Here is a 144,179-nt window from a genome sequence, read left to right on the forward strand (position 1 = left end):
GTGGGACAGCACTGATAACCTCAAGAAATGTTATCTCACTAAAGCTTTCCAGGAGATGGGAGAAGTCAATGCAATGTAGCCTTCGTTGCCTCAAAAGCAATCAGAAAATGTACCTACCATATATTGATGGACCCAGTTAACAATGGTGGCTATCTGAGTGGTGCAAGGTCAATCTCCAGCTTGATTACTATCTATCTTATGAGTGAAAGACCCTTAACATGGGCATCTACATGAAGGACTAAGATGTTTCTATAAGGGACAGCAATTTATTTCCACAGTTCAGTGCCCTAGAATCTGCCAATTTGTAGGAATGTATAAGCATCTAACATATAAATTCCTAATATACACTTTGTTGTAAAATTGGTTATAAGCTCAGTTGTAAAATAAGTAAAAATGGTACATTAAATTGGTCCAATGGACCAGCCCACAAGGTCCATTCAGCTTCTTTCCCTACTGTGAACAATGTCTATACCCCACCAGTTGTATTTGGGCACTTTCACCTACCAGGGAAGTAGGCAGTAAAATGATGTGGGCATCAGTATCCAACAAAACTATTAAAATTTGACTCTATTTCCTGAAATATAGTACCTGAGTATGATTAAATCTGTCTGGATGATGTTATTTCTCCTTCTCTTAAATAGGTCGTCACAATGTTATTTCTCTTAGGAGCCTTGGCCCTATCTCTAATTATCTTTCTCATTGAAATGACTGAGGTTGTGGTGGGACACAGAGGAGTATCAGAGGATGTACATAAACAAAGCAGCCTTTTATCATAAAGTAAGACATCACATCAGTTTCTACTGGTGTAATGGCTGCTTGGGATTCAAGTAAATGAATTTCCAATGTTTTCATTCTGCTCAAAGCTGTATATCAGGTAACATGTGATGATTGACACCATCTATTTCAGCCTTGGGAGACATTTACCTTTCATCAAGATTTACTAGCAATCAAGCATTACTTATTGAGAATTTTCCATATGTGCCATATACAGAAAGGTAACTCTGAAACATAAATCATATACCTCATTCTAAAGAAATTGATACTATATTTGGGTAAGAAAAACAAAACAAAAAACACAACAACAACAACAAAACAACTAGAAAGAGATAATTGTTGTCAAACAAAATTGAACCAAATAATCTAAAAGATATAATATTATACTTTGTAGTAAATTGAATATAGTAGTTTCATAATACAACAAAAGCAAGTTTCCTTTATTTAATCACTATGTATTAAGACAGTAAAGACCATTTTGAACAAAAATAAGAAAAATTTTATTAATAGTTGACTACATCAAAACAATGATTCATGACTTCAGAAACTAATTTTAACTAATTAGTATAACAGCTTTTTATTTTAAAATTCATTTCCATACTCAAAATAGCTACTTATTAATTCTTCACATTAAATACCAAAGTAAGCAATGACCTCCATTGCTATCAATATCAGTGAATAGAAATACCGACAGTTTTCCTGCCATTTAAGCAAAACAGCAATCTCATCCTCTCCTAATTCTGTGAGTGACCCGCATAACAAACTTGTACATTGGAGAGCAAGTGAACTAAAAGACATAAGGTATGCAGAATTACAAATTTTTTTCAAAATTAGGTGAAACACTGGCACTTAATGGAAATAATTTCAGAATATTTGAAGAATTTAGAAGACATACAAGTCAGCAATACACAGAACTACAACTGGCTAAGGAAGGTATAAGACAGCTAACATCATAAGGTACAATTTTAAGTCAAGTTCCATCAAAGCCAATGAACTAATGACAAAATTAGGTACATGTGTGTAATAAATATATTAAATAAATTACTTCAGAAAAACAAAAGTAATCAGTATTAGCTAGACTATTAAGAGAATAAAATTATTGGAGAAAACATGGCTTAAGAATGGTAGAATGTAGATAAAATCAAAGAAAAAATATTATTTTGAGAACATGCTTTTTTATTATTTTTATTCATATATAATAAATGTGCACATTTTTGGTGTCCATGTAAACGTTTTGACACGTTCATACAATGTGTAATGATCTAATCAGGGTAATTGAGACATCTAGCACATTAAATATTTATCTTTTCTTTATTCTGGGAACACTCAGATTACTATCTTTCAGCTATTTTGAAATATAAAAATGATTATTATTTTGGTTTAATATGAGAAGTCCTTTCTCAAAACCCTATGAAGCTGTTCAATTCATATGAAGTACTCTGGGCTTGATCCATTTATTTCTGCTAAAGAGACCAGCAGAACAATTTAACAATATCCTCCCTGAAAGTCAACCATTAGATATAAAATGGCTTAGAATGAGCCTCAGAGCAACAGTTATAGGTTTCCATAAATTCCATTCATTTTGCTTTAGTTGACTTCTCTGAAAATATATTTTAGAATAAATTCTAATAACTCACTGAAAAAAAATAGTAATTATTGTTTACTACAGTTATAATTATCTAAATTATACAAATTTATCAAACACTAGGTCTTCTTCTCTCAGGCTGTATATTTGAATCCATTAATAAACCTCTTTTCATTCTTCCCTCCCCTATTTTTCCCTCCCTCTAATAACCACCAGTCTATTCTCTATTTTCATGAGATTCACTTTTTTAGCTCTCAAAGAACATGTAACATTTATCTCTGTTTACCTGGCTTATTTCATTTAAAATAATGACTTCCTGTTCCATCCATGTTGCTGCAAATTTTCATTCTTTTTAATGGTTGAATAATATTCCATTGTGTGTGTGTGTATATATACATACACACATATGCATATATATGTATACACACACACACACACTTTATTCATTCATCCACTGGTGGACACTTAAGTTGATTCCATATATCTTGGCTATTGTGAATAGTACTGTGATAAACATGAGAATGCAGATAATCTCTTTAAATATATTGAATTCCTTTCTTTCTACTTTTTTTTTTTTGGGGGGGGGGGCGGGGGATGGAGTCTTGCTCTGTCACCCAGGCTACAAGATAGGCTGAAAGAAAAGATTACTCCATTTATTTATTTGAACAAACGATGCTGTAGAAGCAACACATATTGAAATAAATTTTACAAACAGCCAGGCACAGTGACTTACGCCTCTAATCCTAGCATTCTGAGAGGCCAAGTCAGGAGGGTCACTTGAGCCCAGGAACTGGAGATAGACCCAGTCAACAGGTAAGACCCTGTCTCTACAATAAATAAAAAAATAAATAAATAGCCTGGCATGGTGGCATGTGCCTGTTGTTCCAACTATTAAAGAGGCAGAGGTGGAGGAATTGCTTGAGCCCATGAAGTTTATGGTGCAAAGAACCCTGTTTGCACCACTGCATTCAGCTTGGCTAACAGAGTGAGATCCCGCCTAAAAAAATTACAAACAAAAACAAGAGAAAAACAAGTTTATATGTAAGTTAACATGAATATTTTATATATTTTATATATAGATGAGAGATACTCAGATAATGAGTAGTTTTCAAAGAGTTTTACTCATCTCTTTGGTGAATTTCAGATTATATGGTATCTTCAACGGAGAACAGTAAATTCTTGGAGAAGTAGTAAGATGGAAAAGACAAAAGGACTTTAAGTTGTTATAGATAGCAACTTGGCAGAAGGTGAATCAATGGTAGATAAAGGCTAGTTATCTTGTTACAATTTGTTAATGTAGATTCCTCTCCTACATTCTCCCGGCTGATAGGGTCCAAAGATGTCTTCAGTGGTTAACATTTGTGAGTCAGTTTGGGTGGGCAAGGTAACATTTTTCTTTACAACTCTTTGTCCTGCTTTTAGGCAAATAGATGGAGGACAGCATGCTTTCCTGCATCTGCTCCTTCTTAATTATATTCAGCTCTTATCTCCCGCGTAGGAAATTTTAGATAGATTAGAATCAATTTGGATTTTATAGTGAAAATCATGCTCCAGTTTTATTTAATGTATTTCTAAGAATGAATTTTGCTAGAGTATTATGTTCTGCAAGTTAAACATATATTCTTAGTTTTCCAGTTCTTACATTAGAAAGATCCGTCTAGATGGGGATTCATTTAGTGTTGATACTCAGTGTGGTTCAGAGACCAGCAGAATTTGCATTACTCAGGAACTTGTTAGAAAAGTTGAGTCTCAGGTCCATCTCAAGTTACTGAATCAGAATCTGCTTCTTAAACAAGATCACTAGTTGGTTCCTATGTCCTGTAAAGTTGCAGAAGTACTAAATTTGCCTTACATTAACTGATCCACCCAATTCAGATCTGCAGATAATGTTTGGTCCTGAAGAGGGGTTATTTTACCTCAATGGGTCCTTTACTGCCTCTTGCCATTGAGCCAATAGAAAGCGACAAGGTTCTGTTAAGCAGAGCAGAAACTTTATTTGTTGTTCAAGGAGTAGAGAAGGAGAGTGTCCCATTCACGTTCTCCCCAGAGGTATGGAGAAGGGAGATTTTTAAGGTCTCTCAGAGCATGTAGGTAGAGACTAACGGTGGGAATTCCTGGAAAGAGGTGGAGCTTTCCAGAGAAAACTGGAATGTGTGCAGTCTTGTTCTTTCTTTTGCACTGGGCACTCACTATATGTACCTAGCAAAGGGCATCTCTCCCCACTGGGCAGAGATTTTAATATGATAAGGAAGTGAGGATTCAGGTCTGTCTGCGTAGCACTGCCAAGCTGAGTTCTTATCTCCTGGCTTGTTTGTGGTTACTGGCTGTTGTTTCTGCAAACAAGTACCACTGAGACCACAGGTTAATTTCATAGGTTCTGGGGCTCTCTAACAGAATCAAGATCATGCTACCTTGACGGTAACTTATTGACACCCTAAGATGCATTGTGATTCAAATTTTAAGGATTTGTTAGAATGATATCAAGGAGTTTTATTTAATGCTAAAGAAAATGAAATCAATATTACTGGAAACCCACTTATATGTCTGATGTGTTATCCATTTCCAAATCTATTAGTTAATAGATTTCATTCTTTCATTTCACACTTAAAATACTTTCTAAGGTAAGTGCCACTGCCTCCATGTAGGTAGATGTGAAAACTAACGTGAAGTTAAGATTTGTTCAATAAGTATTGCGCATCCTGTGTCTGCAAGTCCCTGAGAATAAAGTGCACATGGCTTCTACTGTCATGTAATATGCAATATTTTGTAATTAGACAAAGGCCAGGCAAGTATAGGGCAGTGTAAGAGCTTGTAAGAGGGAAACCTAAATTGTCAGAAGGGGTTTAGAAAACATTTCTATTTGGAAAGAATATTTAAAGTCATTTCTGAAGAACACATTTTTATAAAGTTGACTCTGTAAAAGGCTAGTGTGTTTTGGAGTTTTGTAAGGGGAACTAAGCAGCAGTTGAGGCTGGAACATTTCAGAAATCCTGCAGAACTTTATAGAACAAGGTGCAGACGTTGGACCTTATCCAAAAGTCTAAGGAAGCCACTGGAGGGTTTGAAGCCAGGAAGTGACAGGCCCTGATCCACAGTTGGAAAGGCTCCTTCACTCAGACCCAAGCAAAGCCCTGCAGGCGGGTGGGTTTATTGGGGCCACTCCCCTAGGCTGCCTTTCTCCACCCCAATCACCGCCTCCTGGCTTCTCTCAGCTTAACCATCAGAGGTGGGTGGGAAACGAGTAAGAGGGGCGGGGGGAAGAAAAACGTTCTCAAAAAAAATATTAAAAAGAAAACATCCCACTTGGCAGCGAGTGCGCGGGAAGTTCAGCGCGCGAGTTCCGGGCTTCCCGCCCGCCCGCAGACGACTGCAGCCTGGGTGAGCCCCCAGTCCCCGCCTGGCCCGGCCGCGTCAGTCCGTCCGTCCGTCGGTCTGTCCGCCTCCCCTTCCCCCACGCCTCCTTCCTCCGGGCGCCGCGCGGGTCGGGAGGTCGGAGGGGCCCCCTAGGTCTTCAGGACGCCCGCGGCCCGCGGCCCTCCCGGCAGCGCCTCAGCGGCGGCGCCTGCAGAACCTGGTACCGGGCAGGTTCGGGTCTCGGCCGGGCAGTGTCTCGCCGCGCATACTCTGCGACTGGGGCCTCTGACGCCTCCACTTGTGGAGTTCTTCCCTGAGCCGCTGTAACTTTAAACCACTCTGAGCGAGGCCTATTTTTATTCGGAAATCAGCGACCAGGGCGGCTGTGGAGAATGCTCAGATGAAGGGCCAGCCCGCCACCTGAAGTTTTCTCACAAATCGGAGGGGAAATAACCTCTTGTCCTAATAATCTCTCTTTTTGATTTCACTTCTATTGCCACCTCCCAGGGAGAGCCAGATTGTTTGCTGTGGGGTCTTTTTGATGAGGGTGTTGCCTGAGCTGGAGCTGTATCTGAACTCAACTTCTTGGCCTTTGTGTGGTGATCCCGAGGCCCCCACACTTGAGCTGGGCCAAAGCTGTGGCCTAGTGTCCCCTCACAGGGATTGCTCCAAGAGCTCCAGGGAACAGGCTCACAGTGGCAAGGACGAGGAGATGAATGTAGAAGCCAAGTACCGCATGGCCTCCCTGTATGTGGGTGACTTACATGCAGATGTCACGGAGGACCTGCTGTTCAGGAAGTTCAGCACTGTGGGGCCGGTGCTGTCCATCCGCATCTGCAGGGACCAGGTTACCCGCCGCTCTCTGGGCTATGCCTACGTGAACTTCCTGCATCTGGCTGATGCCCAGAAGGCGCTGGACACAATGAACTTTGACATCATAAAAGGCCAATCTATCCGTCTCATGTGGTCTCAGCGTGATGCCTACTTGAGGAGATCTGGAATTGGGAACGTGTTTATCAAGAATCTGGACAAATCTATTGATAACAAAACCCTTTATGAACATTTTTCAGCTTTTGGAAAGATCCTTTCCTCCAAGGTGATGAGTGATGATCAAGGCTCCAAGGGCTATGCATTTGTGCACTTTCAGAACCAGAGTGCTGCAGACAGGGCCATTGAGGAGATGAATGGAAAACTGCTCCAGGGCTGCAAGGTGTTCGTCGGCAGATTCAAAAGCCGTAAAGATCGTGAAGCTGAACTCAGAAGCAAAGCCAGTGAATTCACCAATGTTTACATCAAAAACTTTGGAGGTGACATGGATGATGAGAGATTGAAGGACGTTTTCAGCAAATATGGCAAAACTCTGAGTGTTAAAGTGATGACAGATTCCAGTGGGAAATCCAAAGGCTTTGGCTTTGTGAGTTTTGATAGCCATGAGGCTGCCAAGAAGGCTGTTGAAGAAATGAATGGAAGGGACATAAATGGGCAGCTCATTTTTGTTGCCCGGGCACAGAAGAAAGTAGAGCGACAGGCTGAGTTAAAGCAAATGTTTGAGCAGCTGAAAAACGAACGAATTCGTGGGTGCCAGGTGGTAAAGCTCTATGTTAAGAATCTTGATGACACCGTTGATGATGAAAAACTACGAAACGAATTCTCTTCATTTGGATCAATTAGCAGAGTTAAGGTAATGCAGGAAGAGGGGCAGAGCAAAGGGTTCGGCTTGATTTGCTTCTCCTCTCCTGAGGATGCTCTTAAAGCAATGACTGAGATGAATGGCCGCATCTTGGGCTCAAAACCTCTTAGCATTGCCTTGGCCCAGAGACACTAGGAAAAAAAAGTACCTTCCCAGCTCGTATCTGCAGCAGGTGGGGGAATGATAGTGATCTCTGCCTGAACTGACCTCAGTAAATTTAATATTGACATGATAGGTGCTTAGTTTAGTAAACTTTGTGATAAAAGGTTTCTTTTTTTTTTTTTTTTTTTTTAAATATACAAAGCGATTTATCTTCGTTTGTGGAAAAATAAATAAGCTTAGTTCATTTTACAAAGGCACATTTTCTAATTTCAATATTGTATATTTTTCTTATTTTGATGTAGTGTTCATAGCAATAAGTATAAATAGATATGTTTTATTACATTTGAACCAAACGAAGAGGTAATTATTTGAATGTCTTTATTACTTTAGTAATATTGCTAGTTTTAATTTCTTCTATGAAAATATGCTCAAAATAGTTCTTACACCTTAAGATTCCAAAGTATTTTTACCAACAGAAGTTTTCTAATTTTTCATTCAAGTTTTGAGACATCAAACTTTTAGAAATTTATAGTACAAATTTAAAGATCTAATTTCATTTTGAATTAATGGTTAAAGTACTCAGATATAGTTGAATTTCTTTTAAATTTATATCCTAACGTTTGTTTTTCTGATGGTTTAAATTAAGATGATGGAGATTTTTAATGCTGCCTAAAAACCAGCTTTATGTGTTTTGTTATTCTTTCCATTAGTTGACTATAATTCAGGTACTTACTAGTTAATCTAAATTGTAACTTACACTGTAAAACCTTAACTTCTACATTCCTTAAGTTATAAATCTGTATCATCTCAGGTGATCCAAAGTTGCTGTTGTCTTAAATCTCTTCATACCTATATAGCATAATATTACACCTTAAATTTTTACCAGATACTAATATTATGAAAATCATATATGCAGATTATAGAAATTCTGTTTATAAACTTTTAAAATCTCTTTTATATTATTTTGTGTAGTGATATTCTCTTAGGTTTCAGAAAAGTAAGTTCCTCTATTTTTATGAACTCACATCTTTTATTAGACTGTGGCAACTATGTAACCCATAAGGTTCACTTTTAGCCTTGATTGTTCAGAAACTCACTAATTTTCTGATAAATTGAAGTTACATCACTTATTCTGTTTTCTAGCATAATTTTTAGTTTAGAACCATTCCCCTATTTTCCTTTCTCTCCTGCCTTTCATCTATATTACTAGGCTTTTTAAAATACTTTTTAAATAATTTTTTTTTTATATATTGGTTTTTAAAATCTGCTTCAAATCCATTTGGAAATCGAGGCAAGAGTTATGTATTTACATTTAATTAATTGCTTTACAAATTCTGATTCATACCAAAGGTATCTAGCAAATGATTTTGTTGTTACTATTTTTATATTTTTACTTGGCTTAGTCATTTCTTATTTCTATTATTCAAATATTCTATTTCATATATTACTAATATTAAATAAATCGTAAAATTTTTTGGCAATACTTCAGCTTATGAATGAGAAAAGCTTGTTGCATTTTATTTTTATAGAAATTATATGTATATTCTTTGCACATTTTCTAAAATAAAATTCTTTTAGTCAGTGAAAAAAATATGGACAATAAAAAAAATTAAAAGAAGTAGCATATAATTGTATTATGCCAACCAATTCTCTATTACAATTTGTTGCATATGTTTCCAATTTTTTCATCTCTCTACATATATACACCTACGTAATTTAAGAAAAATAGGATAATATTACAAATATTGTTTGAAATTGCTGTCTTAATTAGACAATATGCTGTGGTCAACCTTAATACTCAAAATAATTATTTCCTTATGATCTGAGTGACTTTTATGTTTTGTTCAATGACTTTACCAAAATATAACTAATTTCTTTTTGATGAACTTGTATGTTGCTAGATTATTTATTCCTTTATTCGTTCTTCCTCTATCATAAATAACTTGGAGATTAACATTCTTGCAAACTCATATATGCAAATATATCTATTTTCTTAAGAAAATGTTTAGAAATGGAATTAATGGTTAAAATAGAATCAATTTTAAAAAATAATTTTGATAAATATTGCTTAAAGGCTTTCCAGAAAACCTCTGGCACTTACGTTGTCATTGTAGGAGAATGCCTATTTCCCTATGCTCCAGGAAACAAGAGGTTTTGTTTAAGCTGTTGGTCAATTCAACATGATATATGTAAAGCAAACTATTTCATCATTGCTTTATTTCACTTTTTTAAATTACAAAAGTTAAACAGCATTTCTGTACTTACTGATTGTATTTTCATTCTTATAAGTTAATGTCTCATGATCATAATTATTTTCCTGTTGGAGTGTTTTTTATTTACATGGATTTTTAGATTTCTTTGAATATTATGACAACATTTTAGACTTTTCCCCTGATATTTTACTTTCTTTATAGTTTTGAAGGTTATGCCAAAATTAAATGTTAAGCTGGAGAGTTTCAATATTTTACTTAAATGGCTTTGATATCATGCTTCAAAATATTTTGAACACTTTAAATATATATATTCACACAAATATATACACACCCACACAATTCATCTGTATTGTACTTATGACTTTCAGAATTTCATATTTTCAATGCTTTTAACTAAAATTTTCGTTCATAAAAAATGTCATATAAAACTTATAGTAAATCTTTTAAAAATATTATGCTTTTCCATCTTTAATAGCATATATTTTGATAAATACTTGATTCAGATAGCCAATGAATTAGAGTTGGCATATGAGTTTCACATAAATTCTTATACTAGATAAGTATTTACCAAAACATATATCGGAAGCAGGGAGTTCTTAAAAAGTTTACCAGACAAGAATATTGGAAAATATATTAAGCGTGCCTGGCCTTGACATCTTATTCTGCATAATCTAGTCCTCATCTTATTTTGAAAAAGCTAATCTGTAAAACTGTTCAAATTATTTGAACAATATTTGATAATGCTTACATATATTTTCAAGATAATATCAGGAAACTGAGTTCTCTTATGTATATAAGGGAGTTAATAGTACATAACATTAGATGTGTAGATGAATATAGCTATGGCTTAATTACACAATAATTGCCTTCTTAGTAGACAGTGCTTATTTCTAGCATTAACTGTAAGAAATGACTTAAGTTTACAAAAATATACAATCTATGGATTTCTTTATTTAAATTTTGTTCATTCTCATTTTTTTGGTGCTTTATAATAGCAAGGTATCTTAGTTGAAAATAGAGATTCATTCTTTAAAGACTACTAAATCTTTTGTGCCCAAGTGCCTTAATAAATAAGTAGAACCTTAACTTTTCTGATAAGCATTCCAGTGAAAGCTAATGAAGGTAGATATGCCTGGAGCCACCGTTTCTACTTTTGCCTTTCTCTCAACACATACTGCCACTTCTGCTGTGTAGTTGCCTGCTTACATATACGGCCATTTCAAGAAAAGTATTCTTTTAACAATTTTTCTTTTAAATTTCAAATAGAAATTTATAGTTTTTAGAAATAAAAATTATAAAGTGATTTAATGTTGTTAGTTTCATGTTCTCAATATTCTTATATATCCACTGAGAAAATGTCAAATAAAATCTTGATATTTCAAAGGTGAAGGCATGTCTGAAAATGATTTTTGTTTATTATAATGTATTTCTGATTTTCCAAAGATCAGTTCTCTTAAGAATGAACTGAAAATATCTTGTGTTTTTTAGTGAAGATACTTGTATTACAGGTTTTCAAGGCTGATTTCTGTATGAACTATTATTTCCTTTTTAAGTTACTCATAATCATGGGCTCACAATTGAAATGAAAACACTAACATAGATCAAGTTTTAATGAGGAATAATCAGTTATTTCAAAGACACTTCTGAATTTGTTGTTAAATTCAACTAACCTGCCAAGTGCTTAGAATTGGCTTACTCATAGTACATTTGGAAATACAGCCCATAATTTAATTTAAAACATAGATATAATAAAACAATAGAAGAAAAATATAATTTTTAAAAATCTACACCTCAAAAAATAGAGCAATTTAAATGCCCTCAGGATACTTTTGACATATATAGAGAAGCATATGTGTGTGTGTGTATATATATTTGTGTGTGTGCATGTGTATGCATGTGTGTGTGTATATACACAACACACGTGTATGTATATATACACACACACATACGCACACACATATATCTCAAGTATATGTGTAATCAAGTCTGAGTTACACATACATTTGCCTTTGAATTAAAGTCTGCTTATTTTGCAGGTTTGCCCAGAGGAAATATGTATAATTCTGTGTTGGTTTTGTCCCATGGTCATGTCATATTTTAGAGTTCACAGAATGCTCTTAACTAAATTGCAGTTACCCTGATTGAAACAATTTAATCCAAATGAGAAGGAAATTTATCTTCTTAGTGGCATTCTTAGCTGTAGTAGAGAAAACACCTTAACTTCTGAGAGAGATTCATAATTTGTAAAATGATATTCCATCAGGTTTTGTTAACCCATTTATATCTACATCTCCTTAGATATTTTAAAAATCCTTATTTTGAAGTTCTGCCAAACACTAATAGCACATTTGAGTTGCAAAGGCAACGTCACCGAAGTGGCAGATATTATTATTTTTTACATTCAGTGAGTATTAGTCATAATTTATTTTTTGTTTGTTTTTAAAATCAGTATCTCCAGTGGAATTTTCTTATTATAGAGAGCCGTATCTGATGGTGTGTAGGGCATCACAATTTTGATTTACATTTTATTTTTTCTTTGTATATGTGCTAGTAGCATTCTTACGTGCCACAAGTTTTGATATGTTGCCAATACTAGTTCCTTGAGGTTAAAGTAAGCCTTTATAATAGTAATGCCAGCAAATCTTTGTTAATCAAAGAAATACCTCAATTTGAACGCAAGCCAAATCTTAGAATTATAACTAGATTATTTTGATACATTATTTTACTGAATTGCCATCGGAAGCATTAGAAACCTAGCATTATTCAGCACGCTAGTCACTAATATTTTACATATAGTTCATATACAAATGACATTTCTTTTGTATAGATTGCAATTGGTAAAAGACCATCAGTTCTGAAGTTATGTGGTAATCCAACTTTTAATATTTGTTTTGATTTTACCCAAAAAGATATTGGTAAATGCACATTTGATCATATCATTCTTCTGCTTAAAAGCCTTCCCTGTCCTTTCATTACTCTTAAAATCAGGTATAAATCTTTACTGTGGTCTAGGAGACCTTGCATTCTCTGGTTCTTGTGTATTCTTTAAACTTTCCTTGTGCTTATATTTCCCTTAGTCAATGTACTGGAAATTAATTGATCTTGTTTCAACTCTTTTAAAAGTGTCAGGATAATTCCTGCCTCACCAAAAGTTTTAACCTTTTAACAGATAGAATGCTGTGTATTGTAATGGTGGAACAAATCTTCCAACTGGTTTATGAAAAAACAAATATGGTGAAAGGATTTAATTGCCTTCTATATATCTATATATCTATATATATAGATATATAGATATAGTGTGTATATATATATATATACAATATAGATAGATAGATAGATAGATAGATAGTAGGTGTAGGTAGCCAGGAATAGAGTTTTGTTCCAGAATTCTCAGTGCAAGTTTCTTTGGTTCTGTTTATGTGACATTCTTTTTCTAAACCAATCACTGTGGCCAAGGTAATGAGATTTACTGATTAGCTAGCATGAGGTGAAATATTCAAACTTTGACCAAAAATATCCTTGACCAAGAAAGGTAGATTGTTTTTCAAGGAAAAATCAAGATACAAGTGCCAGAAAAAGTGTGAACTGCTGTAGAATGAACCCTCCCATCGCAATATCTACAATATATGAGCTGTTTAAACTGTTCCCAGTGCCTGGAATACTCCCTTAATCTTAATCTGATTCTTTCTTATCTTTTTCTCATTATCTTTCAGATTCCAACTTAAATACTATTTTCAAGCAGAGTCTTTTGAATTCTCAGTACTCCCATTTCCCTCTCTACTTTGCCAGTGTAGCACTTATTAAAGGAGCAAAATAAAACTCCTCCACCCCCAAGACAGGCAGCATAAGTCATTTTTTTGATTAGTAGCTGGCTCATTAATCAATCCTTATTTACAAGTTGACAAACTTATTCCAAATAATTACCTGCTCTTTTCTTTTTCTCAATACATGTGACTGGACTGTTAACCTAATATATGGCCTGAAAAGTTCTGTCTCTTTCAGGTTTCTTTCACTATACAGGTGACTATAAAAGCATGAAATTCCGAGTTATGTTCAGGAAGTGATAGAAGAGCATTCTAAGGTTTCGAGATCTAAGCCACAGTTTTTATCCATGGTTTTTAATAGTCTAAATTTTATTTTATTGAACATTATATGAATATAACTAAGTACTTTTTGTTCTATCAGTCTAATGTTCTAATGTTTCTTTTATACTTCTCTCTAGGGACCCTTGTGGAGATACAAGGTGTTTGGGCAAGATCTAGGTATTCTTACTTAGGCTTCTGGAGTTGCTAATATTAGAAGCTATCCAAAGCCAGACTAGATTAAATATTGATGCCAAACATAGACTTGGGCTCATATAGGCAGTCTAGAATTTGGGAGCCAAATTGAAATATGTAAATAATCTTCTTTTCAAAATGAAAGTATTTTTCTTTTTTTTTTTTTTTCCTCTCAAGGGACAGGAAAGTCTCCCTATAGAATGTTAACCTACAAAAACTATGAAACTTTTTTCAAAATTAGGTCACATATAAAAGTGTTACAGAGAGAAAAAGAGTGAGTTTCTTGGAAAAGCTGAGATGGATCACCTTCAAATATTTATGTTTTTTAAAAATATTATTTTAAGTAGCAGCTCATTCCGCTCCATATTTCTACGTTTTCATATTTTAGGATATAGGATGAGTATATTTATTTGTTGGATTCCTGATCTTATTCTAGAAGGACCATTTGAAAGAAGCTCTGTTGCATAATAAAAAAAAATAAATAAAGTAAGTTTTAAGTCTTAAAAGCTTGAGGTATGGGATAGGGAAGAATATTCAGTAGCAAATCACTGCTTCTCACTGAATCTTTTATTAGGTATTGGCTTATGAAGTGCACACACAACAGCAGTACAGAACTAAGAAAAGTATAGGCAATAAAAGGGAGCAAATCAACATATTGATGAGGGACATTCATTTAGCTAAACTCTAAAGATTAATCCTGATTGCCTTAAACTTTATTCAAATGGATTCATAAAGCATGAATCCTTGTGTCACATACTTTTACTCAGCATATTTTAATGAGATTAATGTCATACCACTGAGTTTAGTAGTACTGTGCTTATTGTTATTGTCATATTATTGTTGGGTGAGTGTATGACAAATTATTTATTCTTTTATATAAACATTTGGGTTGCTTTTGTGTTATAACAAGTAATGCCACTGAAAATTATCAAAGATGTCTTTCTTTTTGATTAAAATATAATTTTCATAGTATAAATTTAACTATTTTCAAGTATAAATTTATCGATTTTTAATGTATTCACAAGGTTGTGCAAAATCACCACTATCTATTTTTGGGTTATTTCCATCACCTCACAGCAAAAATTTATGCCAAGGAGCAGGCACTTCCCAGTCTCCACTCCCCACAGCCCCTGGCAACCATAATATAGTTTGTGTCTCTATGGATTTGTGTATTGTGACCTTTTATATGTGCATATATGTAGTATAAATAGTATTATATAATATATGATCTTTGTTTCTGCCTTCTTTCACTTAATGTTTTAAACTTTCATCAATATTGGAGCATGTATCAGTACTTCATTCCTCTTTATGACTGTATAATAGTCATTTGTGTGAATAAACCACATTTCCTTTATTCATGTATCATTTGATAGACATTTGGAATGTTTCCACTCTGACTACAATGAATAATACTGCTATGAACATTCAAGTAGAGGATTTTATATAAATACATGTTTTCAGTTCTCTTGGTTATATTAAGAAGCAAAGACAGTTTCTCATTGTCATTATCAGTTTTGTTCATCTTTTAGAAGAACCAACCTTTGACTTCATTCATTTTCTCTATTGTTTTTCTATTCTTAATTTTGTTTATTTCTGATGTAATCTTTACTGTTTCCTTTCTTTAGCTTGCCTTGGGCTAACGTGCTTTTTTATTTGTATTTTCTTAGGGTGAGAAATTAGGATATTGATTTGAAATTTTTCTTCTTTTTTAATATAGGCATTCACAGCTATACATTCCCTTCAGCACTGCTCTAGGGGCAACTAATATATTCCTGTGTTGTGTTTTTGTTTTCATTGATCTTAAACTGTTTTGGTATGTGTTTTGCTTTCATTGAAGTCAAAGTATTTTCTAATTTCACTTTTGACTTCTTCTTTGACTCATTGCTGATTTAGCAGTTTGTTTTTAACTTCTATGTATTTTTTATATTTCCCAAATTATTTCCGGATATTGATTTCTAATAATGTTCCATTGTGGTTAATCAGCATTGTATTATTTCAATCCTTTTTTTAAAAAAAAAAATATTGAGACTTACTTAATAGCTAATATGTGGCTTGTTCTGACAAATCATGTGCACTTGAGAAGAATGTGCATTCTGCCATTATGGTCTGGAGTACTGTATAGATATGTGTTAGGCGTAGTTGGCATATACTGTTGTTCCAGTCATGTATTTCCTTTTTAATTTTCTGTCTGGTTGAAATATATAGAATAAGCAAGCAAAATATCTGTAAAGATATAGAGTAGGATAAATGGACCAAATTGACATATATAGAATCAAGAGAAAACAACTGCCGAACACATGTTAGTTTTATGTATAAGTGTAATATTTTCAACCATGTACCCAATAATGAGCCATAAACATAGCCACAATACATTTCCAGAAATGAATATCATACTGAATATTTCTACTGACAATTATGCAATTCAACTAGGGATCAAGAAGAATATATAACTAGAAAATCCTTATAGACTCAGAAATCAAGATATATATTATGAAATCACAATGGACATTTAGAGTATTTTGAATTGAGGCCGGGTGCAGAGCCTCACACCTGTAATCTCAGCATGTTGGGAAACCGAGGTGGGCTTATCACCTGAGGTCGGGAGTTTGAGACTAGCCTGGACAATGTGGAGAAATTCTGTCTCTACTAAAAATACAAAAATTAGCCAGACATGATGAGGTACACCATAATCACAGCTACTTGGGAGGCTGAGGCAAGATAATGGCTTGATCCCAGAAGGTGGAGGTTGCAGTGAACTGAGATTGTGCCACTACGCTTTAGCCTGGGTGACAGAGTGAGACTGTCTCCATATATATATATAATGTGTGTGTGTGTGTGTGTGTGTGTGTGTGTGTATTTTGTGATTATATAAACTATCCAAACATGAGAAGTATTATAGTCATACTTTATGGTTTATTTGTAGTTTTAAAAATGTATATATTAGAAAAGAAAATGTTAAGAAATGAGCTTAATGTTTATCTCTAGAAATTGGGAAAAGGACAGGAATTAGAAGAAAGTAGAAGAAAATTAAGAATAGAAATTAAAGAAATAGAAAAAAGCCCCAAACTACACAAGAACTGAAGGATATGTATACAAGTCAGTTAAAAATATGAGAGATTCTACATCGATCTGTAAACTGCTTCAAAGTTATCATTTCATTCTAACAAAAACTGAAAAACTTAACAGACTGAAAAATCAGCAACTCTTAGGCATGTCAGAGAAACAAATGTCAGTGCAAACCACTGTCTCCAAAATTAGAAAGGCAGATAGACAGATAAAGGGAATCACAATTTAGCAGAACAGAGGCTCACATGCAGAAACCTGTATGGGAAACTGCAGTCAAGTAGGAAAATATAAACTGTAATTGTATTGCTGATGGCTTAATGTAGATGATCTTGAGAGATCAAAACTGCAGGCAGACACAGTCCGTGGGGGGTTCCCCACACTTTTGTGAGGTTACTTTCAGGAGCTCTCCCAGGAGCTGTCCCAGTTTCTCACAGTGAAGAATAGAGGTAAATTATTTTTATAGTTCTTACCAGGTAAGGAGAAGACAGTATTCTGTTATACTTAATAAGGCCTACCTTCAAGAGAATGTATATACATACGGTAAAAGAAACTATATATAAACACATACATGCATGGGAAAAGGAACTCTGTGTGTGTGTGTTTGTATGTGTGTGTGTGTGTACACACCTGCCTATCAAAGATATATAGATATAGGTATATATCTGCCTATCAACGAAATTGTAAGGTATAATAAATGGCAAAATACAGTTTGAAGAGATAGAGCAAGCATCAGAACCAGACTCAAATATGACAGCAATGTTGGTATAATCAAATCATGAATTTAAACAACTTTGGTTAATATGTTAAGGGCTCTAATGGAAAAAGTAGACAATATGCAAGAATAGATGGACAATGTATGCAGAGAGATGAGAATTCTAAGAAATAATAAAAAAGAAATTCAAGAGATCAAAAGCACTGTAACAGAAATAAAGAATACCTTTGATGGACTCAGTAGTAGTAGGCTGGATAAGGCTGAGGAGAAAATCCCTGAGCTTGAGAATATCTTGATAGAAACTTCTTAAATGAAAAACAGTGAAGAAAAGACCAAAGAAATTATTCAAGACCTATGGGACAAGTAAAGAAGATGTAACATATGAATAATGAAAACATTAAGTGAAGAAGAAAGAGACAATGAAACAGAAGAAATATCTGAAACAATAATGACTAAAAATTTTCCAAGATTAATATGAGACATCAGAAAATAGATTCTGAAAGCTCAGAGAGTGCCAAGCAGGATACACACACACACACACACACACACACACACACACACACACACACGCACACAAACAGGCCTGGAAGTATAATATTCAAACTGCAGAAAAATAAGGATAAAAAAAAAAGTTTTGAAAGAAGTCAGAGGAAAATTACATCTTATCTAGAGATGAGTAAAGATACAAATTACATCTGAGTTCTCAGTAACCATGCAAGCAAGAAGTAGAGTGAAAACTTTACTCAAGAAGAAGTATTGAGAGAAAACAAAACAATCAAACAAAAACTTCGCCATCCTAGAACTTGTATTCTTCAAGATTATTCTTCAAAAGTGAAGGAGGAAGGAAAGACTTCCTTAAAACAACAAAAATTGAGAGAATTTGTTGCCAGTACACCTGGCTTGCAAGAGACACTAGAAGTTCTGCGTAGAGAAGGGAAATGTTACAGGTCAATAATTAACATTTATGCAAAGAAAGGAAGAGCATTGATGAAGGAATAACTGAATATAAAATAAAAGTTTAATTTATCTTTAATTGATCTACCAAATAAAAATTTGTGCAAAATAATTATAGCAACAGTGCATCTGATTATGTATGCTCATGAACTGGGCATTGTGAGTATTACCCACTTGCCCTTATATTACACCTGAAGTGGTATAGTATGTGTATGTTTTATTTAATTAGTGGACATGGATTAATTGTAATCTCTAGGGCATCCACACACACACACATATATACATGCACACAGAAAAAAATGAAAGAAATATAACAGATAATGCTAAGAAGGAGAGAAAATGGAACTATCTAAAATGCTCAGTTAAAATTAGAAAAGAAAAAATGTGGAAGACATCAAGAGGGTGGAAAACATGAGCATCAAATAAAAAATGGAAACAAATATGATCTTAATTAATCCAACTAAATAAAAATTACTTTAAACATCAGTGGTCTACAGATACCAATTAAATGACAGAAATTATCAGAGTTTTAAAAAAACAGTCTATCTTGTGTACAAGAAGCTCACTTTGAATATAACATCATAAGTAAATTAAAAGTAAAGGAATGAAGAAAGTAAAGAGTTGAAATCTACTAAGACTAATAAAAAGAATGTAAGAGTATCTATATTAATATCAGACAAAGCAGACTTCAAAATAATTTATCAGGGTAAAAAGAAGGGCATTACATAATGATAAAGGGGTCAATTCTTCAGAAATGCATATTGATTCTTAATGTGTATATGCCTGAAAACAGAGTGTCAAAGTATTTTAGATGAAAACTAATAGAACTGCAAGAAAAAATAGATGAAAATCTGTGCATCTACGATTATAGATTTCAACTCCTCTCTATCCAAAATGAACAGATTAGTAAAGACATAATTCAATTCAACAACACCATCAATCACCTGGATATAACTGAAATCTATTCATTGTTCATCTAGTATCACCCATTCAGGGTAAAACATATCAGCAAACCAGGAAATGAGAGGAACTTGCTCAATTTGATTTAAAAAATCTATAAAAAACACCCTGTAGCTGTTATGTACTTAATGGTAAGAAACTTGAAACTTCTCTTCCAGGATCAGAAACAAGGTAAGGATGTCCCCTGTCACCACTATTGCTTTTTAACATTGTATTGGAAGTTCTAACTGATAAAATGTAACTCAAAAAAGAAATAAAAAGTATACAAGTTTGGAAGGAATAAATGAAAATGATGCTTATTCACAGATGGCACGATCATTATACAGAAAATCCAAAAGAATCAACAAAAAAAAATATTGAACTGATAAGCAATCATAGCAAGGTTGCAGGATACAAGTTTAATACACAAAAGTCAATTCCTTTTCTGTATACCAGCAATGAACAAATTGAAATTTAACTTTAAAATGCATTACCTTTTACATTAGTAGCTTAAAATTAAGTATTTAGTTATAAATATAACAATATGTGTAGAACATCTATATGAGGAAAGCTACAAAACTGATAAAGAAAAACTGATTAAATATTCTATGTTCATGGTTAGAAAAATTCAGTATTATCGCAATATCATGCTTCCTAAATTAATGTATAGATCCAGTGCAATCTCAATAAAAATTTCACTACTTTCTTTTGGTCGGTATTTACAAACTGATTCTACAGTTTATATGGGAAAGTGAGAGACCCAGAATAGCCCATACAATATTGAAGGAGATAAACAAATTTAGAGGACACTACCCCAATTCAAGCCTTAATATAAAATGATTATAATCAAGACAATGTGGTGTTGAGAAAAGAATTGACAGTTAAATCAATGAAACAGAATAGAGAGCTCACTAATAGAACCACATATAGTTGACTGATCTTTGACAAATGTACAAAGAGAATACAAGTGAGAAAAGATTGTCTTTTCAACAAATTTGATTAAAAAAATTGGACATGCATATGTAAGTAAATGAATACAGACACAGACCTCATACCACACAAATTAACTCAAAATGGATCATAGACATAAATACAAAACTCTAAAACTTCTAAGAGGCAACACAGGAGAAAATCTCGATGACTTTGAGAGTGACAATGACTTTCAGATACAATACCAAAGACACAATTCATACAAAATAATAGATAAGCTGGACTGCATTGAAAAATTTGCTTGGTAAAATACATTGTCAAGAGAATGAGAAGACAAGTTACACAATGAGAGAGACATCTAATAAAGGATTATTATCCAGAATATAGAAAGAACTATTAAAACTCAACAATAGGTAAATAAATAACCTGATTTAAAAAATAGGCAGAAGACATCTCACTAAAGGAGATATACAGATGGTGAATAAGCATATGAAAAGATGCCAATAGAGACTCTCAAATAAAAATAACAATGCAGGATTATTATAAATTTATTAGAACAGCCAAAATCCAAAACACTGAGAACATCAAATTCTGACAAGATGTACAACAGGAACTCTCATTCCTTACTTGTGAGAATGCAAAATGGTACAGCCATTTTGTAAGAGAGTTTTGTATTTTATTCCAAAACTAAACATGTATACCATATTATTCAGAAATCACACTCCTTGGTATCTATACAAAGAAGTGAAAAGTTTTGTCCACATCAAGATGTCCTTTAGTAGTTCAATGGAGAAATACACTGTGATATATGCACCCAGTGAAATATTCAGCACTAAAATGAAATGATCTATCAAGCCATGAAAAGATATGGAGGAATCTTAAATGAATATTACTTAGTAAAAGAAGCCAATCTGAAATGGCTATGTACTGTATAATTCCAACTATATGACATTCTGGAAAAGGCAAAATTGTAGAGATAACAAAATCAGTGCTTGCCAGTGGTGGTGAGGAGGGAGTCCATTCTGTGGCTTGTCTTTCTTGTGATCTCTAAAATCATATTTTATGTTTAGATACACAATACACTTGAAATTTATGTTTTGTTACAATGGGATGTCAGAGTGATGTGTCTTAGTTTTTCCATTTAGACATTCAGCAGATTCAGTACTGTTTATTGAAAAGTTTACCCTTTTCCTGCAGTATCCTGAATCATATATTGCCATAAATCAGATGTCCCTATTTGTTCAGTGTTTGGGTCAGTCTCTGGAATCCGTTCCATTAGTCTAGTTGTCTATCCCTTGCCAGTGTCATACAATCTTTATTACTTTATAAGATATCTTCATGGAAAGATAAGGTCATGGAAATCTTTCATCTTTTTCTTCTTACTTAAGTTTGTCTTGATTATGTCTGGCTTTATGAATAACCATAGATATGATGAAATCAACCTGTTAAGTTCTACAATCACATACAATAAACTTGTAAAGTTCAACACACACACACACATACACACACACACAGTCTTGTTGGGATTTTATTGATCTCATGGCTTTTTTCATAAATTTAAGGAGAATTGAAATTATTAAAATATACCCTTCTAATCAATGAAAATAGATATTAATATATTAGTCTTCTTCTTTTTCAATAATATTTTGTAGATTGTATGTAGAATCCTTGCATATCTTTATTAGTTTTATTTCTAGATGTATATTCCTAAGTTTTAATAAAACAATACTAATTCCTGTTTTTAACAAATATATGGAAATACATTTACATCCAACTTTTATTTTAGGTTCAGCTGTATATTTGGAGGTAAATTCCAGGTGTGACTGTGTAGTTACCTATATAGGTAAATTTCATGTCTCAGGGGTTTGGTGTTCAGATTATTTTGTCACCCTGGTAATAAGCACAGTACCTTATTGGTGGTTTTCTGAACTTCTCCTTTCACCCACTCTCCACTTTCAAGTAGGCCCCAATGTCTGTTGTTCCCTTCTTTGTGTTGATATGTACTCAAAGTTTATTTCCCACTTATAGGTGAGAACATGTGGTATTTGGTTTTCTGTTTGTGCTTTACTTCACTTAGGATAATGGCCTCCAGCTCTATCTATATTGCAACAGAGGACATGATCTCATTCTTTTTTTTAAAAAAATATATATTTTATTGCACTTTAGGTTCTGGGGTACATGTGTAGAACACACTGGATTGTTGCAGAAGTATATACATGGCAATGTGGTTTGCTGCCTCCATCCCCCTGTCACCTATATCTAGCATTTCTCCCTATGTTATCCCTCCCCTACCTCCCTATGCCCCACTGTCATTCCCCTGTTTACCCCCAACAGACCCCAATGTGTGATGTTCCCCTCCCTGTGTCCATGTGTTCTCACTGTTCAACACCCGCCTATGAGTGAGAACATGCAGTGTTTGATTTTCTGTTTTTTGTGTCGGTTTGCTGAGAATGATGGTTTCCAGATTCATCCATGTCCCTACAAAGTACACAAACATCATTTTTTATGGCTGCATAGTATTCCATGGTGTATATGTGCCACATTTTCCTTGTCCAGTCTATCAATGATGGGAATTTGGGTTGGTTCCAGGTCTTTGCTATTGTAAGGAGTGCCACAAAGATCATACATGTACATGTGTCTTTAAAATAGAATGATTTATAATCCTTAGAATATATACACAGTAATGAGATTGCTGGGTCAAATGGAATTTCTCTTTCCAGGTCCTTGGGGAATCACCACACTGTCTTCCACAATTGTTGAACTAATTTACATTCCCACCAACAGTGTAAACGTGTTCCTATTTCTCCACATCCTCTCCAGCATCTGTTGTCTCCACATTTTTTAATGATCGCCATTCTAACTGACATGAAATGGTATCTCAATGTGGTTTTGATTTGCATTTCTCTAATGACCAGTGATGATGAGAATTTTTCTCATATGTTTGTTGGCCTCATATATGTCTTCTTCTGTAAAGTGTCTGTTCATATCCATTGCCCACTTTTGAATGGGGTTGTTTTTTTCTTGTAAATCTGTTTTAGTTCTTTGTAGATTATGGATATTAGCCCTTTGTCGATTCTGGATATTAGCCCTCTGTCAGATGGGTAGATGGCAAAAATTTTTCCCCATTCTGTTGATTGCCAGTTTACTCTAATGATTGTTTCTTTTGCTGTACAGAAGCTCTGGAGTTTAATTAGATTCCATTTGTCTATTTTGGCTTTTGTTTCCGAAGCTTTTGGTGTTTTAGTCATGAAGTCTTTACCTATGCCTATGTCCTAGGTTTTCTTCTAGGATCGTTATGGTGTTAGGTCTTATGTTTAAGTCTTTAATCCATCTGGAGTTAATTTTAGTGTAAGGTGTCAGGAAGGGGTCCAGTTTCTGCTTTCTGCACATGGCTAGCCAGTTTTCCCAACACCATTTATGAAACAGGGAATCCTTTCCCCATTGCTTGTTTTTGTCAGGTTTGTCAAAGATCAGATGGTTGTAGATGTGTGGCATTGCCTCCAAGGCCTCTGTTCCATTCCATTGATCTATATATCTGTTTTGGTACAAGTACCATGCTGTTTTGATTACTGTAGCCTTGTAGTATAGTTTGAAATCAGGTAGCGTGATGCCTCCATCTTTGTTCTTTTTACTTAGGATTTTCCTGGCTAGGCAGGCTCTTTTGGTTCCATATGAAGTTTAAGTTGTTTTTTTCCAGTTCTGCAAAGAGGGTCATAGGTAGCTTGATGGGGATAGCATTGTATCTATAAATTATTTTTGGCAGTATGGCCATTTTCACAATATTGATTCTTCCTAACTATTAGCATGGAATATTTTTCCATCTGTTTGTGTCCTCTCTTATTTCCTTGAGCAGTGGTTTATAGTTCTCTTTGAAGAGGTCCTTTATATCCTTTGTTAGTTGTATTCCCAGGTATTTTATTCTCTTTGTAGCAATTTTGAATGGCAGTTTGTGCTTGATTTGGCTTTCCATTAGTCTATTATTGGTGTATAGGAACGCTTATGATTTCTGCACATGGATTTTGTATCCTGAGACTTTACTGAAGTTGCTTATCAGTTTCAGGAGATTTTGGTCTGAGATGATGTGGTCTTCTAAATATACAATCATATCATCTGCAAATAGAGACAATTTGGCTTCCTCTTTTCCTAATTGAATACCCTTTATTTCTTTTTCTTGCCTGATTGCTCTGGCTAAAATTTCCAATACTATATTGAATAGCAGTGGTGAGAGAGGGCATCCTTATCTTGTGCCAAATTAGAAAAGGGAATGCTTCCAGTTTTTGTCCATTCAGTATGATATTGGCTGTGGGTTTGTCATAAATAGCTTTTATTATTTTGAGATACATTTCATTGATATCTAGTTTATTGAGAGTTTTTAGCATAAAGGGCTGTTGAATTTTGTCGAAGGCCTTCTTTGCATCTATTGAGGTAATCATGTGGTTTTTGTTTTTGGTTCTATTTATGTCGTGGATTACGTTTATAGACTTGGGTATGTTGAACCAGCCTTGCATCCCCGGGATGAAGCCTACTTGATCGTGATGGATAAGCTTTTTAATGTGTTGTTGCAATCAGTTTGCCAGTGTTTTATTGAAGATTTTTCCTTCTGTGTTCATCATGGATATTGACCTGAAGTTTTCTTTTTTGTTGAGTCTCTGCCAGGTTTTGGTATCAGGATGACGTTGGTCTCATAAAATGATTTGGGAAAGAGTCCCTCTTTTTGTATTGTTTGTAATAGTTTCAGAAGGAGTTGTACCAGCTCCTCTTTGTATGTCTGGTAGAACTAGGCTGTGAACCCATCTGGACCTGGGCTTTTTTTGGTTGGTAGGCAATTTCTCATTCTTTTTTATGGCTGCATAATATTCCATTGTGTATATGTACCACATTTTCTTTTATCCACTCTACCATTGATGAACATTTAGGTGGATTCCATGTCTTTGCTGTCATGATTGGTTGTAGTGAACATTTGCATGCATGTCTTTGTGGTAGGATGATTTATATTGATTTGGGTATATATGCAATAATGGGATTGCTTGACTAAATGGTAATTCTAAGTTCTTTGATAAAATGCCACACTGATTTTCACATAACTGAACTAATTTACATTCCCACAATTGGTGATAAGTGTTCCCTTTTCTTCACAGCCTCATAAGCATCTGTTATTTTTTCTTTTTAATAATACTCATTCTCACTAGTATGTGATGCTTTCTTATTGCAGTTTTGATTTTTGTTTCCCTAATGATTAGTAATGTTGAACACTTTTCCAGATGCTTGTCAGCTGTATGTATGTTTTGTTGTTGTTGTTTTTGTTTGTTTGTTTGTTTTGAACAGTGTCTCTTTATGTCCTTTACCCACTTTTTAATGGAGTGGTTTGGTTTTGCTTGTAAATTTGTTTACATTTCTTATAGATTCTAGATATTAGACTTTTGCTGGATTTGTAGTTTGCAAATTTTCTCCTATTTTCTAGGTTGTATTGCACAAAAGCTATGCAAAAGCTGTTTAGTTTAGTTAAGTCCCATTTGTCAATTTTTGTTTTTGTTGCAATTGCTTTTGGTGTCTTCGTAATGAAATTTTTGCTAGGTCCTATGTCCAGAATAGTACTTCCTAGGTTGTCTTCTAGAGTTTTTATAGTTTTGGGCTTTACATATAAGTCCTTAATCCATCTCGAGTTGAATTTTTTATATGATGCATGGAAGGGGTCCAGTTTCAATCTTCTGCATATGGTTAGCCAGTTATCCCAGCACCATTTATATAATAGGGAGTCCTTTCCCCCTTGCTTATTTTTGTTGATTTTGTCGAAGATCAGATGGCTGTAGGTGTGAGGTATTATTTCTGGGCTCTCTATTATGTTCCACTGGTCTATGTGTTTGTTTTTGTACCAGTACCATGATGTTTTGGTTACTGTAGCCTTGTAGTATTGTTTGAAGTTGGTCAAAATAATACCTTCAGCTTTTTTCTTTTTACTTAGGATTGCCTTGTTTATTAAGCCTCTTTTATAGTTCAACATGAATTTTTAGATAGTTTTTCTTTTTTTGTTTTTCTTACTTCTATGAAGAATATTGTTGGTAGTTTGATATGGATAGCATTGAATATGTAAATTGCTTCTGTTTTATTTGAGTAGTGTTTTGTAATTCTTGTAGAAATATAACCTTGTTGGTTAGCTGTATTTCTAGATATTTTATATTTTTATGGCAATTGTGAATGCAATTGTCTTCTGATTTGACTCTCAGCTTGGATGTTTCTGTTGTATATGAATGTTACTGATTTTTATAAATTGATATTGTATCCCGAAACTTTGCTGAAGTAGTTTATCATATCTAGGAGCTTTTAGGCAGAGACTATGATGTTTTCTAGGCATAGAATCATACTGTATGTATTACAGGGATAGTTTATTTTTTTCTCTTCCTATTTAGATGCCTTTTATTTCTAAGTCTTGCCTGATTGCTGTGGCTAAGATGCTTCAACACTATGTAGAACAGGAGTGATGAGAAAAGGCAAACTTGTTTTATTCCAGTTTTCAAGAGGAATGCGTCCAGCTTTTACTATTCAATATGACATTGGCAATGGGTTTATCATAGATGGCTCTTATTATTTTGAGGTATGTCCCTTTAGTACCTAGTCTCTTGAGAGTTTTTAACATAAAAGGATATTACATTTTATTGAAAGACTTTTCTGCATCTATTGAGATGATTATATGGTTTTTGCTTTTAGTTCTGTTTATGTGATAAATCACCTTTATTGACTTGCATATGTGCAACCAACTTTGCCTCGCAGGGATAAAGCCTAACTGATCCTGGTGGATTAGCTTTTTGATGTGCTGCTAAATTTAATTTGCCTTTATTTTATTGAGGCTTTTTGCGCCTATGTTCATCAAGAATATTAAATATCTGTTATTTTGTTATGTCTCTGCCAAGTTTTGGTATGAGGATGATGCTGACCTCATAGAATGAGTTAAGGAGAAATCTTACCTCCTCAATATTTTGGAATAATTTCAGTAGGATGTTACTACCTTTCCTTTATTTATTTGGTAGTATTCAGCTATGAATTTTTCTGGTCTTGGACTTTTTCTGGTTGGTAGGCATTTTATTAGTGATTTTATTCTGGAGTTTATTATTGATCTGTTCAGGAATTCTATATCTTGCTGGTTCAAACTTGGAAGGTTGTATGTTTCCAGAAATTTATACATTTTTTCTAAGTTTTCTAGGTTGAGTGCATAGAGGATTTGATAATCTTGGACGGTTTTTGTATTTCTGTGGGATCAGCAGTAACATCCTGTTTGTCATCTCCGTTTGTGTTTATTTGGATCATCTCTCCTTTTTTTTTCCTTTATTAGTCTAGCTAGTGATCTATCTGTCATTAATTCTTTCAAAGAATCAGCTTCTAGATTCACTGATCTCTTGTATGATTTTTTGCATCTCAGTTTCCTCAAGTCAGCTCTGAGTTTGGTTATTTCTTTCTGCTAGCCTTAGGAAAGGTTTGCTATAGTTTCTCTAATTGTGATATTAGGTTGTCAATATGAGATCTTTCTAACTTTTTAATGTTGGTGTTTAGTGCTATAAGCTTCCCTCTTAAAACTGCTTTGGCTTGGGTACTAGAGATTCTGGTGAGTTGTGTCTTTTTTTCTCATTAGTTTCAAATAATTCTTTGAATTCTGCCTTAATTTCATTATTTACCCAAAAGTCATTCAAAAGCAGGTTTTTAAGTTTCCATATTAATGCATTGAGTGATTTTGTTTAGCGTTGATTTCTGTGCTATGAGATCCTGGTTGGTATGATTTTGGTCTTCATGATTTTACTAAGGATTGTTTTATGCCCAATTCTGTGGACAATTTTAGAGTATGTGCCATGTGGCAATGAGAAGAGTATATATTCAGTTGTTTTTGGATGAAGAGTTCTGTATTGGAACCATTTTGTCTAGTGTGGAGTTCAGGTCACAAATACCTTTGTTAGTTTTCTGCCTTGATGATCTGTCTAATACTGTCAATGATGTATTAAAGTATTCCACAATTATTGTACAGTTATCTAAGTCTCTTAATATGTCTTCCTAACTTGTGTTATGAATCTGGATACTCCTGTGTTAGGTGTGTATATATGCAGGATAGTTAGGTCCTCTTGTCGAATCAAGGCCATTATGCAATGCATTTTTTTGTCTTTTTTTTTTATTTTTATTGATTTAGAATATCTTTAAACCAATTAGAATAGCAGCCCCTGCCTCTTTATGTTTTGCATTCACTTGCTAGATTTTTTTCTGTCCCTTTACTTTGAACCTATAGGTGTTTTTGCATGTGAGATGGTCTACTGAAGGCAACATGCTGTTCGGTTTTCCATTTTTATCCGACTTGCAACTCTTTGCCTTTTAATTATGGCATTTAGCTCATTTACATTCAAGGTTACCGTTGATATGTGTGGATTTGATTTTGTCATCATGTTGTTAGCTGGTTATTATGCAGACTCCTTTGTGTGTCTGTTTTATAGTGTCACTGGTCTATGTACTTAAGTGTGTTTTTGTAGTGGGCAGTAATGGTCTTTCTTTTGCAAATTTAGCACTCCCTTCAGGACCTCTTGTAAGGCAGATCTGCTGGCAATGAATTCCCTTAGAATTTACTTATCTGAAAAGGATCTTATTTCTCCTTGACTTGGCTGGATATGAAATTCTTGGTTGAATTTGTCTAGGCATTTCCTAAGACAACAGGAAACTGTGCTTTATAGCTGAGTTTACACAGAAGCAGAGCTAGTAGGCTGGAAGCTTTAGCAAGCGTTGCCTGCTTGGCGGTTAATAGTGGGGGATGGTTGGGTCATGAGCCCTTCAGTCTGGGTATTTCCTGGGACAGGAGGCTGCATCCATCAGCTGAGTTCCTACAGAGCCAGGACCACCATGCTGGAGGCTGTAGCAGGCCTTGCCTGCTTGGTTTCCAGTTTTAGGGGCAGGTGGTGTCATGTGCTCTGACATCTGGGTGTTTCCTGGGACAATATGAAGCTGTGCTTACCAGATGAGTTCACATGGAAGTGGGACTGCTGAGCCAGAAGCTCTAGCAAGCATTGCCTGCCTGACTATCAGCATTGAGGGTGGATGAGATCACCAAATCTGCTGTCTAGGTGTTTCCTGCATCAACAGGAAGATGTGCCCTCCAGCTGATTTCACACAGAAATGGGCTAGAAGCTCTAGCATGGGTTGCCCATGTGGTTACCAGTGGTGAGGATGTGGCGGGAGTGGCCAGGCAAGTTTGGGCCTAAGTAGGACCACTTGGCTGGAAGCTGGCACAGAGCCCTATCTGGAAAGGAGGGTAGGGGTGCAACAATCTCTGCTTCAAGGCACAACTGGTGCCTCTGTTGGGGCTAAGGTGCCACTATAGGTCTGCTGCAGGGCTCAAGGCTTGTAAAGTTCTCCTTGGACTTGTGAGTTGCCCCTGCAAACCATCCAGGTGCCTCTCTGCCTCAGTTTAGATGTGCAGTGGGGGAATGGGGTGCCAGGGGGATTCTCTTATTCCCAGTTTCACACAGGTCCCTGCAAGGGGTATGAATCCCCCTGGGCACCCTCACTCACTTACCCTTTCCTATGTTGGATAGGTTCTCCTGGCTCCCACATGTAACATTTTTAAGAGTATAATTTCTAACTTTATTGTTAAAAAATAATTTTTGAAAGATGTTATTTTCTTTCTGATTTACCTCTTCAAGCTGTGACCTGAGATTAGCTGAAGATTCTAGGTCACCATTCATCAAGTATGGTTTCCTTCCAAAATAGAAGTATAAATTTGTTGTTAGATTAAATATCTTTATAAAAGCTTTGTATTCTTTCAGGACTCTGGATTTACTTGGAAAGAGATTGCAGTTAAGACAAGACTACTTTACATTTGCAGTTTTCTGATTGTTTTTCTTCTATTTGTTGTATGTTCTTCCTGATATTTTCAATTGCTGTTACTCTGCAACCTAGGATTTGCCTTATCTTTTTAAAAATTGTTTAAGGAAATCTATTTTATTAATTGCTTCTTTTAAAACTGTCAGATCAGGCCAGGTGCAGTAGCTCACGCCTGTAATCCCAGCACTTTGGGAAGCCAAGGCAAGCAGATCACATGAGGCCAGGAATTTGAGAGAAGCCTGGACAACATGGCAAAACCTGTCTCTACTAAAAATACAAAAATTAGCCACATGCGGTGGAGCATGCCTGTAATCCTAGCTACTCAGGAGGCTGAGGCAAGAGAATCGCTTGAACCTTGTAGTTAGAAGTTGCGATGAGCCAAGTTTGCTCCACTGCAATCCAGCCTGGGCAACAGAGCGAGACACCATCTCAAAATAAATAAATAAAATAAAATAATAAAATAAAAATAAAACTGTCAGATCATTTGGATGGCATCATCATAAAACAAACCAGAACAATAACAGCTTAAGTCTACAGAGGCTGACATAGCATGCATGCAATTCACATTTTAATTATTCTTATTTCTGTAAAAATATCACAAGTCTTCAAACAAATTTCATATTTATGTTTCATGCTTTTTAGATCTGTTTAGATACTCAAAGTCACTTTTTACAAGTATGAATATTTTGTCCTGAAAAAGGGCATGGATATCCATGGGATTATATAAACTCACTATCACGTTTACTATGTTTGAAGATCTGATCAGAGGACCTTAACATTATACAAATTTACCTTTTGCTTCCTCAATTCTGTTCTGAATGAAAGTATAGGCCGTTCCCCATGTATGTGATGTGTCCAAGCATTAATAAATAAAAAATAAAATTGGACAAGATGATGTAAAAAAAATTCTGATCATCTTAGAAATAAATGAACTCTAAAAGAAAAAAAAATGTAGAAATGAAGTTTAAACAAAAAGGAAAACAAAAATGAATAGTTATGCAGATAATGCCAAAAGGGAAAAACCACAGACACATATAAACATATATACACACATGCATGCACCCAAATACAAACATAAATACATATGCAATCATGTGCTACATAACGATGTTTTGATCAATGTTATATTACATATACAATGGTGGTCCTATAAGATTCTAATAAAGCCAAAAAATTACTATCACCTAGTGTCACTGTAGCAGCTATAACATGGTCATAGTGGTCATAGCACAAGGCTTACTCATCTGTTTTTGGTGATGCTTGTGTAAACACACCTACTGTACTGGCTGTGGTATAAAAGTATAGCACATACAATTATATACAGTATCTAATACTTGATAGTAAATAACTATGTTACTGGCTTATGTATTTACTATACTATTTCTTATTCATTTAGAATATACTCCTACTTATTAAAACAAATTAACTGTAAAAGCAGCCTAGCACAAGTCCTTCAGGAGCTATTCCAGAAGTAGATGTAGTGATAGGAGATGATAACTCCATACTTTTTGTGAGATATGGGATGAGGTATGGAAGTAGAAGATGGTGATGTTAATAACACTGACCATGTATAAGTCTAGGATAATGTGTGCTTATTCTTTCAATTTTAACAAAAAAAAAATAGTAAAATAAAAATAATTTTTTTAATGGAAGCTTGTAGAATAAGGATATAAAGAAACTATTTTTATAGAGCTGTGCTAAATATTCTATATAATGCATTTATGTTTTAAGCTGTGTTATTACAAAAGAGCACACAAGTTAACAAATTTAAAACTTTAAAAGTAAAAAAGTTACAGTAATATCATGTTAAATTTTATAAAAACATTTTATTTTCAGTTACTATGGATATACAATAATTATAAATATTTATGGAATGCATCTGGTATTTTAATACAAACATGCAATATATAATGTTTAAATCAAGGCAATTGGGTTATGCATCAGTCACCTCAAGTACTCCTTTGTGTGAGGAACATTCAATTTCATTCTTTTAGTTATTTTGAAATATATAATAAATTATAGTTGTCTTATTTTGCTACAAAACACTACATCTTATTTCTTCTATCTAACTGATTTTTTTACCCATTTACCAACCACTCTTCATCCTCCCTGCCAACTACCATCCCCAGCCTCTGGTAACCAACATTCTACTCTCTATCTCCATGAGTTCAGCATTTTTTATGAGTGAGAACATTTGATATTTGTCTGTTTGTGCCTGTCTTACTTAACTTAATGTCCTCCATTTCTTTTCATGTTGTTGAAAATGATAGGATTTCATTTTTTATTATGTTGTGTATATGTGCCACTTTTTTAACCTATTTATTAACTGATGGATACTTAGGTTGATTCTGTATTTTGGCTATTGTGAATAGTACTGTTACAAACATGGAGGGTGAAGATAGCTCTGTGATATACAGATTTCCTTTCTCTTGGATATATGCCCACCAGTGGGATTGTTGGATCATATGGTAGTTCTATTTTCAGTTTCTTCTTGTTTTTGAAGAACCTCCACAGCATTCTCTAAAGTAGCTCTTCTAATTTAAATTTTCATCACCAATGTACAAGAGTTTCTCTTTCTCCACATCTTCATCAGCATTTGTTGTTGCTTGTCATTTTGTTAAAGCTGTTTTAACTGGGATGAGATGACATCTCCTTGTGGTTTTTTATATACATCTATCTAATGATTAATGATATTGAACATTTTTTCAAAAACTTGTTGGCCATTTGTTTGTCTTCTTTTAAGAAGTATCTATTCAGACCTTTTATCCATTTTTAATCTCATTATTATTATATTTTTTCCTATTGTATAGTTGTTTGAGCACCTTATAACTTCTGGTTATAAATCCCTTGTAAGATGGATAGTTTACAAATACTTTCTCCAATTCTGGGCTTGTCTCATCACTTTGTTGATTTTTTTTTTTTTTTTTATTTTTTTTTTTATGCTGTGTACCATTTTATTTCGATGTGATGCCATTTGTTCATATTTGCTTCTGTGGCCTGTGCTTATGATTTCTTACCTAAGAAAATTTTACCCAGATGAATATCTTGGAGTGTTCTCCCATTTTTTTTATTGTTTCACAGTTTTAGGTCTTAGATTTAAGTTTTTAATTCAGTTTGATTTTATTTTGGAATATGGTGAGAGATAGGCATCTAGTTTCATTCTTGTGCATATGGATATCCGGTTTTCCCCAGACCACTTATTGGAGAAGCTGTTCTATCCTCAGTGTATGTTCTTGCCACCTTTGAAAAAAATGAATAGACTGTAAATGCATGGATTCATTTCTGGGTTCCTTATTCTGTTTCATTTTTCCTATGTGTCTGTTTTTATGACAGTACCACGCTGTTTTGGTTACTGGAATTTTGTACTATAATTTGAAGTTAGATAATGTGATGTCTGAAACTTTGTTCTTTTCACTCAGAATGGCTTTAACTATTCTGAGTCTTCTGTAATTCCACATATATTTTAATTTTTTTATATTTCTGTGAGGATATTATTGATATTTTGAGTGAGATTGCACTGAGTTTGCACATTTCATTGGGTAGTACTGACTTTTAAGTAATATAGATAGTTTTTTTATTGTGCAGAAGCTTTTTAGTTTAATTAGGTTTTATTTGCCAATTTTTGTTGTTGTAGCAGTTGTTTTTGGCATCTTCATCATGAAATCTTTGCCAGGACCTATGTCTGGAATGATACTGTCTATATTATCTTGCAGAGTTTATATAGTTTTAGGTTTTACATTTAAGCCTTTTATCCATTTTGAGTTGATTTTTGCATATGGTGTAAGGAAGCAGTCAAGGTTCAATCTTCTGCATATGGTTAGACAGTTATCCCAGGATCATTTATTAAATAGTCCTTTCTCCATTACTTGTTTTGGTCAACTTCGTCAAAAGATCACATGGTTGTAGGTGTTTGGCTTTATTTCTGGGTTCTCTATGCTGTTTCAGTAGTCTATATGTCTGTTTTTGTACCCATACCATGCTGTTTTGGTTACTGTAGGCTTGTAGTATAGTTTGAAATTGGGTGACTTGCTGCCTCCAACTTTGTACTTTTTTATTAGAATTGCTTTGTCTATGTGAGCTCTTTTTTGGTTCCATGGGAATTTTACAATACGTTTTTTTCTAATTCTGTGAATAATGTCATTGGTAGTTTATAGGAATAGTTTTGATATGTAAATATGGGCAGTATTGCCATTATAACAATATTGAGTCTTCCTATCCATGAGCATGGAATTTTTTTTTCCATCTGCTCATGTCATCTTTGATTTTTGATCACTGTTTTGTAATTCTCATTGTAGAGATATTTCACATTCCTGATAACTATATTCCTAGATATTTTATTCTTTTTGTGGCTATTGTGACTGGGATTGTCTTTCTGATTTGTCTGTCAGCTGGATGTTGTTGGTATGTAGAAATGCTACTGATTTTTGTACATTGACATTATATCTTGAAACTTTGCTGAAGTTGTTTATTAGATCTAGGAGCTTTTTAACAGAGACTGGGTTTTTCTAGGTATACATAGCATCACACAATCTGCAAACAGAGGCATTTTTCTCCCTCTCCTCCTGTTTAGATGCCTTTCATTTCCTTCCCTGATTGCTCTGGCTATGACTTACAGTACTACATTGAATAGAAATAGTGACAGTGGGCAACCTTGTCTTGTTTTCCTTCTAAGAGGAATGCTTCCAACTTTTGCCCATTTAGTATGATGTTGGCTGTTGGTTTGGAAACTATTCATCTGTAAAACAGCTAGCATCCAGAATCTATAAGGAACTTAAACACATTATCAAGCAAAAAACAATCCCACGTAAAATGGGCAAAGTACATGAACAGTCACTTTTCAAAAGGATGCATATGACCAGGTGCGGTGGCTCATGCCTGTAATCCCAGCACTTTGGGAGGCTGAGGCAGGTGGATCACGAGGTGAGGAGTTTGAGACCAGCTTAGTCAACATGGTGAAACCCCATCTCTACCAAAAATACAAAAATTAGTCAGGTGTGGTGGCATGAACCTGTAATTCCAGATACTTTGGAGGCTGAGGTAGGAGAATTGCTTGAACCTGGGATATGGAGGTTTCAGTGAGCCAAGATCATGCCACTGCACTCCAGCCTGTGTGACAGAACAAGATTCTATTTCAAAAAAAAAAAAAAGAATACATACAAGTGGCCCACAATGAGATACCATCTTACATCAGTCAGAATAAATATTATTAAAAAGTCAAAAAATAACAAATGCTGGCAAGGTAGCTGATACACACTGCTGGGGGAAATGCAAATTAGTTTAGCCATTGGGGAAAGCAGTGTGGTAATATCTCAAAGCACTTAAAAGAGAAGTACCATTTTATCCAGAAATTCCCTTATTGGGTATAATACCCAAAGGAATGTAAATCATTCTATGATAGTGTCTGAATCTGTATGCCCACTAAATCTCATGTTGAATCGTAGTCCCCAATGCTGGAGGTGGGACCTGGTGGGAGGTTCTTGGATCATGGTAATAGATTTCTCATGAATGATCTATTGCCATCCCCTTGGTGCTGTTCTCATGATAGTGAGTTCTCACAATATCTATTTGTTTAAATGTGTGCAGCACCTCCTCCCTCATTGTCTCTGGCTCCTGTTTCCACCATGTGAGACACCTTGCTCTCCCTTCATCTTCTGCCATGATTTTAAGTTTCCCGAAATCATCCCAGAACCTGAGCAGATGCTAGCACCATGCTTCCTGTACAGCCAATCGAACCGTAAGGCGATTAAACCTATTTTCTTTATAAATTTCCGAACTTAAAGGTCCATGAATGGTAGATTGGATAATGAAAATGTGGTATATATACATTATGGAATACTACACAGTCATAAAAACAAATGAGATCATGTCCTTTGCAGCAACATAGAGGGAGCTGGAGGCCATTATACTAAGCCAAATAATGCAGGAACAGAAAACCAAATATCACACATATATGTTCCCACATATATATGTTCCACAACATATATATGTACCCACTTATAAGTGGAAACTAAACGTTGAGTACATACAGACACAAAGAAGGGAAAAACAGACACAGGTCTACTTGAGTGTGGAGTGTAGAAAGAGAGAGAAAATAGAAAAACTACCTATCAGTTACTATGCTTTTTACCTTAGTAACAGAATTATTTGTATACCAAACACCTGTGACATGCAATTTTCTTATGTAACACACTTGCATATGTACTCCTGAAACTAAAGTTAAAAAAATAAAAAAGTAAAATGCATATGATAATTATAATAACAATTTTTTTCCTATCCATGAACATGGAATATCTTTACTTTTTTTTATCCTTTTCAGTTTCTTTCATCAATGACTCATAGTTTTAAAAATAGAGAACTTTCATTTCTTTGGTCAAGTGTATTCCCAGATATTTTATCTGTTACTATTACAAATGGATTTTTTTTTTCCTTTTTCAGCGTGTTTGCTGTTGACATATAGCAGTGCTACTGGTTTTCATGGGTTGATTTTGTTTCCTGCAATTTTACTGAATTTGTTTATCAGTTCTAAGTGTTTTTGATGGATTCTTGAGGTTTCTTTAAATATAAGATCATATCAGCAGCAAACAAAGATAATTTGACTTCTTTCTTATTTGGATGCCTTTTATTTCTTTCTCTTGTCTGAGTGCTCTAGCTAGGAATTATAGTACTCTTTTGAATAACGGTGATGAAAGTGGGTATCTTTGTTGGATTCCAGAACTTAGAGGAAAGGCTTTCAGTTTTTCCTCATTTAGTATGATAATATTTGTGGGTTTGTCTTATGTGGCTTTTTATAAATTTGAGATTTGTTCCTTCTATACCCAGTTTGTTGAGAGTTTTTATCATAAAAAGATGTGGAATTTTATCAAAAGTTTTCTCAGTATCAGAAGAAATGATGGTATATATTTTACCCTGTATTGTGTTCTTGTGATCTCTCACAGTTATCGATTTGCATTTGTTGACCCATCCTTGCATCTGTGGGAAGAATCCCACTTGATCATGGTTAATGGTCTTTTGAATAGTTGTTGAATTCAGTTTGCTAGTATTTTGTTGAAGAGTTCTGTATTTATGTTTGATGGGTAATATTGGTCTGTAATTTGTTGTTGCTTTGTTGTATCTTTGTTGCATTTTGACATCAGGATAATCCTGGTCTCGTGAAATGAGTTTGAGAGTGTTCCCTCATTCTCAACTTTTTGGAATAGTTTGTGTATGATTGATATTATTTCATCTTCAAATGTTTGATAAAATTCAGCTAACAAACCATCAGATCCTGGGATTTTCTTTGATAGAATAATTTGTATTACTGGTTCTATCTTGTTGTTTGTTATTAGTCTAGTCAGGTTTCTGATTTTTTTATGGTTCAATCTTGGTATGTTTTATGTGTCTGGAAGTTTACATATTTCTTCTAAGTTGTTCAATTTATTGGCATATAGTTGCTCATAATAGTCTTTAATGATCCTTTTAAATTTCTGTGGTATCATTTGTAATGTCTTCTTTTTATCTTTGATTTTATTTAATTGGGTATTCTCTCTTTTTTTCTTAGTTACTCTGACTAAAATGTTTATTAATTTTATTGTTTCAAGAAAGCAACTTTTTCTTTCGTTTGCAATTCTTTTGTATTTTTTGTCTGAATTTCATTTATTTCTGCTTTTATCTTTACTATTTCTCTTCTATTAATTTGGGGTTTGGTTTTTGCTTGCTGTCCTAGTTCTTTAAGAGTCATCATTAGTTATTTAAAATTGTTCTACTATTTTGGTGTAGGCATTTATTGCTATAAATCTCTCTCTCACTACTGCTTTTTCTGTATCCCATAGATTTTGGCATGCTGTGTTTTTATTTTTATTTGTTTCAATATTTTAAAAACTTTTCCTCTTAATGTATGCATTGTCCCAATGCTTGATCATTAGAATGTTGTTTAATTTACATCTGTCTGCATAGTTTTCAATTTTATTTTGTTATTGATTTCATAAGAAATCAATAACACTCTTGTCAGAAAAGTGGAATACATGGGACTTGGAATTTATGGGACTTGTTTTGTGACCTAACACATATACTATCTTTGAGAATGTTTTATATGCTGAAGAGAAGAATGTGAAGTAGGCTGCTGTTGAATGAAATGTTCTGTAAGTGTCTGTTAAATCAATGTTTTGTTGTTTATTTTCTGTCTAGATGATATATCCAGTGCTGAAAGTAGAGTGTTAAAGTTCTCAACTATTACCGTACTGGGGCCTATCACTCTCTTTAACTCTAATAATATTTGTTTTTTATATCTGGGAGCTTCAGCGTTGAGTGCAAATATATTTACAACTGTTATATCCTCTTGGTGAGTTGACCCCTTTATTATTACATAATTGTTTTTCTTCATCTCTTTTTACACATTTTGTCTTAAAGTCTGTTTCTTCTGGTATAAGTGTAGCTATTCCTGCTCTTTGTTTTTTCATTTTCCTTTGCATGGAATATAGTTTTCCATTTGTTTATTGTAACTCTGTATGTGTCCTTATAAGTGGATTGAGTTTCTTTTTACAAAGCATATACTTGAGTCCTGTTTTTCTTTTAACCACTCTATATATTGTTCTGCCACTCTATATATTGTTATTGGAGAATTTTGATCACTTACAGTTAATATTATTTATTTATTTTTATTTTTATTGTTGCTTTCATTTTTAATTTTATTGTAATAAACTTTATTTTTCAGAACAGTATAGGATCACAGCAAAATTGAAATGAAGGTACAGAGATTTCCCAAATACTCCCTACTACCACATGCACAGCCACCCTCACTATCAATATCCCCCCTAGAGTAGCACATTCGTTGCAATGAATGAACCTATAGTAATACATCATTAATGTACACAGTCCATAGTTAGCATTAGGGTTCACTCTGGGTATTGTACATTCTGTGGCTTGAGACAAATGTATAATGCCATGTATATAACACTACAGTGTCACACAGAGTAGTTTCATTTTTCTAAACATCCTCTGTGTTCTGCCATTCAATTAGATTACTTTTTAGAGTAGAAATGGTCAAATGAGACATCTCTGAGGAAGAAACACTTAAGCCAAGAACAGAAGGCTGAACAGAATTTAGCCAAGTGAAAGAAGTTAGACAGGACACAGAATTGAAGGGTGCTCCAAGCAAATAGAAAACCAGTATGGGTTAGGTAAGAATCTGATATATTTAAGGAAAAGAAAAAAGGCCAGCATGGCAGGTCAGTGAATGAGGGACAGAGAGTGGGCATGAGGCATAAAGAACACTAAAGGGTTTTAACTTGGGCACCTCTGGATCTAAGTGGCTTTTTCTTAGAGCCCTCTGGAATGAATGGGAAGGGACAAAATCAGAGCAGATAGACTGGCCTAATTTCAGGTCTGTTCCTTCACTTTTCTTCCCACATTCCTCTGGTTGCTCCCCAAGAAAATCAGCTCTGTTACATCTGCCACCTCCTATGATCACAAGGCATAGACCATAGATCCTGGAACCCTAATGGAAAGGAAAGTGATGCTGCTGTGACCTGCTTAAGTGGGTGGTGCCCAAGGCAGGGCATTCTAGACCCTCGTAGGCAACAGAGCCAGGTCAGTAAAACCAAGTTTCTTCTGTGACCTCTGAAGGCTTAGAGGAATTTTCTCTTTTGAGGACTGGTCAAGATGGGGATCCCTAAGCTTTCAGGAAGAAGATTAACTGCTTTCTTTTATTTTTATTTCTATGTTATTGATTGATTTTCTATATTTATATCTATCATCTATATACATATATATATATTTATATATATGTGTGTGTATATATATATATTTCAACAGCTTTAGGGATACAAGTGGGTTTTCATTACATAGATGAACTCTAACTCTCTATTTGTGAAGGCTGAAGTTTTAGTGCACCTATCACCTGGGTAGTATACACTGTACCCATTATGTAATTTCATTCCCTCACCACCCTCTAATCCTCCTGGCTTCTGCCTCTCTGGTGTCCATTAATACCACTCTGTATGTCTTTGCATATCCATAGCTTAGCTCCTACTTATAAGTGAGAACATAAGGTATTTGGTTTTCCATTTCTGAGTTGTTTCTCTTACAATAATAATCTTCACCTCCATCCAAGTTGCTACAAACACTTTATTTCATACTTTTTAAAGGCTGAGTGGTATTCCATGGTGTATACCACATTTTTTTTTATCCACTTACCAGTTGATGGGCACTTAGGTTTGTCCCTAGTGCAATTGTGAATTGCACTATGATAAGCACACATGTGCAGGTATTTTTTGATACAATGACTTCTTTTTTGGGGGGTACTCAGTAGAGGGATTGCTGGATTGAATATCAGATCTACTTTGAATTATTTGGTATATCTCCAAACTACTTTCCATAGGAATTGTACTAATTTGCATTCCGACTAGCAGTGTGTAAGAGGTCTCTTTTCACCACATTCATGCCAACATCTATTGTTTTTGATTTTTCAATAGTCATTCTGGCTGGGGCAAGAAGGTATCTCTATATGGTTTTAATTTGCATTTTCATGATAATCAATAATGTTGAGCATTTTTTCATGTTTATCATTTGTGTATCTTCTTTTGAAAAATGTCTATTCATGTCATCTGCCCACCTTTTGAGGGGTTTATTATTATTATTATCATCATTATTATTATTGCTTGCTGATTTATGCTCCTTATAAACTCTGTATACTAGACCTTTGTTGGATGCATAGTTTGCAAAATATTTTCTCCTATTCCGTGGGTTTTCTCTTTACTATGATGATTACTTTTCTGCTATGTAGAAGCTTTTTTATTTACTTAGGTCCCAATTATTCATTTTTGTTGTTGCATTTGCTTTTGGGATATCAGTCATAATTTCTTTGCCTAGGCCAATGTCCAAAAGAGTTTTTCCTGGGTTTTCTTTTAGAATTTTTGTGGTTTTAGGTTTTAGATAGATCTTTAATCCATCAATGGATAAAGCTTTAATCCATCTTGAATTGATTTTTGTATATGGTAAGAGATGGGACTCCAACTTCATTCTTCTACATGTGACTGCTGTCCAATTTCCTTGGCACCATTTATTGAACAGGGAGTCCTTTACCCAGTTTATGTTTTTGTGTGCATTGTTAAAAATCAGTTGGTTTTAATAATTTAGCTTTATTTCTGAGTTCTTTATTTTATTGCATTGGTCTATGTATCTACTTTTCTTTGACCAATACCTTGCTATTTTGGCTACTATGGCCTTGTAGTATAGTTTGAAATCAGATAGTGTGATGCCTCCCGGTTTGTACTTTTGCTTAAGATTGCTTTGGCTATTGGGGCTATTTTTTTGATTCATGTGAATTTTGGCATTTTTTTTTTCTAATTCTGTGACAAATGGTCTTGACATTTTGATAGGAATTGCATTGAATCTATAGATTCCTTTGGGCAGTATGGTCATTTTTACCATACTTATCCTTCCAATACATGAGCATAGGATGTATTTGTATTTGTTTATATAGAATATGATTTATTTCACTATCCTTTTGTATTTCTTCTTGTAAAACTCTTTCGTCTTGTTTAAGTATATTTCAAGGTATTTCTTTTTTCTTTTCTTTTCTTTTTTTTTTTTGCAGCTATTGTAAAAGGAATTGCATTCTTAATTTGATTCTCAGCTTGGTTGCTGTTGGTGTAAAGCAGTGCTACTGATTTGTGTACATGGATTTTATATCTTGAGACTACTGAATTCATTTATAAAATCTAGGAGTCTTTTGGAGTTATCTTTAGGATTTTCTACATAGCCAGTTACATCATTAAAAAACAAAGATAGTTGGACTCCCTCTTTTCTAATTTTTATGTTTTTTATGTATTTCTCTTGCCTGATTGCTCTAGTCAGCACTTCTATGTTTAATAGAAGTGGTAAAAGTGGGCATCTCCGTTTTGTTCCAGTTCTTAGGGGGGATACTATCAACTTTTCCACATTAATTATGATGTTGGCTATGGGTGTGTCATACATGACATATCGTGTTTATGTATGTTCGTTCTATGCCTAAGTTGTTGAGGGCTTTTATATTAAAGAGATACTGGAATTTATTGAATGTATTTTCTGTATCTGTTGAAATGATCATATGGTTTTGGTTTTAAATTCTATTTATGTGATAAATCACATTTATTGACTTGCATATCTTGAAGCATCCCTGCATCTCTGGGCTGAAACCCACTGATTATGGTGAAATTATCTTTTTGATGTGCTGTTGGATTCAGTTTACTAGTATATTGTTGAGGATTTTTGCATCTATGTTCATTAGGAATATTACTCTATAGTTTTCTTTTTTATATTCTTTCCTGGCTTTAATATCAGAGTGATGCTGGCTTCATAGAATGAATAAAAAATGCTTTCCTTCTTTTCAGTCTTTTGGAATATTTTTAATAGGATTGGTACCAATTGTTTGAATGTCTGGTAGAATTTGGCTGCAAATTCATCTGGCCTTGGGCTCTTTTGTTGTCATTATTTTATTACTGATTCAATCTCACTGCTTATTAATGGTGTATTCAGGATTTCTATTTCTTCCTGATTCAAGCAAGGAGGGTTATATTTTTCCAGAAATTTATTCATTTATTATAGATGATCTAGTTTGTGTGTCTAGAGGGGTATTCATAGTAGTCTCAGATGATCTTTCGTATTTCTTTGGTGTCATTTGGAATGTCTCTATTTGCATTTCTAGTTGAGCTTATTTGAATCTCCTCTCTTCATGGTTCATCTAGCTAATGGTCTATCAACTTTATTATTTATAAGGATCAACTATTTGTTTCATGAATCTTTTGTAATTTTTTATTTCAATTTCATGTAGTTCTGGTCTGATCTTTGTTTCTTTTCTTCTGCTGGTGTGCATATGGTTTGTTGTTTCTCTGGTTCATTTAAATGAGATATTGGGTTGCCAATTTGTAAACTTTCAGACATTTTGATGTAGGCATTTATAACTGTAAACTTTCCTCTTAGCACTGCTTTTTCTGTATCCCAGAGGTCTTTATACTTGTCTTATTGTTAATATTAACTTTAAATAATTTTTAAATTTTTATCTTGATTTCATTGTTAACCTCAAAATCATTCAAGAGCAGATTTGATTAATTTCCATGTATTTATATAGTTTTGAGGTTTCCTTTTAGAGTTGATTTCTAGTTGCATTCCACTGTGGTCTGAGAAGATACTTGATAGGATTTCAATTTTTAAAAATTTATTCCTACTTGTTCTGTGGCCTGTCATATTGTCTGTCTTGGAGAATGTCCCATGTGCTGATGAGAAGTGTGTATATTCTGCAGTACTAGAGTAGAATGTTCTGTGAATAGGTGTTAGTTCTGTTTGTTCTAGAGTAAAGTTTAAGTCTAGTGTTTCTTCATTGACTTTCCACCTTGATGATCTATCTACTGCTGTCAGTGGAGTGTTGAAGTCCCCTGCTAGTATTGTGTTGCTGTCTATCTCTTTTCCTAGGTCTAGTATTACTTGTTTTATGGACCTGGAAGCTGTGGAGTTAGCTACATATATACTTAGGATTGTAATATCTTTTTGTTGGACTGATCCTCTTATAATTAAATAATAACCTTCTTTGTCTGCTTTTACTATTGTGGCTTCAATGTTATTATTGCTATGGTAGGACTTACTACTGCCGTTTTGTTATTCCTTTTCTGGATGTTTTGTTGTTGTTCTCTTTCTTTTTGTCTTCCTTCTTGTCTCTCTTTGTTTAGAAGTTATTTTCTCTGCTAGTGTTTTCTAATTCCTTGCATTTTATTTTTATGTCTCTGTTTTAAGGTTTTTGCTTTGGGATTACGTTGAAACTTATAACCAATTATTTTAAACTGATGAAAACTTAACTTTGATCACTGAAAACAATTGAAAAAAGAAAAGAAAACACACAAACAAGAGAAAACTAAAAGAGCTCTATAACTCCATCCCCCCACATTTTAATTATTTGTTGACTCTATTTATATATTTGTACAGTCTCAACAAATCGTGGTATTATTTTTGATGGGTTTGCCTTTTAGTTTTTCTATGAAATATATGAGTTTTTTACTTACTTCGGCTACAATTTGCCTCCAAAATCAGTGCAATACCAAGGCTTGCCCAGGAACTGCAGTATTGTCTGTGTACTTACTTTTACCAGTAAGTTTTATATGTTCAGTTGATTTATTTTGTTCATTAATGTCCTATTCTTTGAAGCTGAAAAATTCTCTTTAGCATCTTTTGTAAGACAAGTCTGCTGTTGATGAAATCCCTCAGCTTGTGTTTGTCTGGTAGATCATTATTTCTTCTTCATGTTTGAAGGATAATTTTGCTGGAAATAAAATTTTAAGTTGGGAATTCATTTTTCTTTAAGCATTTCAAATATGTAATCCCACTCTGTCCTGATGTCTAAGGTTTTTGCTGAGAAGTCTGCTTCCAGATGTATTTTAACTTCTTCATATTATATTTGTTTTCTTCTCCTTCTGCTGTTAGGATACTTTGTTTATCCTTGTGCTTGTAAAGTTCTGTGTTATTATTTCTTTGAATAGCCTGCCTTCAAGCTTACTAATTCTTGCTTCTACTTGATTAATTCTGCTGTTGAGAGACTCTAGTGCATTTTTCAAGTTGTTAATTGAATTTTTTTTTCAGCTTTATAATTTCTGCTTAATACTTTTAAATATTTTAATCTCTTTGCTAAGTTCCTCTAAAAGAATTTGGAATTCCCTCTCAGTGTTAACTTGAAGCTCATTAAGCTTCCTCAACACAGCTATTTTGAATTATTTGTCTAATAGGTCACATATCTGTCACTCCGGGATTGGTCACTAGTTCCTAAGTTAGTCTATTTGGTGATGTTATATTTTCCGGGAATTTGTTTCTTTTTCTTTCAAATTTTAATTTATTTTTACAGATGGGGTCTCACTTTGTCCAGCCTCAAACTCCTAGGCTTGAGCAATCCTCACAACTCAGACTCCTGAGTAGCTGGGAATTTAGGCCCATACCATCACGCCTGGCTAATATTTTGAGAGATGAGGTCTCACTATGTTGACTATGCTGGTCTCTAACTTCTGACCTCAAACAGTCCTCCCACGTCAACCTCCCAAGTAGCTGTCCAAGTAGACATGAGCCACCACATGTAGATTTGGATGTTCTTGATGTTTGTGGACATTTATCAATGTCTAAGCATTGAAGAATCAGAGATTTGTTACAATATTTACAGCCTGAGCTTGTTTGTACCTCTCCTTCTTTCCATGAATTCAAAGGTGCCTGAGTGTTCTGACCTAATCCTGTGGTCACTACAGCTCTTTAAGCACAGAGCATAGGAAAACTGTGACTCTATAGACTCCTAATTACATAACCTTGGGTAACCTGGAGAAGATAACAGTGAATTGTCTGGGATACCAGACAAAGTCTCTTGATCTCTTCCCTCTCTTTTCCCCAATCAGAAGGTATCTGTCTGTACACTGGGCTGCCTAAAGTTTGGTGAGGGGTAATATGAGCATTTTCATGGTCACTACAGCTGACACCACACTGGGTCACTCACATATTTTTTTCCAGATCAGCACAGTACTAAACCTTGTTCAAGGCTTGTGGCCACTACTACCTGGCTGCCACTCATTTTTATTCAAAGTCCAGGACCACTTTAATAAGCAGATGGTGAATCCTACTGTGACTAAGTCTATTCCATTAGGGTAGCAAACTCCCAGGGTGGGTCTAGAAACACCATGCAGGAGTAAAAACCTAGAATTGGTGCTTTAGAAATCTGCTTAGTGATTCACTTTATTGTATGTGAGTTTATACCCACATTTCAAGACAAATCATCTACGTCTGTACTCTTCCCTCTATTTCTCCTAAGAAGGAATCTGCCAGTGAGCTATTTATCCTGGAACTGGGATAAGTAGTTGATGGGTTGATGCAGGCATTCCCATGGCTGCGGGCTGCTGCAGCTGGTGCCACTCTGGGTCGCTCCTCATATCCACTGCCTCCAAAATCAGTGCAATACCAGGGCTTGCCCAGGAACTGCAGCCTTTGTGGGCTTACTGACACTCAAATTTATTTGGGTCCCCTTGGCACATTAGTCAGCCCATGGTGAAGCTGGCTGAGACTCAGTTTCCTCCTGTTAGGATGGAGGATTCCTCTCTGGTCCAGTGTTGGTCTAAATGCTCCCTCTAAGTGCACCAGCAGAATTCTGTCCTGTGCCTTATGATAGGGTAGCACTGAGTTTTTTTGCAAAGTCCCATGCCCACTCTCCTTCCTCTAAGCACACAGATTCTCTTTGTGCTGCACTGTATGGGCTTGAGGAAGAGGTCATGTAGGCAATGTAAGACTGTCCTGCCTATCCCCTTCAATGCCTCTTTCCTTGTTATTATGTTAAAACCGGGTACTATGATTACTCCTCTGATTTTCTGGTTCCTATGAAGGTAACTCCTTGCATGAATAGTTATTTAACTGGGTGTTCCTATAGGAGGGTAGTCACTGAAGGGCTCTGTTTGGCCATTGTGCTCTGCCTTTCTTGTAGATTTACCTAAGTTTAACATATTATTGAAGAAAAAAAGTTAATAGATTTAGTGGAGCCTAAATGTACAGTATTATAAAGCCTACAGTATTGTACATTAATATTGTAGGCCCTTACATTCACTCACCAATCACTCACTGAGTCACCCACAGAAACTTCCCTTTATATAAGCTTCATTCACAATAAACGCTTTATACAGGTGTTCCATTTTTTATCTTTTATGCTCTATTTTTACTGTGATTTTTCTATGTTTCGATATGCTTAGATACACAAATACTTATCATTGTGTTACAATTACCTACAAGTATTCAGTACAGTAACATGCTATGCAGATTTGTAGGCTAAAAGCAATAGACTATATCATATAGCCTGGGTGTATAATAGGCTTCACCATCTAAGTTTGTGTAAATACACTCTATGATGTTCCCAGAATGACAAAATTGCCTGATGATGCAATTTTTCAGGATGTATTCCCATCATTAAGTGGCATCATAATCATATTTGTATTCTGGTACCTAATAAAATCAATCTACAGTGGATGACTCCTAGCACCTAGAAATATTCCAGCAAAGCTATTATACTTTAAAGCAAAGAAAAAGACATTCTTTGAGTATCTAGGCAAAAAGTTCAAGTCACTTATAAAGAAAATAAAATAAGATTGATACCAGCCTTTTCAATTGTAATATTTTGTGCCAAAAAAATCTAATAATATGCTTAAGGTTCTAAGGAAGAAAAATCATAACAAAAAGATTTTATATCCGTCTAAATTGACCTTGTTGTGTAAAGGTAGACTTTAAGAATATGTCAAAACTCAAGGAATATTGTTCCCATAACTCCTACCTAGAACATTGTAGAATACAAAAACAATTAAACTGAAAATCTGGTGCTAAACACTTAATATATATTTATCTATGGAGAAATGACTAACAGACATAAAGAAGACAATAAAGTATGTGTAGGTTAAATATTCTGACATTTTACATAAAGTAACATAATTAATAGTGGTTTACAAAATTAAGAAAGTGTATGGAAAGGATAATCAGTTCACTAATTACTGATAATAACTGGGAGTGAAAGATACTACTTCAAATCAGATTTGTAGGGAGAGAGATAGGAGGAGGAAGAAAAGCATCCCAGTTAAATTTAATTTCACTCACAGAGAAAAACAACAGAATCTGAAAAAGTGAGAGGACTAAGGATATTCTTAAAAAGCTTTAGTGTAAATGTTATAAATGTTGCCATTACTCTAAAATTGCAAAACTTTCTAAATCCAAAATATATGAGGAGAGAGAGAACAAATAAATGACCACATAATGACAGACATATGTGTGAATAAAACATTAAATATGTAAGATAATGGAGGCCAAATATATTAATTCCAGTATAATAAAATGATCTTATATCACCAATAGGAAGAAAATGGTTTTATTGACTAGAAATGTAAAAACCAAAATTCCACCTTCTGCAAGTGACAGACTTGAAAAAACAACCTTCAAATGTGATCGAAATAGGAGGATGCATTGATATGCACTACTCAAATGCAATTGAAGTGAAGTAGGGGTTAAAATCTTGATATCCAAATGTACATAATTTATGCCAAATAGAGTATATAATGATGAAATATTTTATAATGTTAAAAACAATATTTCTCAGTGAAGCTGTAACAGCCATTAATCTTTATGCAAATAGCAATATATCGGTGACTTTCTTTAAAAACCAACTGAAGCTGCAAAAGAACTGTACAAGGAAATTAATAAAAATAAAAATCAATGCAAGGCAAATCACGTGGACTAAAATTTTATAAAGATATTGAAGTACTGTACATTTGTCATCAGTAATTTAGATATTATATTACAATATTGAAAGCTTAACCCATATTATGCTATACTTCTCTGAAGTACAACCAAGATATTCATAAAAACTCATCATTTTATACCACAAATGAAATCTTAACACTTAAAAAAATAAAAATAATACTAAGAGCATTCTCTGAATTTTCAATAAAACAATAATTTGTAACAAATTTGAAAAACAAAATATTCTTCCACATGGTATTAAAATGGACAGTGTTAAACAACTCTGGGATCAAACTGGAAACAAATAAATCTAGGCTATTTTTCAAAATTAAAATGGGGCTTATCAGAATTTTGGTATACAGCTAAAGTAATCAGCAGAAAGAATTCAACAGCATTAAATATGTGCATCAATAAAAATGAGAAAAAATTGAATTAATATCATTTTTAAAGTTATTTTAAAACCAACAAGATACTAAACCTAATGAAAACAGAGAGAAGAACTTGAGGAAATTGTCATCTAAATTAGAGTGTTGCTCAGCACTGTTTTACATTCGTGGACTAGAGCTGTTTAAATGAACAGTATTGCTGCCTTCATGGAACTTTCAGATGATTTGGATTTTAAAATGGACTGGTTTGGAAAGAAAAGATTTCTTTTCTCCCCAGAGTTGTTATGAGATAACAATTTGTAAAACAATATGGCCAAAGTTAGATTATACAAATGCAAACTTTATTACTGAAATATTTAAGACATATATGGATCTATTATATATTAATAGCTATACAATAAATAACCCATTCTAATATTATATTGATATTCAGTATATTTCCATAATTTATGGTATGTTTCATGAAAGTAATTGTTTCTCTTTCCAGAATCTATTGAAATATTATTTTTTCCGTGCATCCACATTTGTAAGAACACTGATGGATATGATGGTTTCTGTTTGATCAATATTAATTTAAAGCTGCTGAATATCCTTGGAGAGCTAATCAAGAAGGTAGAAATTTTTCCAAATTAATGTTGTCAAGTGACAGTAGATTTAAGAGGTAATGAGCACTATTTACTTAAAAAGAAAATGTTTTCCCTTATGCAATTACTGTTAGAAGAATCATTAGCCACAACAAAAGCTCTATGAGTCAGTTAAACATATGTCTCATTCTATAATTTATACTTCTTCTTAGCAGTCTTTGATCCCTTGGGTCAAGATTACTTTAGAAATACAAAGAGGACCTTAAAACTAAATAATTTCTATTATAAAATGAACATGTAAATTATCTGCTAAATTACTTGTACTTAATTAGTAATTTTGCATAATGACATACATTCTCTTTGGGTCTCTTCAGGCTCCGACAGATAACACTTTACAAATGTTACTTAAGTTCCAATTACAGCACAAACCTTGTAGAAATGTACTATTAATTTAAATATGAAAACGTGAGCAATACTAGTATTCTTTAGGCAAACTGTAATTCAACATTTCTGCCAAAGGGTGCCTTGGCTCATTCTGAATGCAATGCTTTTTACGTTATTGTTTCTTACTTGAGAAACTAAGAGCTATTCATTTGTTGAAGTTTGTAAGTGAATAAAACAGTGTACAATTATTAGAGTCAGCTCATTTGACTTTTAGAATAGTAATTCAGATTACAAAAATATTTATCTTCTATTTAAATCCTGGGGTTTTTTTGGTAGTTAACAATAAAATAACCATGAAAGACAGCTACTAGTACTAATATTGCAATGTTCTAGCTGAATATTCTAATCTTGCCATAATAACTTTGTGTTTTAAGTGATGACATGTAATTCACTCAGAGGGACAGTACATTTATTTCAAATAAAATGATGAAAATAAAAGGTATTTATTTGATTAACAAATAGTTATTGAATAATTACAATGTATAGAGGATAGAGCAATTAGGAAGATAGACATAGTTTCTCTTTCAGAAGTTTACATTCAGACTGTGCATATATGAAAGCATGCTTTGTGTGTGACTGTGTGTGTGTGTGTGTGTGTGTAAATGGAGAGAAATAGTGATTAGAAGTAGATAATGATTAGAAATAGATATGTGTGTGTGGAGGGGAGAAAAAGAATGAATAGGAAAATAGACAACCTATTATCAGAGTTTGTAAGAAAAATAGTTATGTAATAGACAATGACTTGAATAAGATGTCTACTGTAAATATACCCTTCCACTTTACACAGAAATATAAAATAAATTTTACAGGACTTTCATGTCCATCAAATTTAAATACTGGATAAATTATATGGAGATGGTACTTTGCTTTCTTTGAAACTTAACCTAGAGTGGTTCAACATTTTGAAAATCATGTCACCTCTGGCAATACCATTTGTGGTATATGAATTGTCATTGCAGCTTTTACGCTGACATCACTAATATCACTTTGTGATCTTATTTGTATAATAATGGTGATTTCGACCCTAATAAAGAATGTTAAACATTTAGAAAAAACATCTACAGTGTCTGGTTGAAGTTTTGCTGTAGTGTTTTATCACTTCACCTGAAAATTAATATCATGAATGTAATCTACTGACTTATTTTTCAAATTAAGCAACAAAAATGTTAAGATTAAATGCAAAGTTTAAAAGGAAGTACAGTAACTGACACAATCCTGAAACTTAAGAAATATATAAAAAAACTTACTCTTATTGGAATGTTTAAAAACACTTAAATTCAGAATGAGCAAGGTTTATTTTCTTTTATATATGAAGTACAAATAATGCAAAATATTAATATGATGAACCACAGAACATTGTAGAAAAAAATAATCTGATCAGACAAATGTGAAATTTTAAAAGTGAGTAATTTATTCTTCTGATTGTGCAAAGACAATGTTTATAGATGAATCAATGAGAAAGCAAAATATTATGTGTATAATAAACTGCAAATCATATGTAAAATTCAAAAAGAACAAAAAAAGAGGAGATGTTATTTATATTTATTCATTTTTTAAATAGAGTCTGGCTTTGTTGCCCAGGCTGTAGGTCAGTGGTAGGATCTCAGCTCACTGCAACCTCTACCTCCAGGATTCAAGCAATTCTCATGCCTCAGCCTCCCGAGTAGCTGAGACTGCAGGCATGTGCCACCATTCCTGGCTAATTTTTGTATTTTTAGTAGAGATGAGCTTTCATCATATTGCCCAAGCTGATCTGAAGCTCCTGAATTAAGGCAGTCTGCCCACCTCAGTCTCCCAAAGTACTATGATTATAGGCATAAGCCACCCAGCTGAGGAGATGTCATTTAGAATAACAGTCTGTAATACAGATACTTTGTTAATATTTGAAACCTTTAAAATTAATTCACAGAAAAATTTCCCTGTTGCAGTAACATTGTATAACACATAGAACAGTAACTCACGTTAGTGGGTGACACAAGTTTACAACCAATTTAAAAATAAATACCAAGACTATTAGCAATTTATTGCATTTTTCATCAATAACTCATATTTGCCAAGAATCTTTTAGAAAGACTTCACAAATCAATTAAGATACAAGGCTATTAATGTACAATGTCTATAATAATGTAAAATGTATAGTAATTTCTAGAATAATAGTTTTTTTAGTAAACTTTCATCTTGTACCTTGAACTACAATAATTTGCTAAACAGATTTGTTTTTAACTTTTTTTACTATATTTTAGTACATTTTTATTGAATGAAAAATTAAAAACAAAGTATAAAAAATGGTGTGATAATTTTTTCAGATACATTTGCTAATTGAAATAGACTCACTAAGCTACATGAAAATGAGTATATCTCATTAAAGTTCAAGGAATTGCTAAAAACTATGTGACAAAAAGTAGCCTTACTCTTGGGAATTTTTAAAGCTTTCCATATTGGTTGAAATTTGATGAGGATTAGTTTAAACATATTGATTTGGTAATAAATATATTGTTATCATGTGGTTGCTATTGAAAAAGTATAATTTTTAACTCAGTATGAATTTGCAATATTGAATTGAATGACTGATTTATCTGAAGTTAATGTATAATATGTAAACGAACATTTGGAGAAAAAAATTAATTAACCTACAAGATGAATTTGAGGCATATGTATAATGAATTGTGTTTTAAAGTACTTCGGGTCTTGTTAGTTTCATACTCATTTATTTGGAAATACGCTAAAGTAGAGATACATTTGAAATACATATTTAGTGGAAAATTATTTTATAGTGTAGTTACTGTAATAAAACCAACTGCATATACATAAGAAGAGATTTGAAATAATTTTAGCAAAATTATTTTTTAATAAAATGTGATTATTAAATGTGCAGAGACATGAAAAATAGGAATAATATTGAAATGTATTTATGCAATTTATTTTGAAATATTTCATATCATTGTAATTCTACATTTGTGTGATTTTTGTCCAAAACTGTAATATAAATTACATATCAACATGTTTTCCTAAATATAATTTTATATTGGCACCAGAAGTGTGCCTCACAATTATTCTTTTATTTTATGTTGTGATTTTTATTTATTCTCTTGGGGAAACTAGCAGAGTTTCTAGACAAAGGAGACCCCCAACAAATATTGGTTTAAACCAGTGATGAATAAGCACATGAATGTATGAATGTACACATATTCACTATTGATAAAGATGTAGATTAGATTTTACCATGAGTGTAGACATTTGAAAACACATATTTTATTATTTTAGAAAAGAACAATCTAATATTAACTATTTATATATTTTTTTCTTTTTTCTTCCTAATTTTAGTTTCATGGGGGTACATGTTTGTTACATGGGTATATTGTATGTTGTGGGGTTTGGTGTAATGATTATGTTGTGGGGCTTGGTGTAATGATTAAGCTGTTACTCTGCTTACCCAAATAGTAAGTGAAGTAACAGAGGTAATTATTCAATTCATACTTTCCTGTCCCCCTCCACCCTCAAGTAGGACCCATTGTCTGTTGTTCCCTTCTTAGTGTTCCTGTGTACTCAATGTTTAGCTCTCATTTATGTGAGAACCTGCAATATTAATATTTGGTTTTCTGTGCCTGCATTAATTTGCTTGGGATAATGGCTTCAAGCTGCATCCACGTTGCTGTAAATAACGTGATCTCATTCTTTTCTATGCCTGGGTAGTATTTGATGGTATGTATGTAGCACACTTGATTTATCCAATCCACCATTGATTGGCATATAGGTTGATTCCATGTCTTTGATACTTGTGCCATCTCTGATTTCTTTCAGCAGTCTTTTGTAGTTCTCCTTTTGGAGATCTTTCACTTCTTTGGTGAGCCATATTAGTAGATACTTTATTTTATTTTATTTGTCACTATTGTAAGTGAGATTGTGTTCTCAATTCTACTCTCAGTCAGTGTAAAGAAATGCTACTGATTTTTTTTTTTTTTACTTTGATTTTGTAACCTGAAACTTTGCTGAAGTTGTTTATCAGATTGAGGAGCTTTAGAGTAGATACTATGAGGTTTTGTAGATATATAATTATATTTTATATAAAAGGAGATAGGTTGACTTCCACTCTTCCTATTTGGATGCCCTTTCTTTCTTTCTTTTGCCCAATTACTCTGGCTAGAACATCGAGTACTATACTAAATAGGAGTAGTGAGAGTGGGCATCCTTATCTATTTTCCAGCTCTCAAAAAGAATGCTTCCAGCTTTTACCTGTTAAGTTTGTGGGTTTTATTATTTTGAATTACGTTTCTTTGATGCCTGATTTTTTGAGGGTTTTTAAAATGAAGGGATGTTGAATTTTATTAAAAGCCTTTTCTGGGTCCCTTGAGGTGATCATGTGGTTTTTGTTTTCAGTTCCATTTATGTAATGAATCAAATTCATTGATTTCTTTGTTGAACCAACCTTGTATTCCAGGAATAGAGCCCACTTTATTATGCTGTATTGGATTTTTGATCTGTGGCTGGTTTCAGTGTGCTAGTATTTTGTTGAGGATTTTCCCATCTATATTTTTAGGTTGTCTCATACTTTTCTATAGCTTCTTGTTTTGCTTTTTGTATTCTCTTTAGTAATGAAATGATCTTCAATGAATTTTTTCTAAATGTATTAGAGTCAGAAGATGTCAAAGGACTTTAAGCTAGGGGACATGTTTTTGGTCACCCCATTCTATGACATATGATACCTTGAAACCTCTGCCTGCCCTTCCTTCCTTCCTTCCTTCCTTCCTTCCTTTCTCTCTCTTTCTTTTCTTTCTTCCTTTCTTCCTTCACTCCCTCCCTCTCACACTTATTTCCTTCCTTCCTTCCTCCCTTCCTTTGTCTCTTCCTTCCTCCCTCTCTTCCTTCCTTCCTCTCTTCCTTCCTCTCTTCCTCTCTTTCTTCCTTCCTCTCTTTTCCTTCCTCTCTTTCTTTCTTCTTTCTTTCCTGCTTGTATAGAAAATTTGCACCATTCTTACATTCTTATAAATATATATAAGCAGTGAACCACTACATTTTTTAATGTAATACAGGTTTCCTCGAATTTTATATTTTAAAATATAATTTTAATATAAATTACTTTTCTTATATTTTTCTTACATTACAATTAGGTTTATAATATTTTTTAAATGTATGTAATGCTCAGCTATACTATTTATGAATTTTGTTTCTAAAATATTAGTTATAAAAATGTTTATGCCTGGGAAAATTAGGAATTTTTACTTATGTAATGTCTTCATGTATTAGTTAAGATACAAGTCTTTTTGTTGTAAGACCAAATAGAACATGGATTAAAAATAAAATTATATTGTTCCCTTTTACATAAAGAGCTTTAGACCAACATAGCAGCTTTACTGGGTGGGGATCTGAATGCCTTCTACATTGTTGATCTGCCTTTTTCATATGGCTTCCAATGCACTGTTATTTCAAGTTTTATTATCCTATCTCCTTAGTGGCTAGGAGATAGGGTGAAGGGGAGAGTAAGAAGATGAGAGAATGGTATGTCTATACTTTTGTAAGGCACCAGGGAATCTCTTTATATAGGCAGACATGTTATACATTAAAACACAGTGCTACTACTAAAGGAAAGAGAGGAATATAGATATCAGTAGCTGTTTGGGGACTTAGCAGACAATGCAACACACCAAATTAGGTGATGAGTCATTTGCAGGTAGGTCTGTGTTTTGTTCTTTTAAAAACATCACCTAACAACACAACACTTATGCGTGAATAAGAAGTAAATAAATATTATACTTATGGAACAAATAAATGGTGTAAAGAACAAAAAGATAGAGCTTAATGAGGGGTTAACTAGGTAGAGTTTGATGACAGAAACTTTATTTACATGGGGTAATTTTATTCTTTTTATTTATTGACAGTAGTCAGTTTTAAATATTACAAATGTGCTCAATTTGAGGGCCATCTGTGGGGTTATAACTTTCTTGTTTTTAACATTGTGGACCTAGTTGCACTCAAACAAAAATGTTTGTATTGCTATCATTGTCTGTTTCCTTTGACTTTTTAGTTATTATCTGCTCTTTAACCACTAAATAAACTGGTTAAAAATAAGTCATATAATACTTTTCATAATTATTTTTATTTATCCTGGTCTTTTCTAAAAAATCTCTAGTTGCAGCAGTTAAAAGGAAGAAAAAGAAACCTCATATTTAACAAGTGTAGTGTATTTTCCAAAGTAATGTGAAATAAATATTGATTGTGAAGCTTGTGTTTTTTTCAGGATACCCAAGCTTAACGATTAAAAACATGGTCACAATAAATGTAACAAAAAGAGTTTGCTGAACCCTCTTTTAACCCACATAACTGCAGAAATTCTTGCCTCCAAAAAATTTATCATGATGATACTGGAATATCTCAGTAAATGTTCATAAACATCCCTTTAAGACTGTCACATGGAACTTGTAGATTCAGACATTCAAACTTTTATGCCATAATTAAGGGTCAACTGTTGCCTTTTCTTTTACTCCGGTTACAGAAATATTGCTACTACTCTGCTTGACAAGTGGCAAGCCTGGAAACTTTTCTCTATTCTTGAAATGAGGTGACACAGCTTGACTATTCAGTGTGTGTTTGTGTGTGTGTGTGTGTGTGTGTGTGTGTATTTTAATATTGGATTCCAAAAAAGGGATTCTCCTATAGTCTCACATTAAGGAGATACTTCCTAAGTATATGTATCAGTACAACAATGGGTCTTATATATTTTTTGTTATTCAAATGTAGAGAATATCATTAAGGAAAAAATCAGTGATAGGAATCTTGGCAGGAACTAAGAAAATACAGTATTCAGGAATTCAAACTTGGCCTAAGAATAAAATTTAGAGTTTTGTGGATAAGTGGTTGAAAAGGACATTATTTAAGTAAAAAGCTCAATAAAGGGTATATTTTTCATCCTAAGATAGGTACCATATATTACAGAGTTGAAGAGTGTAGGGATGTTAAGAGTATGTTTCACAACATCTTTTCCCATAAACATACACTGGATTTTACCTTAAATTCACAGATATAATTATTTTCTATAGCCAAAGTAGGAGATCTCATGAGAACGAAATACAATAAATTAATAGATAAATAGATAGATTTCACATTCTATTAATTATTTGTATATTTAATATGATAGCACATTTATTTATGTTAAGTGTTGTTATTCACATGGCATTAACTTGATCTAGAATTTTTTTCTAAAGATTTTTATTCTGTTATTAGATGAATTTCAAAGAAAATGAGGCCCATAATCACTCAAATATGTGTTATATAAAGCCAATCTTTCCCATTGTTGTTGTTGTTGTTGAGAAAGAGTCTCACTCTGTTACCCAGACTGGACGATCTTGGCTCACTGCAACTGTCACCTCCCAGATTCAAGTGATTCTCCTGCCTCAGCCTCCTGAGAGCTGGAACTACAGGCATGTGCCATCATGCCTAGCTAATTTTTGTATTTTTAGTAGAGATCAGGTTTCACCATGTTGGCTACAATGGTCTCAATCTCCTGACCTGGTGATCCACCTGCCTCGGCCTCCCAAAATGCTGGGATTACAGGCGTGAGCCACCATGCCTGGCCCATAAGGCCAATCTTATGCTGACAACTATCTTTTTGGTATTCAGTCATTTACTGCTTCATTTATTCTAATAAATGTATGTCCTGTTCTGTGTTTGGCACTAAAATGAAATTTTAGGTGTTGAGTAGGGAGATTTCCTTGAGAGAAAGACTGTACAGAAGTTTAGAAATTTTGGGGGCTAATACATTAGATTATAGATATTTAAGTGTTCTTTGTGTAGATTGGTCTTCTGTATCCATAATCTTGCCAATTCTGTTGTTGGTACTGATGATCTCATACATATTATAATAAGAAATATGTGAGAAAACTTTGTAAATTTTGATATGACTCAATGTATTCATTCCAAAGATTCTATTAGGCAAAATTCAGCTAATTACATATTTGTCATATATTGACTTAAAGGTTTAATTAATTTTTGTTTTATTCCATAAAATTATTTTTAGCAATATCTATTGTTATTCATAAAGTAATCTGTTTTTTTCCCATTGAGTTAACATCTTTACAAGTAATCTAGGAAGAATCTCAATCTCAGTTCAGAAAAACTTCAGGTAAGGATGTTGTAAGATCTTGGACAAATTCAACATTCATATCATCAGTGATCATTTATTCATCTACTGAATATGAGGAAAACATGCTTTTAAACAACAAGAAGTTGATGCCAAATGTCTAAACACGAAGAATATTTTTGACAAAGCAAATACAATCTTCTACAACTTTCTAGGAGGTTAATCTGTGAAGGCTATGTGGTATCTAAAAAAAACAATATGTTACTATCTTTGGTTGATGTTAAAGTTCGTGTGTAAGTTGGGAAAATATGGTTGATGGTATAATCCATAGCTTTGGATGAGTGGAGTTTCCTGAATAGAGTAAGCAATCATTAGTCTAATCCCTTTATATTACCATACTTTTTCTAACATCTCCTTCTTATTTTATAAAATAATAGATAGGTAAGATTGAAATAGAGTTTCCTATAAGGCATATTTAATAATATTTTATAAAGATATGAATTTTCTAGGGAGTCAGTTTCCTATATGAATACATTTAAACTTTTACATAGAAAACAAAATAGATTATATTAATTATGCAATATTCCTGGTTCCTTGATGCCAATTTAGCTCCTTTAGTGTCCTGTTTTGCTTAAGACAAGACAGGATTCACCACCTTCTTATTTCCTCTTTGGAATTGGTTGAAATGTAAAAATCCTCTTTTAATTTATCTGGTAATAATCTTACATATATAGCCTTTAAAACATGCACAAAGTTGCAAAAGCCCATTAAGAATAAAGATATTTGTAAAGTGAGACCCTATTTCCAAAAAAAAAAAAAAAAAAAACAAAAAAAAATTAGGCATAGGGGCACATACCTGTAGTCTCAGGTACTCTGGAGGCTGAGGCAGGAGGATTAATTGAACCAGGAGTTCAAGCCTGCTTTGAGGTAACATCACACCACTGCACTCCAGCATGGACTACAGAGCAGGACCCTGTCTTAAGAAAATAAAATAAAATAGAGAATAAATATATTTGTATTTAAACAAAACAGATTATTGAATGTGGGGAGGAAAAATATCCGAAAACATATGGCCTTTAGCTAAGGTGACCCTTATTCAAATTAAATAGATAACATCACATGAACAATTAAATAAATTTTGAAGATAAAAATCTTTCATTATCAAATTCAAAATTTTAATTTGTTTTTTACTTATTAAATATAATTTTTTCTAACCTTTATGGGCATTTACATGGATAATATTCTTGGTCTATTGGTATATTTCAAAAAATATATATAATTGAAAAACCAACATCTGAACTTTAACTCCAAGCATAAAAAGTAATGACTCAGGAAAACGAAAGCACTATGAAGACAGAAAGAAGGAAGAGCAATGAATTTTATATTGCTAATAATACCTTATTTATACTTAATATTGAAGACACAGTACTAAAAAAATAGAGACAAGCTATAATGAAAATGAGTTGAAAGGAAATCCATCATGTTTTGACATTTATCCCCTTAAACATAACTCTCAAATGTAATCCCCAGTGTTAGAGGTGGGGGCCTCATGGGAAGTGTTTGTGTCATGGGAGCCGATCCCACATGAATAGATTAATCACCTTCCCAGTGTAGGAGGTGAGTGAGTTCTTGGTCTATTAGTTCCTTCCAGAGCTTGCTGTTAAAAATAACAGTCTCTCAGACCACAGGGCAATCATAGTAGTACTCAGAATTAAGAAACTCACTGAAAACCACACAACTAAATGAAAACTGAACAGCCTGCTCCTGAATGACTACTGGATAAATAATGAAATGAAGGCAGAAATAAAGCTGTTCTTCAAAACCAATAAGAATAAAGACACAATGTAACAGAATATCTGGGACACATTTAAAGCAGTGTCTAGAGGGAAATTTATAGCAATAAATGTCTGCAAGAGATGTGAGGAAAGATCTAAAATTAATACCCTCACGTCGCGATTAAAAGAACTAGAGGAGCAAGATAAAACAAACTCAAAAGCTAGCAGAAGACAGGAAATAACTAAGATCAGAGCAGAACTGAAGGAGATAGAGACACAAAAAACCCTTCAACAAAATCAATAAATCCAGGAGCTGAAAAGATCAACAAAATAGATAGACTCTCTAGCCAGACTAATAAAAAAGCAAAAAGAAGAATGAAATAGATACAATAAAAAATGATAAAGAGTATATCCACAGAAATACAAACTACCATCAGAGATAACTAACTACAAATACCTCTATGCACATTAACCAGTAAATCTAGAAGAAACAGATAAATTCCTGGACACTTACACCCTCCCAAGACAAACTAGGAAGAAATTGAATCCCTAAATAGACCAATAACAAAATCTGAAGTTGAGGCAGCAATTAATAGTCTACCAACCAAAAAAAGTTCAGGACCAAACGGGTTCACCGCCGAATTCTACCAGAGGTACAAAGAGGAGCTGGTACCATTCCTTCTGAAACTATTTCAAACAATACAAAAAGAGGGAATACTCCCCATGAGACCAACATCATCCTGATACCAAAACCTGGGAGAGACATAACTAAAATAGAAAAATTCAGGCTAATATCTATGATTAACATCAATGCAAAAATCTTCAATAAAATACTGGCAAATCAAATCCAACAGCACATCAAAAAGCGTATCCATCACAATCAAGTTGGCTTCATTGCTGGGATACAAGACTGGTTCAACATATGAAAATCTATAAACATAATCCATCACGTAAACAGAACCAAAGACAAAAAACACATGATTATCTCAATAGATGCAGAAAAGGCCTTTGACAAAATTTAACAGCCCTTTATGCTAAAAACTCTCAATAAACTAGGTATCCATGGAACATATCTCAAAATAATAAAAATTATTTATGACAAACCCACAGCCAATGTCATACTGAATGGGCAAAAACTGTAAGCATTCCCTTTAAAAACTGGCATAAGACAAGGATGCCCTCTCTCATCACTCCTATTCAACATAGTATTGGAAGTTCTGGCCAGGGCAATCAGGAAGAAGAAAGAAATAAAGTGTATTCAATCAGAAAAAGAGGAAGTCAAATTGTCTCTATTTGCAGATGACATGATTGTATATTTGGAAGTCCCCATCATATCAGCCCCAAAATCTCCTTAAACTGATAAGCAACTTTAGCAAAGTCTCAGGATACAAAATCTATGTGCAGAAATCACAGGCATTCCTTTACATAATAACAGAAAAACAGAAAGCCAAATCATGAGTGAAGTCCCATTCAAAATTGCCACAAAGAGAATGAAATACCTAGTAATACAATTAACAAAGGACATGCAGGACCTCTTCAAGAAGAACTACAAACCACTGCTCAAGGAAATAAGAGAGGACACAAACAGATGGAAAAACATTCCATGCTCATGGCTAGGAAGAATCAATATCATGAAAATCGCCATTCTGCCCAAAGTAATTTATAGATTCAATGCTATCCTCATCAAGCTACCATTGACTTTCTTCACAGTATTGGAAAAAAACACCTTGAACTTCATGTGGAACCAAAAGAGAGCCCAGATAACCAAGACAATCCTAAGCAAAAAATGAAACAAAACTGGAGGCATCATGCTACCTGACTTCAAACTATACTACAAAGCTACAGTAATCAAAACAGCATGGTACTGGTACCAAAACAGAGATACTGACCAATGGAACAGAACAATGGCCTCAGAAGTAACACCACACATCTACAACCATCTGTCCTTTGACAAACCTATGAAAAACAAGCAATGGAGAAAGGATTCCCTATTTAATAAATGGTGTTGGGAAAACTGGCTAGCCGTATACAGAAAGCTGAAACTGGATCTCTTCCTTTCACCTCATACTAAAATTAACTCCAAATGGATTAAAGATTTAAACATAAGACCTAACCATATAAAAACCCTAGAAGAAAACCTAGGCAGTAGCATTCAGGACATAGACATAGGTAAGGACTTCATGACTCAAACACCAAAAGCAAGAGCAACAAAAGCCAAAATAGACAAATGGGATCTAATTAAACTTAAGAGCTTCTACACAGCAGAAGACACTATCATTAGAGTGAACTGGCAACCAACAGAATGGGAAAAAAATGTTTGCAATCTACCCATCTGACAAAGGGCTAATATCCAGCATCTACAAAGAACTTAAATAAATTTACAAGAAAAAAACAACCCCATCAAAAAGTGGGTGAAGGAGATGAACAGTCACTTTTCAAAAGAAGACATTTATGCAGCCAACAAACATATGAAAACAACCTCATCATCACTGGTCATTAGAGAAATGCAAATCAAAACCACATTGAGACATCATCTCATGTCAGTTAGAATGGCAATCATTGAAAAATCTGGAGACAATAACAGATGCTTGAGAGGATGTGTAGAAATAGGAATGCTTTTACACCATTGGTGGGAGTGTAAATTAACTCAACAATTGTGGAAGGCACTGTGGTAATTCCTCAATGATCTAGAAATAGAAATACCATTTGACCTAGCAATGCCATTACTGGGTATATACCCAAAGGATTATAAAACATTCAAGTATAAAGACACATGCACATGCATGTTTACTGTGGAACTGTTCACAATAGCACAGCCTTAGAACCAACCCAAATGCCCATCAAAGACAGAGTGGATAAAGAAAATGTGGCACATCTACACCATGGAATACTATGCAGCCATAAAAAAAGATGAGTTCATGTCCTTTGCAGGGGCATAGATGAAGCTGGAAATCATCATTTTTAGCAAACCAACACAAGAACAGTAAACCAAACACTGAATGTTCTCACTCATAAGTGGGTGTTGAACAATGAGAACATATGGACATGGGTAGGGGAACATCACACACCGGTCCTATAGGGAGGTGGGGAGACAGAGGAGGGATAGTAGGGTGTGGGAGGATTGGGGATGGTTAACACTAGGAGAAATACCTAATGTAGATGATGGGGGGATGGATGTAGCAAACCACCGTGGCATGTGTATACCTATGTAACACACCTGCATGTTCTGCACATGTACCCAGAACTTAAAGTATAATAAATAATAAAATAAACTATCACCATCGTTCTACTCTCTTGCTTCCTCTGTTACTATGTGATTTTTGCACCTGGCTCTCCTTTTCTTTCTACCATGACTGGAAGCAATCTGAGACCCTCACCAGAAGCACATGCTGATCCCATGCTTCTTATGCATACTGGAGGAAGATCAGCCAAACAAAACCTCTTTGTTTTATAAATTACCCAGCCTCGAATATTTATTTTTAGCAGAATAAAACAGATGAATGCAGTAAATTTGTACCAAAGGAGGGATGTTGTTGTAAATATACCTGAAAATGTGGAAGCAGTTTTGAAACTGGGCAATGGGGAGATTTTGGAAGAGTTTGGAGGGCATCAGCTGTTAAGTCTGTCTTCCCCCATGGTATTTAGTCTGCAGGTGCCCAGAAAGCAAGAGTAGTGGAGACCTGATAACATTCACCTAGATTTTAGAGGATATATCAGATATATCAGAAAGCTTGAGTCAGGCAGAAGTCTGTCACAGAGGCAGAACCACTTTAGAGAGTACTCACCAGGACTTTGGTTAGTGTAGCTGTCGAAATGGGGCCACTGCCTTCCACATTCCAGAATGGTAAAGCCATTAGAAGGTTGCAACCTCAGCCTAGAATACTTGCAGGCATTCACTTCCGACCTGTGAGAAGACACATGTGGGTGGTACCCAGTAAAGCCATGGGAGTAGGGCTGCCCAGCACCTTGGGAGCCACCCATGTCAGAACTGTTTCAAGGATGTCAGACGTGGATTGAAAGAGGTTAGTTTGAAGATTTAAGATTTAATGTCTGCCCTGCTGAGTTTCGTCTTGCCTTTTGGAATGGCATCGTTTACCCAATGCCTGCACCATCATTGTGCCTTAGAAGTAAATTGTTTTGATTTTACTGACTCACAGCTGTAAGGAGCTTGCCTTGAGTTTTAGATGAGACTTTTCACTCGAGTTTATGCAGGAACAAGTTAAGACTGCAGATTATTGAGAAGAGATCATTGTTTTTCAATCTGAGAAGGACATGAGTTTGACATGGTGGGGAGGAGGTCAGAATGCTATAGTTTGGATGTTCATCTTCTAATATCTCTGGTTGAAATGTTATCCCCAATGTTGGAGGTGAGGCCTAATAGAAAGTATCTGTGTCATGAGGGCAGATTCCTCAAAAATAGGTGAATCATTTCCTAGTGGGTGGCAAGTGAGTACTTGTTTTATTGGTTCCCTAGAAAGCTGGGGAATCTAACACCCCTGCCTCTCTTTTTCTTCCTCTGTCACCATATGAACTCTGATACACTGGCTCTCTTACAGCTTCTCCTATGAATGGAAGCAGGTGAGGCCTTCACGAGAAGAAGATGCTGATGCCATCCTTCCTGTACAGCCTGAAAAAGAACTGTAAGCCAAAGAAACCTCTTTTTTTATTAATATAAATGATCTAGCCTCAGATATTTCCTTATAGTGATATACAATGGACTAGGACAATGTCCTATAGTTGGTATGTGAACTCTATAACTCAAATTAAATAATTCAAAATAACTTAAATGTATAACAACATAATGTTTTGCTTCTTTTTTTTGTTTCTTGAGAACTCTATGAACCAATGATATAAATATACTAAAAATGTGAAAGCAAATATGGCAAACCTTATCATGTTATCAGACACACTTTTTCCTGCCTAGGTGGTAGAGCAACGCACTTTATTTTGATAATCAAGATAAATACAATAAATTGCCAGTACAATAAATAACTTTTTTCTCCTTGTTCATATGCTGGTGTGAGCGACCTTGGATGCCCAGGAAAAATTATAACTTTTTATTTTAATAGCAGTTTTGCTAAGTTTCTTTGTAAAATCACTGGCCACTTAGACACTAAAATGTCTAAAACATCAAAGTGGAAAAGTCAGCACATGAATAAACTATTTTGTGAATAAGTTTAGGCATAACATAAAGATATGAAAATCCTTTTATAGCAAAGATAATGTTTACCTTCTATTTTATTAGTTCTCTCATTAACAACAATTCAATGAAAATTCAAGGTGATTGAAGAGCATTTTATAAAATATCTTTGTATTAGATTTTTATAGCTGTCATAACAAAATGCCACAAATGTATTGGCTAAAAACAGTAAGAACTTACTCTCTCACAGTTTTGGAAGCTATAAATCTGAAATCAAGGTGTTAGCAGACCCATGCTTTTTCTAAAGTCATTAGCAAATCGTCTCTTACCTTTTCCTAGCTTCAGGTAGACCTAGTAATGCTTAGCATTCCTTTGCTACTTGTCACATCCCTCAAATATCTAACTTCACCATCTCATAACCTTCTTTCCTCTCCATATCTATGTGACTCCTCTACTCTGTTTACAAGAACATCAGTCACTGTATTTAGGACCCATCCTAATTCAACATAATACTATTTTAATTAATTATACTGCAAAGACCTTAGTTCCTAAGGAAGTTAAATAATGAGATTCTGGGTAGACATGAATTTTGAGGACCACTCCTCAATCCACCAAAATTGCCAATTACAATTTTTGTATATATTACTATTTTTATAAATCAGAGGAATATAAATACTTTGCAAATTATGATGAAGTTACATCTCAATAAACCCATTATAAATTTAGAATATTAAATCAAAAATGCATTTAATACACCTAACCTATAGAACATCATCTCGTTTCCTTGCCTACGTAAAACGTATCCAGAACAGTTAAATTAACCAAAATTGGAGAAAATCATCTAATAAAAAGACTGTTTTATAATAAAGTGTTAGGAAATTTATGTAATTTATTGAATAATGTACTAAAAGTGAAAAACAGAATGGTTCTATGAGAGCTCACAGTACAGTTTCTACTGACTGCATATTGTGTTTATGCCAAATAACTGCAAATCAAGCCATCATAAGTTGAGGGCCATCTGGAATGTTAACACATAAATCAATTCAAAATTGTGTAATGATATCTTTTTGTAGGTTATGGGTAACTATTGTAACACTCTTTTATCACTTGCTAAATAACAATACACACAGGATTCAGGAAGAAGATGGAGTACAGTCTAATTCTTTGGATGTTTTCTATAATACATTTATGTTAAATATTTCTCTGAGATAGTAGTTGTACATTTCATGAATATATTGACAATAGGAAACAATAAAATTATGAATATACTAAATGATATAATTAATAGTGAAAATTAGCTGTAAAAATTTTCAACAGATTATGCAGATGAAACAATTCTAAAAAGATAGCATTTATTTTTTTTTAAGTTAAATTTTATGCGTAGGTTCAAAAATGTATAGTAAAACAAGAGAAATAATTTAGTAAACTCTAACAATATTAGTTTTCGATAACCATAACCAAATATGAGTCAAATGTGTGCTATGCATTAGTCTTTGGGGAAATTCAAGTCAAATTCTTAATGAGAAGATTAAATCTACAGAATGGCTATCATAAGAAGAAAGACAATAAAGTATTTTCAAGGTTGTGGAAAAATTAAAACCTTCACATATTGCACATGGAATAATTAGTTTGGAAAGCAGTTTGGCACTTTCCTAGCATATTCTAGAGCATATCTATCTATCTAGCTATCTATAAAGATAGGCATTGATAAATCAGAAGTATGCATGAATGTATTCATTTGTCTAATATTCATGTTAAATTTTACTATTAACTACTAGAAGATGAGAAATAATGTACCCTAATAAGATAATTCAGAAAAATAATAAAATGATAAAAGTAATGTATGTCTTATGCTATACACTATATAGCATAAATTTAGCATATTCTATAGCTGTTTCTATTCTAAGCATCTGCCCCTCCTAAGAAAAGGAAAACACATCCAAGACTTGTAAACAAGATCAGAACATAAAAAAAATCAATAACAACAACAAAGCAAACTCATCATAGTAAAAATGTCCAAAATGAAAGGCAAAAATATTTCAAAATCACCCCCCAAAAAAATTAAAAAGCAAAATAACTTCATAGAAACTATATGACCTACAGCTAAATGTACATATTCAGTAAAAACAACATTTTTTAAAATGGTGAAATGCAGGTCATTTCAGCAAAAAAGATAATTTACTGTAAACAAATTTGCATTGTAAGAAATATTAAAGAAATACATTCATAGAGAAAGAAAATTATTCTGAAAGGAAATGTGTAAATGTCAGAATGAATCAAGAAAAGAGGGAGAAATAAAAGTGAATACTAATGGTATAAAAATAATGTTACCTGAGGTTTAATATATACAGAATTAAATATCTTGAAAATGATGTAGAGAGGCTGGAGAGGAGTAAATCAATTTAAATAATTCTATGCTTCTTGAACCATCTGAGCATTGATAAATGAGAAGTACGCACAAATGCACTAATTTGTGTAACATCCATGTTAAATATTAACTAGTAAAACATGAGAAAGAATTTATTTCTAACAAGGTAATAAAGAAAAAATAATGAAATGATAAAAGTGACATATTTGATTAACCCAAAAGAGGTGGAAAAAAATGAATAAAATGTGGGTAGATAAAAGAGTAATAAAAAAATGGTAGTTATAAATTAAAGTAAAGCCGTAATTAAATTCCATGTAAGAAAATAATAATTTAATTAAAATTTACAATGTCAGACTTTGGAAAACAAAAATTGCAGCCATTGCTATTTATAAAAGACATATCCTCATTTAAAAATACAGAGGGATAGTGAAAAAAGAATGGAAAAAAGATAAAGAAAACTTGTTTATTTGTATAAATATTGGACACAGCAAATATCAAGACAAGAATTATTATTAGAGATAAGGAGGTATTTTACATTAATAATAAAAAGTTAATCCATTGGAAAGCTTTTTTATTAATTGAAACACCTTATGCACAAACAATATAACATAATGACATTTTGAAAATATTGACAGAAGAAATGGTGAAATAGAAATATCTACCTCTATCAATAGCTGATAGAACAAGCAAACAATAGGTGAGGTTTATTAGAAATTTAGAAATTTTAAAATTTAGAAAGTAATACCAAAGCTCAGCCTAATTGATGTACTTGATCTTTTTAAATCACTATATCTAACAATAACAGATTTTTACTGTTTATATGTGTACACAGAATATTAACCAAAATTTATATGCCTTAAACAAATTTTAAAAGATTATAATTTTTCAGGTAAGATTCTCTGATGGCAAAGGAATAAAGTTGGAAATCAATAACAAAAGATAAGAAAACACCCAACCAATGGAAAATTAAGCAATTCACTTCTAAATAAAACATTGATCAAGACAAAATCACACAGAAAATTTGGAAATAACTTCAACTAACAATGAAAATAAGGAATGCTAAAGCTTGTGAGATTCACATACAGTTTTTAGAGAAAATTATTATTTTAAATACATGTTGATATGACTTGGATCTTTGTCTTCTCCAACTCTCATGTTGAAATGTCAATCCCAATGTTGGAGGTGGGGCCTAATGGGATGTATTGGATCCCAGGGGCAGATCCCTCATGAATGGCTTAGTACCATCCCCTTGGTGATGAGAGAATTCTTACTTAGTTCATAGGAGACCTGGTTGTTTAAAAGACTCTGAAACCACTCCCTTCTCTCTCTCACTCCCTTTCTCACCATGTGTCACACTGGCTCCCGTTCACCTCTGTTATAATTGGAAACTTCTACGGCTTTCACCAGGAACAGATGGTGGCACTGTGCTTCCTGTACAGTCTGAAGAACCAAGAGCCATATAATTTTCTTTATAAATTATGTAGTTTCAGTTATTCTTTTATAGCAATGCAAACAGACTAACACATACATATAAAGAAAATAAAACATATAAAAGTTGAAATAAAGTTAAAGTTAGAATTGATAGACAACAAATGAAATAGAGTCAGCAAAACCAAAAGTTGGTTCTTTGAAATAACTTATATGATTAATTAACCTTCACAAAACTGACCAAGAGACAAACATCTATCAGTGATGAGTAAAAAGAGATATTACTCAGATCCTATAGTCAGTAATAAGTGAATAACCAAAGATTATAAACACATCTGTTTCAATACATTGAAAAATTTTAATAATTTTACAAAGTCTTTGAAAATCATGACTTAAAAAACTGACATGCACACAAAATAGAAAATCTAAAGTGTCTTAACCTATTAAAGAAACTGGGTCTATTACTAAAATATTTTCACAAAGAACACTCTAGGACCAGACACTTTAGTCAATTTTTCCAAATATTTAGGAAGGAAATCTCAAGGATTTTACATGAAGTTATTCAAAAAACCTAAACTTACAATGTGCTTTCCTAACATACATTATAATGTAACACATTCTTAACACTGAAATCTGAAAATATTAAAATATATTAATAATATCTCTCATAGCTATAGAAACTAAAAGCTTAATCAAAAATATTATTACAACAAGTAATTTATTTTTAGTAAACAAAACATTTAGAAAAAAAGTGTAAACCACAGAAGGAGAAAAATAGTCACAATAAATATCTCTGACAAAATACCTGATTTCAGATTATATAAGACACTCTTATGAATCAGTAAATATAAGAATGACAACCCATTAGAAAATTGGGCAAAAGACTTGAAAAGCTGTTTAAAAATAAGAATATCTAAATTGATATGGGTATAAAATGAACAAATCAATGAAAATACAAAAGTGTGTTACATTTATTTGTTGAAAAATAATTTAATTGATAATATAGTTTTTAATTTCATGATGGGAATTTACCAGGAATGTTATTATATAATAATAAGCTTTAATTAACTTACTATTTTACATATTTTTCTGTTGTCCAATTTTCCCTTTGTCATTTCAAAGTTTTTAAAATTTGCTAAGAAAATGATAACTTAAATAATTTATTCTAGCAAGACATGATAAAACTTTAGAACTTTGAGGTGTCCTCACTAATGGTTAATTCTATTCTGTTTATTTTGAGTTGATAAAATAAATAATTGGCAAAATGTTAGAAAAGATCAGATGAAATATACTATTTAAATGTAGGTATTCTGACAATTTTATATGTGTTATGGAGTAAATAGATATTGTTAAGATATAAATGACTCTATAAGTTACCATTCTGAAATAAAATTAGCAGAAATAACATTTAATGGACAAAGTTTATATCAGGAAAAGTTTTCCACACCTCTCGATTTTATTCTCAAGACATTATAATATGATCTTTTTGATGAACAACAACAAAAATTTAGTAAAGCAATATTTATAAAGTGCTGGGAAAATTGTAACCATATTTTGGGATATAATGGTTAGCATGTGCAACTATGAGACCTTAATTTTGTGTTCTTTTATTTTTTATTTTCAATTGTAATGCATATAGACTAAAGTATGTAGAGCACAGGGAGCTCCATATTTTTAACATAAATGCCTGTGTAATCACAAACAGGTCAAGAACAGGGGATTGCCTGCCTTTCAGAAATTTGTTTCATGTCTCTTCCAATCCTAGCCTCCCTTTTCACAAAATAAGCACTATCTTGAATTCTAACATAATACTATAGTTTTGGCTACTTTGTACTTTATATAAACTGAATTATATAGTATGTATTTATTTGGATCCAACTTCAGCCACTTTACATGTTTGTGTAATCCATTCTATTTTTGCATGAAGTTTTACTTTGCTTCATGTATTTTTATGGCTGTATCATGTTTCATTTATTAATATACCAAAACTAATATGTCTTTTAACTGCTGATAGACATTTGAAGTATTTTGAGTTCATACTAGCATAAAAAAAGTCACTAAAAGCATTCTGGAAACTGAGCTTGTTATATATGTGCATATGTTTCAATTGGGTCAGGATTTAACGTAATTAATTAAACTCCATTGATAACTTTAACACAAATCCCATGAGTTCAAGAATGCGAAGAGTAGGGCAGGTTTCATATTTTGGGTTGGAACGTGGGAAATCTATGCACCAGGAGTCCAGGTGAACCTAAATAGCGTGGCCATTAACGTATGATCTTTCTTGAAAGTGGTTTAATCAAATTAATTGAATTGATCATTTCATACACCAAAAAAGTAGGAATCTAATCTTCTTAAAGTGAAATTTGGCAGTCTCTATCAAAATTACCTGCAAAATTATCAGCATATGTGTATTTGACTCAAGAACTGAAGTAGAAATTAATATTACAGATATATCTGCCTAAGTCAACAAAGACATACCCCATATTTATTAATTATAGCATTGCTAAAAATGCCATATGGTAAAACCAAGAACCAAAAAAGATAAAAGAACAAAAAACAGCAAAAATCATCTGTCCTTAGTTACTGGAAAGCCAAGTATTTTTCTGAATGAAAGGAATTGCCTTAACAAAACTGGTAAATATTCCTGAGCCCAGTACATTCTCCCTCTTGCTGTAATGGATATTGCCATGCCTGAATGCTAACCAATTAGCAGTAGAGAATAAACTTTAGCCCTAGGTATGCTAGCATCCCTTGAAAAGTTCACCTAGCCACTGTGTGATATTTTGACTACATTGGATCCTTTTCACCCTTGAGTGGTTAATAATTTACCTATACCGGATTCATATATTCACATACTCTTTAATAGCTTGACTAAATTTTTGACAGATTTCTTTCCATGAACACCTGACTTTCCTAGTCTTATAGCATTTGCTATGAAAAACCTTCCATTGTATATTCTTTTCCTGCCACTTTGAAACGTATGTAAATCTCCTGACACTTACCAGTTTTATAACCTAGGAAATGTCCTTCTCAAGGACCTGGGAACAATTTCTTTGAAATATAAACATCAAAGGAGCTGGAACCCCTGTCTGCTAATCTCTCTGGGAGGGTAGGAGCCCACTTTGAATGGCCAACAGTTAGTAAACCGATAGGATAATCACAGAGAAAAATATTTAGAAACTCAGTAATAAATCAATGTGCTGGACTCATGCCATTGATCAACCCCAGCCTCAAAGTCCTCCAATATATTCCCACTCCAGTGTTTAAAAGCCCTCCCATCTTTTGTTACAGTGGAGTTCAGCTTTCTTTCTTACTGCAATCTTCTTCAATTAAAATGTCTGCTTTGCCTGTTTAACTTTATCTAGCTCCATTTTTGCTTAGACTTGGTGTAGTGGATATGTGTTTTCCTTCTCTTTCTGCAGTGCAATTCTATTCAAAGGCTAATGCATTGACCCTAATTATCTTGAACAGTGCTTTGGAATAAACAATCCTCAATATGGCAAAGTAGAGAAACAATGAATACAATGTCCCTGGAATCCTTTGGACTGAATATATTTCTGATACATAGAATGCCTATGTCTCAGTGTTTTCCCAATTTTCCCCAGTGATGCAATTTAGTAATTTTTGCTTTTTTGAGCAACTTTTGACCTTCTGGAATTGATACAGGTCTTTGTTATGAGAAGAGGGATGCTTTTATCTAAGAACATATTAAAGATACTATCAAAAAATTATTTACTCAACTTAGTTCTTTTGAGCTATTTATGTCATTAAAACAGCACACAAAAAAGGAGTTAGTATACTGGCAGGGTAACAGGCTATACATTTTATGAGAAGGTAGGGTTGTTGCTGTGTAATGAGGATAGGAGGAAATATGTCTGGAGCTAAAACAATTCCCTGGGTTACTGTTGGGGGCGGGTGTGGGAGGGAGCGGAGGCTCCGGAAGAGGCTTTCAGTTCTCCCTGATCGGATGTGCCCAGGTCCTTGACCTCTCTTACCCCAAGAATGGGGGGAGGGGCTCTGGAGGCAGGGTGAGCTTACCCTTTGAATAAATATCCTGGACCCAAAGAGTTTAGCAAAGAAGCAATTTATTAGGCAGAGAGAAAGAGAAAGAGACAGAGAGCTCCCACGCTGCCATGGGAGGGGAATCCTGAGGAGATATATGTATAGGTAAGGAGCAGAGGGGTTTTAACGCTGAAGTTATTTCTGCCCCATTCATGTTCTCGTCCAATGAGAGGAGTTCTTTCAAACTTCCTCTGGAGTGATTGATCTTCAACTCTGATACTGGATTGGCTGCTTGCCCCACAATCAGAGCCCCCTCCTCCCAGAGCTTTTGGCAGGCTTTCTGAACAAAGAGGTTCACCTAGAATTTCTACCTAGCCCGTGGGCGGGAAAGTCAGACAAAGAACTTTAGTTCCGGAATGGGAGCGTGGATAGAGGCAGGGTGCTGGGAAATTCCTGTCTTTGAAACCACATCCCTTGTGGACTCGGGAAGAGAAGTTTTTGTTCCTTAACACAGTCCCTCATTACTTCAGTGCTTCCATTAAATCAAACCTTAAATGGCAATTGCATAAGACACAATCTGACAAACTAATTGGTAACCAAAGGTTTTGAACCTTCAGTCATGAAAGTATAATTTGTCACACTGGGAAAGTACTCTGGACTAGCTGAACTGCTGACACAAGTTGAGGGAAATCTAGTATGTGCAGTAAAAGATGGGTATAAAGAACATCAGCTGTAGCCAGACTCAGGACCCACTGAAACAGCAGAGCTAATGCTTATCCTACTCTCCATCATCCTGTGATTTGTTGTGTTCGTTTGTGTTTTAAAAAAATTGTTGACCATCCCTTGAAAAGGGATATCCCATAAATAACATTAAATGAACTATGAATTTAATTGAGAGCCTGAGGGGATCCTGAGTAATATAAGGTAAAGATAGTAGTATTTATAGCAAAGCCTTCCCCAAATACTTGGAATGATTCAGTAAATTATGGCTAGTTTCCAAGTATATCTTGGTGCCTGAGGACTTGTTCTGAAAGCACGGAAGGCTGCTCTCTGTGCATTGTGAGGGCTAGGAATGAATGGGTTACGGAATTCACACCACTCTAGGAGCAGTCTTCAGATAATCATCTTAGGAAATAATATATAAATATACCAGCTCCTGTGCCTCCCAAGTGAGATTGTAAAGTGTGACTTTCTGCCATTTTCCAGAGTTTCTCCCTGGGATTAAGTTCCTGGTATCCACCTTGATAGATGACTGTAATGTATCCTTTATGACTGTCTTTTCTTTCCTATTGTTTTTCCACATCTCCAACAATGACATTTGAAATTCAAACCAATTATTGGCATTCAAATACTTATTTTAATATCTTCTTATAGAAAAAAAAGAATACACATACACATACACATGCATGCATGCACACACACATACACACACACTATAATCTGTAACCATTGACTACCAAAGGAGTGGGTAATTTCTAAATCCTTATGTTATCAAGAATGGTAGTCATCTGTATAATTCATTTTAAGATCCTGATAGAATAGTATTTCAAGCTGTTTTGCTTTTAGTTCATGAACATGCGTAATGAATGTGTGGATTTTATGTGAATCTACTCAAATATTGTCTCCTATATAATAAACCCCTTGATTACATATTTGACTTCAGTTTCCCAGATAAATTTCTCAAATGTCTCCTCAAAAATAAATATTAGCAAAATAGTTAATTTTTATAGCAATTGTAGGCTCATCTTTAAGTCAAATTAAAGGAAATTTAAACATTATGCAGCATTTGTTGATAAACATTGCCTTTAAATTCAAACTGAAACTAAGACTCAAGGGAGAATATTATTTCTACAACATTTAAAAAATTAAAATTGACAAACAACTGAGTTCAAATTTTTAAATTTGGCCAGCATGTGATTAAAAATATGAAATTATGACTTGTTGCTAACACAAGCTGAAATCTACATGTAGTTCATATATGAATGAAATAAACAGCTCAGTTACCTGAGAAATGCTGATGTATGGTATGAAAGTGTATTATTTTGTTACAACAATGCTTTCTTTATATTTCTATCAAGATAAAAATAAAGCACACTTCACTGATTGAATTAACATGTCTCTAGCTTTTTATAGTGATAGGAGACAGACAAATTCCTAGGTAGACTAGGATGAGTCCCCAGTGAAACTTGCCCTTCAAGCTAAGGGTAGTTTAAAGCCTGAAAACTGAGGTGCCAGTTCCAGACAGAGTCCATGACTGGAGTGAGAACTTCCATTCCCATTTTACTCACTCTCTCGATTGGTTCCTTCTGAATGATGCCTTGTAACCAGTCCAATGGTGCTTTTTCCAAGACCACCCATGGACCAATCAGCACACACTCTCTTATTCTAAGCCCATAAAAACCCTGGACTCAGCCTCACAAACAGCTACCTCCTCTTGGGTGCTCTCTTGATTCTGAGAGCTTTCTGTCACCCAATAAAATTCTACTCTGCCTTATACACTGCTTAGTGTCCATGTACCATATTCCTCTCAGTCATGGGAAAGAACCAGGAACTCACCAAACTGCAGGAGCACAAGAGCTGTAACACTCCTGTTTAACACTCCTGCTTGCTGAGCTGCCTGTGGTGGGAGTAAAAGAGCTGAAATAGTCCCTCTCACTGGCTAAACAACAGGAGAGAAGAAGCTGCTGGATGCCATTTTTTCTCATTCTTCAAACTCAGAGAGTGAAAAAGCCACAACATTTCTATTTGATAAATTATTATTTCATAATAATTTCTTATATAGAAAAAAATGATTAAAAATCACTGTATTGCATTTTTAATTGCATCTTTCATGTGCTTTATATTTTTATTCTATCATAAGTAATATGTTCATTAGACATGAGAATGTATAAACTTGAAATGTAGATATTCTCATTATTTTATTTTGCTAATAAATGTATAATGTTAATAAATTATACACAAAGTCAAAATAAACCCAAAACAGAAAGTATCAGAATTTTGTTCAACATAAGTAAATAAAATATGCATGTATATTTTACTAATTTTATTTTCCAAATATAAAAGATTTGTTTAATACAAAGCAAATCCACAACTATATGTTAATGTCTTATAAAACAATAGATACTGACTAGTCCATGATTGGATGTATAAATATCGAATTACCACTGCCATATTCAACACATGGTGAGGTGGGTGTTTAGAACAGTTTTTAAAATAATTTTTTCACTAGTTTAAACGTTCAAGATTAAATGTTTTCAAATGTCTAATGACAGGCATATACTTGTTTAATATAGTGGGTATAATGAATATTAATTATAGGCCTGAAGAATTATATTGTCTGTGAAATTGTAGAAAAACATGTTATTTATTTTATATAAACAGACATTTTAGAGAATACTAAGAATCTGCTTTTCATCCATATTAGTGTAATTTTCTAGCAAGTCTCAGAGACCAAATGAAAAACTTTATCATAGCCCTTATGTACTTTTCTCCCATGACCTTCAGAGACCTCTCTGATTATTAGCATAACATTTTCTCACCTCTTGGGTCTCCATTTACACTTCAATAGCCTCATTTACATTTGATTTACTCACTCAGCAATACTGCAGAGCTTCATAGAAAGAAAACAGGCTGTATAATGGACAGAAAAACTAAGCAATAGTTCTTGATTTGTCTCTATGTGGGAAGGGGTGTTTAGTATCTCTGTTTTCATAGCTATCAACATCTTTCTGAGGGTTATCTCTTTTCTTTGACTCACTGTTTAAGTTAGTCAATTTCTCATAATTTTTATTTCTTATGCTTTTTCTTTTCTAATTGGAGTAAAGTCTGTAATTAGTTTTGTTTCCTTTCTTTCTAAATCTTTTGTCACATTCAAACAATATTTATTTAGTGTTATAAATAACAGATTATCAATGGAATCATTTTGCTAACATCTTTAACTGTCAGATAGGCTCATCAAGTCGCCAGAATATACTATTATTTTCAATAACAAAAACAGCAATTACTTTTGGATCAACCTACAAATAAATACTAATTATGCTCAGGAAAGACCAAGCAATTTATTTATTTTGGGTCTGTGTTTGCAGTACTTGAGGGTACTATAGAAAGTTACATCATTGATGTTGAAATCATTTCAGATAACTTCAGCCTGCCTCCTGGTAGTTATTTTATGTTTTGTCCTTCACAAAATTTTAATTAGATGGATGAAAGTTGGTTCAGAAATCATAAACAAGGAAAAAGAAGTCAGCATGAATTTTTGCACAAATTAGGGCAGAATGATTCAGATTAGAATAAATAACTAAAAGATACATTTCAGATTAAAAATAATTTTAAAGTAACTAAATTGAGATGTGCAAATATAATTTGAAAACTCTCTGATGAAAACAGATCAAAAGGCAAATCCTGAATAACAGCAGGGTCCTACGTATAATAGAGAAGTCAATGAGAAAAATAATTATAACTGTAAATCCACTAGTTTATAGTAGGTTTAAAGAAATATTTCTTTCACATAAACAAGACTGAACTGCTTTTTTTTTTTAACCTGGTAGGCAATGGCTCAGAGAAAGCTCATTAAGGTGTTTTATTTTTTCTGTGTCCCTGCCTCAAGTTGGATGACAATTTAATTATGAATATGATGATTTATGACATCAACAGATACATATTAAAAGTAAATTTGTGTCTTTTAAAGTGTAATTTGCAAAATCGATTGCTTTGGTGGTGGGTAATAAATACACAGAGATTATTTAATAGATGTATTTACCTATTGAAAATCCAAGTAAAGATTGTATTCCATGTGCAGAAAATAGATAGGTATAGGGCATAATGATAAGGAAGTTAGTATTTCACCTATCAAAATTGTTGAGTTGAACTTCTTTATTTCTTTTGCAAAGGTATTGCTAGCTTATGTCAACTGATTCTAATGGTCAAATATTTTTATAAATATCTTCAAGGGAATTTCATAGTGATCTTAAAAACTACAAAGAAAATGGTACTGTAACAAGTTCTTAAAATAAGTAAATCTTGGATTCTGATATGACATGGCATCCAAATCTTGTACTATTTCAGCCTTTGACTGAGAGGTTACCGTAGGGATTGAGGCATATGATCTTTTCAAAATAAAATCAGTTGTCATCAGAAGAGCTCTTTTACATATTACATTTTTAACATTTCAGTTGTCATGAGTAAAATATGCAGGTGAAATATATAAATAATAATAAAACTAGATACATTAAAAACCCAAGTCTTCCTATATTCCTATGGTAGAAAACAGAAATCACCATAAAACAAAAATTTGGCCAAGTCTGTAAATTCCAGGAAAACAACTAAAGTTACTTTAAAAAGTTTGTTTTACTTAATTATCATAATTATTAAAAACATTTGAAGTTTTTCTTATAATTTAAGTGATTAACACATATTTGTATTTATAAACTCTAATTGGCTTAGAACTGAGTTACGGGATTGCTTTTTTCCCTTAGAGTTGATTTTATTTAATATATTTGTTTTACCTCACTTAAAACAGTGGAGGATGGAAAGACACAAGGAAATTATGCCTGGGAATGTGTTTGTTTAGAAATTAAAATATAATCAGTAACTTTGGATGTGGCGATTTTTGTTGAAAAATGCATGCTTTGAATGAAGAGACCTTCCAAACAGGCTTTGTGTGAGCAACATGGCTGTTAATTTACCTGGGTGCAGGTGGGCTAAGGCCAAAAAGGGCATTAGCAAAGGGCAGTGGGATAGGAGTTGGTTTTATAGGTTTGGGTAGTTTTTTGGGGGGCGGAGGTGTTGCAGAGTAAGTTCAGTTACAGTGGTGGGGGATAGGGGCAAGGAGTATACAAGTTCAGTTACAATGGCAGGGGTTGGGTGAGAGGTATTTACATTATCATAAGAACAATTAAGATGGCAGGGTTGGGTGAGGGGCTTGTGGGAAGCTCCGCTGGGCAATCAGGGACAATGGTGAACACAGGCAGGGTGTGGGAGACTTCAGCCAAGGCAAGCAGGACTTCAGACTTTCAAGCTCCAGGCTTACATATGGAGACCTGACAATTTTAACATGCTGTGACACAATAAGAAATATATATTTGGTCATTTCCCCAATTTCTTGACACAGACCTCCTAAAACTCTTGTAATTTTTCTGAGTAATGGACATAACAGGTGCATCTTACGCAGAGGTCCTAAATCCCTTGGAGCTTTCTTGGTGATAGGAATGTCTTTTGTCCTAATGAGTTAACTCCTGTTAGGCTCTTGGATAACTCAAGATGGGGGCTAAATATCAGAAAGGCCAAGCCTTTTGATAGCAAGAGGAGGCAGACAAATTTTAAGCAGACAGAAGCAGGTCCCTAGTAAAACCACAGCTTCAAGCCAAAAACAGCCTGAAGCTTGAAGGCTAAGGCTATTGGTTACAGATCAAACCCATGACCCAGAGTGAAAATTTCTATTCCTGTTTGCCTGCTCTTTCCTAATTGGTTCTTTCTGAACAATGCTTTTCAACCAATTAAATGTTGCATTTCGCAATGCTACCTATAGCCAGCACCTCCCCCCATTCTCTGGCTATAGAAACCTCAGACTCAGCCACCCTTTGGGGAAGCTACCCGACTTTTGGTAGGGGATGCCCAACTTGGGTCTACCTCTCCACTGAGATCTGTTTTGTCACTCAATAAAACTCTTCATCTTGCTCACCCACCAGATGTCAGCTTAACCTAATTCCTCTTGAATGTGGAACAAGAACTTGGGCCCCTCCAAACACCAAATGTGAACAGAGCTATAACACTGTAACACACACCTCCTGCTAGCTGAGCAGTGGGAGATTGAGCTGCTGGGCACCACACACCCTCATTCATCAGGTTGCAGATGGCAGGACTGAAAGAGCTGTTAACACTCTGTAACAGCTCCTTTGGGGCTTCAGGGTGGTTGGCATAGTGGAGGTTTTCAGGTTTAGAGCCTTTAGCCCCAGCACCATTCTCTAGGGAGGGATGATAGCCTGAATATTGAATTGATAATGCATCACACTTATGTGATAAAGCCTTCATAAAAATCCCAAAGCATGGGATTTGCAAAGCTTCTGTATTGGTGAATTCATCTACATGCTGGGTGGTGGCATATCCCAACTGTACAAGAACAGAAGCTCGTGTGTTCGGGAATTTTGGATCTCATGCTATGTACCTTTTCATCTGGATGTCATTGTGTGTTTTTATAATGTCCTTTATGATAAACTGGCAAACATAGGTAAAGTGTTTTCCTGAGTTTTATGAGCTGTTAGTAAATTATATAAGATGAGGAGGGGATTGTGGGAAACCCCAACATATAACCAAGTCTGAAAAAAGTGTGTGTCCTAGTCACCCAATTCTAGTGACTAGAATCTGAAGCAGGAGAAGTAATATGACTGGCCTTATGGAATCTTTACTAACTCTGGGTAGTTAGTGGCAGAATTGAACTAAATTGTGTGACAACAGTTGGTATCCACAGGAAAAAAAAGAATAATTGGAGAATTGCTTGGTGTACAAAACTCACATATTGGAAGCACTGAGTTTTAATTTATACATTATTCAAGTTTGAAAGTTAAGGTTATCTCTTTCGAGTGGTCTTACTCATGTTTTCAGTAGTTCTTTAAAAATGAGTGAAGATCTGGTAGGAGTGTGCGGCATTAAAAACAATAATGGGTGGCCGGGAGCGGTGGCTCATGCCTGTAATCCCAGCACTTTGGGAGCCTGAGGTGGGCAGATCATGAGGTCAAGAGATCGAGATCTGGCCAACATGGTGAAACCCCGTCTCTACTAAAAAATACAAAATTAGCTGTGCGTGGTGGCGTGCGCCTGTAGTCCCAGCTACTAGGGAGGCTGAGGCAGGAGAATTGCTTGAACCCAGGAGGTGGAGATTGCAGTTCAGCCAAGATTGCGCCACTGTACTCCAGCCTGGCACCTGGCAACAGAGCAAGACTCTGTCTCAAAAAAAAAAAAAAAAAAAAATAATGGGTGATATTTTTAAGAACTGTTGAAAATGTAAAAACATCATAACATACATGCAAAATAATACGTATACGTGGTTTTTTTTCTCCTTTATAAACAAGAAATCAGCTCACATTGTTTAAAATTCAGGTAAGCTAAAGTAATTTTATTTTAAAATGCAATAAATGGAAAGATTATAGCCTTGGCTACATCTTATGTAAATGATAAAGTAAAGAGGAATAGAGGAATTAAAGGATGAAAAGAGCACATTGAGTATTCTCCAGGATAAACCAAAGTTAGGGTACAAAGAAACCTTTAATACATTTTTTAAATTAAAAAATATTTAAACTTTTAAAAATACTAAAATTATACAAATTATCTTGTTTAATCACAATGAAATGAAACCAGTAGTTAATATCAGAAGAGGAAGGAAAGCATGCATAAATATGTGGAAATTAAACAACATTCTCTTAAATATCCAATGAGCCATAAAGAAAGCATGATAAAGATTAGAAAATTTTCATTAAGACAAATGAAATTAAAAATAACATATAAAAATTTATGAAATGCAGTTAAGAAGGAAATTAATACCTATAAATATTTATATTGAAAAGGAATAAAGATCTCTAGTCAAAAATCAAATTTTGTACCTGAAGAAACTGATAAAGAACAAACTAAATACAAAGCTAGTAGAAGACAAAAATAATGAAGTTTAGAACAAAGACAAATAGTCTAGAAAATAGAAAAACAATAAAGAAAAGTTAGTATTATCAAGAATTGGTTCTTTGAAAAGATTGACAACATAGAGAAATTTTTATTTAGATTGTTTAAGAAAAGAGAGCACAAAAATAATTAAAATCAGAAATGAAAGTGGTAATACTACCAATAATTATACAGATATAAAAAATATTATATATTATAATTAACATCAACAATTAAACATCAACAAATCATATAGCCTACATGAAATGACCAAATTCCTAGAAACACACAAACTACCAATATAAAATTGTGAAGAAATAGAAAATCTGAATAGACCTATAACTAGTAACGAACGGATCAGTAATAAAAAGTTTCTCAACAAAGACAACTCAGGACAAGATTGCTTCACAAGTGCATTCAACCAAACATTTGAAGAAAAAATAATGTCAATCCTCAAACTCTGAAAATATTGAAGAACTAGAATACATGTTAATGCTTTCTGTGTAGTCAGGCTATAAATTGAACCACCTCATTAAATTCTACTTCTTATTACACAAGTGTCAATTAAAATTGTACAGGGCTATCAACTGTTTATCTTTGCCAATTTTTATGTTTCCTATTAATTCTATTTATTTTATGCCAATAAAATAAAATTCAACTCAGTAGAAAGCTACAGTATGCTCATGTATTAGAAGAAAATTATTACAAAGATATGCCTTTATCTTAATTTTGTGTATTAAGTTAATGTAAGTTTCCAAAAACTCCAAATGAGTATTTATTAATATTGAACAAATATGTTAAAAATCTATGTGAAGCAGCAAACGAGAAACAATGACAAAGCAATTTAAACAGGAGGGTAATGAACATAATGGCACAATATGATTTACCAAATAATTGTAAAGGTATAATAATTATAAAGTTTTATGGGTACAGAATAGATTAATGGAATCAAATAGAAATCTCAGAAAGGAATGCTAGCACTTATATATAACAAAGAAAATATGTTATCATCTATGACTTTTTTAGAAATATAATTATGAGAGCAAGTAATGCTTTATATTTTCTAGTAGGCCATGTGTGCTTCTCTTGAGTAACACAGAAGTAATATTAAGTGTCTAGAAAATGTCATTAGGCTGATACATGATGTTCTGAAAAGAATCATAAAGGTGTGTGTGGGGATCAAGAGCACAGCATGATGAGAAATATGAGAGGGATATCTTAGTATCTTCTTTGACTGGAAACTTAAGAGTGAGGGGCTGAATAAGTAGGATGCTTAATGATATTTCATTAGAAAAATATCTTTAAGGAGATTTAGAGTAAAGCTTTTCATTGTTCATCAAGTTTCTGGCTTTGATTACCATATCTTTGAAACAATATAAAGATTGGGTCATGAGGACACCAAAGTTCAAGTTATATTAGATATATTTAAAATATGATTATTTAAATGAGTGATTTTTCAAATAATTGCAGAAAATTAAGTGTTTCTCAGGTTGTTCAAGACATGGGGTAATTTTGAGGAAAAAAATATATTCGCATTTTTATGTAACACCATCAACAAACACAAATTCCAGAAAAGTTGGAAAGTTAAATAAGGAATATAAAGAGACAAAACCAGAGATAAACACAAGTGAATATTTAAGAGTTATAATGTAAGAAATTTTTCCTGAGCATCGGCAAAACATATAAGGTCGATACAGAGGTGATTGATATATTCAACTAGCTAAAAATTTAAAATGGTGGTTGTATTAGTCCATTGTATGGCTATAAAAAACACTTGAGCCTGGGTAATTTACAAAGAAAAATATTCATTTGGCTCACACTTCTGCAGGCTGCACAAGCTGCATAGTGTTAACATCTGCTTTGGGTGAGGGCCTCAGGCAGCTTACAATCATGTCAGAAAGTAAAGGGGGAGCAGACATATCACATGGAAAGAGAAGTAGCAAGGAAGAGAGAGGAGGTGCAAGACTTTTTTTTTTTTTTTTGAGAAGGAGTTGCCCAGGCTGGACTGCAATGATGTGATCTCGGCTCACTGTAACCTTCACCTCCTGGGTTTAAGCAATTCTCTTGCCTCAGCCTCCTGAGTAGCTGGGATTACAGGCATGCACCACCATGCCAGCTAATTTTGTATTTTTAGTAGAGACAAGTTTCCTCTGTGTTGGTCAGGCTGGTCATGAAATCCCGACCTCAGATATCCGCCCACTTCAGCCTCCCAAAGAGCTGGGATTACAGGCATGAGCCGCAGCACCCAGCCAAGACTCTTAAATAACCAGGTCTCACGTGAACTCATAGAGTGAGAACTCACTCATTACTGTGAAATAAACACCAAGGCACTCATGAGGAATCCTCTCCCATGACCCAAACATCTCCCACTAGCCCTACTTCCAACATTGGAAGTCACATTTGAATATGAGATTCGAAGGGGACAAAACATCCAAATGTTATCAGTGGTATTGTAAATATATGAATCCCAAAATCAAAGACAAATAACACACTGAGAACCATAGTTTAGAGCGTGTAAATCTAACATTAAATAACTAACAAATCATCTTAATGTACTGAACAACAAATAAGACTTATATATGCTAATATTAAGTTTGGCCTGAAAAAGAATAATAATTCTATAAAAGAAAGAATATAAATAACCTTTGTATGTGCAACCTTTTAGTAACCAAAAACAATCAGTTTAAAAAAGAAATGATCAAAAGATAAAAGTTAGAAAAAATGAAAAGTTTACAACTCTGAGCATTCTGTGTTAACATATTAATGTATGTTATCTGACCGTTCTCTTTACGGCTGAATAAGTTTGAGAGACCGATATTACCTTTTGTACATTCTTGTTGTCAAATTGCACTTACAATGGCCAATTATGTTATATCCAGGAGCACGAAATGTTTCTGACAACACATTAGTTGTTCTAGTTAATAAACGTCTATATATGTGTTCTGAGAAAAGACGAATACACACACACACACACACACACACTTTATCAGTGTGTTGTTTATTATAGTGAAATCTTGGAAGCATCCTAAATTTTCTGCAACAGGTAAATTGTAATTTGGTATATGCCTGAGACCACAGGTGTCACTAGCCTAGAATCTTTGATAACATCTGTTCATGACTTCTTTAACCAAACTAGAACAATTGAAATTAAGGGGTTGCATATTATTCCATCTTTTCCAACAATGTTTCTTAATTCTAAGAATAGCATCATGTTTTTCTGTCTCTCTTTTTTCTTTTTTTTTTTAGACAAAAGTCTTGCTCTGTTGCCCAGGTTGGAGTGCAGTGGTGTGGTCTCAGCTCATTGCAACCTCCGCCTCCCCGGTTTAAGTGATTTTCCTGCCTCAGCCTCCTGAGTAGCTGGGGTTACAGGCACCTGCCAGCACGCCTGGCTAGTTTTTTTGTATTTTTAGTAGGGATGGGGTTTCACCATGTTGGCCAGGCTGGTCTCAAATTCCTGACCTCATGATCCACCCACCGTAGCCTCCCAAAGTGCTGGGATTACTGGCGTGAGCCACTGCAATTGGCCGCATGTTTTCTTAATACAATTCAGCTTTTCCATATGCCTCAGTTTTCCTCAAAGCCATGATTTTCCAGCTCTTTGAAACTTCTGTGTCTCTAAACCTCACAATTTCAATTAAATCATATTTGTAGACCTTTGGGTAACTAAAAGACCAGTTACAGTAGTTTTTTTCTGAAAGAAATTGCCTATTCTTAACAATAAATTAATCGTTGTGCTTTATTTAAAAAAAAAAGCTGAAAACTTTAATATTGCCATGTCTTCATCTCATTTCTACATTGTTTAGTGATATTTCAGAACCCTGAGAACTATTTTTTTTACCCAAAACCCTATCTATAAATACTAAGAGCTTTCTGCTACCAAATAATATTGGAGGTTGATAGTGGTTATTGTCCTCACAAGGTCTGCATGTAAGCATATCCTTAAGGATATACACTGACTTAATATTTTCCCAACTGAAAATGTCTTCATTTCTAATATTCAGCATCATTCTTAGATCTGAGAAAGATGCCCTGCCCTTGGTCTTGTACTTAAAATATTCTTATTGCTCACTCTCTCGCTATCCATCTCACACACACACACAACTTAAAAATCACAGGACCTCAGGACTTCTGCTTTTCTACAACATATAAAGAGAATGGATGTTATCACTCCCAACCTTACAACAAGAGAAAAGCTAAACAAATTAAAAATCAATGACATTTCTTAGAACTACCAGACAATTCAAGTCACAGGGAAGACTAGTACCCTGGAAAGTGGACATACAAGCAGTTCTAGAGAGACAGAGCTGAGGTCAGATTAAATGGAGCAGAAACCAAAGGAACTATGAAGAGACAGAAAAGCTTGAATAGTAATTTTTATGAATTGTTGGGAGTAAGTGTGGACTAGAATAAAAGAAAGAAATGCTGGGAACCGCAGTGTTGTATGTGTCTGGTGTTGGGGGCTGGATAGGGAAAGAAACTTTTGTGGAGTTTTTCCTTCAGGAACCATACCAGGTCCTCAGAGTGAAAAGTCAAGTAATATACCCTAATAGTTTTGGCAGGGTCGGGGGAACATAACCACTTTGAAATATGGCAACTTTTCTCCATAACAAAGACCTACTCTGCAGGAAGAAAATCTCTATCAGAGCCTTATGGATCTGAGAGAGCAGCACTCAGCCAGCATCATTCCTATAGCCTTCCTGTTTCATCTGGCAGTTAAAAAAAAACACTAGTAAGGCTGGTAGGTCTTCTAAAAGACTGAGAGTTAAACACATGATTATAAAACTACTTGCCCTCCCCATACCACCACATCAACAGGGCTCCAGTGTCATAACAATGGATTTGCAAGGTGCAGACTGCACTAAAAGAGTTCTAAAGGAAAGTCAAAGACAACAGAGGAGAAAAAATATCTAAGACACAGAGAAAACTAAACTTCTGCCACCTGCAGCCACAGTAAACATTAAACATAGCCCGAGCCCTAGTCAGATTAACGTAAAATTTCACACTAAAGGCCTACTTTACTTGGTTTCTATTCTCTGATAAACTATGTACAGCTTTCAGCAAAATGATTATAAGGGAAGCTAAAAAGCAAGTAGAAACTTAGTCTGAGTAGAAGAATTGGAAATACCCTGTAATAAGTGACTGGACTATATGTAAAATGGTATAGTTTTATTTGAAAGTAAAGTTAGATTGCTTGTACATGTATGTTTCACATTCTAGAGGCAACAAGTAAAAAAACTATGTAAAAAGAGATATAATTGATATGCTAGGAAGAAGAGAAAATGATTAGTTAAAACTGGAGAGGCAGTTTACAGTGAAAATCAAAGAGGAGCAGGAAATGAGAATAAGATAATTAAAAAAAGCAGGAACAAGTACAACAAATACAAACCAATTATAAACATGGTTGATATTAAATGAACTATACAAATGATCATTCTAAATATACATGAACTAAAGTTGACAGAGTTGGTAAAATAGAACAATACATGACCCAACTATATATTGAAGATTTATATGTTGTTATTTATTAAATATTAAAGAAATCAAGCATTGGTATTTTCTAGTGTCATGTAGCTATGGAAGGTGAACCAATATTATTAGTTTAAAATAATTCATATTCACTTGTAACTGCTATAGCTCCATAAGAAATAAATGTATTTTCACTTCACAGAAGAGTATTGCAGACCCAATGTCTCATTGTTATATATATATATATATGTGAATATTATATATATAAATATATACACAATTATATATGTGCATATAGATATGATATAATATATATTTGTGGTACAAACATATGTAAATGTGGTACATTTACATATGTATGTACATATATTTATTATATTTAGTATATGTTATTAAGACATTATTTCGATATATATCTTCTCAATAATATTTACAACATCAATACAATAGAATTATTACATGATAGTAAAATAGTACAATAGAGCTTGTCATACAACTCTGAAGTTTTATAATATATATTTTTGAGGGAAATAGTCTTCATGCATTTCATTCATTCATGTGTATAGTTTCTGAAATATCCGGAGGTTTGTAGTATTTTATGGTGAAAGATTCTCTGACTCCCATGTAAAGAGTTCATTGAACTGTGCCAAAAGAAGTATGTCAAATTGATGAAGAGAGAGCCACTGACTAGACTAGACAAGGGCCCATATCCACAGCTCCACAAGGACTGCGATAATAGAAGTAGAATGAACTGGGAAGAAATATATTAAGAGCTATTGCAAAAGCTTTATGCTAGACTGTCATTTCTTTTAGATAAGTGTCTTTTCATTATTAAATTTTTTTCTGTCTTCACCAAAACTTCCTACTAAAGGAATTCTTTCTGACTCAGTAAGAGGTATTGTTTGAGTGTTCATATTAGAAACACTGTAAATTCCTTCTTCTTCTAAGTACTCCTTCAGTTTATATATCCCTTAATTATTCCAATAATCATTTGGCAGGCAGTATTTTTAGTTGTGGCTATGTCCTATGTGTCTCATTCGATTGTATTTCTTGACAACAGGGAACATGTGATATTATATTACATACTTTAAAAAATTTAAATGGGGCATAGAATCATGATCTGCACATGTACCCCAGAACTTAAAGTATAAAAAAAAGTATTACACTTTTACATATCAAAAAAAGAATATTTCTTTATAAATAATACAAGACCAATAGATGTTTCTTTAGTTGTGCTATTTTTACATGTGAATCCTAAAGACATCGAGTAAATTGGTCACTTTTGATATCTGCCAACTAATTAGTATGTTTATGAATATCCTTCACAGAATTCACACAGCTTTATAAGGTTCGATTATGTTTTCCCTGGATAAAATGTGCCACTTTCCCTTTCATTGCCCTCTGCTGGATGACAATCTTTTTTTCTGATACATTCAGCTTTACATATGACTAACCAAAGGAGATCTTTTTTAAAAGATAAGAAAAAATAGGTATTGTGGTTACAGGTTTAAAAAAACATTTCACAGTGTTTTCTAAATCAATGATCTGTTGTTGCTACTGCACAAGAATTACTAATCTTTGAAAAACTTAGGACTACTTAGTTCACTTGTTATTTCTGAGAGCTTCCTGTGGCATATAGGTATTTTCTCTCATTTACATCACACTATTCGTTTATTATAAATTCACTTTTTTTCTTTTGCATAAACATGAAATACACCTTTCAATCCATATTGTATATCTTTTGCTTTTACGAAGGCAATTGTCAGTGTGAGGAAAGACAGATAAGCCAGACAGTTATTTTTCAAAGAAATAAGTGACAATCTTTTGTTCTGGAATGCTATCTGCATTTATGAGATTTTTTTATGTGTCTATCAGACCTAGTTAGCAGCACAATGCTCAATGTTTCAGAATGTGCCTGGATTTTCCATTCTTGATGACCTTTTGACATGGCCTCTATGTGATTAAAGGAATGGCTCTCAACCTCTCCATCACCTTAGTGGCTGACATTTATAAATATATGAAAATAAGGAAAAAGTAAAAGTGCAAATTAAGACTACATGCAGTGAATTTTGGAAAAGGAACATAAGATGAATAAATAAGGCTTAATTTCTTTGAGTTGAGATCTAAACACTGATTAGGAATCCTGTAAAAATTTAACAATAACACAACATTAATTGCCTGAAACATACAGACTACTTGCCTCTAAATTCAGTAGACATTAAAATATTATAATTACATATAATAATGATAATATAATATATAGTTATATATTATATGTGTGTGTGTATATATATATATATAGAGAGAGAGAGAGAGAGAGAGAGAAAGATCTATTTACTTTCTTTTTCTCATCTTTGAAACTATCGCTCATCAAGGTGATGAAAGGAAGCATAGATGTTTTTAACTTTCTATCCAAGTTTGTACTTTTAATGTTTGGTAGGTTTATTACTGGGAATAAATTTTGCTTATCAGTTTCCTCTTTTCTACCAGACACATTTCAAAAAAGCCATAGGGAGTAGTTTGAATCCTTTGTCCACAGAGGCGGCAGTGCTGGCTGTTTAAGAGCTGCATGACTTGTGTTATCTACAGTTGTAGTGGTTTCATAATCGCTCATTTTCAGGAAAAGTATCTCTTTCTAAGAGTTACTTTGCACTGATTGTACAATATTGTTTTCCATTAGCTCATTCTCTGCTTGTATGAAAGATGACGTAAATAATTTTATTCCAGTGTTCTTCCTCATGAATAAAATTTGCACATCCTAATTTCAAATCTATACATATTTGTTTTATTACCAAATTTCAAATACTTATGATAGAATCAAGTATTATACACTGAAGCAGAATGATCTCTAAAAAGATTAAGGAATTCTGGGTCATGTCTAGTTTAATCTACATTTTTTTTCCTAAGGACTTACTTATTTCCAACAATCAATGGTCACATATCCACTAATACCATCGAGTCACCTTGCAAGTGCATTCCATTGTCCAAAACCATGCTCAACATAATCAAACTAGTCCAAACACCTAAATATAATTACAAATAAATTAAAGCAGATACATATTGGGTCTCCTATAAATTGTATATAAACAACATAGATCAGGGTTTGAAAATATTTGATTAAAATTTTTGATTAAAAATTCATAGCAAGAGTACATTTCTCTACTCTTATGTGAAACAACTAATTAAGGAACATTTTACTAACATTAACTCTACCCTACATTATTATACATTATAGTAATAAAAGCAGTAAAGCCAATATGACTGATAGCCATCATCGTGTGCTGCACACCATCCTATTTTAAAGGTTTAAATGGTTGTAGAGGTATATCATATGAAATTGTATGATGAGAAATTCATTAACAATTATTTATTATACAAATATTTGAATTTCCCCTTGGACCTCAGTCTCCAAAGTTATTTTTTAATTTATTTTTATTGTATATATTTAAGGTATACATCATGTTTTGATATATGTATACATACTAAAATAATTACTAAAGTCAAGCAAATTACCATATCCATCATCTTATATAGTTACTTTTTGTGTGTGTGGAAAAAGTACTTAAAATTTATTCTCATAGTAAATTTCTAGAATACCATCCATTACTATTAGCCATAGTCCTCATGCTTTAAGTTAAATATTTCAGTTTATTTATTCTACATAAATAAAGCTGTGTATTCTTTGACTACGGAGGTCTGAATGGCGCTTCAGAAAAAACACCAAAATAGCCTAGAGTTGGTTTTGCTACTAAAATTATCTGTCATTTTTAAACTCTCTTATGAACTAAATAATAAAATTAACACAATGAAAAATGTATTACTTTGTATATTTCCTATTTAAATGCATCACCATAAGCAATTGCTGATTGTCCTGCTACTATGATTGAAAATACACTATTTTATAGGAAACATCCTTTATTTTCAAAAGATCCAATATTCCATGCTGCAAAAATGCTAGATAAAATTGTTTGAAACTTTTCAAACCATAGCAACTTTGTTTGGGCCTAGGTGGAAGGATCACAAGCGTTTGAGACCAACCTGGGCATAGCTAGGCTTGTCTCTACAAATAAAAAAAAATAAATAAAAGAATGTTATTATTTTATTATAAATAAATATTAATTTTATTTAATCCAATAGAACATCTCTTATAAAACATAGCTTTGCACATTAATTATGTATGACTACATATATCTATTTTATTTTACCTAGATGATGCTTGAACAATAAAGTAGACCTTATTTGTAAGGCTTATTACAGAATATAGTTATGAAATCTGCCCTTTGATTAATGAATAGATGCAGTGTTTTGGGTCTTGTAGCTATTTGTGACTACCCATTCACTTACAAGCTGGTTGACACATTTGTTCAATTATAGCTACCTTGTTTCTAATTGCTACATGTCTCTTTGATTGATTGTTGTCAATTTCTAGCAGTCAGCAACGCTTCATTGCTTCATGTCACGAATCAGTAGATATTTACTTGATTTCCCCTGTCTACCAGAAGGTGGCTGCTTGAAAATTCTATTATCATGAGCCAACCATTATCTAACTCAGTTGATCTGAGATTGAGTAAATATCACTTCAAGGTTAGGGATCTAAAGTAAGTAGCTTTAAAATTCTTATTTTCAAAACTAAATATTGGACAGTTAGCAAACTTTAGTTGAATGTATAAAACATATTCTGAGAAGAGTGTATTTATTAGCCTTTGTGTTGAGCCACTTGCTTTCTTTGTACACTTTTCCTAAGCTCTCGAGATCAGCAGAGTGCTTGTTCATTTATGGATGATAACGTTTTTGCTTGTTTATACCACATGACCATGGACTAATGAGAAGGGAAGATGAAGACAGTGGTCTTTTTAAATGATACGGAAGGGAGCAAGGGAAGTGCTTGGTAGAGAAAGGCGGGTCCCTGGCTAGGGCTCCACCCCAATGGAGCTAGGAGAGGACAGGCACTTCTGCTTTCCCACCCAAATGTTGCATTTTGCATGGCCACCCTGGCCTGCCAGACCCCCATCCTGGGCCTATAAAACCTGAGACCCTAGCTAGCAGACAGACAAGTGGCTGGACGTCTTGAGGAACACATCAGCAGAGAAGACACAAGCAGCTGGTAGTGGAGAGGACTTCTAGAGGAGCAGGCCGGCAGAAGAGCACAGCGATAGGCACTGGCACGCTAGCAGGTCGTAGACCTGCAGGAGGAGGCAGAGTTGTCCAGGGCAGTCAGAGGAGAGCCGGGCCACCAAGTGACCCAACTCCAGGGGAAACCATTTTCCTTCTGTCTCCCCCATTAGAGGAGAGCTAATTCCACTCAATAAAACTGCACTTATTCTCCAAACCCACGTGTGATCCAATTCTTCCGGTACACCAAGGCAGGAACCCTGGATACAGAAAGCCCTCTGTCCTTGCAACAAGATAGAGGGTCTAGCTGAGCTGGTTAACACAAGCTGCCTATAGATAGCAAACTAAGAGAGCAAGCACCCTGTAACACACGCCCAGGGTGTTAGGATTGTGATATTTTCCTGTTGGACTGGTCTTTTATTAATATACAATATCTGTTTTTGTCTTTTTTTAACATCTGTTGCTTTTAAGTTTGTTTTGTCTGATATAAGAATTGTTAACCTTGGCTGCTTTTGGTGTCCCTTTAAATGGAAAATCTTTTCTAACCTTTTTATCTTAAGTTTATGAGTCCTTATGTGTCAGGCAAGTCTCTTGAAGACAGCGGATACTTGGTTTGGTGAGTTCAGTCCTTATGTGTCGAGTGAGTCTCTTGAAGACAGCAGACACTTGGTTTGGTGAGTTGTTATCCCTTCTGCCATTCTACATCTTTTAAGTGAAGTATTTATATTATTTACATTAAACAATATTATTGAAATGTTTAATGAGATTATCTTCTATTCATCCTGTTGTTTATTTCCTGAATGCCTTGTAACTTTTTCTATTGTGTATGTGGGGTTTTTATTATTTTTTTCTTGTACATCCTATTGTTGGGAAAAGCAGCAAAGGAGAAAGGACTTACAGAGTGCCTACATAAATTGGTTATGAGTAACATGTAAATAAGGAAAAACAAACTGTGGAAGCCTGCAGGAGGCCCTCTGAGGATGAAGGCCTCTCCATGCCTCATGTTCCAGTGCAGATTGACCTACACTCTGTTACCATAAACATTGTGCTCAAGGATGTGAAACCCCTTTGTAACACTATGACATAGACAGACTCGTAGCATCCTTGTAAGGCCCTAGTTTCATCAGCTGTACATAGATAATAAGTGCACATAGATAATAAGATAAGCACGTGTTCTTGTTTTGTGAAACTCCCAAACCACCACTGTTACCAATCCTTAGGATGACACATCAGTTCCAGCTCACTGATTCAGTTCTGTCTCACTGATTCACTCCACATCACATCGGCCCCTCCCCACTATCACTCCACCCCTACACTATAGATCAAAGTGATTGTAACCAATAAATAGTGTGTATGATCAGAGCTTGGGGCCTTCACTGTCTCCTCCAAAGTAACGAGTGATGGCCCCCTGGACCGACTATCTCTCTTAATCTGTCTTTTTCTCATTCCTTTGTTGCCACCTAACATGGGCTACCCAAGAGGGATATAGGGCTGGTTCTCTATGCCTATGAGATTTGTGCTTTAATAAGATTAGAGTTTGGTGTATTTCAAGGATTTGTTTCAGGATTTAGAGCTCCTTTTAGCAGTTCTCCTAGTGCTGGCTTGGTAGTGCTGAATTCTTTCAGCATTTTTTTTTTGGTCTGAAAACAATTGTTATCTTTCCTTCATATATGAAGCTTAGTTTTGCTGGATACAAAAGTTTTGGCTGATTATTGTTTTATTTAAAGAGGCTAAAGATAGGACCCCAGTCTCTTCTAGCTTGCAAGGTTTCTGCTGAGAAATCTGCTGTTGATTTTCCTTTATAAGTTACCTGACACTTTTGCCTCATAGCTCTTAATATTCTTTCCTTTGTCTTGAATTTAGATAACCTGATGACTATGTACCTAGGCAATGATCTTTTTGCCATGAATTTCCAATGTGTTCTTTTAACTTCTTTTTAATTTGAATGTCTAGATCTCTAACAAGGCCAGGGAAGGTTTCCACAATTATTCCCTCAAATATATTTTCCATACTTTTAGATTTCTTTTCTTCCTTGGGAACAACAGTTATTCTTAGGTGGGTCATTTAACATAATTCCAAATTTCTTGTAGGCTTTGCTCATTTCTTAAAATGCTTTTTTCTTTGTCTTTGTCAAATTGGGTTAATTCAAAAACCTTACCTGTGAGCTCTGAAGTTCTTTCTTCTTCTTGTTTGATTCTATTGTTGAGATTTTCCAATGTATTTTGCATTTCTCTAAGTGTGTCCTTGATTTTCAGAAGTTGTGATTGTTTTTTATATATGCTTTTTGTTTCATTGGAGATTTTTCCATTCATATCCTATACCAATTCTTTTTTTTTTTTTTAATTTCTTCAAGTTGGACTTTACCTTTCTCTTGTACCTCCTTGATTAGCTTAATAATAGACCTTTTGAATTCTTTTTCTGGCAATTTAGAGATTTCATCTTGGTTTGAAGCAATTGCTAATGAGCTAATGTGATCTTTTGGGGGTGTTAATGAAGCTTGTTTTATCATATTAGCGGAATTATTTTCTTTGTTCTTTCTCATTTGGGTAGACTATGTCAGAGGAAAGATCTGGAACTCAAGGGCTGCTGTTCAGATTCTTTTTGTCCCATGGGTACTCTTTTGATGCACCCTTTTTCCTAGGAATGGGGCTTCCTGAGAGCCATACTGCAGTGATTGTTGTTCTCTTCTGGATCTGGCCACTCAGCAGAGTCTCTGGGCTCTGAAGTTGTACTGGGGAGTGTGTGCAAAGAGTCCTGTGATGTGAGCCATCTTCAGGTCTCTCACCCACTCACCCATGGATACCAGGACCTACTCTGGTGAAGGTAGCAGGGGAGTGAAGTGGACTCTTTGAGGGTCCTCAATTGTATTTCTGTTTAATGCACTGGTTTTATGTTAGTTGTTCCTCTAGCCAGGAGTTGGGGCTTTGAAGAGCACATCAGCTACAGTTGTATAGGGAAGATACAAGGTTGCCCTACGGTCAAGTGATGGGCAGGGCCATTGAGCTTCCAAGAGATTATGTCCTTTGTCTTTGGCTACCAGGGCGGGTAGAGAAGGACCCTCAAGTGAGGGCAGGGTTAGGACTGTCTGAGCTGAGACTCCTTTTGAGTGGGGCTTGCTGCTGCTGCTTTGTGAGATAGGGGTGTGGTTCCCAGGCCAATGGAGTTATGTTCCCAGGGAGATTATGGCTGCCTCTGCTGTGTCAGCTAGGTCACTAGGGAAGTCAGGGAAAGTTGGCAGCCACAGACCTCACCCTGCTCCCATGCAGCCCTCAGCCCGAAAGGCCAGTCTCACGCCCACCATGCCCCCAACAACATCGATTTTATTTTCATACAGCCAGTGAGCAAGGCTGAGAACTTGCCCCAGATTATAAGCCTCCCAGCTTAGAAAGAAGGCCAATTCATAGTTCCTTAGCTGTCCCACAGAGCCTGCAGTGGCAATCTAACTTCTTCAAAGGGTCTGTGGGGTCTCTGGGCTTTCCTCTTAGGTTTCTGTGGTAGTTCTTGGAGCAAAAGTTCACAATGTGGGTCTTCTTACACTGCTCTGTCCATCTGAATGGGAGTTGTTTTAAGGAAAAAATATATATATTGAAATTTTGAAATTGTATAGGCTACAGGGAGGAAAAAACCTAAAGGGAAATGTGACTGATATGACTAGAAATTCAGTAAAATACATCTAAATGCCTCTGATAACAAAGTATCCCACAGGGCCTCTTTAATAAGCATAGGAAGTGACACTAAACTTTGAGGAAGTTAACAATTTAGTGTCAGAAAGCATATTCAAAAGGACTCTGATAAGTGAGGATGTTGATTCTATCAGCTGAGACTAAGAACTAGTCTCCATGATCTTTCCAGGTCTAGAAGTTGAGACTTAGCCATCAAAGCCCAGTGGTTTGACAGTAGGGATAGATATGTAAGTTCAAGTTGAATTTTCACATGTGCCCAGGGGCACTTCTAATTCAGCTGTAATGTTTGTAAGTAGGTAGATGATATGAAGCAGGAAATACGAGACTGTCATATTACACATTTTCTCTCTCTCCCACACTCTCCTGTATTTGAGTGCATAGGAAATAAAACATAATGTTATCGATTTACTTAGAATATAAGACCTACAAATACCAAATATTTTTAATAATCAGTTATCTACTTAAATGTCATCAAATCCTACTGACTTGAAAGTTACCTACTATTCACCGAGGCACTGTACCCTTTAGCTCTAGAGTATGTGTGTTTAGCCTAATGTGCACTTCTAAGAGTTAATAGCTCTGGGTGTGAATGTGTATGTGTGTGTGTGTATGGGTGAATACACATGCAATTCAACAGTTTTTTTAAAACTTCAAATGAATGTCTTTATCAATTTAGCTTTTAATTTTGAAACTTGTGATTTTCTTACTTTTTAGGGAGCATTATCCAAGACTTCATTTTTTACTAATGTACATTTTAAAGGCACATTTTTGGATATGACTATTACAATGACAGATGTATATTCACGTATTTCAAAATAACATTAATATCTGATTTTTAATAAAAATATTTTAGCCACTGATATATATCAACATGACTGTTTATTATTTTGTATAATAAATATTTTTTTAATTATTTAATTTTCACCATAAACTACTGCCTCCATACATAGCATCTTAAACCAGTTAACAGTTTATAGCAAAATGTACATCCAAGAACATCCAAGAATTTTGAAAATAAACTTCCACACAGTAGAATTCATACTACCCTTTTAAGAGGAGGATGTTGATTTTTGAAGGAAACATGTACAGAATTACATAAACGCAAGCGACTAAATAAAAGGAGGCGTACCCAGGTTCAATATAGAGCTCTTGGTTTTTTCCATCAGCATGTTTTTTATTTTTCTTTTCGAAAAGTGTTTTCCATTGATGTAAGAAAAATGTGCAAATGGACTCTGTGAATAGTTTATGATTTTGTAATATTTTTTTCAAAATACTGTTTCTTGCTCAGGAATATATCTTAATTAATACAGGTTGTGTCCTTTAGTCTTTCTACTACTATCTCCTATACACACAGATCAGATTACCTGTGTGTTCTTCAATAACATATTATAATATTATAGTAGAGACGACACAGTAAGTTATTGGGAATGCTTTTAGTGCTTTGTACCCTTGAGAAGAAGAAAAAACAGCCCTTCACCATCAGTACCTGCCTGCCATTCGCATCCATGAGGCTTGGTGTTGCTAGGAGATGATTTGGTGTTCACAGCTAGGTCTTTGTCCTCTCCTGTTGAATATATGAATTTTGTAAAAATGCCATAATAGCACCAGGCCACTCTGTGAGTTTGATAGATCAAAAGTAAGGCTACTTTATCATTATGACTGAACTTAGATAAGGGAAAGAAAATTATTCAAGCCATAAACATAACCAAGCATCTCCTTATCCAGGAAGAATGGCTGCTGCCTGTGTACCACTGAAGTCAAAATATAGAAAGAAATCTAAATGTACAACATTTTATTTGAAAAGCAAAAATTGCAATTTGGAGCATGCACACAGACTGGGTGATCTTCCATGTGTCTGAAGAAAAAAGAGAAGGTTAGAGGTTTTATTAAAAAGAGAAATGTTGTATAATATTTATAAGAAATTTAATTGGTACTAGTAAAGCTTTGGGGACCTGGCAAGCTTCGATTGGTAAGTGAGGGAAGTGGGTAAAACTAGTTTTAGAGTAGCAGCAGGAGGTTGGTATGGTGGCTCACACCTGTAATCCCAGCACTTGTGGGAGGCCGAGGCTGGTGGATCACGAGGTCAGGAGATTGAGGCCATCCTGGCCAACATGGTAAAACCCCGTCTCTACTAAAAATACAAAAATTAGTTGGGCGTGGTGGCATGTGCCTGTAGTCCCAGTTACTCAGGAGGCTGAGGCAGGAAAATCGCTTGAACCCAGGAGGTGGAGGTTGCAGTGAGCCAAGATCACGCCACTGCACTCCAGCCTGGGCAACAGAGTGAGACTCCATCTCAAAAAAAAAAAAGAAGAAGAAAGAATAGAGTAGCAATAGGTTGTTTCAGTAGCTGTTAGATAAAACTGACATCCAAGTAGAGCAGGCAGCTTTCACAGGACTTATTACAGCTATAGCCTCACAATACTCCTACCATGATTTAGATAATATTTACTAAGATGGTCAACCATAGAATTACCCCTGATTTCTGGTTGCATTCAATCCAGAAGAACACATCACTTTGAACTCTCTCCAAAAATTATCTAACATTAGGTCAAATCTTGTAAGTACTTTTGAACACTTCGTTCTGAGAATCACAAAATTCCCATTAGTGTGTGTTCTCTCTCACTGCAATAGTCAATAAACCCAACTTTTTTTTTTCAATTGCAGCTCTGCATCTGGTAGTCTGGCAGGAGATCATTACACCTCTTTTGACAGTTTCTTTTTTTTTAAGAACTACCAAATATTAAATGTCTGATATTTCTTCTATGCCTTTCTCTTAGGCATTTTTTAAAAATTAAAATTATCATAACAATTTAAAATAATGTTGGTCAGGCTTTCTTCACAAGTCACAAGATACTAAGATTTTTTTTTTTCTCTCTCTCTGTATTTGCCTTGAGGCTTTTTGTATTTAAATACATAACAGGAATTCCTGTACAATCTACAGTCTATTCTTATTATTCATGGATTCAACATTTGTAAACCTGCATACTAGCTAAAATTTATTTGTAACCAGTAAATCAATGCTCATGGCACTTTCACAGTTGTTTGCAACTGTGCAGCACACCAAACATTCAAGTCACCTGACAGGCATCTTTCTGGCTGAGGTTTAATAAGGTGATTTCCTGAGTTATTGTTTCAGCTCTCAGATTATAAACAGTTATCCTTTTGGTAATCTACTTAGTGCCACATTTTTTCTCATTCCTATGCTTTTTATTGGTAATTATTCCAATTAAAATGATGTCTAAGCATAGTTCTGAGATGTTGTCTAGTACTTCTAAACACATAAAGGCTACAAGGTACCTTACGGAGAAAACATGTATGTTGAATAACCTTCATTCAGGCATGAGTGATAGTGCTGTGAGCCATGAACTTTAATGTTAATAAATCAGCAATATATATTAAATGAGATACCTTTAAAAGACACAAACATAACACAAGTCTATAGTGATAAAAATGTTGTGACCGGAGGCTCACAGGGACCTAACCCTGTATTTCCTCTAGGAGCAATGTTTTGTATAGTTTAATTTAGTGTATGTGACAGCTTTGTAAAATATAACTGCTATAAATGATAAGAATTGTCTGTATTCCTAACTGCAAAAACACTAAGAAGTTTTAGTAACTATCTGAGTAAATATTTGGAAAATTATGACAAAGACTTAATTTATGTATATATAAATATTTGACATAAACAAAGCACCTTAAACTAATAGAAGACAATAAAATCATCAATATACAAGTAGAAGAAGCATGTAAATAAACAACTGATGGAAAGAAGATATAGAAATTGAAAAAGATGTAGAAATATTTTTATCTGTATTAATAGCAAGAGAGAAGCAAATTAGAGAGACTTTGGATAACATTTTAAATTGAGTTCCCTTTTAATCAAAGAAAGCAATGCTGTCAAGTTTGTTTTAAAATTGTAAAATGTTTGCTGGTGATGGAACCAGAAACTGTTTTACAACATTTTTGAATGCATCTGGTATTATGTGGAAAATTTTTAAAATGTTCACTTCTTTTGACTTAATTTCCATATTTCTAAGACTGTAGTGTACAAAACTATAAAAGTAAGGTAGAGAAGTCTCTAACTTAAGATGCTCATTGTTATTGTTAAGCACTATACAATTTAATATTTAAAAATTGCTTTAAAAATAATGATTAATAAGCATATTGCATAATTTTTAAGTCTCTAAAATAATTTTCAAGTTCTGAAAATATGAAAAAGCTTATGAGAAAATATAAAGTGATAAAATCATGGTACATGATGGCAGATATTCTATAAGGCAATATAGTCATATATATAAAAGAAAATCATTATTTTAGTATAATGGAAATAAGAAAACTTAAATTTAAAGTTGATTTGATAGTGTAATTATATTTGCTCTTGCTCAATTGACATTTCAAGATTGGATTTTGAAGCCAAACCAAGAAATAATAAAAAATGACAGTTGCCTTTGTTGACCAAACACAAGTGAATTTGATTTTTACTTCTTTATATGGTAGTGTAGTTGTGTCAACTCAAACATTTTGCTTGAGAATTACTATGAAACTTGACTAAAATATTACAAAATTAAAAATTATAAGTTTGAAGTTAGTATAGGGTAACCAAGACAGGGCATGGAAGCCAAGATTTCACAATTAAAGGAAACACATCATGGCGAACTTGTCTTTAAATTTTTCCTCAAGGGATATTTGTTGATTTGCTACACAGTGCTTTGGTACTAAACAGAAATAAATAAAATTTTGAAACAAATATTGGTGTTCAGGGATGCATTAATAATAAAGGCTCACAATCCTGGAGTAAAGGGAACCACAAAGAAATAACACTGATATTCAGCATGGCTTTAGTCCTCAGGAAATTGTTGAATTCTAACTTGTGTAGGAGCTGGAAGTTGAGCATGGGGGGACAGGATCAATGAATTGTGGGAAACAAACTAAAAGGAGAATAGCGCTTCACTTGGAGAATGGATATGGAAACATCTCAGGTATTTAATTGAGACATATGGGAAGCTATATTCTAGGGAAATTGATAACTGCTAATAGAGTAATATTTACAAACTTTAAATTTATCTTCAAATCATCTCAATCTGTTTGGATAAATATCATCTGCCCCTACTCTAACTGTAGAGAAAATTTCTATTAAAAAAAAGTGTATATCTTCTGGAGAAAGGCAACATCATTCAGAATCTCTACAACTTATCATAAAAATGTCCAACATTCAATAAAATGTTGCAAAACTTGACAGAAGACATGAACTGAAAATAAATAAGTAAATAATAAAAAGAAGATAATATAAACAGATCCACAGATAATCCTGATATTAGTTATCAGAGACCTACAAAATAATTATAATTAATGTTTTTTAAGAGATGACAAAGTCGAGACTTTTATGAGAGTTGATATTTATAAAGAATCATAAAGAATTGAGAATTCTAAAAATCTTTGAATTAATAGTTGAAATTAAAAACATAACTATCAGTTTAACAGCATATTATGTTAGTCAAATAGAGAGTTAATAAAGAGTTAATAAATAGAAAGTAGAACTGTAGAAAATTTACAGAATTAAAAACACAGACAAAAATGAATAGAAATAAAGCACAAAAAGAATATAAGACACATTTAGAAATGTGAAAATGTTTGGAATAAATATAAGTAGCTCTACAGAGGAGACAGGAGAGAAACGATTTGAAAAAAAATGCATTTAAAAAGATTTTAAAATTCATCAAGCCCCTACAGATGCCAAAAAGAATAAATACACAACACACACTTGCCCACCCACAAACCCGAAACACATACAGTAAAACAGCAAAAAGCAAACATAAACAGAAATATTCGAAGTGACCTAAATGAAAGTAAAAGACACATGACTTTCAAAGAAGTAAACATTAGACTGACAGATGACTTTATAATGAGAATGACAAAAGAATATTATGTAATAGCGTGTTTAAAATCTTGAAAAAAGATAGAAGTATATACCTGATAAAATCGTTCTTCACAAATGATGTTATAATAAAGATATTTCAAACCAAAAAATAAAAAAATTTTCTCTCCAGTGGCCCTTCATAAAACAATTTTTAAGGCATAAATAAAGGGATCTTGGAAGGACATTCAAGAAGAAGGAATGAAGAGCTCTATAATATATAAATAAGCGATTAAATATAAATGAATATTAACAGCCTATAACATTAGCAATAATTTTAGAAGTATTAAATGCATATAATATTAATTATCATTAATAGCCCATATGTGGAAGAAAATTTTAAATTAAAACCATGGTAAAAAATCACTCTAGTTCATTAGAATGATTAAAATGAGAAATAAAAAAATAAAAAACAAAAATACAATAGCAAGTGTTGGTTAGGGTTTGGAGCTAGGGGATCCTTCACATAATTCTGATTACAGTACGAATTGCTATACTAGTTTCTAAAACTGTTACTATTAACTGATAGTGAGTTTATGTATATCCTGTGACCCAGAAATTCCACACCAAGATCAGTGCCAACAGAAGTGCATAAATGTATATATGTACATAAATGTACATATATACTAGACAATATGTGAAGGAATGCTGAGAGCAGTATTTAAAACACTCCAAATTCAAACGCTTACTATCAATGCTAGAATGAATTAAATGGATTAAAGGATTAAATATGTGATCTCTTCCCTCAGAATGCCACAATAAATGTTTACAAAATACTGCTACAAGAACTAGATGTACATATCTCCAAAAACATAATGTTAAAAGAAAGAAACAAAACATAAAAGAGTATGCTTCATATGAAATTATTTAGGTAATATTTCTTAAAAATATAAAGACTACAACTAATCTCTGGTGACAGAAGTCAGAGTGGATAATATATTTTGGGGAACATAAGAGAGGGTACACAGGGTGTTTCTGGGTACTTGGTAATGTTTGACACATTGATTGGTGTGATGCCTACTAGGTGTGTTTGTAGGGTAAAATGTATTGACTTGTAAGATTTATGTACTTTTCTTCTTTAAATTTTAATATAAAAAGGTTACATAAAAGTACCCTGGCATAATATTGTGAGTAAATAACTTTATATGCTCCAGTTAAATATTTTATAAAAAATAAAACATTATTGTCTCTTCCTTCTCATTATTTCCCCTACACCTGGAAGGCAACTATTATTTTTTTTAATGAAATAATCAGAAATCATTACATGAGGCCAATGTATAAGATATGTGCAAGAGCAAGAACATATCTACTCTCTTTAAAAAATCATTTAAAATTATGTCAGTTTGCAGTCAGAAAACATGTTATAAATGTAGATCTTCCTTTAACTTGCTGTGTGATATTGGGACATCAATCACTATTACTCATTTTTAATTTGTAAAATGTATATTGGTACTATGAAATTGCACAGTTCTCCTCTTGCTTTAAAACTTTTACATTAACATTTTCCATGTGATTATGTGACAATACTTGTTTAAGAAACATATTATATATCAAATTTCATAAGCATGTATTTGAGAATTCAAGCATAAAACATAGTGTCACTATACAGTAATAATATTGACTCATCATTGATAACAAATATTGCATTTATATATAATACCTCAATTGTGAGGAATTTCACCTATTTTAGAAAAAAAGCATGCTATACAACAAGAAACTATTATACTGTTTTGAGATGCCAATAATTTGCTTTATAAAATTGCCTTTAACCATTTTGCCTCAGTCTACGTTTAAGTTGATGAATCATATTACAACGCACAAGAGACAGCCCCATTCCTTTAAAAGCAGACGGTAATTGTCAATTACTAATTGAGAACATGCTATTCCACTGAAGGAAACTAGGGAATATACTTTTCAAATGGAAGGTGAACTTAAGCAAGTGAAGAAAAAGGAGAAATCTCTCTGTGAAATCTAATGCCAACAAATGAAATCCAGCTGCATGAGTTAAATTTTAAAATATTGGCAATAAGGGAAAATTGATTTTTTTTTACCAGGATAAAAATTAATTTTTAAAAATTTGTCAATCTAAGTGTTGTCCTAGACCGTTAATTACTCCAATCATGACCTTGCATTATCATAAAATGTCATCTATAAAATTACATTTTAAATGTTAACTTTAGTTTCTCATTAATCAAAAGGCAGCCTATGTAACCATGAAAATGGAGTGTGCTATCCCATATAGACCTGAAAAGCTGTAACGTTCAACTATGACTGTTTGCTGAATTGTTCTATGACTTTCCAAGGAAAGTTGAGATATCCTTTACAGGAACTCCACAAGGTCTGGAATTTTAACCTACTTACAAACTAACAGGCTAGATGGTCACTGTCTCATGGGTACTGGCAGAAGGTAGGACACTACAGGGTCGGGGCAAAGGATTTTATTACTCACAGTGGAGGAAGCAGCATGGCCTTCATGTTGCTGACACCATTATCCTTAGGCCCCCTAAGTCCCAGTAGGGGAACACAGGTTGGCCTAGATGATGGCCTGCACCTGTAATGGGCTGTATTACAGGAGGAAAATGCTGAGCTTGGAATGTTTTATAGGAAGTAAAAGCAAAGCTGCCTTTTATTTTGAGAAGAGTTATTATTTCATCCCTGATGATTGTTGGCTGTAAACCCAACTCCAGAAAATGTATTTCTGGCATATGCAGCAAGAATGTGCAGGGATGCTCAGGGGCCATTGCCTCTCACTACAATTGTTTAGAAATCTCACAACATGATGGGCTTAACTTTGATGTTGTATTCTTTGCATTGTATTGTCATTTAAAAATATATATTGACTTTTTTTCTTCCGATTAGATTGTAAAAATACTGAGAGAAACCATTCATGCTTATGACCTTAGCATCTATGAATACTGACATCAACTCAGTGTTTTCTCTGCTTTAGTGATGCATAATGAATCATCCCAAATTTAATAGTTTAAACCAACAGTAATGTTATTAACTGCCATGGTTTCTATGGTCAGGTAATTAAAAAAAGAGCTTGTCTGAGTAGTTCTGGCTCATGATCTCTCACAGAGTTGCAGATATATGGCTGCTACAGCTGGGACTCTGGAAAATTGGAGAAGATGGGGATTGGGAGCTGCCTGGGTATTTTTATCATTTCATATAGTTATCATGGCTTTCACATGTGGTCTCTTCTCATGATTAAATTTGCAGTTTTAACTTCTTTGAGGTACTTAGATTCAGAGCTCTAAAGGTGAATGTTCCAGAAAGTAAGACAGAAAAATACCTTTTCTCTGTTAGCTTACTTTAGGAATTTCTTCCTCCATGGTCAGCAGCCTACTCAGATACAACAGGGAGAACATAGGACTCATCTTATTATGGCAGGAGTGTAAGGATTTACATTTTAAGGTGGAATGAGAGATTTGTCATGGCTATATTTTGAAAATGCAAATGGCTACATTGTTTTATACATTATTGCTGAATGAGAAGAAAATAGAAAAAGGAAGGATAGAAACAAGAAAAAAAAGAGAGAAAAAGGGAAGAAAGAAAGAAAGAACAACCTAAAGTAACATAGCAATATAACAACCTAAATGTCATAGAATATAATTATAGTAGCAAGGCAAGTCTGTAAAACATACAGAGATCTTATTATGGATGCATACATTTAATTATTGTATTCATATGTTAGATTTTTGATTGATTGTCAAATAAGTTTATATCAAATGAAGAACTACTGGATGAATAGATATTGAAATTTTATTGAGATCTGGTTGGGTGCTTTAAACATAAAAGAAAGATGTATTTCTTAATTTGAAAACAAATTTATGCATCTTATTACTGTTATTATGTTTTACTTTTATTGCTAATAGTATAGCATTATTTTGTTCTTGCCTAACACTTATTGACACCAAATAGTAGTTTGAGCACAACCAAAATAGTCAATTTATTAGAAGCACAGATAGAAATAAGGAAGTAACTAAAATAGATAGGTCCACACAAACTTAAATTTCAGTTGGTCAGTAGGTTAGGTATTTTATGCTTTAAAGGATTCTACTGATTCCAATTGCTTTATTCTGAACAAAGGGGTGTGTGGATTTTCTAACACATTTTTTGAGTACTTGAAAAACATTAAAGAGCTGTAACTTAAAATAGATACTATGTCTTATAGCATTGTTGGTCAATGGGCTTTTAGTCACTTTTCCTTTGCCCTTTGCATCATTTCTTGAAGAGTTTGTGCCATTGTAAGCTGATAGGCAATTTACTTACATGTAATGTGACTCTTCCACTTGGCCCTAAAATTGTGAACTTCTCTGAACATTACCAGTTAACTTCCTGAGTGGGCGTGAATGACAGGTCTGCAGATAATGGAGGTCATGCCATGTGGAAATGATGTGCTTCTGCTTTGCAGTCCTTGATGCCGCTTCTGCCTATTAATTGCACTTTCTGTCTTTATTGCTGAGGGTGGGACCCTCTGTATATGAGCAGATAATACACTTATGCTACAATTTTATGTTTATTTTTCAAGTATAGTATGTTCCCTTTATATGCAAGCATTTAAAATTATTTTAGTTTTCAGTCAGCACATTATCTTTTTATCTAATCAAATATATTCTTTTATACAAATATTTACTTAATTCTATAAAAATAACATTTTCTCCTACCTCTTCCAATCAGTTTCATAATCCCTAGATTCACAGATGTGATAATAATTGAAAATATTTTTCTGATTCAGATGTTTTTGCTTAAGGTGGAGTTTTGCTTTAAACTGTATCTTGGTGTCACTATATTGTTCTTCTGGCAGTTTTCTTCATGTAGTATCACAATGCTAATTTTGACATCCAGTAGCAAAACCTTACTATTTCTATCTTCACGCTGTGTTTCAGCCAAATTGGAGTTCTTTAATCTTGGAAGCTGTTATTTTCTCTTGTGCATTAAGACATTCAAGAAAGTTCTTCCCTTATTCTGGAGAAATTTTCATCCCTCTGACTCACTGGTACCTGAATAAATTCTTCTCTTATTCCAGATCTCCTTCTAAACAAAATGTCTTCTGTGAAGGTTGACACAACTGGCTGGTTCCTATTACATGATTCCATAGAAATTCAAAGACCCTCTCAAAGTCTCTGTCTTTCTTATCTCTTTTTCTTCCTTTCACTTTCCCCCTCTCTCTACTTAAACACACATACATGCAGGCAGATCACCACTTATTTAATTGACTACCGTTTATAGTAGACTATAAGCTTAATGAGGACAGAGGCCAAGTTTACCTCATCGCTATTTGAACACTAAGACCTTACACAGTGCCTAGCCTATTGTAAGTATCAAGTAAACAATGAATAAATACATTTTGATTTCTGGGTAATTGTATTAGTCCCTATTCTTAGTCTGTATCATCCCTTTGAAAACGTTCCTTGGGAAAGAAAGGAAAGAGGAGCTGAGTAAATACAAAGGGAAAGTGGAGAAAGAAAGGAGATGTCAGCAAGCAGGTAGAAATGAGAAATTTTGAAGCAGAGTACACAGTGGTGCATTCCCAGTATAATGGAAAGGAGCTCTAATTGGAGTGATCAAAAGGAATGTTCAATTTCTGATATGCAGGCAACTGTCTTCTATCTAAAAATTTTTAAAATTCTTTGATACAAAAGAATTTTATAAATTCATTGATAACAAAGGATGGATATTATGTGTACTATAAAAGGCAGAGATGATAATTCATTTTAATGACTAACCTTAATTAGTGTAACTTTAATAAGATAAATACCAAAGATATTTATAGTTTTAAATTTCTTAATGTGCTTTGACACATATTAGCTAGTTTGTCGTCCCATAAAAGTTTGAATGGGTTTTGTGAGAAACACACATTCACCCGTCCAAACCCAAAGAATGTACTTGGAGACATAAAGAACAGTGGAAGTGAGAATTTTAATGGTGTTTTTGCAAGATCAGGTGTCTGGTAGGCAGACACACTGGTGGCAGTTACAGCAAGTAATTTATCTCTTAACATCCAAGTCCCTCCTTGTTCCACATTAGTTGAGTATCATGGGAATATAATCTTGCCAGATGTTTTATCATCTCCCTTATAAGGTTATACCCTGTCCTCTTCCCTGCTTAGGTTTGATTTCACAAAAATGAAACTTTCTTTCCTTTTATGGGCTGACCCTTCCTTTACATTTGGTTTGCTTATTATGACCTTCTAGGTGCATGAGTGATGTGGTTTGTTACATCCGCAGGCTCACTGCTAGTATTTATATTTATCACGCCTTGATAATGGACCATTAAGTTGTTTCACATTTTTTACCTGTGTGATAGGTGTGAAGAGAGTCTCTGAAAGTGAATCCAACTTGTCCTTCTGAAGATCCATTCCTGGTGACCTCCAAAATCCATCCTCTTGCTCCTGTTACCATTTTCCCCTGCTTAACTCGACTATTCACCTTGTTTCAAGCAGAAACTTCAAATAGCTTCCACTTGCTTCTTGCCCACTCCACGTCCTCCAAAGTACTTCCAAAGTGTTCTTCTAAATTTAAAATTTATCATAACACCAGATTTAAATCTTTCTGTGACTTCCTATTACACACAGCAAAAGGTTGAGTATAATTTGTTGCCTGTCTTATTTATATTCCCTTTTCCATTACGGCACCCTCTTCTCGCTACACTTTTGATTATTTATAGGTGCTTGAAAATGACCTTCTCTCTCATTCCTCTGGGCCTTTATACAGGTTTCTGCTGTCTAGCATGAGTTTCTCCCACATTTTGCACTTGATTAAATGCTGCTTATGTTCAACCACACAGTTCAAGCATCAGCTCAGTAGTCTTTTTTTCACCCCTGTAACTGAATTGGTTACCTCTGTTTCTCTAATTTTCCAAAATATTTATTATATCTTGTATTGTAATATAATTATGTGTTTCTTAACAGTGGGGATAGGTTCTGAGAAACGCAATGTTAGGCAATTTTATTCTTGTACAAACATCATGGAGTGTACTTACACAAACCTGATGGTATAGCCTACTACACATCTAGGTTATATAGTATAGCTATTGTTTCTAGGTTAAAAACCTATATAGAATGTACTAAATACTGTAGACAGTTGTAACACAGTGGTGTTTGTGTTACATAGAAAGAGTAGAGTAAAAATATGATATAAAAGAAAAAATAATGACATACCGGTTAGGGCACTTACCATGCATGGAGTTTGCAGGATTCAAAGTTCCTCTGGATAAGTCAGTGAGTGACTGGTGAGTGAATGTGAAGGTCTAGGACATTATTATACCCTACTGTAGACCTTATAAACATTGCATATTTAATCTACATTTAACTTTAGCTGACTGTAACTTTTTACTTTCTAAACTCTTAAACATTTTGAACTTTTTGATTCCTTTGTAATAACACTTAGCTTAAAACACAATCACACTATATAGATGTATAAAAATACTTCTTTCTTTATAGCCTTATTCTATAATTTTTTTCTATTTTAAAAATTTTCCATTTGTTTTTCTTTTTAAACTTTTTGTTAAAAACTTAAACATACACATATTAGCCTAGATCTACACAGGGTCAGTTTCATCAATATCACTGTGTTCCACCTCCATGGCTTATCCCACTGAAAGGTCTTCAGAAGCAGTAACATACATTTAGCTGTCATCTTCTATGGTAATGCCTTCTTCTGGAACATCTCCTAACGAACCTGCCAGGGTTTATTTGTGTGATTTATACTATAGAAAAATAGTAGACTATTCTATAAAATGTAGAACAGTAAAATCACCTACAAATATATGTATACACATATATACACACACATACATATATGTTAACCATTATATATAGAGAAGAATATATATATGTGTATATATACATACAGGTGTGTATATATGCATAAATAGATAGATAATTACCTAGAGCATAGTAATCACCTAAATGGAATCCAGTTGTTGTTTGCAGTAACAACTCTCTCAAAGAGAAAGGATTATTCTAAGCTGAGTAGATAACTTCAAATTGGTCAATGGATTGTGTATAATCTAAAATCAGAGAAAACTTACTAGAGTATGTCAACGTATGGAATACAGAAGTGAAGAAGGAGACAATAGTAAAATCACCTATAAAATATATTACTCTTACAAAGAAGGTGAAATTATTATGAGATGAAATGCAAACTACTTTTTAACTAGTGTTTTCCAAAAATCAGAGTTTGAATGTATGCATACTTTACATATTTATTTCATTTGTTTCACTTATTTTAGCTTTTATCTTTATAATATTTTTAGCCTAATTTCATTTGGCACTTTGTAGTTTTCTAAATATTATAACTTGCCGTTAAACTATTTTATTCTATCTTCTTTACTAATGACTACATTGCAATGTGTATTTTTTCTTCTGAGTACAGATTTTACTGTCATTATTTTATATGAAATAGCAATTTTATTACTTCTTATATAGTTTGATATTTCATATTTGATTTTCTTTTTGATCTTCCTTGTTTTATAATTCCCAAACCATCAAGATTTTCTGGTTACCTTTTACTAATTATCAAAATTCTATAAAAATTTGGATAATAAAATCTTGTATATTAGTCCATGTGATGATGATAAATACACACCTGAGACTGGGCAATTTACAAAGAAGGAGGTTTATTGGACTTACAGTTCCATGTGGCTAGGGAGGCCTCACAATAATGGAGGAAGGTGAAAGCATGTCTCACATGGTGGTAGACAAGAGAAGAGAGAGAAACAAAAGCAGAAACACCTGATAAATCCATCAGCTCTCATGAGACTTATTAACTATCTTGAGAATAGCACAGGAAAGACTGGCCCTCATGATTCCATTACCTCCGCCTGGGTCCCTCCTACACTTTGATTTAAAATTTATATTATGTTAAAATTTTCTTTGTGGTCAGTGCAATAGTCCTTGTTCTCCAGAGACACAGAACAAATAGGATGTTTATATGTGTGTATGTGCTTGTGTGTATGCTTCTCTGGATAACCCTTAATACATCACAGATACATATGCATGTGTGTGTGTATCTATCTACATCTGTTTCATCTATATCTATATCTACATCTACATCTATGTCTATGTATTGCTATAATTTGAATATATTTTCCTCTCCAAAATTTATGTTAAAAATGTTGAAATAAAATCCCCAATGCAATAATTTGGGAACTGTAGCTTTGGGAAGTGATCGAGACATTAGAGCTCTGCTGTAATGAATTAAATTAGGTGCCCTTATATGAGGACTTAATGAAGGAAGTTTGACCCTTTTGCCTTTCTCCCTTCTACTTTGTGAGGACACAGCATTTCTCTCCTGTGGAGGAGTCAGAAATCAGGGCACCATTTTGGAACCAGAGGCTCGACTCTTACCAGGTAACTGTACTTACTGACACCTTGATCTTGGACTTTCAGAACTATGAGAAGTAAATTTTTTTCTTTAAAAATAAACCAGTCTCAGATATTTTGCTGTAGCAGCACAAATGGACTAAGACGAGTGTGTGTGTGTGTGTGTGTGTGTGTGTGTGTTCATGTGTATACATTTATGCACATATGTATTTATATACATATATATAGTCAACCTTCCATATACTTGAGTTCCTCATTTGTAGGTACAACCACCTGTGGATCAGAAATATTTGAAAAATAAAACTGTGTTTGAACTGAATATGTACAGAGTTTTTTTCTTGTTATGGTTCCCTAGACAATGTAGTATAACAACTATTTACATAGCATTTGCATTATGTTATATATTATAAGTAATCTAGAGATGATGTAACATATACAGGAGGTTGTGCATTGGTCACATTCAAATACTATGCAATTTTATATCAGTGACTTGGGAATCCATGCATTTTGGTATCCAAGGAAGGTTCTAGAACCAATCCTTTAATCTTCCAATGAATACACACACACACTCACACTCTCTCTCACACACACACACACACAAATGACAGGGAGAGAGACAGAGAGAGAGAGCTTTTATTATGCTATTAATTGGGGGATTTTATTGTACTTTTCTATTTTATTAATGGCTACTTTCTCTTATTTTTTCCTGCATATATTTATCCTATTTTGTAAGAAAAAATATATTTTTTCATACTCTGATCCCAACTAATTTTTACATCTAAAATTCTGAAAATCCTTTAGAATAATCTTACTTCTTTTTAATAAGCCCTACACTATCAAAGTATCCTAAATTTTCCTTACTTACAATGGCAGTTTTAATTAACTATAATTACTAATGGCAATTTTAATTAACAGTAATTACTACTCTTTCTTGTGTAGCAAACATTTTCTTTTCCAAGAGTTATTCAGTAATTATAGTATACTCTCTTTATTAATATAACTTAATTATGTATATGCTTATTTATTGCTCACCATTGATTCTTTTCCTCTTCGTGCTCCTTTTCTTGTGGCTCTTTTCTGGTTATTTTATTGCTTTTTTAACAGTCCTTTGTCAAGCATTTTTCTCAGGTAGAAGAGCAAGTGATATGTTTCTTTGCATATGCATTGACTTCTTTCACATGTCAAATGAATGATATCATTGTTAGGTACGGGGCTCTGCAGAGCAGTCTTTTCTTCAGTAGCTATAAATATAGTTTTCAGAATTTGTTCCATGATTTCCAAACCATGAAGAGTTTCTGGGTGGTACACACCTGTAGTCCCAGCTACTCAGGAGGTTGAGGCAGGAGAATCACTTGAATCTGGAAGGCAGAGTTTGCAATGAACCAAGACCGTGCTATTGCACCCCAGCCTGTGTGACAGAGTGAAATTCCATCTCAAAAAATAAAAAATAAGATAAAATTCTCTTGAAATTTGGATAATAAAATCTGTGATTTAAAATTTATATCAAGATTCTCTTTGTGGTCAATGTATTAGTTCTTCCAGTATTGGTGAAGAGAAACCTAATTTTTTAATTAATTTTTTTCTCAGTGGAAGTCTTTAAAATTTTCTTTTATTTTTTGCATTTTCCGTGTTTACATTATTCTCTCATAAATGCTACCCAGAATAATATCCATTTGCATATTGAGATCATTTATTTTAAGGACATTATTTTTCTTTCATCAGAAAACTTTATTTATATATTATAATAATCTATTTATTTATTTCAGCTCTTATTATTTTATAGTGTATCACCTGCATTCATCTGCCATCTCTCTCATTTATTTCTTCCACAATTCCCCTATCTTTAATTTTTTTTCCTTTGTGTTCCTAAGTATTGCTTTTACTTGATATTCGAAGCTTCCAATTTAGGCCCAACTGTAATTATTCTCTAAAAGTCACCAAATATTTTAATAGAAAAAAGCAAATTTTAAAAATATGTATATATTTATGTATACATAAAGATTTACATTCTGTATGCACACAATTATACATATATGAATATTGTAATTTGTGTTTAAAGAAAATTTTACGATACATACTTTTTTGCATTTTGCTTTTCTCCCTTGATATTTCCATATGAAAAACATTATAAACCTTACAAGTCAACTAATATAGGTCTTTTAGAAAATTTTGTTTAGCGTTACATGAATTTTTTTTTTATTTTGATACACCTCAGTATGTTGAACTGATTGCCTGGCATGAATGTTTATTTATCAACTTTGATACTTTTTAAATAAGAAAATGTCAGTTGGATAAAGTTCAGATATAGATTGGAAGTCAGTCAAATATTTCTTCTGAACACATTATTAGGCAGTTAAAACATTGTATATAAACACCTATATAAAAATGTCCTCCTTACTGTCTTTATAGTTGTACGAAACTGGTCATGTCAAAATTGCCTGCTTTTATAGAGTGAGAACACCATCTCCAAATCAAGAAAAAAAATCAAAGTCCAGGTTATATATTTTGCACTGGAAAACTGAGGAGACCCAGAAACCTCTGAAACCAAGGAAGAGTCAACGAACATCAAAATTCATACATGGAAATCATGATTAAAATCATAAGTTGTAAAAATGAAGATCCAAGAAGACAAAGTACAAATTTGTCTAATGCCTGAGTTTATATGTTCTTGAGGGGAATTATTAAATATACTCATCAATATCAGTTGTGGACTCTGCACTCCTTCATTCTTATTCTTAAATTGGTCTGATGCCAGCTATGCTGGAGATAAGTGCAAGTAATGTCAGACCTAAGAGTTCAATTTTCTGTTCAATTTTATTAGGTTACTGTTTTCATTACATTTGAGTAGAGGCTTTTGCCAGTGTCAACCATAAATAAAAGAGCAAAAGCTTTTCAATTTTCTTAAAACATGATTCAATACAACACAAAATTAGAAGTAACACTAGTCTTATTTTGACTTTGTCACATAATTTTAGTTACTTGAAGTGTGGAACATTTTTATCACAGTCATTACGTTACATCACAATTTTGAGACTAGGGCTGTAATATATCAGGCTACATGTGTGCATGTTTATATGTATCTTATCTGTATTTCATAAATAAGGGATATCAGGAAATATAAATAGCAATACCATTGTTCGACCATCTTTCTGAATATAATTAAATTATTGTTTACTCCTTAATGGACTTGAAAATTTTATAAGTATATATTAAATGGTCTATTTTTTATTTAAAATATCTAAATTTTTCTCTAATATAATAAATTTTTATGTCATTTCTCTTCTACTTTAAAAGCGTGAGTTCAAAAATGAATAGAATCAAATTATATATGTCTTTGGGTCTACAAAGAATTTAAAAAGCATTAGAGGCTATATCTAGATGAAAATCATTTAATATCTAATGTTAAGAATATTTAAAACAAGACAAAATCTTACTAATTAAGCACCTGGAATTGAGAAGGCATAATAATGTCTCAAATTATGAGCTTGTAATAAAGAGATTAGTTGAATTTAAACTCTGCCATTTATAAGAAAATCTATCTTGGGGAAATTATTGATTAATTAGATATTCTGTTTCTACATACCAGAAATTATATAGGTGCTATCTACCAAAAAAGGCTGTTGCAAAAAAACAATGTATAGTGTTTGGCAAACAGAAGGTGCTCAGTGATTTAGCAATCTTACATTTGCCTCCTGTTCCAAATAGGAGCAACTCACAGTTTAATGTACACAGTACGATGGTTTTTACCTGGAATTTTATAGACAATTTTCCATTACTTCCTTTAATTAAACCAGTCTGAACTAAACTCAACCTTGATATTTTATTATCTATGAATAAAAGTGTTTATAAAGCAAAATCAATAAGGTAAATCTAACACTAGGATTCTTCTCTAAGTGAAGAAAGTATTAAAATATTAATCATTGTATTCTAGGCTTGGAAGTATTCTTAGAGAGCAAGTATCTATCTACTATATTTTATAGATGAAGAAATGATGGTAAAATGATTTTTCCTAAATTATTTCCCTAAATCATTCTTATGTATTTATGAATTTTGTGTAACTGTAGGTAAATCTTTTAGCTCTGTAAGATAAAAGGAAAAAGAGATAATTTGGAAGACTGCAATGAAACTCAAAAATGGTACAGTATTTTAATGTGCCTTAAAAAATTTAAGTCACAAAATGTATATATTATTATTATTTAAGTGATAGATTCCCCTGCTAGGTAAATTATCCACTTAGTTTAGTAGACTAGCTGCTTACTTAAACTTGAAATAAGCATTAAATCTTTGCCAATGCTCTGTATGCTCATGATATAAATAGGTTAAAGATGGCCCCTTTATAGTGCCCCATCATAGAAAAAGTCCTATGATGATAGTTCAAGAGAAAGGAGGCAACCACCTACCTAAATCAGTAAATCAAGCTTGCATTTTTTGAATATCAGAGAGAATCAGACTGGAAAATGCATGATATAAATTTCTTATGTATTTATTTATTTTTGAGACGCAGTCTCACTGTTGCCCAGGCTGGAGTGCAGTGGCATGATCTCGGCTTACTGCAACCTCCACCTCCCGGGTTCAAGCGATGCTTCTGCCTCAGCTTCCCTAGTAGCTGGGACTACAGGCACACTCCACCACATCCAGCTAATTTTTGTATTTTTAGTAGAGACAGAGCATCACCATGTTAGCCAGGCTGTTCTCGAACTCCTGACTTCGTGATCTGCCTGCCTCAGCCTACCAAAGTGCTAGGATTACAGGCGTGAGCTACCTCCGCCTGGCCATTGATATAAATTTATTTTCATTGCATGTGGCTCATCACGTTACCTCCCTTGGATGAACCTGGAAACCATCATTCTCAGCAAACTGACACAAGAACACAAAATCAAACACCACATGTTCTCACTCATAGGCGGGTGTTGAACAAGGAGAACACATGGACACAGGGAGGGGAGCACTATACATGGGGGTCTGTTGTGGGGGAGTGGGGGGGACAGCGGGGGGGGTGGGGAATTGGGGAGGGATAGCATGGGGAGAAATGCCAGATATGGGTGAAGGGGAGGAAGGCAGCAAATCACACTGCCACGTATGTACCTATGCAACAACCTTGCATGTTTTTCACATGTACCCCAAAACCTAAAATGCAATTAAAAAATAAAAAATAAAAAAAAATAAAAAAAAAAAAAAAAAGATAATCAGAAATAAAAGGGCAATTATTACCTCTAATTCCAATAACAAAATAAATTCAAGAGATCTATAAAGGATTTTTTCTTATGTCTTTCACCAAGTTGTTGTAAGTTGAATAAATGTATTTTTATTATTAAAAAAAAAAAAAAAAAAAAAAAAAAAAAGAAATCTTCCTTAATCTACTTTCTCATCCCTTAGTCTTTGTTAAGTTCCTTTCCTATGTTTTCTCTTGTTTACTGGTCTATTAATTACCTATCACCATTAGTTTCCATTGATATAGCTACTAAATTTAAAAGTAACCTGTTCTCATTCTTTTCTCTCTCACTAATTGTTAAATTCCATGAAGTAAATGATTATATCGTGAATCCTTTTGTTCCTCTGGTCTGTTAGATTTCCTTTTACTGCTTCTTACACTTTTTTCTTCCTTTCTCTTTCTTTTTTAGTGTATGAGTGAATGAGCGTTTTTTTTTTTTTTTAATTTTTCCTTTTCAAAATTAATTTGAGTTTCATTCATTAGACTAATTCTATACAAATACTCAAGTATCAGGCAATTGGGAAAGCACCAGGTGCATGATAGTGAGGGTAAGTGAGTAAAAATTATATCAAAGTACAATAATTTTTAAAGAAAATTAAACTTAATTTGAAGTTACAAGGTTGAAAAATCTTAGCTTTTAGTAGAGAGCTTAGTATCAGGTTATGAGTTAATACTGACCATGATTTAGTAATTCACTATCTAGAACAATTTATAAGCAGGAACTGTAAAGAAACGTAAGTTTTTTTCTTCTGGATTATTACAGCTGTCTTTTGACACGTCTCCTTGACTGAATTATTTAAAAGCTTTTTCATCTTCTCCAAAGTTAACTTTTCAAAACATGAGTCACATAATTTTTCCTCTCAGTAACCTTTTATAACTCATGATTGATTAGAGAATAAAGCCCACTAAAAACTTTCTACAGCCTACCTTCCTAGTTTTGATTCATTACATATTTTTACCCATAAGATGTGTTCAAAATTTTCCTTTCTCTGTACTTTGCTAGTAATGAAGTCCAAGCATATTATAAAACCAAACAACTTGCTTTTCCTATTTTGTTTTCAAGATTTGTATGCCTGTATGTAAAGAGCACTTAGATATTTTAACATTTTAAAATATAACTCTATTTTTAATACCCAAATGTTTTCCATTTATAAAAAAATCAACATTCTAAAAAGGGAGTCATCTTTAAAATCAGCAATATTTGTTTTATTCACCTCTTACAAGTAAATCAACCAAATTTATTAAAAAATACATAATGGAAATTTTAATATTAATACACCTATTATTTTTAAATTTTAGGATAGTTTTCACTAGTTTTGTGATATAACCATGCATGTTTGAAATGCTTAAGCAAAATCAATTTCATAATTCTAAATATTGGGCTATTTTTATTTAAAAACTTTATATGCCACAGAGATACATTATTAAATTGAAGTCTGTACATCACTGTATGTTGGAGATATCTTTTTTAATATGTAAAGAGAAATGTTCCAGAATCTGATGATATTTGCATTTGATTTTCACTAATGACCTCATTTTTCACTCTGGCAGACAAACTCTAGAATAGTCCTGTCACTGTGATTCATTGATAGAAACCCACTTAATCACATAGTTGTATTAATAATTTTTGTTACACTTTATACCTTAGTGATTTTAAGAGGTCAACATTTATCATTGTGCATCTTCTTGGGCAGCACTTCTCTAAAGAAAGCTAAAACTCAAACTGATGTCTCTGTTAAGACTTGAGAGCACACTGGTAATGTGTAATTGGTCATGCCTGTCTCCCATTTACATTTACCTCTCAGTATTTGCTCTGTACAATACTTTTTTTTTTTTGCTGTAGCTATTTGGGCAGGAGATACTTTGTAGTCTGCCATAGATGTTGACCTATTTGAAATTATGTTGAGAAAAATGGCTGAGGTTTGAAATACCTGAAAACCATTATATGAGAGATGATGGAAGGCACTAAAGAAGTTGATCTGAGAAAAGGATAACTAAAGGGACATGATACTATTTGCAAATATTTGAGAAATGGAAGTTTTGAAGATGCATTATATTTTGGCCTGTGAACACATATGTAATTAGGGAGGTACTTAGGGTGTTGAACTAACAAGTTGGGAGAGGTGCCTCAAACAGGTGTTGAGCTTAGAGCTTTCCAAACTTATATGTACATATGAGTCACCTTAGTGCCTTTTTAAAATGAGGATTCTGATGTATGTAGTGGGTGCTGGGTGAGATCTGAGATTCCAAATATCTAACAAGCTATTTGATTACACCAACATTGTTGCTCAAGAAAGAACACCTAGATGACTGCCAAGGAGTCACTGCCTTTGTTCAACTGATAATGGCCAGATGGAAAGGAAAGGAACAAGTGGAGGCACTTCTTGAAGATCAGCACTCTGATGATGCCTGCTCAGAAAGAAAGTTGTATTGAGGAGGCCAGCTTGAGAATTTCCATGGAAGCCTGAGGCTGCCTAGAGAAATTCACATTCAGGAGAAACCAGTGGTTTGTTTGATTCTGATTGGTGATATTGGAAGGGTAACCAGAATCAGAATTCATAAAGGTTTTTTAAATATTAGCAGAAACTTTTAGTGTATTTTTGAATGACACTGGTTTAAAGAAGCTAAAATATATAGGCAAATGTGGAAACCAGTAGTATCTAAAGCATCTAATCAAAGCAAATGAATACTACAGGTGAGCCTAGAAAAAACACAGGTGGCATCAGTATTATGTGGAAAAAAGTGATTAAAAAGCAGCTCACAGACAAATTGCACCTGATGACAAATAAATGGCAAGGTTTACATTTTGGAGCATCTAACAAAATTAATTGATTTCTCCCTCCACGCATATGCACACACTGCTTTTTGATTATTGATTAATTATATTACTACTTGTCTTGATATTGAAATATATTTCTTAAAGCTAGTTATGGAAACAGAAGAATTCAGAAAAATAGATGGAAAATACAAAAAAGTCAATTCCAGCTCACTGTAAGGAATTCTTAAAACATAATGAATGTATCTAAAAACAAATAGTCATGGTAGATTGCATCACATTAGATTATATCCTGCAATTTGAAAACATGTAAAACACTCTTTCACAGATGTTACATAGTGGTTTTCTATTTTGGATAAAATAGATAAATTTTAAAATTCTTTCATAAATTACAATTTTATGAAGTGAAAGTTTTAAGTGAAACTTATGTATTGTTTGGGTTCTTATTATTTTATGGCACCCAACTGACCTCTACACCTGCACAGTGCTAGCAGAGCTTCCTATTAAAAACAAGTCTCTCTAAATTAAGTATGTTACCCTCAGATTCTGAGATCTCCAATAGTTCTCTTGTTGACACTAACAAAACACTTCATATTCTGTAATTGTTTGTATACAATACAATATACCCTCCTGAAACTCTAAGTGTCATTATTTTATCTAAATAATTCTTTAAAGACATGTATACCATTATTTCTTTACATTCACTCTTCTCTTCAGCTAAACTATTCATTATTCTCTGAGTTGATTTGAGCTTTTACACTTATTCACTTTACTTATGAAATTAAGAAAAATTGAACTACTATCTCAAATGTCAAGTAACTTTTTTTTCTTGAAAATGTTTTGCCCCCTAGTTGCCATTTGTTTGTCATCAGGTGAAATTTGTCTGTGAGCTCCTTTTTAATCACTGTTCCCCGCTTTTTTTCACATTATACTGATGGCACTTAAGTTTTTTCTAGGATCACCTGTAGTTTTCATTTGCTTTGATTAGAGTCTTTAGGCACTACTGTTTTTGACATTTACTTAGATATTTTAGATATCTGGTTATCTATCTGATTATTTATTTTCCTTTATCTGCTTGTTATAGGCTGAGTTGTCCCCCAAAATGCACAAGTTGAAATACTAACGCTCAGTACCTCAGAATGTGACAGTATTTGAAGATATGGTTTTTAAAGAGGTAATACAGTTTAAATGAGATCATATGGATGGGTTCTCATTAATTTGGCTGGTGTCCTTTTAAGGAATGGAAATGAGGATACAGAGAACTCTAAAAGGGGAGCCACGTGAGGCCCGTGAGAAGGTAGCCATCTACAAGACGAGACGAGAGGCATCAGAAGAAAGCAAACCTATAGACACCTTCGTCTTTGACTTCTGGCCTCAAAAACTGTAAGAAAATTTCTGTTTTTTAAGCTACCCTGTCTGTGATATTTTACAGCTTTAGAAAAACCTGGCAGCTTTAGAAAACAAGTACACTACACATTACTGCAAAACGTGTTTTGGAGAAAAACCTAATTTTCGCAAGTCTGTGGCTTTCTCTGCTATACTAGGTCAGTGACACCTTAACTAACAAACATACCGAGAGAATTTGAGGGATATAAATATGGTATAAAATATATTCTGTTGAATTATAAATCATGATTTATATTTTTAATCTTGCTGTGGAACTTTAAGAATTTAAATATTGGTCCAGACCTGGCCGAATGTCCCACATTAGAGGAATGTCAAACATGGACACCAGTTTCCAAGGGTTATTATAAACCTTCCACATGTAATTGTAGAAATAAACAATGTAGAAATACAAATATAATATTTACAAAATGATTTTATATGTCCTATATGCTTTATTGTATATCTATATAGAAATAGATGGATTATATACCCAATAGGCAGAAAAATAGAGTCCATTATGCATATACTTATAAATAGATTTAAACATAAATATATACATATAAATTATATAAAATAACATTTATTAAGTTCAAATTCTGCCTTTTGCCTTTTTATGGACATCATTTTTTTTTTACATTTTGATATCATTAAATTATTTGGCAATTCTATAATATGAGAAATAGATAACTTAAAACTTCAACAAACATTTAGCTGATTGAATTGTTCTGTGATTGGCTGTGGTTTAACTTACTGAGTTGTTCCATGATTAGTTGTTGAATCAAATGTCTTATGTAAGTGATGTCCTGGGTGGAAAATCAAAACCATAACTCTTTGGGGTGGAGTTTTCCAAATTTGACTGGACATTAGAATTCCTTGGGAAACTTTTTAAACATTATAATTCTCATGCTTTACAACCAGAGATTCTGAGTCAGTTGTTCTGGCATATCAGGAACGTCAGCATTTTTTTAATGTTGTAGGTGATTCTTATGGTCAGCCAAGGTAAAAATTTCTGCTCCATAAATCAGTTTTTAGTTTCATAGCACTTTTATGAGCTCCGTTAAGACAGCAACTTATAATATTATTGTATCATTTTGTTTGTCTTGAATGCCATTTTGCTCCCTACATAAAATCATGTATTTTGAAGGAAATCATGCAATATTCTTGGATACTATTGACTGGCATGGAAATTATTTTGTTTATTTAATTAGCATAGTGTTTGCTAATTTATGTATAGAGGTTTAGAGAGTTTAGGGTTATCTTAAAATGAGGGGGATAGTATTACTTAATATTTGCAGGAACAATAAATCTTTTCAAGTGAAATTAGATTTGTATGGGATGAATCATATTGGACCAGAATTCAAACAGTTCTGGAGAAGTGGAATATTTTTAATTATATAAAATGAAACAAAGCTAGTCCGGATAGTGTTATGTTGACATATTCTAAGTTAAAACATGAGTTGAATGAAACATATACTATTTTATATATAACAAAATCAGATGGGAATTGAAGGGATACACTATTTTTAGCTATAGTAGGTGCCTTACCATGTATTTATTTAGGACAGAATTTATGACCTTGTTTCATACTTTATCCCTCCACACACTGAAGAAATAACACTATTGTAGTTCTACCAATCAATGTAAATACTCAAATAACTGAAAGGTGTCACGAAAGAGGCTGCTGCTGCTTTTCCTTTTCCTGACTTGGTTGGTTGTTAATTCTCACAGCTATATAAAAAGAAAAATGTTGCCTATAATCAGAAATTGACAATTTAGGGCTTCATGAGAGCTATATTTGGAGAAAGAGAAGATTCTTTTTTTTTTTCTGTATAGTTTTTAACTTTTCTTATTCAAGTAAAATACCCATGACAACTTCAAATGAGTCTAAGGAAAAAGCTTCTTACAAATAATACATCTTTCACACATCAGAATTTGTGTTGGAAAGCAGAATTTTGGGCAAGTTTATCACATGCAAAAGAAGGCATTCTGGCCTTTACTCTGTTAACTGCTTAAATTAAAATTATTAGGAAGATCAAATCTGATGTATTCTTTGATAATATTAATGTTTAAGGTAATGAAAAACTTCAAAATGCAGATACTGATAACCACTCAATAGAGTCAGGTATTCCTCATTTAAACTAAATGCTCCTCCATCTTTATATCTGGATAACTAATGCTTTTAATACAAAAATATATTTAAAAACAAACAGGAAAATTCAACTACGGCTACCAGCTTTACCATTCATACTATAATGCCTATTATACAATTATTAAAGTCTTTAGAGTTGCCAAATATAGATTCTCAAGCTGATCCAATATGTCAGATGCTATTAATTTTCTAATGTTTTCTTCTAATATATTTGTCTTTCATGGGAAATACATAGTTTCCTTAGAAGACAAAAGGCAAATGAAAGAATACATCTCTAAAATTAACATTTTATATCTTCATTTTGGTTATAAATAAATTTTCCATTAAAGCTCTATCATATGGCTATTTCTTCCTTAAATAATACTTAATATGATTTAGATCTCTAACATGTTGTCTTTTTTTAAATTGCTAAGGAATATCTTTCAGAGAAAAATTTGAACTGTAATTTACATCATAAGTGGTGTCACATTTGGCTTTGTTTTGTAGTAATGATTCACCTTTAATTGATCAACCAAATGAGGTGATATGTTTCGGCAAGTTTCCTAGTACTATATAATCCAGAATACATTTTGGTGTTTGAGAGTACATAGAGAAGTAGTAAAAACTGTTTTTTTTATCCTTAGCCTTTTTACAGAAACAGAATATGTGTGTGTGTGTGCATACAGGCTGTATTATTGTATTCATGCATTCAGCACACACATTGAATTATCTTCCAAATATGACACTTCTAGATGGGGTTACCAAATGAGTCAAATCAATGTATCTTTTTAATACAAGGGATCCAAGTAATATACAAGGTTTTGGGTTCATCAAATCTTAAATTTGTATAAAGCAAGTAATGTGCTATTTAGTTTCTGAATTTTAATGGGTGTATTCTACCACTTAAAAGTTTTTATATTTATAAAAACTCAATTTATAGAAAAGGTACATCTTCAGTCTTAATTCAACCGGAATGAATTTGTATTTAAAAGGAAGAGATGGACTGCAATTATAAAGTTGTTTGATGCTTTTAAGTCAATTCATATGCTGATGCTTGGAGTTCAAGCCACATTATTAAAATGTAGTGTCTGGCTCTTGAATTTTCCAAAGCAATAAGGGAGATCTCTGAAGGACAACAGAGGAGTGGGAAAGGAGCGAGTTTGCTGCTGCTGAAATGAATGCAAATAGCATCTCCATTCATTTCATTCACAGCAATCTGTCACATTTTAGTTTCTTTTTCCAGATAGAAATGGGGGATAATACTGGAAATAGTAATGCATAAGTGGACAGGGTCTGACCATTAAAATGTTTATCATTTCCAGAATGATGCCTGCAGATGTTACAAAATTGAAACTGGATAGGTGTTAGAATTGCTGCCAGTTTCTATTCATTTGAATGGCAGCCACCCAGAACACTGTTTTACAATTTTGTGTTTAGGGGCAATCCATTATCTTTTTTCCCCCTCCCTGAGATCAGATAGTATTTTTGTGAGGATTACATCCCTATAGTAAGCAGGAATGGAACTAATACTATGAGGTTTGAATGTCAAGCTTATTTCCTAATCCCACTTCTTTATAATTGCAGTTGACTTAGAAATTGAAATCCCAGGTTTGTAATTGATTTTTAAAAGTTTTTTAATAGAAAACACTTCTTTCAAAATAAGCATTAAAAAGACTTATAGGAAATAAAAAGTAGCAGAAGAAAAAAATATGTTTTTGTATCATCTGGAATTCTTGCAAGATTGTATATATGCCAAATAAGCGATATTTACATACTAGTTTTGTGCAAGTAATTTTGTCAGCAGTTTTGTGTAAATGAGGAAAATGAAGCCTATAAAGGTTAAATATATTTTTTTCCAAGATTCACACACTTAGCCTGCAGTTATAAAACTTAGTGATTTTTGGAGACAATAGTCTATCTGGCTTTTAATGGTGTGCTGATCAGAAAACTTATATAAAAGAGTCATATTTGTTTTAGGAAGAAATGATTTTAACATATAGTAAAAAAATGAGTGAATTCCATAGCAAAAACACTGGAGAGTATTACTCCCAGGTATATTTTAAAATATTGTGCAGTATTATGTCCAGGAAACAACTCTTACTAGCTCCCATTTGCAGAGTAAAATCAGATTGTGAATAAGTGGATTACTGTTTCTCTCAAACACTCTCTCGTGCAACCTTCTAGAACGAGTTGTCTATAGTTTCTGGCTTCAACATTCCCTTTCTTCTTTCTAAATTCCACTTGAATCAGGCTTTTATTCCTAGACATAGGTCAATATTCTTGGCAGGTTTGTCAAAAAGCTCCACATTCTGAACTTCAGTGGTCAGATCTCAGTTCTCATCTCACCTCTCTTACTGTTTGACTCAGTACATTACTTTCCTCCTTGAAACAAATTCCTCCCTTGGCTTTAAGGATATTGTGACGTCGTAGTAGGTGATGCTCCTATCACAGTAACCATTTTTTGTTATCATTCTCCTTGTGCTAGTTTCTTTTCAGTTTGCCATCATCTAAATTGTTGGGTAGTCTGACCATCATTTCTGTCTGCATTTTCTTCTTTGTGATCCTCTTTCATAACTTTACATACCATCTATATGTTCATAAGACCTTTAACTTTAGGTTGTCTAAAACCTAGGCATCTCCTATTAGATTTGTATATGTAACTAAATACTTGACAATTCCATTTGAAATGCTAGATCAGTAACTCAAACTTAACAAGTTGAAAATTTAACCAAAATCTTAATTTCTCCCTCTTTTCCACCAATATTGATGCTGTCTTCCCCATCACAGATCATAGGTAAATTAAAAAAAAAAAAAACAAATTACTCCCAACTATATATTATAGAATATGATGCCTAGAAAACAACTCTTACCCCTATTTATAGAGAAAAATCAATCATGTTATGTATAAATCTGAAAGTCATACTAATTTTATGCCTGTCTATAAATTTCTGTAATAAACATTACACAATATTTATCTAAAGGAGTGCTAACACTATGTCCATGCATATTGACTTGATAGTAGGCAAATATAGTTCAAGTTAAAGGCAAGTCCCTTAGCCTCCTGTTCTAACCAATTGCTATTCTTCAATTGCCCTTATAAATAGTATGAAATATATAAGACTGCTGTAAGTATTAAGAGCCCTAGAGTTTAATGAATACATATATTTTTTTCAGGTCTTAAAGAGGAATTAGAAATGAATAACATCATTTAACATAATTAAATGCATTTCTGAACCTTTTCCTATCAGGATGAACAAGAAGGAGGTCTAGCTACTTTCTGTCATCAAGATTTCTGATGACAAAACCACAGAAATAAGTCCAAACAAGTTTCTCAATTAGGAACAATGACACAGAAAGTAAAAACAGCATGAAGTAAAAATAAGAGAAGTCATGAGGTTGCAGAAGTTGAGATACAAATAAAACAGAAGTATTCAGTGGTGAATGGTTTGAGTAAAGTGGAGCACAAAAAATTTTTAGAATGTAAGTTCAGTTAGAGTAGAGTAATTATTTGTTTTGTCCTCTGCTGTATCCATAAGGTTGAGAAGGATGCCAGATACTTGACAGGCACTCAAGCATTTGATGAATGAAAGAAATGTTGTTATGACCTATTCCAATCCTGAGCATGCATTTGCACAATCATTCTAGATTCATTTAAAGGTACTGATTCCAGAACTAGAGTCCAAAGGTAAATTATGAGTATACTACCAGGTTTTTGTTTCTCTCTATATATTTTTCTTTCTCTTTTCTGATGTAGTTAGTTGGTCTGCAAAAGGTGAAATATGGCAAAAATGATTTCTATTTGGTTTTTGTAAGTTATTTCAAAGATACAGCAGCTTGAGAATAAAAATTCTTTTTTTCTTTCTCAAGTCTAATGTTCAGCTGTTTAGTGGATGTAACACGAATTTCTTTTGAGTCTCCTCCTTTCATATAATCTTTGAGTCTAAAAAGTATGTCAAGAATCTCCAAGATTCTAATTTTAGATTGTCTTCAAACATCACACGCAAAATGAGCTTCAGCACTTCTTTAATAGGCAACATTTACCAAAGTGTATATTTTTTTCTTAATAACTGCTTATATAGGCTAGGGCAGGTAATCAGATTCTGATGAGCATTTTCTCCTCAACCAAAAGTAACAAAACAATTACAACAGTCACTACTTGCCTCCAGATTGTTCCCATTGAACAGGATGAGGTGATTTTCCCACCATCTGATGTTTTAAGCATCCATGGATAATTGCTCCATAGGCTTATATTTAAATGATCTTTAGAAGATAACACTTTTTAAGTCTTCTTCCCAGAATGTTATGCAAGTAGCATTTTTACATAATCTGCATAAGAATATAGAGTTTCACTAAAAGTTACTGGCACCAAATGTGATTTAAAATGTTATTAAAAATGTAAGCACAAATTTGAAAATAATATATTTTCATTATCTTTCCTATTGATTGGACATTTATTTCTTCAGTTTCTAAAAAATCCTGGTTTCCTGAGGCTAAGCAGAATGTTTGAAATGTTTACCAGAAGGCACACCAATTTTTCATGGGAAACATTCAAACATCTTTGTAGAGTCGATACAAATATTATTTTAGAAGATGGTAGACATTTGTTCCCTTAATTTTCTGATTAAGCTATTGTAAATATGCAAAACCCAGAATGCAGTTTATTATCTGAAAATGACCGGAGATATACAATATGTACAAAGAATAGTGTAGGCTTCCAATATCTTCATGAATATTTCACCCACTCTAGTTTGACCCTTATGTTTCCTTAATCTTAATTGAACATTTAAAATTTAAGCCTATGTTGATCTTAAGGTGTGGCAATTTATCAAAGCAAAAGTTCTACAAAGTAAAAATATTTTCACACTTTGGTATAAAACCTGTATCACATAAAACCCTCACAATCCTCCTTGTGACTTTTCTACTATGTGTTTGGTGTTTCCTTTCCCATTACTTTGAAGAAACCCAACATTTTTTCAAACTATTTCATTATATTTGCAACCCAGAAGGGCAATAAAATACATAAAAAATGAATACCACACCTATTTATTCAAAAATGCATTGAACACTGATAGTGTGCCAAGGAAAGCCTTAGGACCTGGTGATACAATCATAAACAAAACAAACAACATCTCTGGCCTCATGAAGCTGTGAAGCTCACATTCTCGTGGGGCTGACTAATAATAAACATTGAGAAATAATGTCAATTGGGGATCACTGATATTGAAGTAAAGTAAGCGGAATAAAAGAGTAGGGAGTGACTAGGAGTGCTATTTTGGACAGAGTGATCTGGAAGTTCTGTGTGGAGGGTGCAACTTTTGGGCAAAGTCCTGAATGAAGTTTGAGAGCTGGTCAAAGGTATATCTAGGGGAAAAAGTTACCCTAGAGGAAAGAACAAATAGAAAACCTAGAGATAGTAATATATATACGTACTAAAGTGCAAGGAAGCCAAGGTAGCTGAAGGAGAAATTATGAGGATTTATTGAACATGTCATATAGCAAGATAAAGCAACTAAGACAAAATTAACATTGAAGGGGTAGTATATGAAAAGTGGAAATTTACCACGATGATGTAAAACTACTGATAGACTTAGTAGTTGTAGATTTGAATATTAAAGACATTAGGCCAATGATGCAGTATGTGATCACAGTAAGTATAACAAATATATGGATTGGAGTTTGTCTATTTAATATTCCATCTGTTTTCTGAATATCATTAATTTATTTTCATGTTATTTGTGCAAATAAAAGTTTAGCATGATCATAGAAATAAATACATACATACATACAAATATAAACATGCATTTGTTTAAATGTTATTTGTGAGTATTTTAACATTCCTTTCCATCTATAGCTATTGTATCACACTAGAGTGAATATTTTATTTTATAAAACTCTATAACAAATGTTTTTGAAAGATAACAGGGAATTGTTAAATCTTCTCTACATCAGAACAATACCATCAGATACTTGAGTATATTTTCAACCTCTATATTACAGATCTCTTAAGAGTCAGAGTAACTAGGCAAAGGAGATAAAGAAGTAAAAGCATGTTTATTGAAAAAAATTTACCAAGAATATGGATAAAATTACAAGAACAATCTGTTCTGTAAAAGAAGTGTTACCTGGAAATAATAAACTGTAAAAGATTGTGAATTTTAATGGACTTTTCTTAAATGAGTTGTTGATGATTCTAATGCAAATGCTTACTTTGTTTTTTATATATAATTTCCTAAATTGTTTTATTTAGCAATTTTGAAAAAACAGGTTAGCAAGTTTTGTGTCCGGAAAACAAAAGAACCTACAGAAGAAAAACTACAGTGTTTTATTTTTCCCATAAGTAATTTATATTTCATATTTTCCGAATGAAATTAATAGAATCATTTGGCTTCTTGAATACTATTTCAGATTCAGCCAGATTAATTTAAAGGTAGCATTATCTTAAAAGTAAAATGTTGCCTTTAATATTATTTTGTTAATTGCAATTTATTTGTTAAATGTCTTGTATGTATTTTTTAGTGATTTAAACATATTTTTCAGTAACTTGGCAAATGATGAAAAAATCTGTTATTACAAGTATAAGTTAGACTTCTTTAATCCTTATGTTAAGAAAACCATATGAAATGTTTCTATAGCCGAAAATACTTAGCTATTAAATTAATTTTAAACCATAACTTCAACAGAAGTGTTCTATACTTCCAATTGCTATGCTATATTACTTTGAATTTTAAGTGACTTTACTACTAAAAAAATGATATAGAGTAGATAGCTACAGCTATAGTGTCTTTATAGACCCAGGTAGACATAGAGTTTTAGTATCATAACTTGTTATATACTCTAGGAATTAGGGACTGTATGTTTTATGATAGCAAATCCCTTATTGCTGCATGGGGTGGGGCAGGTGTAAGTGATTGGCTAACTTGGTTGAAGATACTTTTCAATAAAAATATGGAAAATAATAAGGGACACAGATACAAAGAAATGGAGAAACAATATTTGTAACATTTCTTCAAGCTGCATAACACATTAAGGTTTGTTATTTTATAACTTATGTTTCCCAAAATAATTACCAGTAAAATCATTGAAATTAAAACTACTAGTGTACTTCTCTCTGGACTAAAAAAGAAGAAGCTTTTATTTAGAGATGAATTTCTAATACATAGCATGCATCATGGCTGATTGAAAGATAAAAGGAAAGAGTTTAAATCCCTGGGCTATTGCACAAGAAATTTCTTAAAATATAAATATATATTATAAATACATAAGTACACATTATATTGTAAAATATAGATACATAAATATATAAATATAGTCTCTGAACTGCTTCTGAGGATTTCAAAATAGCAGGTATTAATACATCTTTCAAATAGAAGAACAATAGAAACAGAAGAAAGAAATTAGACCCAAATGATTAGCTGATAGTAAAAAGACTCCCCTCCAAAGCAAGCCAAGAATTTTATCATTGGAATCAATCAAAATTACTTTATGAGAAAAAGCTATTTGAATTTCCTCTGACACTGATAGTGGTCTCATACATGATTAGAAACGAAGTGCCACGGCACTCCAGCCTGGGCAACAGAGTGAGACTTGGTCTCGAAAAATAAAATAAAATAAAATAAAATAAAAAAAGGGTCTGGTCTTTGATGGCTTTAATGTATCACTAGAAAGACCATAAAACATATATAAACAATGAATGAATAACAATTAGAAGAAACCATGTCAAATATAGAAATGGACTATATTAAACAACTCTTGGATAAAAAGGAAAAAGCATATATCAGAATAATAACAGTAGAATTTATGGGATTTAAAACTGATCAGAGGAGAGATTAATGTATTGCTCTGAGTTCTTTTGTCACTAACAAAAAAGGAATGAGTCACATTTTCAGCTCAAAAACCAGAAATAAAACAAAAATATAAATTAAAAGAAAACACAAAGGAAACAATAAACGAGAAATTAATGTTAGAGAATAGAAAACACACACACACACACACACACAACCCTATACATCAAAGTCCTGCTTGTTAACAAACCCACTAGTTAATTTTATCAAGAAAAGAAGGAGAATGAAAGAGAGGACATGGCAAAGGGAAAATGGCCTTTTAAACAGACAACAAACAAACAAACAAAAATTTTGAGGTTACTTTGTCCAAATAGATTCAAAAACCTATACAAATAAATAATTTTCTAGAGAGAGAAAGTTTATTAAAATTAACCTCACAGAATTCGTATGCAGTCAAATTTTTATAAAAAAAAAAAATAAAGAGTTGTGAGGAAATTACCTCACAGAAAAGGACAAGGGCAAAATATTTTCATCGGGAAATTTGTTTAAACTTCCAAATGAGACAGGAGTCTTCCCTAACCTTCTTATGGTATTTGTGATGGATGGGGGTAATGGCTCATTTTGCTCACCACTGAGTTCAAATCCCTTGTAGGAGGGGGAGCACACAGGTTAGTGGATGCAGGAGCTGGGGCAAGTGCCTTTAGGCACCTTCATGAACCATCCTTGTACCAGCCCACATCAGTGTCTAGTGGTTGACTATAACCTCTAGAACCCCAGAGGGTGTGTGCTAAAAACAATGCTGTTTTAGCAGTGGCAGTCCACAGATGGCTAAGTGTTAATCAGCTCAGTGCAGAGTAACGGTGACATACACCCTGCCCTCTTGGTACCTTGGTTCTTGTCCAGCATCCAGGAAGAATCAGGTCATGGGGATTTGAAGGATGGTGAGTGCAGATGTTTTATTGAGTGACAGTGGTGGCTCTCAGTGGGACGGGGAGCTGTAAAGGTGATGCAGTGGGAAGATAACCTCCCTGAACTTCTCTCCAAATGTCCAGCTGCCTCTTCGACATTCAGACACTTCTTTCTTTCTCTGCCACACCGCTCTGTTCCTCTGCCACTGGAGTTTGGTGTTTTTATGGTTACAGGTAGAGGCATGGCAGGCCAAGGTGGTTTTGGGAAAAGCAACATTTGGTTGGGAAAATAAGGATGTGAAGTTCTCATTTAGGGCTGTGGGCTCAGGCTTGTGAGTGGGGCCTTTTCCAGGGAACTGCCCCCTTCTACCCAATATTTTCTGCCTCCTTTCTGTATCACAAACACCAAACAGTCTCAATGCCCCATAAATTGTTCCAGAGCATTGCAAATGGAAAAAATCTATTAATATCTCTTATGAAGCAAATATGTTATTAATGTCTAAAGCTCATAAAAACAGTACCCCAAAATTAAGCCAGATCATTATTATTTTGATGTAAAAGTGCTAAATGGAATATTTGCAAAGTGAATGGAATGCTACATTAAGAAAGTAATATATGATAACCAACTAGCATTTATTCCATGAATTCAAGACTGGTTCAATATTAGGAAAATCATTAATATAATTCACTAGATTATTAGATGTAATCATGCTACTATTTCTATATATGATGGAAAATTCTTCAACAAAATTTAATATCTAATTCTAATTTAAAATAAAACACTCAAGAATTGATTATTCCTTGACTTGATGATGTATTTATATTTATATATAATTATCAATTATTATCTATTTATCTAAGTTAGTTTTCAAGGCAGCATCTTATTTAGATGAAAATGCCAGAGGAATTTACATTAAATTCAAGAATAGGGAAAAAAAATGCCCACTACCTTCTCTCCTATTTCACATTGTACTATTATATTGGAAATAGATCTATTTCAATTTGCAGTTGAGATGATAATACAGATGAAACTTCCTAAAGAATAAATAAAAAATTACTTCTAAACAAAGAAAAATTTCAATAAGTTTTGAAGTTGAAAGAAGAAAGGAAAGCAGTTTAAATCTCTGGACTATGGCAGGGATTTATAGAACAAACATACAGAAATCAAATTGTCTTTATAAACAAAAACAATTGCCCACTAGAATATAAAGAAGTCAATTACAATGACAATAAAGGTTAAGTACTGAGGAATACACTTAATAGTAAATGTAGAAAGCAGAAATGAGGAAACACTTTTTAAAGATCCTGAAAGACAAAAAAGTAAATTTGAATCAATGAAAAAGATCCGTATTCTTGGTTAGGACAACTCACATTCATGATGACCTCAGTCTTTTCTGTGTTAATCTAGAAAGTTAAAATAATACCCCATACCAAAACTCATATGGAAAAATGAGAAAATAAGCCTATGAAAATCACCAGAAAAATTTAGGAGTGAGGCTTACCAGATATTAGAAGCCTCTAAAATAGACTAACAAGATTTGGAAATACAATAGAAAATCCAGAAACAGATCCAAATTTACAAGTAAATATGCTATATGATAAATGTGACATATCTAATCACTATTCACTATCACTACTGCATCATTTCATAGGCAGCACCCCCACCCCCTTATTTATTTTTTTGAGACAGGGTCTTGCTCTGTTGCCCAGGCTGGAGTGCAATGGTACAATCATAGCTCACTCTAATCTCAAATTCCTGGGCTCAGGCAATCCTTTTGTCTCAGTCCCCCAAGTAGCTGAGACAACAGGTATGCCACCAGACTTGGCTAATTTTTAAATGTTTTTTAGCAATGGGGCCTCGCTATGTTGCCCAGGCTGGTCTCTAACTCCTCGCCTCAAGTGATCCTCCCCTCACAGCTTTCTGAGTTGCTGCAATTATAGGCATAAGCCACTGCACCTGGCCGCAAAGATGGCCTTTTTAATGAATGATGCTAAGATTTTGGTTAGCCATTTGAAAAAATATAAAAGCAAATCTTTATGTCAGCTATGTAAAGGAATACATTTCAAATGGATCAGGAGTCTAAATGTTTAAAAATCAATGAAACTATGAAAGTATTAGAAGATAGCATGCTTGAATTATTCTATAACCTGTGTATAAAATCATAAGACAGCAAACAAGAAGATTATTTATTCAGGCAATTGTAACAGAAAAAACATTCAATAATGAGAAATATCTCAAATAAATGGAAAGGTGTTCTGGATTTTAGAGAAGTAAGCAAGCAAGAGAGTCACTCAGGAGACTTATGGGAGTCATGAGGAAGGGTGGAAAAGAATATGTCTTACCTGAGTCATTAAGAAAAGGTGAAGTTGGGCCTTATCACTGAATATCTGAGAACAGAGCAATCCTTTGTGGTTATCAAGTTCTGGGAAAACCAAACAGTGTAGTAACTTCTCACCCTTCTCTCTTTTCTGGTTGCAGAAGGTTCAATTTATTTCAATAGTGTCATGAGTCTAAGAATACAATAGTCTACCTCCTTATCTATGAAGGGTATGTTTCAAGATCCCCAGTGTATGCCTACAACCCAGTACAAGCTCTCTACAATTATCCCAGGGTATACATGGGTGTGGTTTCAGGATCCCCATATATACCAAAATCCTGGCATGCTAAAGTCTTCAGTCAGCCATATGGAACCCACATATACAGAAAAGTCAACTCTCCTGACATTCCTCCTGCAAGTCAGGGATACCTACTTTCAAACAAGTTTGGTTTGGAAAAAAAAAAAAAAAACATGTATAAGTGCATCTGTGTGTTGTTCAAAGGGTAACTGTAGATATTATGTTTTTTTTCTATACATACAAACCTGTGATAAAGTTTAATTTATAAATAGGCACAGTAAGACATTAACAATAACTAATAATAAAATAGAACAATTATAAATATATACTGTAAAAACTATATGATATTATAATGGTAGCTAAGTGTTATTATTTGTCTAAACCCACAGAATGTAAAACACCAATAGTAAATCCTAATGTAAACTACGGACTTTGAGTGATAATGATGTGTGGATGTAGGTTCATCAGTTCCAACACATACAGCACTCTGGTGGAGGGTCTTGATAATGAGGTAGCTGTGTGCATGAGGGTAGGAAGTATATGGGAAATTGTAACTTCTGTTCAGTATTGCTTTAAAAATAAATACTAGTCAAATAGAACTTAAAAATTGAAAGAATAAATAGTCTAAAATCTAATAGAAAATGAATAATGAAAATTTACAAAACATTCACAAAAATTGCTTAGTAAAACATAAACTTTAGTTACTATTAGCAATAACATATTCTTCCAATCAGCAGTTCCTGAAACTTCCTTTTCCTTTGTTACTTAGATTTAGTTTATACAAACCTGCTGACTTTAGTTCCTTTTCTCATCTTTTAAAGCAAGATGATAGACAAAAAAATTGTTAAAATCACTTATATATATTATTACAACTTTCTCTCCAAATAACTGAAATTATTTTTCTTCACCAGTCTGTAAGCCATTCAAGGTCAGGTGTCAGTTCTAGTTTTTGTTGTTTATCAACCATATATAGTAAATATTTGTGGACCTAATAATGATCATTTCAATTTGTGCTCCTATAACAAAATACCTAAGATGAGGTAATTTATAAAGAACAGAAATTTACTTTTTCACAGTTTTGGGAAGCCCCATATCAAGGGGCTGGCAGGTTTGGTGTCTGGTGAGAACCTGGTCTTTACTTCCAAGATGGTACTTTGACCTCACATGGAGGAAGAGGAGGAAACAAACCCACTCCCTCATGTCTTTTTATAAAGGCCCTAATCCATTCACTCATCCTCATACTTAACCATGTTCTAAAGTACCACCTTTTAATACTTTCACATTGGCAATTAAGCTCAGCACATGAATTTTGGAGGCCACATTCAGAATGTATACCATAGAATAACTTTGTTATTTACTTAATTCCAAACTTAACTAGAAAGTATCAAAGGAAGAAAAACTTTACCAACTTAGGTCCCAGTGGTAGAGGTGCTTTCGAGCCATCCCAATGGCCATAACTGGAGTTTGAGGAAAGATTAAAACTGGTGATATAAATTTCTATAAATTTAGTTGCAGGCCATACGATTTTAAAACTACGAGTCCTGAGTATAACTGGAGAGAAGAGCTCTAAGAAGTAAACCCCAGAACATTCTAATTTTTAGGATACAGGAAATGAAGAGGATGTAACAATGGAAACAGAAGGGGAGGTCAGTGAGGTAAGAGGAGCAACAGAAACCTGTCAGAGAGAAAGAGGCCTGAGATCTTGGGGGGTCAGGTGGTCAGTTAAGACAAGAAGCCAAACTGAAAAGAATAGTCTGGCTTTCTTCACTTCTTTAGGTAGTATAATCAACAGCAAAAGTTGCCAGTTTTCCCAAAGTTCTATTTTTCCCTGTGAAATGGTGCTAGATGTATGAACGTAGAGGGGATATTGTCCCATTGCCATAGAAGCCTTGCTCTAAAGACTTCTCATGTTTTATAAACCCAGAAGCCAGAGGGAAAAGGCCAGGGGAAGGAAGATGGGAGATAAACAGGAATGAAAAAGCGCTAGGAGTGGAGAATAGTGCCTTCAAAGTCCCTTGATGAAGAAGTCTCTGGAGATGTACCCAAGAAAGGCCTTTGGCTAAGGACTCCACATATAGAGGGCCTTTGTATGGAGGCATCCAAGCTTGTAATGCAGCTATTTACAGGAACATGGCCAATCCAGGTGGACCTGAGTCCTTGACTGTGATTCCCTCCAGAGTCACAGTTGCACTGACCTGCAGCACAACTGTTGTTAGGAGGGCAGCTTTCCCCTGTGAGGTCTGCCACGTAACACCTTTGTAATTGCTCTATGGCCGTGTGTGCAAGGTTATGTATAGATCTGGACCTGCAATAGGACTCTTCAAAAGTGATGTCTCTGAAGCCAAGTAGTGGGTGACCAAAGGAGTCAAACACTTCCGAGAAATCAGTAAAAGAAGAACTAGAACTAATACAGGATTTTCAAGCTTTGCTCTACAGAAACGTAGGATTCCTGGAGGTGCCACATAGGTCCCTATGACAGTGGAGAGGAAGGGTGGAGGGGGGAAATGTGGTACTGGGTTAGGATAAGGCATGGCCAAAAATGTTCTGGAACTCCCTCCCTGCTGCAGTATGATCTGCTCTACTTTTATCTTTGGGGTTCCATATGAGATTTGTTTTGAAAAGAGGGTTTCGCTTCTTTTAATAAAAAAATTTGAAAAGTGTTGCATATATTCTGCCATTAAGAAAGGAAAGGAGCAGAGAGACAGACCATCCATATGGTCCAGACTCTCAAAGACAGTTTAAACCTGAGAGTAAATACAGAGTAGATGAAGCATCCATTTAACCAAAGTGCTGCCTTTAGGGGAGTGACAATGCAAGCCACTGAGTAGAAAGAATAGCTGCAAAGCAGAACATTGACAAGGACTCAGAACTGCATTATATAGAAAACGTTTGCAAATAAATAAGGAGTAGATAGACAACCCAAATGAAAAGGAGAGCAGATATCTACTTTTCAAAGTCACCAATCAGTTTAAAAATTGAAAGAAAAAATTCCCCAACTTCTTACACAACCAGGAAAATGCCAAAGAAATCCCCAATAAAATGCTACTGGTTATTTAAAGATTCATGACACTTTTAAAAAGACCAATAATACTTGAGCCAGTTTGTAGAGAATCAGGAAATATTGCTATTTTTAGGAGTATACATTATTACAATCAGTTGGGAAAAATTTTTCACAATAAGTTTTATAGCTGAACATATTTATACCCTATGACACAGAAATTCCATACTTACATATCTACAATATCTCTGTGCTAAAAAAAAATGTACATGAATGCTCAAAGCACAATTACTCACAATAGTCCCAAACTGGAAACAACCCATATGCATCTCAAAAGTAGAATAGACAAATAGTTGTATACACATACAACGGAGTGGTATACTGCGATGAAAATGAATATATGAAACAACGTTGGTGACTCTCACAAACATAAATTTGAATGGAAAGATTTAAATGCAAAACAAAGCATGCCACATGGTTTCATCTACATAGAGTTAAACAAAAGCAAAAACAACATATGGTGTTAGAAGTATGAATAGTGGTTTCCTCTAGGAAGGGAGAAGGATAGTGATTGAGATAGGACGCAGATTTCTATAGTAGTTCTTGATTTTGTTATATTTTATATAGTGTGCTTCCTTTGTGATAAGGTTAAAAAAATGGACTGTTGGTCCCAGATGAAACCCAACCTTTCTCAACTGATTCTTCATGAATAATGTCCACCTGCTCACTGGGAGGATGGGGTGGGGCCTCAGGAAGTTAGCACCATTTACATGGGGAGGAGCCCGGCCTCTGCTGTTCTGTGTGGGGACTTGGGATTCAGTCTATGAGGCAGGAAGTCGCTGGCAAGACCCCTTTGGCTTTGCTGAGGGTTTTTCTTTTCATCCAATAAATTCAATTTTCCTCACCCTTCTATGTGTCTCTGAGCCTAGTCTTTCCCCATCCTGTGATAAGAGCCCACTTTTAGCCGAATGAAGGAGAAAGTTTGGCAACAAGAGTACACTGCTGCTGGAGGAATAAGGGGTCGGAGACATTGAGCCAAGAAACATGTTGAAAGGACAGGATATTAAAGTGTATTACTTCAGTCTTCCTCCCTTTCTCTAATCTTTTGTTCGGAGACTTCGCTTTTCTTTTATTCCATTATTTTTGCATTTCTTTTTCTTTCTTCCTTTTTTTTTTCTGTAAGATGTAAATAACTGGCAACCTGAACATATTTTAGTAGATCCATTTCCTTTTAGGATAAATTGCATATAATTTCACTTTTAAGATAATACGGTGTTTTCTAAGTGACCTGTTTTTTTAAAAAAAAAATCAATTCGCTACATAATTTAAAACATCATTATTCCAGTGCTTGAAATAGTTAAAATAAAAATATCATATCAAATAAAGTAGCAAACCTATAGAGAACACTCCTTGCCGTATATATCAAGTGATTATATTAAGATGACAGAAGTAGCCAGCTGAGGTGGCTCACATCTATAATCCCAGCACTCTAGGAGGCTGAGGAGGGAGGACTGCTTGAGGCCAGGAGTTTGAGAACAGCCTAGGCAATATTGGGAGACCTCTTCTCTGCAATTTTTAAAAATTAGCTAGACATGTTGCTGTGTGCCTGTAGTCTCAGCTACTTGGGAAACTGAGGCAGAATAATCCCTTGGACCCAGGAGTTTGAGGCTACAGTGAGCTCTGATAACATTACTGCACTCTAGCCTGGGCAGCAGAGCAAGACCCTGTCTCAAAAAAAAAAAAATTAAGCAACATTAGACACAAAATTAATTCTAGTGTTTTCATGATTTCACATTAAAAGCCATTTTAAATACAAATAATTTAAGAAACAACATTTTTCCCTAAAATCACATTTTAATAAATGTACATGAAAAAATTTAGAATTTGAAATATTATATATAATACTTTAATTTTATAATATATCACATATACCTGTTTTCTTGATATAAGCTTTTCGATTTGGAAACATATTTGCCTGTTGACATAAAGTAGTCAAGAATGTCTATATTATTCTGATACTAAGTTTTTAGACCTGTTGTCAAAAAGTGTTTAACCTAGGTATATTGATAAATTAAGAAAAGTGACCTGAATGCTTTTTAGCACAGTTTGGAATGTTCTGAATGGATTAATACGAGCCAAAGTACAACTGCACTTGGGCCACTGTAATCTTCCATAGCTTTCACCTGATACAATCAAAAGGAATGCAGATCGTTGAATATCAGGTATCTGGCTAGAGACAGCTGTGGAAATCTGCCTCCAGGAATGTTCCTGCCTGGTGTCTGTCACACTTCGTTCAGTATATTTATAGGCCGGTACATAACATTTTAAAATGTTATCTGAGAGGAACGTGAGAATCTATGAGATATATCCCTCTTGATAATTTTTCTTTTTCTTTTTTTTTGGGCAAGTTGTTCTGACCATTGTTTGAGAAACAGTGCCCTGATATGTTTAAAATATAATCCAGCTGGGCGTGGTGGCTCACGCCTGTAATCCCAGCTCTTTGGGAGGCTGAGGCAGGCAGATCAGAAGGTCAAGAGCTAGAGGCCATCTTGGCCAACATGGTGAAACCCCATCTCTACTAAAAATACAAAAATTAGCTGGGTGTGTTGGTGCGCACCTGTAGTGCCAGCTACTTAGGAGGCTGAGGCAGGAGAATCACTTGAACCTAGGAGGTGGAGGTTGCAATGAGCTGAGATCATGCCACTGCACTCCAGCCTGGTGACAGAGCAAGACTCAAAAACAAAAATTACATACGTGTGTGTGTGTGTGTGTGTGTGTATAATCCTCTATCATAAAGTTGGCAGTCAAGAAATGTTAGTTATAAGGAGATATATAGATTAAAGCTTATAACAAAATGTCAAAGGAAAGTGGAGGATAAACAGTGAAACGAATTTCATCTTCCAATTCAGAGACTCCATGTAAACTATCCAGAATGCATATGAATTTAGGTGGCTGCTGCTGCCTTTTTTTTTTTTTTTCCAAATAGTAGATTCTTAACAATTATCTGCTGAATGAATGAATGAAAATTGAAATTAGAAAGAGGTGGAAATTGAGTCATCAATTCTACTACTGTGTCCCACTGTCACACTGTGAAGTGTAAGCTAGCCCGAGTGTTCCTGAAGTAGAGAGGAGCTTCCGAAGTTATTTTAACTTGGATCATACTCACAGTCTCAGCCAGCTTCTAGCTAAGCTCTGGGAAGTATCGGTTATGTTGCCCTAACCAAGACAAATTTTTGGATAGACTGTTTTACACTTTGAGGGATAATTTTTTTTTTCAGTAGGATCTTGTCAAATCATGTATGAGACTTTTTGAAAATATTAACAGGAAAAGTATGCTAATAAAGTAAGGATGAAGAGAGAATGAAATAGAGAGATGGGTTCAATATAAATCAGAAGACATTGAGAAATACCTCAATTCTCAGCAAGGAGAATCTCCTTATGAGGTCATCTGTTTAGCTTATTTTGTTCTTTTAAGCTTTTATATTTACACAGTTTTCTATAATAAACATTTTTCAATTATAAAAATTTTAAAAAATTTTAAAAATTAACTTTTTAATAGAATAAGAATGTGATAGCTTTAATCCTAGTAACAGAATCTCAATACAATACTTCACCTGTTAGAACAGAGAATACAAACAAATTATCCCTATGGAATAGCTGACCTTTACTAACTTTTTGATTTCTCTGGGCCTGAGACTAATTCTGGCCTACATGTCTGACTCCTGTCTTTATACCCCAAATCCTGTAAAAAACAAGTAATCTTTTTTTTTTTTAAAAAAAAAAGAAAACAACCACAGATATGTACACAAAGATATAGAAATATAAACAAAGCTATGAAGTTTTAAAAGAGACTAGAAGATGACTGAGACTTTAGGACTATTAAAACCTGTTTTTAATTACCTCCTTAAAATAAAAGGTAATTTAATAAGACATTCCTTTTATTCCTTTTGAATTATGTCAGAAAGTCTTTGTCTTATGCTCTTTGCTGAAGTGAGCAATGCTGCTGAACCTTGTTAGACCACTGACTTTATTTCCTCTTTCAGAACATGTCATTTCACTTTTCTTGGAGCTGAGCAACATCTGTCACACATTTTCTTTCAAGCTGACAATAGACACAGGGAGTTTGGAATTTTGTGAACTCCTCTATTATTATTCAGTTTTATCAATTGTCAGCATCCATATTCTATTCTGATGATGAATAGAGGCATTATATTTCAGCGTCAAAATGCAGTTAGGGTTGTAATGAGCGTCATTAGGGACCTTAATGGGAATCAGAACTGTACACCATTTTATTCATATTTTGTGTATTTTTCTTTTCCTTTTTTTTTTTAATTTTTCTACCAAGCAGGTGAGAGTAGAATAACATTGTGATTTTAAAAGTACTCTGTTTGTAGAGTCTTCCAATGCCGTTGGCTTTGCAGGATTTTCACAGCAGGCTTGAACCCAATCCAAGGCCTTGAACTTTCCCAGGCACTGATAACTAGGCTGTTGCCAACAAAGGCCCCAGCCCTAAGCCAAATTCCTGAAACTATCCTATAAACTGCACACCCTGACTTCCTTGCTAAGAGGAACATCCTTTTTCTTTTAATGCCTCTTGTGAGAATTCCTGCAGCCCACTCTCTGTGCAATTCCCCTAATAAATGCTTTGGACTGATCACTCTGGTGTTTAGTGCTTCTTTCTTTGGAACCCCCAATTGGCCCCATCTTGGCTAGTTTGGGGCACTCTTGAGGGTATTCCTCTGCAGCTGCTTCTGGGGCAACTCCAGTCACAGATTTGGCTGGACTAAACCCCATCCCACCACATCTATTCACAAAATGTCTGTTTCTAATTCTATCTAGTTGATTGAGTTTTAATAGACTTCGATAGCCATTAAATGTTTAGTAATAGTCCTTCTTGATACCTACTTTTACTTTTAAATCTTCCTTATAAATTAAGTTTGAGCCTTTACTAGATATACATGTAAAAATAAATATTGAATATCTATATGCTTAAATTTGAATATATTATAAATCTATAATACAAGTGAAATAAATTGCTTTGAAGTCTGACTCATGAAATAAGTGATCCCTTGATTTTGCCTTAGAACTTAGCATACATGTTTTTTTGCAGAAGTTGTGGAGTTACATTGTCAATGTGATGCACTGTGTGTTAGTGACAACTGACATCCTTATGGAAGCTTCTTAGTGTGACTTAATAATCCATAGTTCTATGTAGATTAAACATAGACTAATTTTCATAATCTAAAATCACCTTATTGGACTTCTACAAATTGAGACAATTCTTAAAGGGGAATATAATTTTTCAGAATTTAATTTTCATTATTTTATTGTTTCACTTCCTACAATTTTTATGTAAATATCATTTTAAAGCTTTCTGTGGATATATAAAAATGATGTTTTATTAACCAAAGAGATTGGGTGACTCCTTCTGATTTCATAAGCCAAGTTAACTACTACTGTACCTTTCACTATGAAGTTAAAGAATTAAAGATCTCAGACTTACTTTGAAGAATCAACTCTAGTATTCTGGAAAATGGATTTTTTTTTGTGGCAATAAAAGAATATAAGTATTCCCAAATGAAATATCAAACACAACTCAGACACTCCAACTCCTACTGCTGTATTGGGAACAGAAGTAAAAATCAATGGCTGATAAAGTGCCAAATGCAAATTATCACTGAAAAGAAAAACTGCTCTGGGTATAATAGCAAAGCTGTATAAGGTGATATCTGAGAGGTAACAGACTCATGAAGGACACTTTTTACATTCTCTTTTGAACTATGGCACTGGTCAAAGTAGCTAAGGTAGAAATAAGAGATCAGATCTTGAATTCTAATTCACTCATATGGCATATTTCAAAATAGATGCAAATTTAAGGACAAAGATATTTTTCCAAATATTCTGAAATACTAGATTAAACCACATATATTTATCTTCTTAGTTGAAGCTATTCTTATTTCCACCAATATTCAGTAGGAAATAATCTCATTCTAATATATAAAGTATAACATGTCTGTAGGATAAAAGCAACTTACCATGAAAAAATAATAGAAATAAAATAAAAAACTTAAAACCAGGTTTTATACTCATCAGTTGTATCTTTTTAGTCATTTCCAAAAAATGTTTAAAAATAACTTATCATGTCATAGCTAACACAAAAAGCATGTTACAAAAACTGTATAATATTAAATTTTAGAATTACTATCATTTTCCAAGGACCTTGGCTATCGTCACATTCAGCAGTTCAGTAAAATGATATTTCATCTCTATTTCTATTAGGGGTGAAATCTCTCTCTGGCTCTCTTTTACACACACACAGACACACATACATCCTTGTATTCTTACTAGCAGTTTTAAAAAATGCACAAATTTTTTAAAATGCTACAAAACAAGCTGGGTGTGGTGGCTTACACCTGTAATCCCAGCCCTTTGGGAGGCCGAGGCAGGTGGATCACCTGAGGTCAAGAGTTAGAGACCAGCCTGACCAACATGGAGAAACCCCAACTCTACTAAAGAAAAAAAATATTACCCAGGAGTGGTGGTGGGCACCTGTAATCCCAGCTACTCAGGAGGCTGAGGCAGGAGAATCGATTTGTATCCAGGATGCAGAGGTTGCCATGATCTGAGATCACACCATTGCACTCCATCCTGGGCAACAAGAGCAAAACTCCAGCTCAAAAAAAAAAAAAAAAAAAAAAAAAAAGCTACAAAACTTATCTATATTTTGAAAATTCAGTCTAATTCTAGGACTGTAATGAGTATTTTCCTGCCACTGGAGTCTTTATTTTATCAGTTTAACAACTATACATAATTCCATTTTCCGGGAGACTGACCAACATTAGCCCATTATGCCACTCTTTCTAATATTTTCTTCTTTCTTTTGTTCTTTTTTTGTGCTAAGCAATATGGCAAGCTCATGTTTTAGTAACAGTAGTTTCGTTTTCTTTTTGAATAACCACTTTCCTTTTAGATCACTTCAGATACAGTGTGTGACCCATACACAAGTGATATTAACCAGAAAAGAAAGCAGCTCACATCTGATATTTTTATACACATGGTTTTGGTGCTTATTATTCCATTTATGGAAAAGTTCAGGGAATATATTATGCCTTGATTAGGAAAGTAGGATGCATGAACATGAATGAACTAATTTAATAATTTCTGTGCGTGGTGTAGTGTGGAGATATTTATGTAAGCTTTTACTTTGGTATTACTTATTTAAAGTCTGAGGGGTCATTTTAGATTAGTTATCACTTACCCTAAATCACTGCATTTCAAATAGTTTGTTTTAGATAAGTCATTTTATGCACACAGTTTTATTTTTTTAATATCT

At 33.7% G+C, this 144,179-nt stretch overlaps 1 protein-coding gene across 2 annotated transcripts; it reads left to right on the forward strand.

Moving 5' to 3' along the window:
- Window positions 1-5,618: 5,618 nt before the first annotated feature.
- Window positions 5,619-120,412, forward strand: PABPC4L (poly(A) binding protein cytoplasmic 4 like). Of its 2 annotated transcripts, XR_001105864.2 has the most exons (4): window positions 5,619-5,737; window positions 6,221-7,394; window positions 64,508-64,591; window positions 120,268-120,412. XR_001105864.2 is itself a non-coding variant. In XM_012443230.2 (2 exons), exon 2 carries the CDS (start codon window positions 6,255-6,257, stop codon window positions 7,536-7,538), a length of 1,284 nt encoding a protein of 427 aa, XP_012298653.1. In that variant the 5' UTR covers window positions 5,619-5,737; window positions 6,221-6,254; the 3' UTR covers window positions 7,539-10,387. The 2 variants fall into 2 exon arrangements, 1 of the variants encoding a protein (XP_012298653.1); XM_012443230.2 differs by lacking the exons at window positions 64,508-64,591; window positions 120,268-120,412 and having other exon boundaries at window positions 6,221-10,387.
- Window positions 120,413-144,179: the final 23,767 nt, after the last annotated feature.

The sequence above is a fragment of the Aotus nancymaae genome, unplaced genomic scaffold (genome assembly GCF_030222135.1).
Source record: "Aotus nancymaae isolate 86718 unplaced genomic scaffold, 86718_ANA_hifiasm-v0.15.2.pri h1tg000033l, whole genome shotgun sequence".
NCBI classification, from domain to species: Eukaryota; Metazoa; Chordata; class Mammalia; order Primates; family Aotidae; genus Aotus; species Aotus nancymaae.

What these genes read in the sequence shown, in the direction of transcription:
- PABPC4L (XM_012443230.2), top strand. Translation starts at nt 6,255, where the DNA reads ATGAGGGTGTTGCCTGAGCTGGAGCTGTATCTGAACTCAACTTCTTGG.